This window comes from Uranotaenia lowii, chromosome 2 (genome assembly GCF_029784155.1).
Source record: "Uranotaenia lowii strain MFRU-FL chromosome 2, ASM2978415v1, whole genome shotgun sequence".
NCBI lineage: Eukaryota > Metazoa > Arthropoda > Insecta > Diptera > Culicidae > Uranotaenia > Uranotaenia lowii.
This window is the reverse complement of record NC_073692.1, coordinates 223636980-223781158: the sequence shown is the minus strand read 5'-3', so window position 1 is coordinate 223781158 and position 144179 is coordinate 223636980. Positions and strand designations below refer to the sequence as shown.

Genomic DNA, 144179 nt, shown 5'->3' with positions numbered 1-144179 from the left:
TACCAGCACTAGTAACTATGAAATAGTAAAATTTACAATTTTTCGGGAAAAACGCCAAATGAAAGGGCTTGTTGCGTGGATTATTAAAATCAATGTTAGAGAGTTCTAGTAACTAGTAAAAGTTACCAGCACTAGTAACTATGAAATAGTAAAATTTACAATTTTTCGGGAAAAACGTCAAATAAAAGGGCTTTTTGCGAGGATTATAATAATCAATGTTAAAGAGTTCTAGTAACTAGTAAAAGTTACCAGCACTAGTAACTATGAAATAGTAAAATTTCGAAATTTTCGGGAAAAACGCCAAATGAAAGGGCTTGTCACGAGGATTATTAAAATCAATGTTAGAGAGTTCTAGTAACTAGTAAAAGTTACCAGCACTAGTAACTATGAAATAGTAAAATTTACAATTTTTCGGGAAAAACGTCAAATGAAAGGGCTTTTTGCGAGGATTATAAAAATCAATGTTAGAGAGTTCTAGTTACTAGTAAAAGTTACCAGCACTAGTAACTATGAAATAGTAAAATTTACAATTTTTCGGGAAAACGCGAAATGAAAGGGCTTGTCGCGAGGATTATAAAAATCAATGTTAGAGAGTTCTAGTAACTAGTAAAAGTTACCAGCACTAGTAACTATGAAATAGTAAAATTTCGAAGTTTTCGCGAAAAACGCCAAATGAAAGGGCTTGTTGTGAGGATTATAAAAATCAATGTTAGAGAGTTCTAGTTACTAGTAAAAGTTACCAGCACTAGTAACTATGAAAAAGTAAAACTTTGAAATTATCGGGAAAAACTCCAAATGAAAGGGCTTGTCGCGAGGATTATGAAAATCAATGTTAGAGAGTTCTAGTAACTAGTAAAAGTTACCAGCACTAGTAACTATGAAATAGTAAAATTTACAATTTTTCGGGAAAAACGTCAAATAAAAGGGCTTTTTGCGAGGATTATAATAATCAATGTTAAAGAGTTCTAGTAACTAGTAAAAGTTACCAGCACTAGTAACTATGAAATAGTAAAATTTCGAAATTTTCGGGAAAAACGCCAAATGAAAGGGCTTGTCACGAGGATTATTAAAATCAATGTTAGAGAGTTCTAGTAACTAGTAAAAGTTACCAGCACTAGTAACTATGAAATAGTAAAATTTACAATTTTTCGGGAAAAACGTCAAATGAAAGGGCTTTTTGCGAGGATTATAAAAATCAATGTTAAAGAGTTCTAGTTACTAGTTAAAGTTACCAGCACTAGTAACTATGAAATAGTAAAATTTACAATTTTTCGGGAAAACGCGAAATGAAAGGGCTTGTTGCGAGGATTATAAAAATCAATGTTAGAGAGTTCTAGTTACTAGTAAAAGTTACCAGCACTAGTAACTATGAAATAGTAAAATTTACAATTTTTCGGGAAAAACGCCAAATGAAAGGGCTTGTTGCGTGGATTATTAAAATCAATGTTAGAGAGTTCTAGTTACTAGTAAAAGTTACCAGCACTAGTAACTATGAAATAGTAAAATTTACAATTTTTTCGGGAAAAACGCCAAATGAAAGGGCTTGTTGCGAGGATTATAAAATTCAATGTTAGAGAGATCTAGTAACTAGTAAAAGTTACCAGCACTAGTAACTATGAAATAGTAAAATTTACAATTTTTCGGGAAAAACGTCAAATGAAAGGGCTTTTTGCGAGGATTAATAAAATCAATGTTAGAGAGTTCTAGTTACTAGTAAAAGTTACCAGCACTAGTAACTATGAAATAGTAAAATTTACAATTTTTCGAGAAAACGCGAAATGAAAGGGCTTGTCGCGAAGATTTTAAAAATCAATGTTAGAGAGTTCTAGTTACAAGTAACAGTTACCAGCACTAGTAACTATGAATTAGTAAAATTTTGAAATTTTCGGGAAACGCCAAATGCATTGATTTTAATAATCCACGCAACAACCCCTATCATTTGGCGTTTTTCCCGAAAATTTCGAAATTTTACTATTTCATAGTTACTAGTGCTGGTAACTTTTACTAGTTACTAGAACTCTTTAAAATTGATTTTTATATTCCTCGCGACAAGCCCTTTCATTTGGAGTTTTTCCCGAAAATTTCGAAATTTTACTATTTCATAGTTTCTAGTGCTGGTAACTTTTACTAGTAACTAGAACTCTCTAACATTGATTTTAATAATCCTCGCGACAAGCCCTTTCATTTGGCGTTTTTCCCGAAAAATTGTAAATTTTACTATTTCATATTTACTAGTGCTGGTAACTTTTACTAGTAACTAGAACTCTCTAACATTGATTTTAATAATCCACGCAAAAAGCCCTTTAATTTGGCGTTTTTCCCGAAAAATTGTTAATTTTACTATTTCATAGTTACTAGTGCTGGTAACTTTTACTAGTTACTAAAACTTTCTAACATTGATTTTAATAATCCTCCCAAAAAGCCCTTTAATTTCGCGTTTACCCGAAAAATTGTAAATTTTACTATTCCATAGTTACTAGTGCTGGTAACTTTTACTAGTTACTAGAACTCTCTAACATTGATTTTCATAATCCTCGCAAAAAGCCCTTTCATTTGACGTTTTTCCCGAAAAATTGTAAATTTTACTATTTCATAGTTACTAGTGCTGGTAACTTTAACTAGTAACTAGAACTCTTTAACATTGATTTTTATAATCCTCGCAAAAAGCCCTTTCATTTGACGTTTTTCCCGAAAAATTGTAAATTTTACTATTTCATAGTTACTAGTGCTGGTAACTTTTACTAGTAACTAGAACTCTCTTACATTGATTTTCATAATCTTCGCAAAAAGCCCTTTCATTTGGCGTTTTTCCCGAAAAATTGTAAATTTTACTATTTCATAGTTACTAGTGCTGGTAACTTTTACTAGTAACTAGAACTCTCTAACATTGATTTTAATAATCTACGCAAAAAGCCCTTTAATTTGGCGTTTTTCCCGAAAAATTGTAAATTTTACTATTTCATAGTTACTAGTGCTGGTAACTTTTACTAGTAACTAGAACTCTCTAACATTGATTTTAATAATCCACGCAAAAAGCCCTTTAATTTGGCGTTTTTCCCGAAAATTTTTAAATTTTACTATTTCATAGTTACTAGTGCTGGTAACTTTTACTAGTAACTAGAACTCTCTAACATTGATTTTAATAATCCACGCAACAAGCCCTTTCATTTGGCGTTTTTCCCGAAAATTTCGAAAGTTTACTATTTCATAGTTACTATAGCTGGTAACTTTTACCAGTAACAAGAAATCTCTTACATTCATGTTAATAATCCCAACAAGCACTTTCACAGTTTCTGGTGCACAATAAAACGCTGTTGGCTCACACAGCACCACAATGGCAAAGTCAATACACATCACTAAGCTCAAGTGTTACAATTTTGCTGAGCCAGCAAGCTCAAGAAATTTCGGCTCCTTGAGCTAACAAACTCAAAGCAAAATGCAAAACCTTGTCTCCTAGAGCCAGAAGAGGTATGAGCTTAATTTGAGCATTTATTGTTGGGCTAGAATTGGCTCCAGCTTTCTTCGCTCTCGAGCTTCAAGAGCATTGATGCTCAGCCGCTTGAGCAAGAGCATTTCAATCCCTGATTGATATTCAATTTTTGTGGATTGGAGCAAACAAATCCTCGATGATTCAAAATTTTACTGATTTCCTGCCCGGTTGGTGCGAATGTTGCATAAATGGAGGGAAGATTCGCGGGGGTTATTGGTAAATGAAATTCAAAATCGATCACGGTTGTCACACAATTTTTGAAAACAGTCCCTCCCTTTGGGTGGAGGAATAATTGGAATAACAATTTTTTTTTGGAAATTGACAGGTTGCCTGAGAAAATTTTGAAACATCAGACATATATCATTTATAACTCTTCAAAGCAAATGTTATTGACCGTTTGTACTTGTTTTTCTGGATTTCCAAAAACTTTTTCTTGTTTATTTGCATCATAGATTTTATCTAGCAGGATCTATTTCAAATTATCAACATGAAACTAAAGAACCTAGATAAGTTGGTTAGTTTATATCAGTTCTATTTAGTTCAACTCCGACTTAATTGTATTAAGCTACCGTAAACCGGGGTAACATTGATCAACGGGGTAACTTTCATCAACATAAAATTTTTCCACAAAATCATCAATAACTAAGTCTAAAGTTAAAATATCTCAAAACTTTTTCTACGTTAAAAACCTATAAAACTGACCATACTGACTGGACACTCGATTTCGTTTGTAGGATATTTTTTTCCAACAGTACGCAATATCGATTCCAAAGTGCACATCGTTCGATTTGAAGAAATGCTATCCCAGTTAGAAAGTGCCACCCAACTTCAAAAACCCGATTTAATACACTTAAGGGGGGGGGGGGGGTAGGGTCTAACGGGTATAAAAAAAAACACCATTTTCACGATTTTTTTCTAGAGCTATCGTTCAAACAAATGTATTCAAATTTTTTTCATTATACAAAGCATTGTTAAAAGAACATTTAGTAATTTTTTCGTAGGAAAATATTGAAAAATGAGCCGGTGACGAAGCACTTTCGAGGATGCCTTTTAGAAAACAGGATTTGCGGTGGACACTGTATCCCAGCACAGAATCATCTGAAGTTAAAAAATCAGAGCAAAATATTTTTAATGCATGTTTTTCTGGACCCCAACGTTTTTATTTAACTTTAAAAATTTTTTTATGAAATTTTTGTGGCTGTTTGAAGTAAAAACTACGATTTTTCACGAAAAAATCCGCCATTTTTCACCTGTAAAATCTCCCCAAAGTAAAAAAAAAATCAAAAAAGAAAAACGTTGGGGTCTGGTATTTTATATGTAGAAAATATGTTCCAAATTTGAAAAGAATCGGATAAGTAGTTTTCAAATGACGATGTCCACGGACTTTAAAAATGTGCTTTCAAGAAAAACGCGTTTGAAGTTTCTGCTCTTGCTTTCTTGCAGTATTAGATAGGAGGAGATAAAGGCCTATAATTTCTACAGTGTTGCTTCAATTGACTTGAAAATTTGACACAACATTCTTGAAATGTTTTACAATAAGAAAATAAAAAAATCGATTTTTTGAAAGTGTTCGACACTACATCCCCCCCCCCCCACCACTTAACAGTGGATTGGAGCCTTTCTTACAGAGTGTAAATTATCTTTGGAAACATATGATACAATTATGGATACCTTATTTCTGAATTATATATGATTAATCTACAAAAAAAGATTATGATTATAGAAAATCGAAAGCAAAAATTGCTAAACTCAATATATAAAAAAAGCCTGTACGTTTTTTGGAGGAAAAGCGAACTGATATTCAAGGAGTTCATTTACTTTCAAAATATTTCAAACTGTTTAAGTTTGAGTGCCACATTTTTCGACGCTCACTAGTTGTCAAGGGGTTAGTCTTCTGAACTCTCATGATAGATGTCGTGGGATCGATTCTTGGCTGATTGATGAACTTTTTGTCAAATCTTTATTGCCTCGGTAATTAATTTAGCGATTGCTAGCTACTGCTGCTGAGCAAATGACTACCTTATTTGGAGCCAACGTAAGCTTGATATGTTATATGGAATAGAACAATTTTAAACAATTTTGTTTTTTTTTTGGTTTTAAGATATAACCCACAGGAAAAAAAATCCAATTTTTTCAAACTAAATTCATCAAAACCGTAAATCCTAGAATAGGAGTAAGGGTGGTAAGAACGTTTCAATGGAACATACAAATCCACGGACATCTTCGTAACTCGTCGAGCTGAGTCGATTGGTGTATATAAAGTGGGGCCTTGGACACTGAATTAATGATATCCCCAACTGACCGTTCGCTATGCCTTTCAGTAAGAAAGCCAAAAAGAATAGGCAATTTCTACAATAAAATCGGGCTAAACAGGTACATTTTACCTACTGGTCATTTGTTGTCAACTTCAGTAAGAAAATGGTCGAATTTTCGTTCTAAGTGTCATGTCAGTGTGATAAGTGCCTATAAGTTGAGTTTCAAATTGGGAAAAACTTGGTTTGTTTTTTAAAATTTCAAATGTATGTAAGTGAAAATGTAATTCCAAAATCTTGTAAAATCTATTTTTTCGAAGGCTCGCAAACAAACCCCTTTCCTGATGAAAGCAAAATGTTTAGAAGCAGCAACTATTTTCCTTAGTAAATGTATAGTTTTGGTGTAGTTTTTGTTGTATTTTGAGGTTATTTTTTTGATATTTAAAAAATAAGGACATTTTCCAAGAGTTAGTCTAGGCCAAAAAGCTAGAAACCCTATAAAATGGTAAAGTTTTAAGGAAAAAATTAAAAGGGAATAGTGTGAGGCAAAGGATTGAAATCAAGAGAGAATTCTTTGCATTTGGAGTGGTAATGATCAAAATCCCACAACTGCATCACAAATTGCAACAATTCGCACATTTCCACTCTCTGGTTCACTGGTTTCTCTCATTTGAACTCAAACCTTCTAATTTTCTCTTACAAATTGCCACAAATTTCCACAAATTCAATCATTGGCTGCACAATTTGTGTGATCATTGACGTATTTTCTCCATTTATTTCAGTTCTCCGGTGTGAGGGCCTAGGGCCAGTGTTCCGAAAATCACTCAATTCTCATGAGAGACACTGACACGTTTTCAACAGCGAAAGCAAAACCTAAATTGTCGGTTAGTTTATCTCCCAGCGGGGCAAAGATTAACTGTGTTCGACAGCGCTGCTCCGAGAATCAAAGAAATAAAATTTGAAAGAGAAACGTTCCTTCTCCAGTTGGAATTTTCAACTGAGTGAGGAGCTACCTGATTTTCAGATTCTTCTTTCAGTCAATAATTTTTCTTGCTCAATCACTCACTCTCTCACTCGTTTACTGATCGATGATCAAATGCTGTCTGCCTGATACATCTTGCTTTGTTGTTGCTGTTATTGGGGAGGACCAAAATAGCCATTCAAACACTTAGGCAGTATGTATGTTCATATGTATCTGCTGCTTTGGCAGAAAGTACGCAGGCGAGTACGAGTGAGTGAGTGAGTGGACTTTCGAATTGGATCTTGTATCAGTAAGTATCTCAATCACTTCTGATACACCAGGTAGTGAGCTTGAGAGATCGACTTCGATACGAATCCGCTCTCGCGTTTGAATCTTGTTCACATTAACTTCGCATTGTCGCTCTGCCGATTCTCTAGGGAACTACAGGCAGCAGCATTCGGCTTCGATTTTTTCCAACAAGAAACCTATCATGAGCGTTTCTTTCGAGTGATTTTCGGAACACTGCCTAGGGCAATGAATTAAGGAAAAATTTCATTATTTGTAGTTTAAATTTTATAAGCAATGTTTAAAAAATTTTGCCCCTTAATTTATGCAGCATCTTTATCTATCTTTCGATTCTAATTGTTGTTCAGCCTTGACACATTAAGGATCGCGATGTTGTTTATTTTTTGAACCGCGAAAAAAATATACCGAGAGACTCCAAAATTCAGCATTGTGTATCTCAGAATTCACTGGACAAAAATTACAAATTTAGTATCTTTTAGCCAGGGAAAGTGTTTGAAATAGTTTGAAATATCATTTGAGTTTTTTCCGAACTCCCTAGCAATTAAAAAACTAGCATTTGTAAAAATTATGAAGGCGTTTTGAATCCTTTATTATCCAGAAAACTCGTTAAAATCTACAAAACTGAGACTGATCAATGTTACCCCAAAGCATAAAATTCTTAACAAAGACTAAATCGATTTTAAATCAAATTTGAAGTAGTTTAATTAATTTCCGCAACCATGTTTTATGTTCATAGGAGTCCAGTGCTGGTTTTAAAAATATGAAACATGCCCATTTCTCTTAACAGAAAAAATAATCGAAAAATATTGAAAAAAGTGATCAATCTTACCCCGGATTACGGTACCTACAAACTTTAAATTGATTTTATTCCTCTATACGAATACTGTTGGTTAAATAATATTCTTTGATTTTGTTTTTAAATCAATGTTTTTTTTTTATAATTATTATATAATATCTTATTTCAGGTAGGATGCAACAAAACACAAAGTAACGCCTGGTAAATTTCGTTTTAACACCCTGAGTTTTTTTTATATCTTTATTTGTACCAGTTCATCATTACATTTATATTACGTTATTTCATTAAATTAAGTGTTCAATTCAATTATGAACTTTCCATAGCCCTATAGTTAACTAATCACTAAAATTTATTTATTTTACTTAAATATACTGTAGGAGAACATCCTGTATTGTCAAAAAATAGTTAAAACTTACAACTAAAAACTAAAACTATCCTAAATTTAAAATACCCTGAGATAAAATTATTTTACATCACACGGTTACTGACAACAACTTTTCTCTGAATAAGGTGACAAACGTATGTCTTTGGATATTTTAAAATAACTGACAAAACTGATATTTTTTCTCACTCCGCAAATTTTATGTCCCATCAACCTTAAAACTTTTAATGCAAAAGCCGTTTGATTATCTGTTGACATACATTTTTTAGGAGCCATTGAAGTTGAAAAATGTTGCATGTTTAGTTGGAAAACTGCAAATAATTTTTGAATATTTTCAAAGAAAACGTGTTAATTTCCCACGATATTCTCACGAAACCACTCCGTAAAATTTTCTCACTAGAAGGAAATCATAATTTTTAAAGTACCGTAAACTGGGAGAACTTTGATCACTTTTTTCTTTCATTTTTGAATATTTTGGAAGGGGTTAGTTTTTCGTAATACCTAAAAGCTTTAAAACCCTTACTGAGGTGAGGAGTATTAAACATGATCATTGATTGCAGTAAATTCAAACGACATTGGTGGTTATAATTAAATGTTTGTTACAAAACAGGATTTCGAGTTTCGGGGTAGCTTTGATAACAATGGTTTTTACGTATATCAACATTTTCAAATTTATTGTTTTGATGCCACTAAGCACAGGTGGCTCAAAACATCGATAACAGTATTTTTTTTGTTTGGACTCAATTGAATTTTTCAACGTTTTCTTTCAAAAATAAATATACTCGAAAGATGGACAATGTTGCTGCATACATTTAGGGGCAAAAATTATTATCTTTTCTCAATACTTTTTGGCCTCAAAAACAAATAAAATTTTACCTTCATGCAATTCCCTAAGTCCTCGTACTGTTCCCATGTTCTTTTTTTCTTCAAACTATTTGATTGAGACTATTTGATAGGGTTTTTAGCCATTTTTTCTATACAGGGTTTTTCATGGAAAATTTCTGTTTTTTTCAATATCCAATAAAGATCATCAAATGACCACAAAAATAACACTTAAACCTTACCTAAACCAAGAAAAAAGTTGAACTTTCACATCAAACAATCCATTTGCTCCTAAACGCTTAAATTTGATCAGGAGAGATGTTTGTTTGTGAGCTTTAAAAAAACAGATATTTGAAGATTTTGAAATTATATTTTACCTAATATAAAAAATCTCCGGATAAAAACCAAACTTAACTTATTTGAAACTCAATTCACTGGCTTTCAAACGTAGAAAACAGTTTTCAGATATTTTAACTTCATGATTATGTGCAAAAAATTCATGTTGATCAAAGTTACCCCGCTGATCAAAGTTCCCCAGTTTACGGTATGTCTAGGGGTTCAGTCATACCGGATGACTACAACTTGAATAATATTTTCAAATTAATTTCTCCGTTCTTTTTGATAACGTTTTTATATCTACCTGAACTCGAATATTGAAAAATTCAATTATTGTTTTTTTAACAAAAAAGTACACATATATTCCCCACAGAGTTGACCTCATTACAGTGCCATTACCTCCCACTCTCCAACTGGTTTTATAATGTTCGCAAATTAAACATCAAATGCTGGTAGGTACCGAGGTAACGAGCGAACACAAAAACAAGAAGACACATCAGTTGCCTCTGGTGTGTTGACCTATATTTCGCGAATGAGATCGGGAGAAAGTGCTGCGTCGTCGTTAGCTGATGTTGCCGGAGCTACAATATAATTCCCGATTACGAAAGCCCACTTCATCGGGCCAAAACTGTGAAAGTTGTTACGACTTCAAACCCTGCAGCACCAGAATTGGATTGGATGGATCTTGAATGACCATCTTTGTGTGAAGTTATAGTTGAATTTGTTTCTTCCCCTTAGAATTCCTCCAACAGCTCAAGGCGAGTCTGCGGAATATATACGATGATCTATATGGCTCCATCATTCGATCATCGAAGTTGCCGCAAAGTCAGGGTTCCTACTGATCGTCATCGTCATTGACGGAGTGTCCCATTCTGTTCCCCACTCGAAACTTGCTGGGTTGGATCGGATCGTGTGCTCTTTCTCTTCTGTCGCTCTCTGTGCTTTTTCCGGCATTTTCCCATTCCCTTCCTTACTATTCACGACAAAAAAGAGAGCCGGGTGAAAGAAAAAATTATGTGGGGAGTGAAGAAGCGGAATTAGGTCAAGAGTGTTTCTGTAGTAAATTATTTAATGCTCTACCTACCTATTTGAATATTTATGTGCATGGCGTTTGTTTTCTTTGCCGGTGCGCATAGAATGATGGATTCCTGGTCGCCGCGTGAAATGTTTTGTGCCGGTGGGTACCAAGTCACGACCTGTAACAAAACCTACCACGTCACCTTTATTTCCATAAATAACGGAAATGAAATTAGCAAAATAATGGAAAAATATACAAAGCAATTAATAAAACGTAAAAAAACACAAATTTAATTAATTGATCTTATTAAACAAATTAAATTCACAACAGTACACAGTAACCGGTGGATAGCACTTACCCTACAAACTAATAATAATCCTTCGAGTTGGCATTCGTATTACCTTGTATTACCGAACGTTCGGTATTTTTATTACCGAAATATTGTGAAGTTTTACCGAATGCTCGGTATTTTTTTGGCAAGCGGTCCCCGCTTCTACCATCCATTCGGTATTTTTTAACAAACAACCTGTTGTTTTACCGAACAAATTGTGAATATTGATGTTTGCTAATTATCTGGAAGTGTTTACTGAAATATTTAGAGTTTTTAAGGAAATTGTATATCGGTCAGCTAGCTTTTCCAAAAATGTTGAAACTATTTGGATTTAATATTTATTCTTAGTCCCGTTATTTTTCAGAAAAGATAACCATGAACTAATAACTTGACTGATAAGGCCGGAACAAATTTCGAAACCTTCTTTTGTCACTCAGAGTTAGGGAGGAATAATAAAAAATAATGCGAAAAACAAATAAATTGAGGCGCTTAGGATCAGAGGGGTGCAAGTGCCGAAATGATGATTTCGAGAAAACGGGCCTCAAAGTTTTCTTTCTAAATCAAAATTATCGAATCAATTTTTCTACTAAATTTTCGATGAAGTGTGTCTCATGAGGTCTAAAATGAACGATTATGAAAGAAAAACCAAAGTTTTTGCGATATTTATGTTAAAACGGCGAACTACTTTTATTGATATTTTTCACTTGCACCCTTCGGAATCCAAGAATGACACTTGCACCCCTCTGACTCCAAACAATATGATAGCATCCTTTTGGAACCTGTATGTAACGAGTATTTTCATTATGATACTAGATGTTTTGTTTTTGTTTACACATTTAATTTTCTGCGTTTTCGGGTTTCAAATTTCTATGCAACTCATAATGAACGAGGTTTGCAAGTTTCACTATCATAATTCCCAGAATTTGTTGAAAACTTTCAATCTCTCTTTTTCCTTAAAGGATACACAAGAATACCTGCATATGTGTTCATTCATTGGAATTAACTGTTTAGCTGGTCGCTTTTTTCCGGTAGAACCAACGTACGCTTCCCCTTGGTTTTGTAGCTTTTTTCGCAAGATGAGTTTCCAGACTGCCTGATTTCGTTGGCGTTTTTGGGGTCTTAATGAATGGCCAGTTGACTCTCCAGAAATGGACTCTTTCTCACTAGCAACTGCAGCAGCAACTTCTGATTCTCCAGAAGAACCGTGGATGTTTATTTTTTTCTTTTTTTAGTCTTATTATACCAGGCCTCTTTCCTAAACAGTTATGTAAATATTCCTTAAAAGACTTAATGTATTTTTTTATAAACTACCTGTCGCAAAGACTCATCTGAACTTTTCGAAGTTTCATTTTGTTCCATGGGATAGTATGTGACATCATGATCAGAGCCTGTCGAAAACTCTGAATCCTCTGAGCTTTCATCCGAGAGATTTTTCTTAGATATATTTACCAAATAATTATTGTTAAGTGCATTTTGTGTTTGCCTTTTATCCCTATTAGCGTTGGCTAAATTTGCCATAAAAAATATTTTAGAATTTTTTGTATACATAACAATGAGATTTTCATGCCGACGAAGTTACACCTGAATCTATTTTCATCACTTCTCTATCTGAGGACTTTTGGTTATCCTGGTCAGAGCCAGTAGAAAATCCTTGTCGGAACTAGATGATGTTGTTTTCAACTGACCAAAATGTATACGTTCTAATGAAATCATCCTAAAAGTATAATCCTTTGGTGTCAGAAGGGTGCAAGTGCACTTGCATCCTTCTGACACCAAACGAAACAGAATTTTCATTGACACGTTTTTTTATAAATAGCTTAAAAATATTGAAATAATTTTTCTTTTGACCTGTGTCTTCTACAGAATGTTAATCTATACTTAAACTATCCAAAAAACAGTTTATCTCAGTTTTGATGAAAAATCACTTGCACCCCTCTGATCCTAAGTGCCTCAATTGGAAAACAATGCACGAAAGCTCGTATGCAACAAAATTGCATACTATATCATTGCACAAAACCTAAAATTCAAGTCGTGCCGCTATTAAGCCTACCCCCATTCTGAATATTTGTTTTTTGGTCTTATAATCTTTCAAATATTTGATTTTGTTTCGAAATTTACTTTAAATACTTCAAACTTTATTTATTTCCCCCCCTCGAGATTTTTGGAAATTTCGAAGAGGGGGAGGGGGGTGGGATGACAAAAAATAAATTTATGTGGAGCGATCTCGACGGAACGACTGGTTCGACGAGGAGTGTAGGAGGGTGATGGACGAAGAGAATGCCGCGTGGGCTGCAGTAGTGCAAAAAGGCACCCGTCGAAATGTGGAAAATCACCGACAGCGGAAGAGGCAGCGCGCCCGAATTTTCCAGGAGAAAAAGCGCCGTCTAGAGTAGGAGGAGCTCGAGGAGCTGGAGCAGCTGCATCGTTCCCAAGAAACACGAAAGTTCTATCAGAAACTCAACGCATCCCGCAAAGGCTTCGTGCCGCAAGCCGAAATGTGCCGGGATAAGGACGGAGGCATCCTAACGGACAATCGTGAGGTGATCAAAAGGTGGAAGAAGCACTTCGATGAACACCTGAACGGCGCACATGCAGGAGATCAAGACGGTAGGGGAAGGTACATCGCCGGCGTAGCCAACGACGTAGAGGAGCCACTCCCAACGATGAGTGAAGTTAAGGAAGCCATTCGCCAGCTGAACAGAAACAAGTCGGCTTGGAAGGATGGTATCGCAGCTGAACTCATCAAAATGGGCCCGAACAGGTTGGCCGATTGCCTACACCGGTTGATAGTCCGGATCTGAGACATAGAACAGCTACCGGAGGAGTGGAAGGAGGGGGTAATATGCCCCCCATCTACAAGAAGGGCGACAAATTGGACTGTGAGAACTACCGAGCGATCACTTTCCTCAATGCCGCATATAAAGTGTTGTCCCGAATCCTACTCCGCCGCCTAACGCCACAAGCAAACAGATTCGTGGGAAGTCACCAGGCCGGCTTCATGGAGGGACGGTCAACGACGGACCAGATATTCAAATTACGGAAAATCCTTCAAAAATGCCGCGAACACCAAGTCCCTACGCACCATCTATTCATCGACTTCAAAGCCGCATACGACACGATCGACTGTAACGAGCTATGGAAAATCATAGACGAGAACGGCTTTTCCGGGAAGCTGATCAGACTGATCAAGGCGACGATGGATGGAACGCAGTGCTGTGTGCGAATCTCGGGTGAATTGTCGAGTTCATTCGAATCGCGCAGGGGGCTTCGACAAGGTGATGGTCTATCCTGCATGATGTTCAACGATGCGCTAGAAGGTGTCATTCGACGAGCGGTGGGCGAAATGCGGGGCACGATTTTCAACAGATCCAGTCAACTTATCTGCTTTGCCGATGACATTGATATAGTCGGCAGATCATCTGCTGCGGTGGAAGAAATCTACCGCAAACTGAAACGCGAAGCAGGAAGGATTGGGTTGATGATTAATACGTTCAAGACGAAGTACATGGTGGCCTGCGGATCCGAGACCGACCGAACCCGCTTGTCCAGTAATAACAAGGTCACCGACGGCGACGAGCTGGAGATAGTCGAAGACTTTGTCTATCTCGGCTCACTGGTGACCGCAGACAATGACACCAGCCGTGAGATCCGGAGGCGAATTATCAGCGGAAGTCGTGCGCGACTCTACGGCGAACCCAGTATCCAGAAGGTGGTGAAAGCTGGCCGGATACGCTGGGCGGGACATGCTGAGAGAATGCCGGACGACTGTCCTGCAAAACAGGTGTTCGCTACGAATCCGGTAAGAACAAGACGAGCGGGGGCGCAACGAGCGAGGTGGTTAGATCAAGTGGAGCGTGATCTGGCGAACGTGGGGTGTCCGAGAAATTGGAGAACGGTTGCCATGGACAGAGTGAATTTTAGGAATTATGTTCGTCAAGTTATGTCGTGAGACGGAATACTATGTAAATAAAATAAAACGTCAAATAACATACAAAATTATCAAAGCAACCGTTGTTCGTATTCGCACTGTTGGGATCAATTTCAACATACTTGTTTTTATGAACAAAAAGATTCCCAATTGAGCATTCAATAGATGATTTTCTTCTCGAACAAAGTAAAATTAGAAAACCAGAGTTTCGGTTTAATTCTAATTCAAATCAATTTTTTTCCGAATGGCAATATATGGTTAAAAATTCGTCCAAAGGGTCAACCAAAATATATTTTAACCATTTAAAGCATTGTAGATGGCTCTGAAGTATTCACTTCCAACAAATATACTTTAAAGCAGAATCGTTTTTTCCAAGACACACATTGGTTACCATGGCTAGATGCATAAATCTTGTTGCCCGAACTCTTAAGGTGGCGTTGCGAACATCGAAAGTCCGTATAGAAGAATTAATGTTCGCGGCAAAGCCCACTTCTTTATCTTGAAGTGACGGTATCTTTGCCTAAGCGCTCTATGCCGCTCTAGCGATGGATACTTTTATGCAACGTCATTATGCCAGAAACAAACGTTACAGTTTGCTCAGCACTTTTTACAGAAAAATCAAAACATGGAGATTGGGAGCATTTTTGTAGAGCGAAAACAATGTGGATTTTTTTGGAATTTGAAGGAGATTCCTTTATTCAAGGACACCGGCAGTTTGTCAAAAATGAAGCAAATCGAAAGATAAAGTCTGTTTCACATAGAATCTGGTCGCATCTTTTCATTTACTGCAGCGCCCCTAGTTGTCACATTGCGAATCTATTGACAGTGTTTTTATCCGGATGGTTTGTTTACTTAGTGGTGAACATTTCATCAAGATTGAAGCAGTCAGTCAAAAGTTATCGACGATGGAACGCGAAAGGCGAGAGAAAATTTTGCACACTCACGTCGAGAAACCGACGTGGTCAGAGGTAAAGATCGCGAAATTCCTGAAATACGCAAAATCAACTGTAAATTCGGTACTGCAACGTTACCGGGAGACCCTTACGGTGGATCGAGCAAAACAAACCAGGCGTGAAAGTGGAACATATGACCGGAAGCTGCGAGCAAAGGTAATTCGATCAGTTCACAATAATCCTGGAATCTCCTTGCGTGATTTCGCGAAAAAGTTCAAGACAAACTACAGTACAGCTCGACGAATTTGTTTACGAGAAGGCTTGCGGTCGTATCATACAAGCAAACACCCCAACAGGACGCTGAAACAAAACCTGGTTGCCAAAACCAGGGCAAGGAAGTTGTACGAGAAAGTGTTGACCAAGTACAACATTATGATGGACGACGAAACTTACGAAACGACGAAACTTAAAATGAGTTTTGGACAAATACCCGGTAACAAATTTTACCTTGCGAAGCGTAAAGGGAATGTTGCGGATAGATTCAAGTTTGTTTTGCAGATAAATTTGCTCGTAAGTTGATGATTTGGCAAGGATTTGTAGTTGTGGGAAGAAGACTAAGATTTTCATCACTGGGGACACAATGAATGGAAATGTTGACAAAGAAGAATGTCTCCAGAGGAGGGTTTTGCCATTCATTCGGTCCCACAAAGGTCCGGTGAAGTTCTGGCCGGACCTGGCAAGCTGCCACTACAGCCGGGGTGTCGTTAAGAGGTATAAGGAGAACAAGATCGATTTTGTTGAAAAAAGTATCAATCCACCAAACTGTCCGGATTTTCGTCCCATCGAGAAATATTGGGCAATAGTTAAGGGCAAAGAAATGTGGCAGAACCATGAAAAAACCCGCTCAAATGGAAAAGTGGTGGAACAAGATGGCGAATGAGGTTACCAGCAGTATTGTGCAGAAAATGATGGGTGGTATCACAAAAAAAAGTTCGAAAATTCATCCGTATTTTTCTTCATGTGATGATCTATTTTATCTGACCAAATTCTATGTGAAACAGACTTTAAAAGGCTAGGCCATGCAAATAGAAATTCACTGCAGCACTTTTGCTGCATTTTTTTTACTTTTCGACAGAAAACTGAGCACTTTTTGAAAAGAGTTGCAATCGCTTATGATAAAAACTCGTGCCGCAACTAAACAAAATCAACAAAACTATAGTTTTAAAGATGAGGCATGCACGGTTTAGAGAAGCTTGTAAACTTGTCCAATGCAAAACTCTCTCGAAGACTTAAACAAAAGTTTTAAAAATGATCATTCTAATGAAGCAAAATTTGATACCTGCTTAGTGATCGGTGATTTAATAAGACCAATTTGACATTTGAGCGTTTTTTTATTTCTTTTTTCGTTTTCCAGCTCTAGGTAAAAGGTAGAACGACGACTTTTTGACCTTTTACTTGTTATTTTTCAGTTTTTAAGTCCAAGATATAGAGAATTCTTAAAGTTTGTTTTCAACCATATTTTCATAGCATACGCTAATGAGGAAATTTTTTAGAGCAAAATTAATATTTTATGACTTTTTCACCAGGCAATCATTTGAAAGAAACAATAATATTTGGGTAACTATAAGTTCTATCGTGCTAAATTGCCGCCGACCGTTGCCTAGAGGATAGCGTTCAAATCTTCTATATCTATAAACGAATAACTCAAAAAAAAAATATTTTCAATTTTTTTTAAGGTCACAGCATGTTGTCTTGCTCCATTTGGCACACTTTTCAAGAACAATAGATTTTTATTGGATATTCCAGGTTCAAGATATAGCTGAGGGATCAAGTTACCCCCGAGATCGATTATCCTCATTCTCCACTACTGTAGAATATTTCAAACAAGTTTAATGGATCAAAAATTCAGTACATAATAATTGAACCTTAGTTTTTGTTTAAGCAAGTTATCACATTTCATAAACTATGTAAACAATTAAAACTCTTGAAAAATAATTTTGTGTTTTGGCATAAATTGCTTAGTTAAAGATCAAAAAGTTTATTGTTCATGCAATAGAGGGTTAAAAGAAGAATATGTACAAGGTTTTTAAAAGTTTATCAAACGAATTGGGACAATCTTCGATGAACTAAATACTATAATAGCGATAGGTGTTATGTGCTTCCTTAAATTCAAATTATATTTATCACCTTCAGTAATTGGGCCACTAGGAACTCGCCGACTTGCGTCATTTCTTCCATTTCATTCCAGTCAGCAATCTAGCGTCGTCGCTGTCGTCGTCGGCAGACGGTGAAGGTGAATGACGACACCAGCATGCAACAAGATCGGAATCCATTCTCCAGGAAAGTTCTATTTACGATGAATTGGTGTAACTTGAAGGCCTCCCGGTCATAAGTCTGCTACTAGCTACGACAGTCAGCGATCAATAAACAGTTTGACGGTCAGTCGCCGATTACCGATTCAAACAACAAACGGCTGGAGAACGAAGTTGAACAGAAAGTAAAATAAATGTTCTGAACGATGGCACTAGAGAAAGGGGGATTGTTTGATGGGGTCGATGAGGGTTATTCTGTCAAGGACAGATAACTGCAAAAATGAAATGAAAAATTGAGTAAAGGCGGTTTCAACTTTACTTTACATAACATTCAAATATGTATAAATAAAAACTTAAAATAAGTTTTTTCTTAGAAATTCTATAATGTTTTTTGAGTTTAAATACAGCTTTCTCAGCACATTACGGGCAAATGCGAGATATCGAGATAATAACAGGATTGCAAAAAGTTTTTCATTTTTGATAACCTGAACACAGGGTATGGAGCGAGTAACGATTTTTGTCAATTTTGTCAATTTTGCCAATTTTGTCAATGTTGTCAATTTTGTCAATGTTGTCAATTTTGGCAATTTTGTCAATTTTGTCAATTTTGTCAATTTTGTCAATTTTGTCAATTTCCGTAATGTGTCAAATTGGTCAGATAAGTCAATTTCCTAAATTTGTCAGTTTTGTCGATATGGTCAATTTTGTGAATTTTATCAATTTTGAAAATTAAGTAAATTTTTGTGTTTTTTGTCATGAAGCTTTTGTTTTAGTTTATCTTTTCATTTTTCAGATTTTGAACTTAGGGGGGTGGTTAGCTCTGTTAGCTAACTGGTCAAATTTTCAATCAGGCGATGAGAGGTACAATTCCTCACCCCCTTAACAAAAAATTATCCTTAAGTTAAGTTAACTTAAGGCCAACAGAGTACAGCTCTTCGGACAAAATCATAAGAATAAGAATGTTTCCGGACGAAAACAAGAAATTCTAAACTCTTATCGGAAAAACAGAATTAGATGAAGGCTTCGGCCAAGAAAACAGACAATTATAAACTACCTCGAAGTATAAACACAAGAACACAATCGGGATTCGCCCATAATAACCGCGAAGAAAAGATCATACTCATGATAATGATATCGAATGACAAAATTGTAAACTCCACGGAGTAATCAGAAAAAATAGGGCACATAGCCAAATGAAATACAAATAATATCTACCAATAAAGTAGACTGAATTCTAAAAATAGATTGATCAACAAACAATATCAGAATACAATACCATTGTTATATAGGTTATTTGGCTGGTAAACGGTGGATAATGTGCAACACGAGACCCCATAGTGGTCATATCACCTCTTATTCACAACTCCTATCTCTACCTCCCCGCGGTGCCGGCTGGGGTGCGAGTAACCTAAGCGGAGATCGGGTACCCAACCCCGGTGGATGCTTTGGTCGCATGCAGACTGAGAAGGTGGCCGCACGCGTCTGTTCCCCAGGTCAGGGGCGGCGTGCAACAACAACCGAGCGTCTGTTCTCCAGGTCAGGGGCGGCTCAAACAGCGTCTGTCTTGCAGCAAGCGGCTGAATTTATGAAATGCGGCTCCCGCCAGCTAAGTCCAAGATGGCAGCCCCATCGCGGGATAGGGACTTTAGGCTAACAACCTACTGCTCCCGATTTGAAATTGTTACGGAATCCGAAAGAAATGACCGACCTGGAACTTTGGCGACGACTTTTAGCATGAAAACACGGACACGAATTGGAACTTGGAATGTTTTAACCCTTGCCCAACAAGGCAAACTGGAACAACTTGCTAGAGAGGCTAGCCGCCTCAAGCTTGAAATTCTGGGATTGAGCGAAGTCCGTTGGCCTAATACTGGAGAACACAAGACACAATCCGGGCAAGTCCTGCTTTACTCTGGCATACGAGGAGAACATGCTACTCGGGAACGAGGAGTTGGTTTCCTGTTAAGCCCGCAGGCCTACGCGGCCCTCATTAGATGGGAACCGATAAACGAAAGAATAACCGTAGCCAGATTCAGAACACGGGTTAGAAACCTTACAATGGTCCAGTGTTATGCGCCAACTGACGTTGCCGACTTGCAGGAGAAAGAGCAGTTTTACAGTCAACTGAACAGCGTGGTTGAGAGAATTCCGAAGGGTGACATTCAAATCCATTTGGGCGACTTCAACGCAAAGATTGGCTCCGACAATCAGGACCTTGAGCGCATCATGGGACGCCATGGCCTAGGACAGATGAGCGAAAACGGAGAACTGTTTGTAGAATTTTGTGGAAACAACAACATGGTGATCGGCGGATCGCTCTTCCCCCATCGACCAGCACATAAGGTCACTTGGGTATCCCGAGATGGCCGAACAGAAAATCAAATTGACCACATCTGCATCAGCCGAAAATGGAGAAGGAGCCTTCTTGATGTCCGCAACAAACGAAGCGCAGACATTGCATCTGACCATCACCTCGTCCTTGGCGAGATACGACTGAGAGTTGCGCGTGTCCAACGGCGCGAGGAGAAAGTCGGGTGTCGATACGACGTCCGCCGGTTGGAGAATCCAGAGGTGAAAAGGGCATACGTTGAACAGCTAGAATCCCGAGCCTCGGAGCTGCCGACAGACGGAACAGTCGAAGAACAGTGGTGTGGAATCAAGAATGCCTTTATCACGACGAGCCATGGTACTCTCGGTAAAGTTTGTGGAAGAAGAAGTGAATGGATGTCGGATGAAACTTGGAGGATGGTCGATGATCGGAGAAAGGCGAAAGTCGGAATTGAGCAGGCATGTACCGGGTCAGCCAAAGCAGCCGCCCGCTTACGATATGCGGAGCTGGAAAAGGCAGTTAAACGAGCTTGTAGACGAGACAAGAGAGCCTGGACAAACTCCCTAGCCGAAGAGGGAGAAAGAGCCGCCGCCAATGGAGATATCCGATTACTTTATGACATTTCTCGCCGCCTCAGTGGTGCAAGGACTAATGCAAGAATGCCGCTAAAAGACCGAGCAGGTCAGTTATTGACCGATCGAACAGATCAGCTCAAACGATGGACTGAGCACTTCGAACAACTCTTCCGAGTCACGAATAGCGATGGCCAACAGAATCTGCAGCTCGAAGCGCCAACAGTAAGTCGCATAAATGGCGTCAACTCGGAAGCGCCTTCGCTGGCTGAAATAGAAGCGGCAATCAAAAACATGAAATCCAACAAAGCACCTGGGATCGATTGCATCCCTGCTGAAATGCTCAAAGCCGACCCTGCCCTATCAGCACAAATGTTGCACCGTCTTTTCGCTGACATCTGGGATACTGCAACATTCCCGGCCGACTGGATGCAGGGTATCCTCGTAAAGGTCCCGAAGAAAGGAGACCTGACAGAGTGCGGTAACTGGCGAGGCATAACGTTGATCTGTACAACCCTCAAAGTACTCTGCAAAGTGATCCTGAACAGGATCCAGGAGAAAATAGACGCTACACTCCGACGGCAACAAGCTGGATTCCGATCCGGACGATCATGTGTGGACCACATCACAACGCTACGAATCATACTGGAACAAATCAACGAATTCCAGGACTCTCTTCTGCTGGTGTTCGTTGATTTCGAAAAAGCATTCGACCGACTTAACCATGAAAACATCTGGGCGGCTCTAAGGAGACGAGGGGTCCCAGAGAAACTAGTCCATCTCATCGAAGCACAGTACGAGGCATTTTCGTGCAAGGTCTTGCACGACGGTGTCTTGTCCGAACCAATCCCGGTAACTGCTGGAGTGAGACAAGGATGTATTCTATCACCGCTACTTTTTCTCATCGTAATGGATGAGATTCTGATTGGATCGATTGACTGTGCACCGAACCGAGGATTGCCGTGGAATCCTTCAACAATGGAGCAACTGAACGACCTTGACCTGGCTGACGATATTGTTTTGCTCGCCCAAACACAACCAGATATGCAGAGCAAACTCGACGATCTCACCGAAAGTTCCAAGGCAGCAGGTCTCAAAGTCAATGTCGGAAAGACCAAGTCGATGGAGATCAACACAGGAAATCCCTCCAGTTTCATGGTAGCTGGGCAACAAGTTGAGAAAGTGGAGTGCTTCCAGTATCTTGGTAGCCAGATAACGCCTGATGGTGGTACCAGAAAAGACATCGAAACCCGGATAAGAAAGGCCCGATTTGCGTTTGCGAGTCTCCGAAACATCTGGCGGTCACGCCAGATCTCTCTACGAACGAAAATCCGAATCTTCAACTCAAACGTCAAATCCGTATTGCTGTACGGGTGCGAAACTTGGTGCACATATGCGGTAACGACGCGAAAACTGCAAGTATTTGTAAACCGCTGCCTGCGGAATATCATCCGCGCTTGGTGGCCTGGCAATTGGATCTCGAATGAGGAACTACATCGCCGGTGTCATCAAAGGGCGCTAGAAATCGAGATTCGGGAACGTAAGTGGAGATGGATTGGGCACACGCTGCGAAGAGATGAAAACGAGATTTGCAGAGAGGCGCTAGATTGGAATCCAGAAGGTCATCGAAGAAGAGGCAGACCCAGAAATTCGTGGCGGCGAAGCCTAGCCGCTGAAATCCGAACTGTCGACGAGAATCTTGACTGGGACCAGGTGAAGACGCTGGCTCCGGATCGTCAACAGTGGAGGTCTTTTACCACGGCCCTATGCACCGGAGGATCGGCGCGGGATCATTAAGTAAGTTAAGTAAGTTATATAGGTCACATACAGATCAAAGTTGAACCATAGTGGTCTTAGGCATAAGTCGTGTAACATATGCGCAAAAAAAAAAAAAAAAAACGATGTGCTTTAAAAAACCAAAAAAAAAACATTTTATAATTTTAAAAATTTGGCTGTCTGATGTGGCTTTTATTATATGTTATATTTTTATTTTCCAAAACGTAAATTATATATTTTGTTCTGTTTCAATGATTTCAATGATTTCAATGATGTCAAAACAGCAGCTGAAAAAAGGTTTTTACGGTAACAGGCACCGAAGATCCTGACTTTGTAAATGTAAAAAAAAATCACTATTATTAAGCTTACTTGAAAATTGTTATCCCTAGCATTAAGTTATTATATATGTAGCCTACAATGTTTGGCGAAATAAATAAATAAATAAATAAATAAATAAATTTTTATCATGTTCTGGAAAAAAAATACTGAATTTATTGTTGTGTACAATTTTTTGGTTTCGTTTCTAAAATCCTACAATATTTTTAAAATTTTTGTAATTCTTGTTTGAGATTTTTTTCATTGTTAGACATTGTTTTTGACAGTGAATTTTTTTTCGATTATTCGATTCAATGAGAATACGAAATTTCATGTTGAAAAACGTTTGATTTACTCTGTTTATTTTTCAGAAGCAAAAATACAGCTTGCACTGCCTTTCGCCGTGGTAAATTATATACCTACCGTTGGATAGGTGGAAGCCTCAACAAAAACATATCTTAAAATCAGTTGCTAGTTTTTGCTATGTATTTTGAATACGATAGCTTTGAGTGGAACGCTGTGCGGTTCAAAAATTAGAATTTTAAAGTATTTATACAGAGGAAACCAAGTAATGTTTGCTTCAATATAAACGCAAATTCACCATAAAACATCAGTTTTAATATTTATACAACTTACCAAGAGGAATTTCGGAGCCCATACTTGATTTTTTACAAAAATATTCATATATAACTGAAAAATATTCTAATTTCCAGTATAAAGCACAAACCCCGTTATTTTCAATTTAGAAAAAAGTAGCAAACTTTAAACAAAATTTCAATCTTTATTTTTTTTACTACTTTTCGCATACAATATTTAACAAAAAAGCTATTAATTATTTTTTTCCAACCTTTTTTTTTACTTTGAACCACTGTGCGCCCACGGAGTTCAAAAATTTTCGTGCATTCTAGTTGTGCGGGCAAATTTGTGGGAAATTAGATAAGGATAACTAAAAGCAATTCAATATTTCAAAATTAACAAACTTGCTTTACAGGAAATCGATCTAGTACCTATTATGTTGTACGAGGACACCGTTATTTACGTCGTTACTGTCGTTGGGGGAATCAAAAAAACTCTTCCATAAGTATTTGGTGCACGTGCAATTGTTGATATTTTTCATAGTGAGTATTAATTACATTTGTTAATGTGATATAAATTATATGCCTCGGCACAAAACCAGTTTTTTTATTAGTAAAGTATTCCCTGCTCAAAAAAAATCATGAGATGTGCGAAACAGTGTAAATCTACAGTAAACAACAGCATTGACTGCAACAAGGAATTTACATGAAATGTTCAGTATTATCACATTTAAATAACCGTTTTCTTTTCTATCCATGTTGTTGCCACTCAGGCAAATTTTTATTATAATTTTCAAAAGATACATCTTATTAAGCACCTTTTAGATAGTAAAATTATTTTTTATAAGAGTCTTATGAAATTCTTTCAATTCTCATACGAAGTTCTTATAAAAAATAGAAAAATCGACATTGTGAAAAAGTAATGAACACATTCATTCCATCAGTAATTTTTTAAGGTTAAACGAAGTTGTGGAGTTATCAATTTTATTCTTCAAAATGGTAAGTTTGAATTGCAGTTTTTTGTTAACGTTAAACATATTTGTAAACTTAAATTTGTTTTTGTTTACTTTTCAGCATGTTGACCGGAAAAAAAGCCCAAGGTCAAAGGACCGGATGCGGCTGAAAAACTTCTTTGGAACCGGGTATTGATAGGCTGCTGATGGCGACAAAAATGTATGTAATTTCTAACAAATTAGCCGAATGATAAAATATAAGTGTTTTAACATCAATTGTTTCGAATTATTCTCATCAAACGTGACATATCCTGTTTTTATAAGACCCTCCTGAAAAGCAACAACATCTCGCTGAGGAAGGTGTTCATCTACAGAATTCATTCGCGTCATAAGACAATCTTATAAATTTCAATGATTTTTCTTATGGCGCCACTTCATAAGAAAATCTTATGGCATATATAATAGTTTTTTTCGGAGTGCATGTAAATCTACGTGGATTTTTCTAAGTGTGTAATTAATACTTCTTTCTTTCAGAATAAAGCCCGGTTTACAGTTCTTGTGAACTCGAACTCGAACGTGAACGTGAACTCACCACTGTGAAAAAATATTCCGCAGTGAGATGTCAAATCGGTCAAATCTTCAAAATTAGTAAGAGGTTTCTTCAACTGAAATTGGTTTCGATCGGAAAATGACATCATTCAACCAATGTTTTGATCGATACTTGTCGAAACAATGCTCAAATTTAAATTCAAATTTCTCAAAAAAACATATTGTTCTTCTTCAAAACATATTCAGGTTTGAAAACGATTGATTTAATCAAATAAACCCAAAGTTTTTATCTTTGAATACGATGAATTTAAATTAAATTTTATGAATTTAAAAACGTATTTATCGATCAAGGAGTAACGAGCTTTAGCGATTCGTTTCTTTTGAAAAACTTATTGAAAGGACGTTATGAATAGAACTTCTACAAGATAGCCATTTTTTGTTCTTGATTAAAAATTTAAAAACAAAAATTTCAAAATTACGTTTAATTAGTGAAACAATTAAAAAGGTTTTTATTTAATTCAAATGCATCAGTACTCTTTTGTTTGTTAATTTTTCTGCTTTTCAGTTCTCCTTAAAACACATTATTTTTGAATGATTTCATAAATTTTTATAATTATTTTCATACCTTATCTGAAAAACACATTTGAACAAAGCGGAATCTATTTTTTTTTTATTTCAATGGAATCTGGCCATTCGATGATCTTCATTTACATTTATTCGTTGAGAAGCTCTTCTAACAGGTACATTTATTCGTCGAGAAACTCTTCCAACAGGTGCAATTAAATGATGCCCAAGCGGGTTTTAAAGTTAAAAAAAAATCGTATGCGTTTCATTTCAAACTCGTAGTATTTTAAGCCTTTAATTGCCTTCAATTGTGCTTACAAATTAAAAAACTAATTTTTTATGAAACAAAAATTTTTCCGTCATCGGTGAAATTTTTTTCAGAATGCACATTGCCATTCGGACGTGAAAATGAACGCGGAATTTATATTCACCACTCTTGTTCGTTTTCCGTTTTCACGTTCGCTCAGTGCGTTTACACTTCGAGCGGAATGTTAGTGAACGCGGAAAAAATATTCCGCAGTGAAAATCGGGGGAATTGAAATAAAATTAATATTAAAGGGCTTTGAACAAGGAAATCAGTTCAAAAATAATCGTTCAACCATTCCGCATCTATTCCACCTAGTTTCGCAGCCATGAAATGCAGCATAGTCGAGTTTTTGAAGAATATAAGTTTTTTCATTTTCACGTTCGAAAGAACTGTAAATGCACCTTAACTTATGAAATTGACAAAATAAAAAAACAGCTTTCAAGGTCCATCTATATATTCAAATCCCATTCCTGTTTCATTAAATGTGATTAACAAAGTTGTAATGTTACCAGGAATTTACAAGGCAGCAGTGTATGATATTATATAGATAGGTCAAACAGTCAGATCAATACACTTGTCAAAAGTGATTCCAGGTCATATCCCTGAACCCACTCTCTCAAACAAAAATTTTCGTGCTAGTGACCTTGGATTCAGATGTTTCAGAGGTGACCTCGGCCCTAAAGCATACATTTTTTTTATCGTTTTCTCTATTTTTTCTACATATCTATTGACTACTAGGACGTGGCCGGCGCCGTTATTGATGTATAAAGAGAGACCATCGGTTTTGTGCATTGAGATTGTTACCAGATTTTTCTTTTGACCTCTGCGTAGAATTGATTGCTTCGGTCAATTATGTAGTAATGCATTGGCGATATGGAATTACTTTTACAGAGCCACACCAGCGATCGTCGATTTCAAAATGCCATAATTTATTGTTCTTGAAACTGTTCCGCTAATACCTTATTGCAATACTCAACTCAGCTAAAAGTACCAATTTTTATCAATCAAGTTTCTGATCAAACATTTTTATCTAAGAAAAGCATTTCGGCTTTGACGACTTCAGGTGGATGTAACTAAGCTAAGATTATGGGAAAAAAATATTTTTACTTATTACATATAACTAATTTCGTTACCGTTATCCAAATCTTATGATTTTCAAAATCTCTGAGAAATAAGCTTTCAAAGGTTAAATTGTCATCCCTTAATCTGGAATTTTGGTCGATATTTATTAGCTAAACTTTCAAATAAATATTTATAGTGCGATTTCATACACAGCAAAAATTATTTCCTGTAAAATTACGCAAATGTCCTGTAATAAAAAGGAGCAGGACATTTACCATAATTTTACAGGTCAAAAACATGATTACGTGACATTTTATTTTTAGTGTACAACTTTTTTACAGGACCTTTGCTGTAATAATACATGAATCTTTTTTAACTTTCCAGGAAAACAATTTAAAATTACAGGTTTTGTTAATTACAGGTGATTTATTTTAAAGGTTGCAGTTTTCAGTGACACGTAATTGTCAAAATTTTTTCCTGTGTATGAGCGACAAAAGATATTAGTATGAAACTTGTTCTGAAATTCTTCAGATCCAACATCAAATTGAAAATCAGAGAGTTATTAACATTGAAAAAGTTAAATCCAAAAATTAACAGGTTCTATAGCTAAAAATAGTTTAAATTTTTATTATTCATTGATGAAATTTTCTTCAGAATATTGGTGTGAAATTGATTTAAAATCAAAAATTTTGACTCACTAGCCGTATTAAAACGAATCCAAACCACGACTTTTATATCAGTAACAAACACCGGTTCCCTCCATCCAATCTAACTGCAATATTTCACATTTTTATCGCATCTCATCCAACTGCAACGTAAGTGCATTATCGGGCATTGTTCGCTAAAAGTTTTTTTTTTTTTTTGGTTGGTCCGTTCTGTATTCGGCCCCAATTTCGACACCCTCGCCGTTTGCTTGCTTGCATCCATCCAGAATCTCACACCTCTCCCAGACTTCACATCCACCCCCAATCACTGGCCTCTCTTCTCCTTCAACGGCTCATAAAAAATAATTCCCATACAAACAACAACCTATCCCGAAAAAAGAGGTTACATCAGCGCCAGAGTTCATTTAACTTTCGCTAATTCTGGGCATTTGCCTGGCCGTTTTATTTGTTGGGGTTATTTTGTTGGTGTTGCTGCTGCTGTTGTTATCATTCTCGTGTATTTTTTTATTTTCGGATTGGGGACTTGCATCGATGCACAAGCTCACAAGTCACAATGCAATGTCTGCGGTCGGTTTATTTTACAACTGGAATCGCTGGAAATTTCCTTCCATCATCAACGGCACCGTGACCGATCATCATCACCATCATCATTATTTTGGTTGGTGTATTTTTTTATCACCATCATTACTGCATCCAATTGGTGTCACCGAGAACTTTGGACACTTCCATAAGGGTACGGGAAAGAGAAAGCTAGGAGATATGGGGAGAAAGAAAGGAACCTTAGTAACGGGAACGTTAAATGGCAAAAATGGACCAAAAACAACTGTGCACAGAAAAGGAAAAATCTTATCTGAGCTTCTCTTACCCTAAAAAATGCACACTTGCACTTGCACTTGCATCTGGCCGACAGAGGTGAACGAAAAAGAAGGTTACTTAAGATGGGGTGTTACGATAAATGTCGTTGGTCTACTTTTTGGTAAATGATACAGGAAGAGTAATTTATAATTATGTACCACTTTTCGTCATGGAAATTTTCAAAATGGAACACACGAAGCAGCACGTATACACTTTGAAAAAAAAATGTATTGATTTTTTTTTCCAACATTCACCCAAAAAGATAAAAATTAAATGATTTCCTTCCACTCCTAGGATATTTGAATAGTTTCTCTGCGGGCTGAAGGAAGATTAGACGTTGGAGAGTGCCGACTTAATTTTTCTGACATGATACTAATTTGGCTCATTTTGATATTCTCTTATGCATATTAACACTAGAAGGACCGGCAAATTGAATATACCTATTCGGACCGTGACCAGTCAAAATGACTGGTAAAGGGGATTTTTTTATAATTCGGGATGAATAAGCCACTGAAGCTTAAAATCCCTTGAGAAGAAAAAAAAAACTATAATATAATATTTTTGACTTTTTTCTTTTGATATTATTTTTTTACTAATTCGATAATATTTTTGTTATAAAATGGAAATATGTTTTTATTATGGATCACGGAATCACCTCATTTTGGCAAAGTTGATGATTGCGTGTTTGTCATAAATTGAATATTTCAAATAATCATCAATAAATTAAAATACATTACCCATTCAATTTTTACCATGGATGCACGGATTCACTGCCATTCTTCAAAAACCAATTTTTTGCATGTTTTAACGGCATTTATAGATTTGAAAGAAAATTTGTGTTATAAACATGGTTCTTCACTATGGGTGCACGGGTTGACCGCATTTTCATCAAATCAAATTATATCTTGTTTTAGTGTTGTTAATTTAACCAGTCTTTTTGACTGGCCACGGTCCGAGTGTCCATGGTGAAGTTTATTTCGATTTTTAAAAGAGCTATTGAAATAAAAAATACACAGGTTTGTAGAGATTCAAAATTTATGAAAAGTCGTATTTTTGCGAATTTTTGAAACAAATATTTAAAAGATATTTAACAAACAAAGTGTCAAACCAGTCATTTTGACCGGTGCGCTCTTTTTAGTGTTAAGAGCATCTCTCGGGTTGCATTTTCAACATATTTATTTTATTTTTCGGCTAAAAATGACCTGGAACCGAACTCATGACATTTATGGCTCGGACATTTTTCAATTACTCTGATTGTTAATCTATCAGGTCCGCGTTAAATCTTAAAAAAAAGCCCTATTTGAATCAAATTTCTGGCAACCGGTGCCCTATATTTGTTTGTTATTCTGATTTAGAGTTATGTTGCATTTCAAAAGCATTGTCCAAAGCTTATAACCTGCTAAGGTAACGGACTCAATTTTGGACCGGATGCCTATTTTGGACCAACTTGCAACTATTTTCCAGTTTTTCACTCATAATCAAGTAAAACATGAAAAAATTGATCAAATGTAGTTAAAGCTCGTTCCAATCCCCTAATCATATCGAACATTACATTAAATAATGCTGATAAATAAGGGATAGAAATCTGAAAATAAATTTTTTATTCTTCACAGCTGAGCCGAACCAAGCCAATTTCAGGAGGACGTGCCATTATTGGAGTGAACTTTAAAAAGGTTTTCTGCATAGCTGTGATGAATTTAACAGCTAAAACATGTTCAGTGCTATGACAAAACACTTATAAACTAGTTTTCAAGCTCGAAGAGCCAAAAAAAACTTGTTTTAATAGCAATTTGACCCGTGTCGAAAATAAGTTCTACTTAATTCGTTACGGACTTATTTTGGACCACTCACCCAAACCAGGTATTAAATTTGCTGTTGAGTGTTCATGAACGTAAAAAAAATTGAACGACGATATGAATAGAGTGGTACGCACTATTCAATTCATAATTTATTAACCCTATTAAACCCAATCCCGTCTTTTGACGGTGTTTTCTATAATCGTCATAAATCCAAAGCCAATCATTATTTCAAATTGCAGAGTATTTCAAAACATGTAAATCTTACAATTCATACAATAGCAGCTGTTTGACAAGCATGACGCAAAAGCTTCAGCTAGGAGAAACTAAAAAACATTAGAAATCTGAAAAAGGCTGTTTTTTTGTAGATTACTTCATAAAAACCAATTGATATGCTTGCCAGGTACTCCCAGAAAAAACCGAGGCATTTCACGAAAAAAAGCGGAGCACAACCGAAAAAGCGGGACATTTAAGAATCTCTTTGAAAAAAGAATATTTGTATAGCCAAAATTATACGATAGCATCAGCCAAAGTTGTTCAAAGAATGTATGTACTTTAAGTTTTTTTCGCTGATTGATTTTGTTCAGTTTTTCCTTAATGACATCTATTACCTCGGTTAATTTGCACGGTATTATAAGAGAGAATATTTCAAGTCCTACATGTAAACAAAGGATTTGATACAGCGTAAAAACCTAAAAAAACTTTTTTTTTTTCTAAATTTACTTTGAACAATTGAGTCGCATAGTGTGGTGGATAAGTGAGGATACATGGATAGTATAAGGTAATTTAATTAACATTCCGGTGAAAAAAGCAAGATCTATAACCATTTGGAAGCCACTCAAACAATATTTTCTTCCTACCAAAGTTATTTACATTATTGCGGTTACTGGGATAATTTCTAACCGCACGACCGGTAGCCTTCCGTGCGGTTGGCTAACCGGAGCAGTAAACACAGTTAGAAAATTCACTTTCACTCACTAATTTTAATGAAGAGTTTAGAAGTAAACTCTTGAATAACAAATAATTATTTTGTAAGAGAGGACAAAACATGAAGTCATCGGAATGAAATATTATTATTCTTAATATTCATTAAAATTGAATTAATTACGAGCGCGCCGAGGAAAACAGCATATGCGCACAGATGTTTGTATTTATTTACAAGTTTCATTTCATTCAAGGTTATTCGTTATCTCCATTCATAAACACACACATGCGCGTGCGATGACTACGTGTGTTGCAAATGGAGAAAAGCTTGTTTTGCACACAAAGAAATGGAAATTTTCCATTCATCGTTTATCGGTGAGTTATTGCATGTTCTATTAAAGGAAATAATATCATACGCATCGCAAAATATTGGACTGCGCACTCATAACAGCGAAATTTGTGCGATCTGTCAAATCAGTATAAAATCTGTCGGATTTCTACACGCTAACCGTTTTTCAGTTAAATTTCATATTTACGAATAACTGTGACTGCAAAACATTGCACGAAATCCAACTTTCAATGGAAGGGACAATATTCTAGAATACATATTTTTATCGACTTGTGTTCAGCAAATACTTCAATTTGTAATTGATGTGGTGAATGAAAAAAAAAAACATTAAAAAAAATTCAACCACTTATTGCATTAGATCGCTACCGAGTCGTCAAACTCTTAACTTATTCAAACAATTTCAGGTTTTCATTTTTTTCGTTATTTTGTTCACTGATAATAGATAGATGGCCGGGCATCGACCAGACCGAACTGAGCGCCATGAAGAAATTTAAAAACAACAGAAATTAGATTTCGTGTTATTCATATCGTAGATCCATAAAGCCAATATGGTTGACTAGAATTCCTTGGATTATAAACTGTCGTTTCTGGTTCATAAACATAAAAGATTTCGCCTCTCGATGAAAATATTTTCACATAAAGTTCAAGAGTTTCGAAAAATGCAGATGGCGTTCAGTTTGGTCTGGTCGAATCCCTACCAGATAATCGAATAATAATGTGTAGCTTATATGTTTGTTTGGACAACTTTTTATTATTCATTTTTTCCGTGATTTTGACCGCTGATAGACCAATCTCAATGCAAACACAATTTTTTATTAACAATAGATAATCTGATACTAATACCTACTTGCTATATACATATGTTTGTTCTGACAACTTTTTATTTAATCATCTTTCAATGTTTTTTGTTTGTTCAGCCGATCTAATTTCAGTCGATAAATAATCCTTATGAAGAACAATGCTTACTTTTTTCTTGAATACCGTAATTTTTTTTACAGTGGTACCCTCCGGGAGCCCAAATCAGCTATCGCAGAAATAGACAAAAAGAGTGGAACAATAATACATTAGTTGAACGTGCTCCAAGAACGCTTAACTGCATCAGAATCAGATCTACAGGGTAAAAAGTATGGCCTTATATAAACTACGGAAAATACTGCTTATTTAGAGAAAAAAGACATATAGGTATTTGAAAGATTTTCTGTGTTGAACCAATGAATTCAAATTGAGACTGAAGTTTGATTTTTCCCAGGGTAAGTTGGTGAATTTTGTAAAAAATTTCCAATAAAAAAGCGAAACATTTTAAGCAAAAAGCCGGACGGCGGAACGTTCAACAGAAAAGCGGGACATGTCCGGGACGGATGACAACTCTAGATTAAGGTCTAAGAGTAACAATCTTTTTAGGCTAGATTTTTCGAGTAAATGTGAGGTTGAAGTGATGAAATATAAATTCCATCTAAAAGCTGGGTTGGAAAAAACAACAAATCGACAAATATGACAACAACGACCTATCTCAGTTATATATGGAAAAATTTTTACAAGAAAATATATAAAATTATAGCTAAGACAATCCTTCTATGAATCAAAATTATGGAAAAAAAAGTTGAAATATTTAAAAACTACAACCAACAAAGTACTGAAAATGTAATTCTTCAACGCCCATAGGGGAGTGTAGGGAATATAAGTAGGTAAATAACTTTAGAGAATATTGATGGTATAGTTAGTAGGTATAATACGATAATAAACATATGATGCTATGTATATAAACAGAATTTGATTAAAATTAATTAAGTATGTATGGTTTATGAATCCATCTACGAATATTCGGTTTTATTGAAAAATGTAAACTGGTATGCGTATCTTCTGAGATAACATACGAGAGAATGACTGAGCGTCAGTAGCGAGACGCTTATTATTAGGTATAGGTTATATGAAAGAGTGTTTGAATGTTGTGATTTCTCTCAGAGGAAAAGAGAGGCCTGACCGACCCGGTGATAGTCAGTTAGTAAAGAATTGTTCTTAAGTGTAGTTCGTTTTGACGCGCGACAGTTTTTCCAAGGAAAGTAGTAAAAAGTGACAAATTTGGTTCGATACGGAAATGGGAGTTTTGAGAAGAGACCCATCAGTCACGACAATGGCGCAGTTGGTGGGCGAGTGAACATCTTTAACAAAAATTGTTTGAGAAGGTAACTTTATATTGTAATGATGGAAAAGAATTTTTTTTTCAAGATGGCGGATGACGGAAGAAGTTTTCAGACGCATGGTAAAGTGGAAGTTCTCGTAAAAGGAGTTTTGAAAAAGATGACGAAATGGATGGTATCTTGATTTTAATGGTGAGTATACGATAACGCTAATTGAGAACAATTTCAAACGAAACGTTGAATATCCCTCCAGGGCGAATGAGTGTAGGTAAAGTTGATAGAAAAATGATAGTCCTCTTTGGGGTGAGAAAAGTCCCCAAAGGGTCCCACTAGGGTGAATTACAGTCCCTAGTGGGTGAATTTGTATAAAAAAATGATAGTTCTCTTTGGGGTGGAAAAAGTCCCCAAAGGGTCCCACTAGGGTGAATGAAAGTCCCTAGTGGGTGAAGTTGTTTAAAAAAAAAATGATAGTCCTCTTGGGGTGGAAAAAGTCCCCAAAGGGTCCCACTAGGGTGAATGAAAGTCCCTAGTGGGTGAAGTTGTTTAAAAAAAATGATAGTCCTCTTGGGGTGGAAAAAGTCCCCAAAGGGTCCCACTAGGGTGAATTACAGTCCCTAGTGGGTGAAGTTGTGTAAAAAAATGATAGTCCTCTTTGGGGTGGAAAAAGTCCCCAAAGAGTCCCACTAGGGTGAATGAAAGTCCCTAGTGGGTGAAATCGTTTAAAAAATGATAGTCCTCTTTGGGGTGGAAACAGTCCCCAAAGGGTCCCACTAGGGTGAATGAAAGTCCCTAGTGGGTGAAATTGTTTAAAAAATGATAGTCCTCTTTGGGGTGGAAACAGTCCCCAAAGGGTCCCACTAGGGTGAATGAAAGTCCCTAATGGGTGAAGTTGTTTAAAAAAATGTTAGTCCTCTTGGGGTGGAAAAAGTCCCCAAAGGGTCCCACTAGGGTGAATTACAGTCCCTAGTGGGTGAAGTTGTGTAAAAAAATGATAGTCCTCTTTGGGGTGGAAACAGTCCCCAAAGGGTCCCACTAGGGTGAATGAAAGTCCCTAGTGGGTGAAGTTGTTTAAAAAAATGATAGTCCTCTTTGGGGTGGAAAAAGTCCCACTAGGGTGAATAAAAGTTCCTAGTGGGTGAAGTTGTTTAAAAAATGATAGTCCTCTTTGGGGTGGAAACAGTCCCCAAAGGGTCCCACTAGAGTGAATGAAAGTCCCTTATGGGTAAAGTTGTTTGAGAAATGATAGTCCTCTTTGGGGTGGAAAAAGTCCCAAAAGGGTCCCACTAGGGTGAATGAAAGTCCCTAGTGGGTGAAGTTGTTTTAAAAAATGATAGTCCTCTTTGGGGTGGAAAAAGTCCCCAAAAGGGTCCCAGCATGAAAAAAAAAAAAATTAAATGATTATAATTGTTTGAGCAGTCCTCGAAGTGTATTTTTAATTTCTTTTTTAAAGTAATTCAGCGGCTTGATTGGAACTATTAAATTGTTACATTTTTTAACAGGTTTAAGAATAAGGTTTGATGTGATTTGACCTACGATTGCGATGATTTGATTTTTATTAGTAACTGAGTTTTGGATCTGTATAGTCCGAATAATAATTAACAATTTAAACCCAAGTCTGATCTCTAAAGGGTCATCTGGGCCTGAATTTAGAAGCACAAGCCCAAAGTCCAATAAATAAAATGAAAGTGTGTTAAGTCTTGGTTGACATTTCTATTGTATATCTAAAGTTTTGCACAGCTATTGCAATCCTGAGTCAAATTAAAACGTGGAATTGAAATCGGAATACAGAAGTTAACCAGGCAAATACATTTTTGAATCTTTATTAACAGTTTAAACCTAAATCTGATCTCCGAAAGTAAGTCTGAGGCCTGTATCTAAAATGACAAACTTAAGCCTAGAGTCTGATAACTGAAATAAGTGCATTGATTCTTGGCTTACATTTCAATAGAATATTTGTTGTGGCACAGCTGCTGTAACCGTGGATTAAATTGAAACCCGGATTTAGATGTGGAATACAGAGTGCTCAAGTTTGATATCAAAGCGGATACATTTGTTTTATTAATTGGATAAAGTCGCTTCACACCAATAGGGCTGTTCGTGAAGCGAATACATTGTGGATGTGGATCTGGAATCTGTGTGGTCTGAGTCATTTTGGCATTTTCAATCGAGGTCTGGTGTCTGAGAGTGGATCTGAGACATGAAACTGGAATGACTATGACCTATAGGTTTAGGTTTAGTAGCCAAAATGTGTTGGGTCTTGGCTGATATTTCTATGAAATGTTTGTTTTTGCACAGCTGTTTTAATCCTAAATGATCTTAGTTAAGTCTTTAATGAAACGCGATTTTTATTTCGACGGCATTTATATTATTGGAGTCTGTTTTTAGATAAGTTAAGAGATGCTAAGTTGAAGTATGGATGCTAAGCTGAAACACTTTACCAAGAACTGGGTTCATGGTTGCAGTTAAGTCTGAATCAGTAGATTTTGAATCCACTAGAGTTTTTATATACCTAGTTTGTGACTGAGAATATAAATGAGTGCTTCAGGTTCTCATATTCGTTATTCTAATATACAGGTAACTAAAACTTGATCTCATGTTCGCAATGATGCGTGTGTTATTGAGATTTTGAAACGGAATCTTTCATCTGAGTCAGAGGTCCCAGTTTAAGGTGATGATGGTCGGGAGTTGAACCTGAGGTCGTATATTGGACTGTTGAGAGATGTAATGTGTTGTTGAGGATGTATCTAGGGTACAGAGTTAATCCTTCCTATATAGTTGTGGTCATTGAATCAAGGTTGTTGCGTTGGTGCTGGTAAAAGCAAGAAACTAGAAAGGTTTTTTCACAGCAGATGCTGGCCAGGAGGTTGACTATCAGCGGGATTACAGGTTTTTGTGAACAACACCAGGTCTAGTGGTTGCCGTTTGAATCTTGTTGAACTATTTGGGTCGGTATCTGGTGTCTTCTTTTTATGTCCATGTTCTGTCGTACTTCCTGAATAGCTGAGGAGAAACTCGGAGGAGGTCGATTCAGGATTCGCACTAGAGATTTAATCTGCCGAAAGCTTATTTTTTCTTGAAACGAAACCACCAATAACCACCAATAATTGGACGATGTCTGCTGTTTATTTTGTTTACCTTTTAAGTATGCGTTACTGCCGTTACGATACTTTGTCAGAAGCAGCGATGCCAGGTGTACCAGATTGTTCCGTATCGGTTCTGATTAGAAGTTTATAATTCATGGTAGAAAACATTTAAAAGCAGAATAAGGGCAGTTATTAAATCGGTTCTTCAAAGTCTTTAAATATATCTGGAAATAAAAACCTCAGTGTACTTCAAAAGCAACATCGTTTAAAATTAAGGCACAGACTACATTTACTAAAGAAGAAAGATTATGTAGTCCATATTGGATAATAATTTGAAATGAAAAAATATAAAACGATGAATGGCTTAGCTATGCTTCTTAAAAGTTGTTGATTGAGGTGACAAAAAAAAAAAAAGAGTTTTTAATCGGTTGGCTAATTTTTTCACAACCAGTTGGCATCTCTGGTCAGGAGGAATAAGGTCAATGCATATTTAATACAAAAACAGGTAAGGCGAAACGTTGCACGCTGATGTATTAGGTACAAAAAGTCTTGCCTTGGTTTTCAACAGAACGAATGAACTAAAAGTAAGTTGAATAATTTGTTTGGTAGGAAAAATATTCACTAATAAATTGGAAACAAAGCAATTACTTTGTGTCATGTATTGGTTGAAAAATTCAAACAAAGTATAGAGGTAGAGGCGAATGTAGGGAATATAAGTAGGTAAATAACTTTAGAGAATATTGATGGTATAGTTAGTAGGTATAATACGATAATAAACATATGATGCTATGTATATAAACAGAATTTGATTAAAATTAATTAAGTATGTATGGTTTATGAATCCATCTACGAATATTCGGTTTTATTGAAAAATGTAAACTGGTATGCGTATCTTCTGAGATAACATACGAGAGAATGACTGAGCGTCAGTAGCGAGACGCTTATTATTAGGTATAGGTTATATGAAAGAGTGTTTGAATGTTGTGATTTCTCTCAGAGGAAAAGAGAGGCCTGACCGACCCGGTGATAGTCAGTTAGTAAAGAATTGTTCTTAAGTGTAGTTCGTTTTGACGCGCGACAGTTTTTCCAAGGAAAGTAGTAAAAAGTGACAAATTTGGTTCGATACGGAAATGGGAGTTTTGAGAAGAGACCCATCAGTCACGACAGGGAGATGAGGGCATAACGAGCACCCGAGGCATAATGAGAACTACGCTTTTCTACGAAAGTGCGTATTTTCTTAAATAAATTTTCATGAGGATTTGTTTCGTACTTCCTATAGTATTAATTTTTCACAAAAAAAGGAATGTCCTTATCATCTTTACAGAGATATTTAAAAAAAACTAGCTTGGTTCTCAAGTTACGAAAATATTATAATTTTTGAGCACCACGAAATAAGCTCTTATGATCTTAAAATAACCTTGATCTATAATGTACGCACTGCAACATGATGTACACATTGTTTCTCAATTTTTACCATCATAAAATTTTTGATTTTTCACTTTTATCAATTTTAAAACACGTTTTTACTTAAATTTGTTGACTAGGGGCACCATATTATCGAGGCATAATGAGCATTTTCTGCCGTAGAATCTAGCAGCGAATTAAAATTGATTTATAGCGCCACACCTTGACTAGTTTTCATCCGACAATTTAGCCTATTGGTAAGGTGTCGGAGAGGTAATCAAAAGACTAGAGTTAGATTTCTGTTCGAGGTGATCTTTTTCCATTCACAATTCATGATCGATTTTTTTTATTGTTACATTATACGGCTAGTAGCATCATCCTCCGAACAAAGCACTTAATGTATGAGCGTGCGTGAATTGTTTGTATTCTACAAACAGACCTAGATTATTTTGTTATTGCTTTGTTTGATGAATCTACGACTCACCTGACTTCATCGAATTGATTTCGCTGCTAGATTCCCCGGCAAAAACGCACATCTTGCTCTGATTAATGGTGCTCATACTGCCTCAGGGGGGGTTCTCATTATGCCTCCACAGTGGCTGGTTTTCAGCTTTTGGCAAAATTTTTTAACGTTTTCATCTAGTTTTTCACGTTTCAGCCCGTTAGGGAATAGGCTTTTCAAGTGTCTGAACACGAAACAATAATGTAACCTCCATAGTATAGCTATTTTCTATGGTTAAATAACCGTTTTCCTTAAGGTGGCCATTATGCCCCCATCTCCCCTATTTATGCAATTTTTGAAAAAAAAATTCCCCAACTTCAGATTTTTTTTTAAACAAAAGTTGTTTGTAAAAGCTATAAAAATGAGCTTTAGTGCTTTTGGTTACTTGGGTAAATCGTGTATCATGTCATGCTTACTGAGAGTGGATCTCTGTGTTTAAGAATGGAAATTTTAGATAAAATGGAAACTCTGCCCAACCAACCAACAATAAACTCGATAGAACAAACAGAACAGGATCAAATAAGAAAAACAAAATCAGATAAACCAATCAACACGATAATCACAAAATTTTGGTATCTTTAAGTTTGCCAGGATTTTTTCCGGGACGATTCCAGGCCGGACAAATCCGGGCAATTTAATATAAAAAGCTAGCAAAATCCGGTCATTTAATTTCAAAATTGACGACGAAACACCCGGGCAAAATCCATGCAATTTTTGTGAAAATCCCGAAATTACTAAAAAAAAACAAGACATAAAATTGAAAAACATTTTTTTCATCCAAACGCTTCCATCGATTTTACATCGTATTTTAGGCTTATATAACACCTTTCACAAGGACCTTTCATGATTATTTTCATAAAACACAAATAAATTTCGTTTTGGAAGCATAAATAAATAAATTATACATCGCAATTAGTTTTTTTTTTTTGTTTGATTTGCCAAACAAAGTGAATAAATCCCGGCAAAATCTGTGCATTTTTCAATGAAATCCGGCAACCGGGCCGGGCCGGACTTTATAACAATATATTTAACTATCATGTAAGCGAAGTTCTACTGTCTGTACTTTGTACATCCTTTTGCGTACCATCCGGTCGCAAAGCTTGCAGCAATATATGGATCTTGTGTCAACCTGATGGCTGGGATAAATCCAGAAGCTCGGATAAGCGGGGTTCTGCTGTTTAACGTTTCTCCTGACTTTTAGGTTGAATGATCTTGATGTACTCTTTTTGGTGTCGCGGTATATGGTAACCCTAGTCTAGATCGGCCATTTAGAGACAAGGAGAATGTTTAGTATCTAATTGGAAACTCATAACATAAAAATCAGGGAAAGGCTCACTAAAAATATTTCTTATCGAAATCGTAATAAGCCACTAAGCTAAACAGATGAATTTGTTTGTTATGCTACATGATAATCAAGAAGTGTGAACCTTTTTGCTCATCTCATAAAAGCAGGTACTTTGAAAACGCCGAAATGTATGTATTACATCGATCTGATGCCTCAAACATTAAACGCCCATATGTATGTAAGAATAAAATGGGCTAAAGACAAAGACATTCTTTATGAAGATTAACCCATTATGATCATTCCTTCTTAAATAAAAAGGCAATTTGTGAATAAATATTTTATTCATTTGATAATTCTAAACACTTTCATAAGAAAATTAATGTAACTAAAATAGACGTTTATATCATTAGTATGTGCTTCATAGCTGGACGACCATTGAAAGAATTTATACGTTTCTGAAGTAAATTTAAGTCTTCAAGGAATTGTTTGAAACATTTTGTCACGTTCACATTAATTTCATTGGGCAGAAAGGTAGGCAATAAGGTAATGGTTTTCTTTCATATATCAATTTAAAAATGAAAATTGAATTCAAAGCGAATAGTTTTGTTTAGCAACTAATTGTTTCTTAATAATATTTATTTTAAGATCTTATAAGCTTTCGGTTTAACCATTTTACGAATAATCGATGCCATGGGACCGCTTCAAATGCATATCCAGTGCACTTTTGTAGTCGTACTGTTTGAAACATCGATCGCACGCAAATGCCCGTACCGTATCATGCGACTTTAGATGTCTATGGAAGTTGCCCTTCGTCGAGAACACCTTGGCGCAGATTTCACAGGTATATGACTCGGCATCTCGCGGGGCGTGCGTCTTGGAGTGAGCGTAAAGTTCCTTCCGATCCTGGAACTCTTTCCGGCATTGGTAACAATAGAAAGGTGCTCGCGAGGTATGATAGTAAAAATGATTCTGGAACAGCTCGAATGAAGCCAGCTTCAGTTCGCACATATGACACTCTGTTTCTTGCTTGTCCTCCGATTCGTCGTAGGTGCTCTCGGTTAAATCATAATCTTCCTCTAAGGTGTGTTTGCATTTATCACAATCTTCCGCTTTCGAGCAGAGGTGAATTTTGTGGTGTTCCTTAAGAGCCGGAAGATCATCAAATCGAGTAAAGCACAACGGACAGGGAAACTTTCCCAGCACACTATCCGGGTCTTGGTCTTCTTTTTCCAGCGCCTTCATATTTTCCAAGAAATCAGTTGTCCCATTTGCCACATGTTGAGCTTCATGATCGTTCAGCTCAGTCTCGTTAGTGAATGTTTCTGGACAGTAATTGCACGAGAAGTAAAGTATGTTCACATCTAGCGACGCATCGTGCACCCCCATATGCATTTCTAGCGCACGTTTGTAGTAAAAACGCCTATCACAAACGTTGCATTTAAATTTGTTGCGTCCTTTTCCGGTTGGGGGAAAGATTCCGTCTTTTTTCTTGCGTGGGAAGTGCACTTTGAACATGTGCTCTTTCAGGCTGGCTTGGTAACAGAAATCCTGAAAAAACAATGACAATGACAATGAAATATTATTATCAAAAAATATTACAAAGAGAGAAAATTTCTAAATTTCAAGTAAAAATGAATAACAAAAGAAAAATTAGAATGTCACTGACCTTCCCACACTCGTCGCAAGGTATTGTGTGCGGTTCCTGCAACTTTTCGTGATACTGAAGCTGGCACTTCTGGTTGAAGGTTTTGTAACAGCGATTGCATTTGTACGCATTCGATGCAATGTGGACCGTTTTCTCGTGCGTGCAGACCGTGCTTTTGTGATTGAAGCGTTTGTCGCAGTAGGAGCATTTGTACGGTTTTTCGCCGGTGTGGAGCCGCATATGAATGGCCATTCTTTCTTCGTTGTCCAACGTCTTGTTGCACTTGTCACATTTGAGAGCTTTCTTCACCTTCTCGTGAGTTCTGGAGTGCGCGATCAGATTCGATTGATGGTTGAAGCACTTAGAACAGATCTTACACTGGTAAGGCTTTTCTCCGGTGTGCAAACGGGTGTGAATCTGCAGCTTTTCCTCGGACTTGAACACTTTGCCGCATGTTACGCAGGAAAAATTATTGTCGACACCGTTCTCCCCGTGAACTTTCTCGTGGCAAGTGAGAGTACTTTGACTTTTAAACTTCTTGGCGCACATCCGACAGTCGAAAGACAGATCCTCATTATGAATCCGGGAATGTTTCTCAATCTTGGCCTTGGAATCGAAAGTTTTGGGACACACCTCACAGGCAAAAACCGGTTTAGGTGCAGCAGTTGGTGTTGGATTAACGACTTGAGAAATGACATGAATTGCTTTAGACTCGGGAATCGTAGAAGAGGTCTGCTGAACACTGTACGAAGGTTGCTGCTGAGGTTCACCTGCTGTTGCCGTGCTAATTGTAGACGTGTTGGAATGCTCAGGGTGATACTCATGAGCCACTTGAAAGTTTTGATTTTGTTGTTGATGTCCTGGTAAATACGGGTTTATCAATTGAAGATCCAAAGGCTTGGCATAGTATATTGCTTTTTGATCAGGATCCTGCGCTGGGATTGGGTAACTTGATGCCGCAGTTTGGCTATAGTTGACTGGAGGTGTCACGTTTCCACCCAGCGAAGCATTATTGCCGGAGGGTTCTTGCTTGAGTATCATTGGTGGATTTAGTACCTTTAAAAAGGGCGAACCGGAAGATCCAGCCTGAAAGAATCCGGATACGCCGGGTACCGATTGATTGGACACCGCACTGCAAGTGTTTTTTTATAAAAACGGTCAATAAATGCATTACAATAAGCAAAATCATGGGTTTTAAAATTTAAAATTTCGGCAACAAAACAAATCGAACTGAAATACTCACTAGGGGGGTTTGTTGTTGTACGAGTTGTAATCCATTTCTGCACTTTCCGACCGGTATCTTTACAACAGGACAGTTATTCAACGATCTAATGCTAAAACACTAGTGACAGGTGTGATGTAGCCTTCATGCTGAAAATAACGTTATAATTTTACCATTTAAAACTACAAAAATTAAAATAAGTTTAGAATTCACCGATCGTCTAAATACGAAAATATTTTTGTCACAAAATCAAAACAAAACACGACCGATGCGAGAAGACGGCGGAAGTCGACATAAATCAGTGCTGCCATTTGTGCTTAATCATGTGATATACTCACTTCCCAGCTTAGAGCAAGTTCACTGGTTGAGATGGAGTTGGAAATTTCGATGGTTTACAACACATCACAAGACTTTTGCCGTACACCGGTGTTGGGAAAATCTGATATTCGAACAGTTTCGTGCTGTAAAATTTATATCGTATAACACTTTTTGGCTGAGGGTGATAGAAAAACACGATGATTTGCAACACCGAACCGAGTGATAGAGCCGGCGTTGCAAAACAGTATTCGTGCGTGAAACGCTTCGGTGCTGCCACCTTTCTTATGTTCGAAACCTTGGTTAAGGGAAAAAATGTAAATTTAGCAAATTGAAATTTTAATGTTATATGATATTTTCATGTTTCATTATTGAGTATCATAACTAAAATTGATATGAATTATAAACAAGTTAATAAACTCTTTCAAAATTAAAACCAAATTTCCATAACCCATGGCCAATTGCGCGCACCATCACTTTTTTTATCGAAAACATGTGGCGCAGAGATGCCAGACAGCTGTATAATTCAGCTCGTTTCTTTTGTTTTCGCGGTTTTATAAAGTTAAAGTGATTCGTTTTAGAAAAAAAATCCGTCGGAATATTCGGTAGAAATTTTTTAACGCCGTTGTTTATGGCTCCAGCAGCTTTAGAAAACGGAGCTCCTGCGGGGATTCGCTGGATACATCGGGAAAAAAAAATTCAGTCTACATCAACTTTTCGGTAGCAGCAAACCCTGGACACAGTGTACCTCATTCCAGAATTATCGGAATGTAGAAAATTGTATACTTTTGTCAGGTAAATGAACGCGAAAAGCACTGGCAAATAATTTGAAAATAAAAAACCAATATTTCATATTTTAGGTGGTGTTTCCGGAATCTGTACAGAGTTGACCCTTATTCATTAAAGCCTGATTTGTTCGAGCATAATGCAGGCTCCGGAAACAAACCTCTGGAATTTGTGCGAAAGTGATGGACGCTACTGCAGCTGGGAAAAAAGCCCTCGATCCATTTAAGAACTACTCCGGAGCGCTGTGGTCTCTCGGTTGGTTTCCAGCGATCCCACCGATCTGCGGATCTTGCTTTAAAACGATGTTTTAATATGTTCGAGTTAGTAATAATAAAAAATAGGCTAGCCAATGTAAGTTTGTTAAAAGTAAAATTCTGAAATCCGAAATGTTCTACACAGTAAATCACTCTCAATGTGCGAGATCCAAACATACTGAAATTTTCGTATTAACACATTGCGGACCAAACCCGAGAATTCTCATTTTTTTCACTTGGCGCAAATATTAAGATGTTATTAACTCCATAATGAAACTTTCAACTACAAAATTTAAACAATTTCAAAAACATTAGAATTTCCTTCCGAGATATAGAATGCCAAGGGTTTGGTGTTTCACGGCTTAGATTTCCTTAGTGCCCTCAATGTGCTAACACTTTTATTTGAATTCGATGGTTGAATAAAGATAATTGATTTAAATTTTCAAACGGTGAATTCAAAATACAAAATGTCAGTAAAATTACTGAAAAGCAAATTCAATTGGCATCGCTGGTTGCTTTCGATTTTATACCTTCGTATTCTATCACACCGCGGTGGATGGCCAACATTTTTGTTCTATATTTCACGATAGAAAAATTCCCATCTGTGCTACAGCTGTCAAAATTCCTACCACTTTTTCCCAACACCATTGGACTTGCTCTAAGAAAATCTTTCAATCTGGAAATCTGATTTTATTCGCATTATATTTTATATTCTGTTATATTGTCGAGCAATTAAAGAAGTTATTTATCACAAGGGTTTTTTGCACGATTTTTATAACACAGTTTTCGGGAAAAAGCATGGTTTTTAATGCGGTTTTTGCGAATTTCATTAATGTTGGTAAAATCTTAGCTTTGCTGCTTGGAAGGTGAAACCATGCAGAGATAATGGACCATAGACATGGGGCATGAGACATGAAACCTGAGACCTGAGGCTTGAAATCTTGAGGGTCGAGACCTGAGATCTGAGACATAAACTCTCAATGCTTCATGCCTCAGTTCTCTGGTTTTGGGTCTCATGTCTGATGTTTCATGTCTCAAGTTATCAGGTATAAACACGGTTTTTTTACGCGGTACGTATATTGTAATAATAACCCAGTTTTGATTAAAATGATTTTGCACTGTTGTAGGGAGAAACATTTGTCAAGATAGAAAGAGAGAGAGTGTTACGCCAATCATCGCGGTAAAATCATCAAGCAGAATAAATTTATACTTAGTACCAAGCGGATGTGTTTCTTCTGTACAGCCATTGAGAAATTCAAACATGGTGTCAGAAGTTAATCTTTTCTGATCGATAGTAGTGTCGTGTCGCTTAATAAAATCGGTTCCGCAAGTGCAAATGTTTTAATCGGATTGCAGAAGAGTAAAAAGAGAAACTTTTCGGTACTAAAAGGGAGCTTGTCGTTGCATCAAAGATGGCGTCAAGTATGGAGCTGCGTTTGCCGCAGCCTTTGGACTGTTCCAATTTGTCTCGCGAGTGGCCTAAGTGGAAGCAGATTTTCTCAATTTATCTTATTGCCACAAATAAGATGAATGAGCCGGAGCAAAACAAAATCGCCACATTCCTGTGGTTGGTAGGCAACCGCGGAGTTGAAATTTATAATTCGCTGTTTCCGAACGATGGTAGCTTCGACGGAATGTTCGGAACGGAACCAGGAATGGATGAGGAAGAAGAAGCCGACGGTGAAAGAGGTGATGTGAATCATGTTGTTGTTGCTGCTGCTCGCCGTACGTTGTGTGATGTCATCAAAGCTTTTGATGATTACTGCCTTCCGAAGAAAAACATAACTATGGAAGCATTCAAATTTAATGCCATTAGGCAAAGTGAAAAACAGTCGTTTTCTAGTTTCGAGACTGAACTACGCACACAAGTGCAGTTTTGTGAATATGAGTGTACTAACTGTCATACATCGTACGCGGATAGAATGTTACGTGATCGTATCATCGTCGGGGTTGAGGACAAAGTTCTCCAATTGAAACTATTGGATGGAAGGGATAATCCATTACATCAAGTCGTTGAAATGTGCAAAGTGTACGAAACAGCTGCTGCAAATAAGCAACTGTTGGATAGGAATGGTGCCATGGAGGTCAAGACAGTGATGGAGCAAGCTGCTGTTTCCGAGCCACAGAAAGTTGAGCTTGTAAAACGATCATGCTTCAATTGTGGGCAGCCGTTTGATCGTCAACATCGTCAGCAGTGTCCAGCGAAAGAAATCAAGTGTAGGCGATGTGGTATCATCGGACATTATCAGCGATTCTGCAAATCCTCGGATGGCGGTAGGGAGTATCGAGCACCAAGGGACGGGAGCAACAAGTTTAATATAAAAAACGTTCGTTCAATCGACTGGCGTAACACAGGTGAGTCTGGTAGAAATTTTGATAATCAGGTCAACAGTGCATTAAAGCTAGGGCAAATTATTCTATCTGATTACAGAATAAGTTCAACAAATGAAAATACCAATCGGGTTAGATGGATGAAAACATATACTATTCAGAACAGACCAGTGACATTTAAACTAGATACCGGATCCGATATAAATTGTATCCCTCTCAATGTCGCTAAAAGCTTGAATGTGCAATTGATTGGTGGTAAGAAGTTTCATGTTGTCGATTATAGTTCCAATGAAATAAAAATTCACGGTGAAGTAAACCTAACCTGTATTGATACGGCTCAAGGCAAAAAGTATAATGCACCTTTCTTGATAGTTGATAATAAACTGGAGCCTCTGCTGGGATTGGAGTCTTGTATTGAGTTTGAATTAATCAAACGTATTTGTTCCGTTGAAACTAATGTTCCCCTTCCAACCTGTCCAGATGATTTTGTGGAACTTTACAAAGATATCTTCGAGGGTTTGGGTAAGTGTCCGGGTATATGTTCCATTGTTCTAAAAGAGGGTTCAGTACCAAGCTTGCACTACAAAAAGCGTCTTCCCCTTCAACTATTAGACAGATTAAAAAATGAGTTAGATGTTTTGGTGGCTCAATCCATTATAAGTTCTGTTGATTATCCTACAGATTGGGTCAACAATATCCAAATTGTTGAAAAACCAAATGGTTCGTTGAGGATTTGTTTAGACCCAAAGCCCCTAAATGCGTGTATCAAGCGTGAACACTTTTTAATACCGACCGTAGATGGTATAATGAGTCGCCTGCCTGGAAAGAAAGTCTTCACTGTGTTAGATTTGAAAAGTGGTTTCTGGCAATTAGAGCTTGACCAGAAGAGCTCAGATCTGACAACGTTCATGACACCGTATGGTAGATATAAATGGAATCGGGTTCCTTTTGGACTCAATAGTGCACCTGAAATGTTCCAGAAAAAAATGGTCCAAATATTTGGAGACATTCCAGGTGTTGAAGTATACTTTGATGACCTTATAATCGCTGGAGCTGATAGTAATGAGCATGACACAACATTAAGAGTTGTGATGGAGCGAGCTAAGGAAAATAATATTCGCTTTAATTCAGGCAAAATGCAGTATCGTTGTGGAGAGGTTACGTTTATGGGGCACGTTATTGCTGATGGCACCATCAAACCAGACAATAAGTATATACGTGCTATAACCGATTTCCGAAAACCTGAGAATAAGACAGACGTTATGCGGTTGTTAGGGCTATTTAAATATTTGGCGAAATTTATTTCTAACTTGTCTCAGCGAACAGCTTTAATGCGTGATCTAACTAGAAAGGACACAAAATGGTGTTGGACATCAAAGCACACAAAAGAGCTTAGGGATCTCACTGAATCTATTACCGTTCCTCCTGTTCTTGCTATATATGATCCTTCGAAACCTATAGTTATTCAAACTGATAGTTCTAAGGACGGTATGGGTAGTGTTCTTTTACAAAATGGAAAACCAGTGGCTTTCGCTTCTAGATGTCTTACCAAGAGCGAACAGCGATGGGCACAAATCGAAAAAGAGCTACTGGCGATTGTTTTTGCGTGTGAACGGTTTCATTATTTTGTGTACGGTCGGGATTTTGATGTACATTCGGATCATAAACCGTTGTCCTCTTTGATAAATCGTGACATAGATTCAGTAACAGCACGTTTGCAGAGAATGTTTATGTTTCTTTTGAAGTATCCTGGGTTGAGAATTGTTTATAAACCTGGAAAAGAAATGTTGATTGCTGACTGTTTGTCTAGAGCTCCCCTGAATGACCCCGTAGAAGACACTATGCATTTGACTGGTTTAATCCATGCTGTTACCAAACGAATATGTATGTCTGAAGATAACCGTAACTTGTGCGTTGAAGCGCTTCGCAAGGATGAAAAATACAGCCGCGTGTGCAAATATGTTAAAGAAGGCTGGCCTTCGTACCACAAACTCGACAACCTAGCGCAGTCCTTTTATAAGATAAAAGATGAGTTGCATTTTGAACAGGATCTTCTCTTTAAAAACCATCGATTGGTAATACCTACTGACATGCAAGAAAGAATATGTAAATGGTTGCATGCTCCTCACATGGGAATAGAAAAAACCCTTGCTCGAGCTCGTATGCACGTTTTCTGGCCTGGTTTAACGAAAGATATCACGGATATAGTAAAATCATGTGCAATATGTGACAAGTTTCAAAGAAACAATCAAAAAGAGCCGTTGGTACAAGATGATAAACCATTTTATCCATTTCACAAGGTTTCCATTGATATTTTTGAATATGCTGGGTACAGTTATCTGTCGCTTATTGATTCCTATTCGGGGTTTCTTTGTGCTGGTAAATTACTTGATAAAACTGCAGATTCCGTTGTGAATTTCCTTGATAAATTATTCTGTTGCTATGGTTATCCTACTGAAATCCGGTGTGATAATGTGCCGTTTAATTCAGAAACCTGTAGGATGTTCGCAAATCGGTGCAATACACAATTCGTTTTCTCTAGTCCTCGATATGCACAAAGTAATGGATTAGCAGAGAAAGGTGTTGCAATTGCTAAAAATCTCTTAAAACGTTGCTATGAGGCTAATGAAATTGAGCTGTATCAATACAGGATTTTGGAGTATAATACGACTCCTGTCGCGAGCATGAAATTATCACCAGCTCAATTATTTTTTGGACGGCAGGTAAAGACTATGCTTCCCGTAGATGGACTTCTTCTTAAGAGAGCAAGTGTAGAAGAAAGGATCGTTCAGGAAAGGTTTGATATAAAGCGCAATAAGCAGAAAACATACTACGATCAACATTCTAAACCTTTACCTTCACTGAATGAAGGAGAGACTGTAATGTTCAAAAAAACTGGTAAAGAATGGAATTACGGTAGAATCGTGAGAAATGTGAACGGTAGATCTTATATAATAGCTGATAGGTTTAATAATCATTATCATAGAAACAGGCGCTTTATCTCTAAAACCAGAAATAATGATTTCGATAGCAGTGAAATATTGTATGAGCAACAAACGTTGGACTTTCCAAATAATCAAAACATTGTTCGATCGTCTGCTCCTAAAGTTGATCACCCAAGCGATGGTAGAAGGAATACGCAGCTGAATGACAGCTGCAGAAGTTCTTTATCAGGAAGTGATATGAAATCGTCATATTACGAAACTGCATCAGAAAATTCTGATGTAGTAGATTCTGAGGATAGTGAAACTGTGGTTCATCCTTCTTCTACCATCCTTCCTGAAATTCGCACTCGCAGTGGTCGTAGTGTTAAAACGCCGAAATACTATGGTGAATGGACAACATAAAAAAAAGGAAGCGTGTAATAATAACCCAGTTTTGATTAAAATGATTTTGCACTGTTGTAGGGAGAAACATTTGTCAAGATAGAAAGAGAGAGAGTGTTACGCCAATCATCGCGGTAAAATCATCAAGCAGAATAAATTTATACTTAGTACCAAGCGGATGTGTTTCTTCTGTACAGCCATTGAGAAATTCAAACATATATAATACCATTGTAAAAAAATACTGTATATTTTTTTCTGTGCAGTATTTTTCAAAATTTGATTTATATTTAAATGTGTTGCTGCAAACCGTTAAACATAAGTAGAAGTTTTACCATTAATTAATGAAAAATATCGACCTATATCTCGAATAATGATTTCAGTTATTAAACATTGAAAAATATGTTTAAAAATTATTCTTGAAGAAAATTTGAATATTTTAGTACTAATTTTATAAAATCTGGCAGCTCTGACTAAAGTCGACATAACGTGAACGAGGGGTACAACCAAAATTTTAATTTATTGTTCAGTCAGTGATGCCAAGTGTTCGGAGAGTTTTTCGGGGGAATTATTTTTGGTCATAATTTCCAAATTATAAACAATGCAGAAAAATCGATCGACCTTTAAAACCTTAAAAAAATCAATTTACTAACGCACCGTTATTTGAGGTTTGAAACGATTCATGAAACTAATGGTCTAACGTCACCGATAAACCGCATTTTAAAACGTTTTTCATCCTAAAACGTAAAACGTTTCAAATCCTTAATCTTTAGAAACGTGCCTGTCGACTATCATCTGATTGGCGACGGGCGCGCTCGCAATCCCGGTATACGATTTATCATGTGTTTAACAGAGCAAGCAATAGGCGATGGAAGCGCCGACAAATTTGGGTGATGGTTTTGCATTAGTGCAAGTGGCATGCAGCTATAATTTCACCCAATTTTTGACAGTTCTAAAGGGTTTTTTCTTAAGGAGAGAAAGAATAACTTTTTGCTTCCATCGCCCATGAGCGATGTGTCGGATATGGCTCAGATAGGTTGCTTCCGTTTCCAAGACGATTCCCGATCGACGCGTCTACAGTACGTCCGTACGCTTTCGTGCTCACCACTAATCTCCCCGGTACCGAGCTGGTTGTCATTCTCCCACTTCAAACTCTCAAGGTAGCATCATCTGTCATGGTGCATACAACTATCAAGGTAGTGTCATTTTTGGGATGCGCATTTATTATAATGTTTAATGTAGAACCCTACATCCCACCCTTTCTTTAAAAGAAATGTTAAGAAATTTATCGTTCAATATGTAATGAAATCTTTAAGTTTACTTGGTTCTGATCGAACCCTGGTTGATCTTCCTGTTGGCTTACTAGCTGTTTGCTTCTCGGATGCCTGCTCTTCCAAACATCCCGAAGGTCCTTCAACATCTATGTCGTCTGGAACAGGGGTAGACACTGATGTATCTCCTTCCGTTGGTTTTACAGGAATGACTTTAAGGTGTGCTGCACTTCTCCTGAATTCCTTTCCAGATGATGAAGAGCGAATCATGACGTCCGTCCCTTGTTTACTGGTAACAACAAATTCTTCGGGAGCGAATTCGGAATTTAGCTTGTTATCTTTTTTCATCCGCTTGGCTAGAACATGATCTCCTACTTCAATTCCACTCGGTCGTGCTCTCCGGCGAAGATCAGCGTATACTCTCCCCTTTTCCTTTTGAATCATATCGTGGTCTCGTGCTTCCTCATCATTGCTTATAGATGTAGGTACACCTGGCAGCTTTGAACGTAAACGCCTCCCGAACATCAGCTCAGCAGGCGCTCGCCCTGTTGTAGGATCCCAACAAACATTTTTTGCTGAACAACCGCTGAAACATTGTTTAGTTCTAATTTTAAATCAGCTATCTTGCTGAAAGAAGGCAACCCAAATTCAGAGAGAAGCTGCTGTTCAGCCCTTAAACATCGAGATCTGGAGAAATTAATCAGCGAAGATGACATGAAACCACATGAAACGTCAATTGACGGAGCAACAAAAAAAAACAAAAAGAATGTTGACCGATGTATGTCCGATGTTCGCCAGCTAATTTTCCCCTCCCGTGTTATTTTTTCTTCATTTGAACTTGTCTCGAACTTTGAACCTACGACTTGTTGGTCTCATGCCGCAGAAGGCAGAACCATCCATGCATTCTGCGAAGGAACAGAAAAGTGTCGCTCTTAAGCGACCAAAATATTTCTCAACCAAGGTCAATTTCATATGAAGAAATTGAAATTGCTACGAGAATAAAATGTTAATTTCCCGGCAAGGCCATTTCAAAATGCAAAATGAGAAATCTCGAATCATTAGACGATTCAAAAGATAATTATTTTGATTCGTCATGAATAACAAAAAGTTTGGTATTGCTGAAAGACGCTTTCGAAGCTACCCTTGTACAGCTGACGGCTGTCAAATTTGAAGGTGTCAAAAATGGTTGGACAAAGGCTGAACGAGTTATTCTTCAGCCAATTTTCCCCTACTTTCTATTGGCTGAAATAAAACTTCCTTATACGCTGAAACAGCGCTGAAATATTTCTTTCTTCAGCCAGAAAGCTGAAACAGCAATCAGCACCTCAAAACAGCATACGATCAGAGAATTGGCGTTTTTAATCAGCAAAAATGTTTGTTGGGATGAATTGCTGAGTGGTATGTTAATAGATACTGATATAATTCCTTCCGCCAATCTTTTCCTAACTCTTGCGAAATTCTGAGGCGTTTCAAAATTGAACGATTTTGGCGCTCCACTTCACCGTTCATTTGTGGCCAGTATGGTATTGTTGATTCCAGATTTATACCCTGTTCAATACAAAAAGATCGGAACTCTTCTGAAGAAAATTGCGGCCCATTATCCGCTCTCAGAAAATGAGGGATGCCATATCGAGAGAATAATATCAACAGTTGTTCAATAACGCTTGTCGTTGTGATATCCCGCATCTCGATTATTTCTAAATATCGACTATAGTAGTCGATACAAACTAATAGACTTTCTCCCTCGGGGAGTGGTCCTAGAAAGTCTATGGCGATATGCTCCCATGGACCAGTTGGGAACTTCTTCCTAATCATAGGCTCTGGTGGATTAGGAGCGGACACGAGCGCACATCCTCGACAGGCCTTAACGAATGTCTCCACATGTTGATCCATCTTGGGCCACCACACATTAGCCCGCAGATGTGCTTTCATCATTCTGATGCCGGGGTGCCCCTCATGTGCCAGCTGCAAAATACGCTGCTGCAGCTCACTAGGTATGACAATGCGATCACCTCTTAGCAGAACATCATCAACAAAACATAGCTCAGTAACTATCAGTTTAAAACACAAAGGCAACTCGTCAAATTTATTTGCGGTTAGAGCTTCTTGAACCAACCTTATAGTTGAGTCTTCACGACTAGCAGATACAACTTCTGCCCAAGTCAGTGCAAAAGTATTGGTTCCAGCTGAAACTATCTCTTTGATTATGATTTCCTCTGATTCATCGAATGCTTGTGGGGTGAGCGTAGTCAATCGTGACAAGACATCGGCAATATTACTCTGTCCAGGAATGTGAATTATTTTATACTGGAAACTCTGTAGGCGTAATACCCATCTTTCAATGCGAGCACATGGTTTGGAGGTAGGAGCAAACAAGAATGTTAAGGCTTTGCAGTCCGTCAGAAGATTAGACTTCCTTCCTATCAAATAGTTCTGGAATTTTTCAACGCTCCAAACTAGCGAGAGGGCCTCCTTCTCGGTTTGGCAGTATCGCTTTTCTGTCTCCGTAAGCGATTTTGAAGCGTAGCAGATAACTCTAGCTTCTTTCTTGTCGTTTGTTTGGACAAGGACTGCCCCCAAAGCAACAGGGCTTGCGTCTGCGAACACTGAGGTATCATCCCTCGAGTTGAAAAATCCAAGACAGCTGGCTCGCGTCAGAGAAAATTTAATATCATTGAAAGCCTTTTCTTCTACTGCTCCCCAATGATATTTAATCCCTTTTTGAATCAATCTTCTTAGTGGTTCATCGAGCTCTGCTAAATTTGGGATGAATTTCCCCATATAATTGGCCAAGCCCAGAAAACTCCTGACCTCGCTTTCATTCACCGGACGACGAAAAGAAGCTAGAGCATCGCGTTTAACAGCGGAAGGGGTTATACCTTGCGGACATATTTTGTATCCCAAGAACTCAAATTCAGTGACGCGGAATTTGCATTTTGCCCAGTTGAGGACAACTCCTCTATCCTTGAGCCTTTTAAGGACCTAAAATCGTTGTGTGAACGAGAAAATAAACAAAGTAGAATCAATCATTGACATGTTGTTTATTTTCGTTTTTCTCTTATAACATCAAATAAATGACTCATACCTTTTCCAATCGGATGTCATGTTCTTCCAAAGTACTACCCTCAACGCCGATATCATCGAGATACCAGTATGCACCCTCGCAGTCTACCAATATCTCATCCATGGTACGCTGATAAATTTCCGGTGCGGATACAAGTCCAAAAGGCAAGCGTTTGAACCTGTATAATCCCCGGTGGGTAATGAAGGTCATGATATCTCTCGAATCTTCTTCAAGTTCCAATAAGAAGAAAGCATCCATTACATCCAGAACGCTCCATACTCTGCCCTTACCGACTTTCGCAATAACCTCCTCAATTACCGGCATTGGATGACGGTCTCGAACCACTGCCTGATTAACGCGTCTCAAGTCGATACACAACCTTATTGTACCATTTGCTTTGGTCGCTACCACCAGTGGGGATACCCACGTCGCAGGGCCACGTTTAACCTCAATGATATCACGTCGTAGTAACTCTTCCAATTTTTCGTTAATGGCGCTCTCCAAATGGATGGGTATACGTCGAAGAGGTTGAAACACCGGTTTCACATTGGGATCCATTTCAATACGAACTTTGACTCCAGAAATTTTAGAAAATGGTGAACGTTTCAATTCTTCGGTATCCGTGATTGCATTCACTCCCAAACCGATCTTGAGGATGCCCAGTTTCTTAGATGTAACATCACCGAGTAAGTTCCTTTGCCCGCCGTCGACAACGAAGAAAATCGCATCAGCTGATTGTTTTCCTATTTCAACTTTGGCTTCAAAAGTACCAAGAATATGAAGCGGTTTCGTACTTCCGTAGGCCTTAAGAATCTTGTCGGAACCCTTTTTGCAATTTGACACAACGACCCGTTGAGCTTTCATCTGCTCCCATGTTTCAGTAGTTATCAAATTCAGCTCAGACCCCGAGTCGATGAAGACTTCCACCATTGTGCCACCAATGTTGCAATTGAATACGTTGGCCTGACTGCCTGTGTAGAAAGTGTAGTAGACTTTGTTGCTATTCTCAGGCTCTACTTTCGCTTCATTCACAATTGGCACACTGATATCGTCAATGGCTTGAACTTTTTTCGGCGGTGACTTTGCTTTTGCATACAGCGAGCGTTTACGACAAACGCTTTCGAAATGTCCTGTTTTCTTGCACTTGCGACATTCTTGTCCGATGGCTGGACACTCTGAGGACGTTGAAATGTGACCATATCGACCACATGCGTAGCATACAGTTCCAGGTTTTTTCTCTCCTCCCTTGCTACGTCCTGTGACGAAACGTTTTAAAAATCTGTCTTGCCGACGATTAGATGGTGCTCTATTTGATCTTATTCTGCAGACCTCAGATTGCCCAACCATTTCGTTCCGGGTACCAACCTTCATCTCCTTTTCTTGGATTATCACACTCTCCAGTGACTCACCTACAAGGACCACGAAGGATAAAAAATCCTCTTGAAATAAATTAAGATAAAACAGAATGAACTCACCTAACGCTTCAATTTCGGTTAGAGAACGATCCTTTTCTAGAATCTTACGTTTCAGTTCTTGCGAATTGCAGCCCTCTACAATGACATCCACCATCATAAGCTCTTCAATGATGTTTCGAGCTTCGTCGGGAAACTTTTCCAAACCACAATCGCTCACTTGCTGACGCAAGCGTAACACGTAATGGGAGAAACGTTCGTTGGCTCCCTGTTTCATGTTACGTAGTATGTGTCGTTCCAGGACGTCCTGACTACGAGGCTTAAAGTAGGCATCCAACCTTTCGATAGCCAAATCGTAATATCTCTTCTCAAGAAGAACGACAGGGAAATCCTCTGTACCGTCCAGGCTCCTGAACACCTTTTGAAGTTGCGGTCCTCCTAAATGCAGCATTTTAGACCGCATGATCTTCTGGTCGCTTATCTGGTAAGAATCGAAATAGTACTCCAATGAGCCTTTCCATTCTTGCCAAGCTTTAGCCAACTTTTTGCTCTCAATTTGTTCGCAGCGGAACATGGGCAGGGGTCTGGTTTCTTCCATCTGAAAGTAACAGAGATTGGAAAAACAAACCTAAGTATCCTTTGCTTTGTGGCAATAGTTTTTTTTTCTCAATATGACATCGGACAACGATATTCTAAAACATTGTCATAATAACGGCATTCATTGCATAAAACTAATTCTCTTGACTTCCGGCAAAATTTTAATCATAGCATACGGCTATAATCAAATCTGCCTGGAATCCTACCCTGTACTCTTTTTTTCATCTTAACACTCAATTTACTTCCACACAGCCTTCTGCCATGTTTCCCTTCACTGTGTCACTGAACATCGCACCCTGCTATGTTTTGTACACACACACTCGGCTTCCGACTAAAATGTCATCCAGGGAAGCACTCAGCTATGCTTCTCTTTCGTCACGCACACATAGCACCAGCTATGATTTTCGCTCCTACTTGGCTCCCGGCACAAGTGTTACTTAGCAAAGCACCCAGCTATGCTACTGATTCGTCATATACACATAGCACCCAGCTATGATATTTTCACCCACTCGGCTCCCGGCACAAGTGTCAACAAGCATAGCACCCAGCTATGTTTCTTTTTCGTCGCGCTCACATAGCACCCAGCTATGATTTTCACTCCCACTTGGCTCCCGGCACAAGTGTTACTTAGCAAAGCACCCCGCTATGCTACTGATTCGTCACATAGCACCCAGCTATGATATTTTCACCCACTCGGCTCCCGGCACAAGTGTCAACAAGCATAGCACCCAGCTATGTTTCTTTTTCGTCGCGCACACATAGCACCCAGCTATGATTTTCACTCACACTCGGCTCCCAGCACAAGTGTCACTCATAGAAGCACCAAGCACCCAGCCAACTTTTCCTGACAAGTCTCTAGCACTAGAGTCACCAACACAGCATCCAACTATGTTTTACTAGGCTCCCGGCCATAATGGTTCGCACAATCACACATATCAATCTAAACAAATCACTAAACTTTTTACATCCTCTTTTTATCTTTGTTCAATCGACAGCTTGGTAGCCATCTTTTTTCGTGTCATTTGGGGCCCGGGCTCCGCGTATATTCGGCATCCATTTTGCCGTCGAGCGAAAATTTAATGACCGGAAAAAACAAATTCACTTGCATTGAGCAAAATCCACTAACAAACATTCGAAATTACGCTTATTCACCTTACCTTTCCGATTAATCCTCGTCGCCACGTTGTCGGATATGGCTCAGATAGGTTGCTTCCGTTTCCAAGACGATTCCCGATCGACGCGTCTACAGTACGTCCGTACGCTTTCGTGCTCACCACTAATCTCCCCGGTACCGAGCTGGTTGTCATTCTCCCACTTCAAACTCTCAAGGTAGCATCATCTGTCATGGTGCATACAACTATCAAGGTAGTGTCATTTTTGGGATGCGCATTTATTATAATGTTTAATGTAGAACCCTACACGATGGGAGCGCTCGTAAACGCGGTATACGATTTCTCATGTGTTAAACAGAGAAAGCAATAGCCTTCACTCCAATTTCACTCCGATTAGCTGTCATTCTTATGGAAATCTGTGTAAGAGTGAAGAGCAGGCTTGATTCTTTTTAGCAGGCCCAAGCCCAATAGTTTTCACTTCAATTTCACTCCGAAGCAGTCATTCTAACGGAAATCTGTGTAAGAGTAAAGCAAGCTTTATTCTTTTTACCAGGCCCAAACCCAATACAATCTTGTACAAACTGATCCCTCCAACAAGTATCGTTTTGCATGAACCTCGTCCTCTCTCTCTTTCTCTTGTACGTACCCATAAAGGTATTCAGCCAGAGTCCTGTTTTCTCATTCCTCTAGTTTCTTCTCATTTTATCGTTTTTTTAACCAAATAAAATTATTTATTATTCATCTTCACTGCAGAGAGATGTTCTCCCTAGTTGCCAAGGCTTCAATTCTTGTTTATTAACGCCAGTTCGATAAATAACGGAAAGACACTGTATGTTCAATAATAGTAGCCATGTCGGCATGTAACGTGCGTTTTAAATCACCACTGTAATCCATTTCTTGCGTTTTCACCCTTCTTTTGTAATTTATTTAACGATTTTTCGAAATATGGTAAAATATTTTAATACTTATTTGAATTCTAATTGATCTATAAAACATAACATAATTTTGAACTACAAAAAATGGAATACTTTACCAAAATAATGTTTTTATTTGTTCACTTTTGCTAATCGGAAATTTTTAGTGAAAACCACACACCACACAGCAAGAAAAATTTGTGTAATTTAAGACCGAAAACGATGCACGAAAAAGGAACATCGATTTTGATGTAAAATTCTATCACGATGTATTTTTTTTCAAGAATATAATTTTTGAGGCGTGTAAATTTAGATCGAAAACAATGCACGAAATCGAGCGACGAAAGCCGTCGTGTAAAAAAAAACACGGGAATGTTAATTTTAAGATTTATTATCGTAAATATTAGAAATCTTTGCTAAATATTCAGGTTTTGCTGTTGTCTATGAACGAATACGCTGCTTTTAAAATTTTAATTTTGCATATATTTCCGAAAATAACCTAAAAAGATATACACCATCACGTACAGCGTCAGCCTGGAATTTTTGTTTCATCCGATGATTCCCAGCACGGTGATGTTGTACAGATGGCCGTCACCAGGATCCTCGATTCGTCCCAGAACACGAAAATTTCTCCGAAAAATCACTGCCACTGCGAAAAACCTGATTTTGCTGCAATGGAGAGAAAAATGATTAATTTCAACAGCATTCTTTTTTCAATATGACATTATTATGGACCTACCAGCTTTTGAAGGATTCTGGAAATGTTAGAGCCACGCCTACGACTCGTTTTCGAATAATTTTCTTACTTGTTTACTTTTTATCCGACGCGCGCCACACAAGTTGCACATTTGCATTTAATTTTAAATCAAACATACAATTTTACACTGTTTGTGATATAAAATTCATTGACCGCTTGATTTTTACATCACGGAATGTAAAATTATAGCAAAACAATGTATTTCTATTCACTTTTTGAAAAAAGACTAAAATTATATCAAAAGGAGTTGAAAATTACATCGTCTTCGATTTACACTTGTAAAAAATGAGACTACTCGTGTTTTAGACTTGATGGAAAATCTCACTTGAATATTTCAACCAGCATTTAGGTATAAGAAAGTTATAAAGCTATTATTTTTTTTGTAGTTTTTTTTTTTTTTTTGTATGAGAAGATCTATTGTGGAATAACCCAATTTATTATTTGTCTGATCACGCAATACTGTCATCATTGATAGAGATGGCAGTTGTAGTCGAAATCGAGACATTTTGGGATGGTATTTCTTATGAATCCCACCATCTTACTGGCTTTCATCTTCCACATATCATCGGGCGTTAAGATTCGCTTACCAAGAACTTTCAGTCAATTAGTGGTATGAATAAGGTTTAGCAATTGCTTCGGTAGCTTTTACTTAGCTCGAAATCAATCAAAGCAAAAGTCCAAAGCATTTGCTTAGTTTGGTATGAATAAACATTTGCTTAGCGGATGTGTACTAAAGTCTTAGAACATAGCTTTTGCTTCGAAAAATAGAGCTATCCAACCAGCAGAATCTGAAGTTTTCTAAAGTAAAATGAAAGAAGACGATCAGAAAATTGATAAGTACGGCTAAAGTAGCATTGAAGTCGACGAAGCGGGTGGTGGGTGTAAGAACGACAGGAATTTTTTGTTAATGCGTGCTCGTATGTTGATGTTTAAAGAAAATTGAATACATATTCGAATATTGTTAAACAAAAAATGGCCTAACTTTAATATTTATCATAAGCTCTCCCACATGTATTCGGATCGGGATAATCCGATGTATAAAAAAATAGGCAATAGGCGCGCATTTTAATTTAGATTTTTTTTTAAATCTTAGGATTATAAAAAATTATATAAAAATGAGAGATCTGTATAATGTTTTAAATTATTACAATTTATTTCTTACTTTGAGCCAATTGGGACTTCTTCCACTATAGCCGGATTTTTTTTTTTAATTTGAGATATTTACTAATTGATTTGTTTATTGTCATCTTAAACGAATGATTTTATACTACGACAGGAATATGAAAAAAGTTGGGTTATCACTTCGACTTCTCTTTATTCATGTTGAAAATACCTTTTTGAATTGTTTTGAAGTGAAATATTGCTAATTTGATAAGTTCATGACGTTATTAAAGAATTTTTTATTGGAAAAGTCTGCTACCGAGCATGCTTAGAAAATAAAGCAATTACTACGAGATTTGTCGAGCAATTGCTTCAGATTTGAGCTTTATTCATACCAAACTAGCTTGTTCTAAAAGTAAAAGCTCCTGACTGAGAAAACAGCTGTCAAAAAAACTTTATTCATAACAACCGAAGCAATTGCTTTAAGCGACTGCTCGACTGCTCGATTCAGTTTAGCAAAAGCAATTACTAAGTTTTTTTCATACCACCCAATGTGTCATAAGATATCTGCAGTTTCTACTTCAGTTTGACAAAACCGGCACATCTCATTACTGAGTTTGCCAATTTGATGTAAGTGGTAGTTGCATGGGCAGTGTCCTGTAAAAAGGTATGTAATTGTTTTAAGATCCCTTTTCGATAGACTTAGAAGTTCACAAGTTTTCTTAGAATCGGGCTTTATGAATTTTTTAGATAGCACCGATGGCTAAAAGCCATTTGAATTTGATCTTTGAGTTCTCCCATTTTTTTTAATTCACTTGTAAGAGCACAAGTACCTAGATACTCCACAAAAAGGTTCAGGGCCAATCATGCGCCTTTCAGATCCTTTCCTAGCGAGTTCATCTGCCTTTTCATTGCTTTCTATACCACAGTGGCCTGGAACCCAGTATAGGTTCACTTGATTTTGGATTGATAACACTAGTTAACAGCATTTTTGAACTTAGTAAACTGAAAGTCATTTTTAATGTGAAATCGGGCGCTCAGTAGAACCGTTTTTGAGTTATGCTCCATTTATTAAATTTAAAAATAGAAAAAGGTCTTGTCCTTAGATTAAAATATCACGGACGGCATAACAGTAATTTGAAATCTCTCTCTTGCATATTGAAGGTGAATAAATTTTCTATCGATCATCTGAATAATGTTTTTGCGTTTGATCAACAGTATTGTCGATTTTAGTGAATTAATGATAGAAAAAATTAAAAAAAGCGCATTTTTTTAGAGAAAATTTTGTTTCAGCGAAAGTTTTAGACTCGATAGTAACATTTAAAAAATCTAATTTTCTTCTGCGCTTAAATGTCAATTTAAAACAAAGATTTCAAGTAGTTATTTATCATACTCGGTTGAAAATTGAAGAAGTACCATAACAGTATTTTTTGTAGTTTTTAATAATTTAACGAACCGCTGTACACTTATCATAGTATAGGAAGAATGAAACATGATAAATCTCACTCGCTCCAAGTCAAAATAACTTATTAGCTTACCAGAAGGTCACATGCCAAATTTCAGGAAGATCTGACCATAGGGAGGGGTTGCTTGAGTCTCAAACGTGAAAAAAAAAGTTTATGGTATTCTGCCCGAGAGGAACGAAAAATACTGGTTTTTCATCAAAACTTTTTTCATCACCAGCCGATTGTTTTTTATGGTTGATTTTATTAAAGCCTAAGTTGAGACAAATATTTCACTAGAAGACTGCAACACGATTGGACTTGAAGTAAAAAAGTTATTGCAGTTCAAAGGCTGCAAATTTTGTCCAACACGCAATGAGCACTTTTTACGCATTGCGTTTTATACGAGAATTTTCGATCAAAATACAATCTTTGAACCGCAATAACTTTTCTGTTTCAAATTCAATCGAGTTACAGTCTTCTAGTGAAGTATTTGTCTCAACTTAGGCTTTAATAAAATCAACCATAAAAAACATTCGGCTGGTGATGAAAAAAGTTATTGCAGAATACCTTAAAATTTTTTTCACGTTTGAGACTCAAGCAACCCCTCCCTATGGTCAGATCTTCCTGAAATTTGGCATGTGACCTTCTGGTAAGCTAATAAATTATTTTTTCTTGGAGCGAGTGAGATTTATCATGTTTCATCCTTCCTATACTATGATTAGTATACAGCAGTTCGTTAAATTATTCAAACTACAAAAAATTCTGTTATGGTACTACTTCAATTTTCAACCGATTATGATAAATAACTACTTGAAATCTTTGTTTTAAATTGACATTTAAGCACCGAAGAAAATTAGATTTTTTAAATGTTACTATCGAGTCTAAAACTTCCGCTGAAACAAAATTTTCTCTTCAAAAATGCGTTTTTTATATTTTTTTCTATCATATAGTCACTAATATCGACAATACTGTTGATCATACACAAAAACATTATTCAGATGATCGATAGAAAATTTATTCACCTTCAATATGCAAAAGAGGGATTTCAAATTATTGTTATGCCGTCCGTGATATTTTAATCTAAGTACAAGAACTTTTTTTATTTTTCCGAAATTTTATAATTGGAGCATAACTCAAAAACGGTTCTACTGAGATTTTTTTGAATTTCTTTTTCAGATTCAGCGCCCGATTTCACATTAAAAAAATTGGTCAGTCAATCAAGTTCACGATTTTTTTAAAATTGTTTGAAAAATTGGTGGCCAGCCTCCCATTGGAATCGAGTTGTTTACCCCTGGACCATATATTCCGGCACCAGCATTATTATTCATTTTTGAGCCATCAGTGAAGAAATTTATCGATCCTATCCTAGTTGTAGGGCCACCCTGTGCCCATATAAATCGATCCGTAGCAATAACTTTGAAACTTGTATAAAAATTTGGTTTAGTAATCATCCAGTCTTGAACGGATGTAACCAATGCATTCATGTTGAACCTGTTTAGAATTTTTAGGTGCCCTTTAAGCTCCCAATTTTGTAATAAATCAGTTCGTTTCAATCTTAAAGCTGCTTTTTCCGCCTCCAACTGCACGTACTCAGGTAGAGGCAAGAGATTTAAGATTGCGTCCAGCGCAGACGATGGAGTTGACTTTGATGCTCCAGTTATTGAAAGGCATGCTTCTCTTCGTAATTTACATAGTTTCTTCCGTGTTGTTTCCTGTAATGTTTTGGGCCACCAGTCAAGAGCTGCATAGGATAATCTGGGTCTCGATATTGCTGTATAGATCCATGAGATCAAATTCGGCTTTAGTCCCCATGATTTTCCAAAAGTCTTGCTGCATACCCAGAGATTTAGAAATAGCGTATTCTAAGTGCGCGTTCCAGTTCAGCTTTTGGTCAAGAATAACACCAAGAAATTTAACTTGAGTTCCTAGTGCTATGCGTTCATTATTCAAGGTTAATTCCTTTATATCAACTTTACTTTTTGTTGTAAATGGAATTATTGTACTTTTTGAGGGATTTATGTTAAGTCCTTCTTTTTTGCACCATTGTAGGCAGTAATTTAAGGCATTTTGCATCCTATTACTAACAGTGCAGTCGAATTTACCTCGTACTATGACTACTATGCATCTGCAAAGCCGAGCACTTCGAAGCCCAATTCAGTCAAGTTATTCAGGAGATCATCTACTACCAGTGTCCACAACAGAGGCGATAGTACTCCTCCTTGAGGGCAACCCTTTGTTGTTTTCACTGTCAGTGATGTATCTCCTAGCTTGGCTGTAATTTTTCGATTGCTCAGCATTGCCTGAATCCATTTTATTACAATTTCATCGAAACCACGGGATATCATCGCCGTTTTGATAGAATTATGTGAAGCGCTGTCGAAAGCTCCTTCAATATCAAGGAAGGCTGCTAGAGCAATTTCTTTCACTTCAATTGATGTTACAACTTTCGCAACTAGTTTGTGCAAAGCTGTTATGGTTGATTTATTTGCTTGATATGCAAATTGTTGTTCATTTAAGGGTTTCTTTTTGATATATGTTGCTTTTATGTGAAAATCCACAAGTTTTTCCATAATTTTAAGAAGAATGGAGGTCAACCTTATTGGTCTGTATGATTTAGGAATATTATTATTACGTTTTCCAGCATTTGGTATAAAAACAGCTCTTACTTTTTGCCAACATGTCGGAATATGTACTAGCATAAAACTTGCTCGAAAAAGTCTGGTTAGGATCGGGACCAAATCCTTGCTCACCTTTTGTATGAACAATGGGAATATTCCATCCACTCCAGGAGACTTGAACGGTGCAAAAGAATCTATGGCCCATTTAACATTCGAATTCGCTTCGCCTGTACCTGGGGGAGGAAGACTGAATAAAAAAAAGAAAAAAATCTTTCAAACGTCAAATTTCTCTCATCAATCTACCGACCAGTGCGAAGGTTCAAAATTTTATTTTCTTATTTAGTGATTTTTAATAAAACTTGTATGATGCTGAAAAGCACTTTTTTTGCATAAAACAATGATTTAATTAGGTTTTGTTTTGTTGTGGCTAATTCTAGCATGAACAAGCATATTGAGTCGCTCAAATTTCGTCAAAGTTTTGAAGCTGATGAATAAAAATGGTTTGATTAATGGTTGTTCTAAAAATATAGCTTAATCTAAATTTAGCACCTAAACAACTGAGTTACATGACTCGCTACACGAAACTGATCATCTAAAGTAAAAATTTTAATGATTACAAATCTTTTCAACAATTGCTGGCTTTTTGCCGAACAGTAAAAAAACGATACAGAAAACGATACAGCAAATTTCAGTCTTCCTCCCCCAGGTCTATACTAACAACTTCTGAATCTGGGAAGTGACTCTCCATCATCAGAGTTAAAGTGTCTGCAGATTAAGAAGTAAATGATCCATCTTCTTTTATTAAGGGGGGGGTAGGGTCTAACGTAAGCTTGCCAGATTGCCCGGTTTTATCCGGGTTTGCCCGGATATTTGATGCAAAATTTCGAGAAAGTCCGGTCCGGCCCGGTTGCCCGGATATCGTGAAAAAAGTCCGGATATTGCCCGGATTTTTTCACAATTTTCATAAAGTAATCATAAAAAAAATCAAAGTTTTTGAGTAAGTTTCAGCAAAATCGATTAACGGTATGGAAATTTTCAACGGCTGTTTCAAATAATTTCGCTGATTTACTGTTATAAACCTTCAAATATGTAAGTGTTCCAAAAAGTTTTTTGAAGTCTGCAATTACATTAATAAAATATTAATTTCATTTTTTCTTTGCTTTTATGTATAATAACACCTAAATTTTGCCCGGTTTTTGCCCGGTTTTTGGATTTGAAAAATTGAAATCCATGCCCGGATTTTGCCAGGTTTTTTTGAAAAAATGCCCGGAATTGCTAGGCCCGGATGGGAGTGGAAATAATTCTGGCAACCTTAGTCTAACGGGTATAAAAAAACACCATTTTCACGATTTTTTTCTAGAGCTATCGTTCAAACAAATGTATTCAAGTTTTTTGCATTATACAAAGCATTGTTAAAAGAACATTTAGTAATTTTTTCGTAGAAAAATATTGAAAAATGAGCCGGTGACGGAGCATTTTCGAGGATGCCTTTTAGAAAACAGGATTTGCGGTGGACACTGTATCTCAGCACAGAATCATCTGAATTCAAAAAATCAGAGCAAAATATTTTTAATAGATGTTTTTCTGGACCCCAACGTTTTTATTTAACTTAAAAATATTTTTATGAAATTTTTGTGGCTGTTTGAAGTAAAAACTACGATTTTTCACTTAAAAATCCGCCATTTTTCACCTATAAAATCTCCTCAAAGTAAAAAAATCAAAAAAGAAAAACGTTGGGGTCTGGTATTTTATATGTAAAAACTATGTTCCAAATTTGAAAAGAATCGGATAAGTAGTTTTCAAATGACGATGTCCACGGACTTTAAAAATGTGCTTTCGAGAAAAACGCGTTTGAAGTTTCTGCTCTTGCTTTCTTGCAGTATTAGATAGGAGGAGATAAAAGCCTATAACTTCTACAGTTTTGCTTCAATTGACTTGAAAATTTGACACAACATTCTTGAAATGTTTTACAATAAGAAAATAAAAAAATAAAAAAATCGATTTTTTGAAAGTGTTAGACCCTACCCCCCCCTTAATTGACCCAGCCCATTAGAGTGATCTCTAGAAAGTGCTTTGTGTAGTCTTGAAACTACCGAAACACCTTCTATTTTTTCACACGTCAATAGCCAGTGCCTTCTTTTTGCCTTTCGAATTTCTGTATTATATTCTGTCAAAACCTTTTTGTATTGGTCCCAATACATGAATTTTTTCTAAGAATTTCTTATTTTTTATTCCACCATACGGTCGAGTAGTTAAAAATGAAGCTTTATAATTTTACATTTCAAACGGGATAAAATTTGATTTCAAATTTAAATAACACTATTATCGTTTTTGTTATTTTCTGAGCATCTTGGGAATCATAAAGCATTTTAAAATGTACCATTTCATTTAAATGTTACAGCTCCTCTCCTTTTTCTAGAAATTTGTACCAATGCGAAAAATATAAAAAAATAATTAAATTTCCTGTTTCTTGGCAACAGCTAATTCATTTAATCCATATACGAGATTTCAAAGTATTTGCAGCGGACAAAATTAGGAAAAAATTTGGAATGCAAAACACGAACTCGAGAATATTTCAAATGGATTTGATCGCAAGTTTATGGCGACTTTGGAAAATTTCTCTTATTTTTAGAATAACTTACGATTCTCTATGAAACCTATTTTCGAAATTCAGAAACTACACTGAATTTCTAGCATGACAGTTCTTCTGCTAGTAAAGCATTTCGGACAAAGTGGTGTCTCGCTATTATTCCCTATACATAAAGCAATCTATAAGAAAAGTTTCTACATAAACTCGTTTGACACTATAAAGTCTAGTTGTTCCTCAGTTTGTTTAAGGGCTTAATTACTTGCTTGGAATAGATTCTTTCTACTTCATCAAAACCAGGAAATATTTTTCTAAGAATATCATTCTTTATTATATAACGAAAAGGAACTATCATAATTGACTTCGTCACAAACGAATGATCATTTAAATAAACGGATACTTGCTAACACTTACTGTAAGAATATAACCTAAAGACTAATGAGACAAGATCACATAATAACGCTTTTGGGCTTAAAGCTTCGATCGGATTACAATCGTCGATACCCTGCTCTCATAATGCACTGGCCAACGGTTTGTGAGGGAATGTTTATTTTTGTTTTACTATTTGTCAGTAGTTGTTTGTTGGTGTTTCCCTAGTTAACTATATGTATTGCACATTTCGCGCGTGACGAACGATACAACTTTTTGCACCTTGTGGTTTTAAAAATAATATCCGAAAATACTATTTCTGAAATTATTTCTTCTCCCTGCTCTCCATGGCGAGCGTAATTTCGTCGATACTTTTGCCTCGTGTTTCTGGAATGAAGAACGCATTGAAGAGCAGCCCGAATAGACAGCATCCGGCGAAGGTCCACATACAACCATGCATGCCCAGGACCTCGACCACGACTGGGAAATATTTCACCACCAAAAAGCTCACCACCCAGAGGAAGGTGGTGCACAGGGATCCTACCAAACTTCGGAGCTGTAACGACATTTTTTTTTAAATACTGGTATATTTATAGGTTTAAAGGAATAATGTATTGAGAACAAACCTTATGAGGAACGATCTCCGACAGGATGACAAAGGTCAGCGGAAGAATTCCAACTGAGGCGATGAAGATGACCCAGGAAAGGCTGGCCACCGGGATCCAGTTGATTGCGCTCACGTCATAGCCCATCACTTTGAGATAGGCATGAGTTCCCATGGCGGTCAAACCGATTGCCGATCCAAGGGCGGTGCTGATGTAGAGGAGCTGCGACGAAAATAGGATAACAAGTTTCAAATTTCAGTAAATTGTTGAATTTTTACGTCAATTTGCAATTTTCAAGTCTGCAGTTTAGATTGAAAATACATACTTCTTAAAATTTATTTCAATCAGTTATCTCTTTTATTTTTATTTTTTCAAAATATTAGTTTCAATACGAATATTAATTTAAAAAAATGAATCAAGCTCATTTACTCATCATTCATATGGCCGGAACCAATTTCCTTCTTTTGTCACTTGGAGTTGAAACGTTACGAGGGGGGCGATGATAAAACATTATCCAAATTTTCAATAAATTGGCACAAATTGGGCAAAAGCTTTCATAAAGGGTGATAAGGTCAAAATTTGATCAAGGGAAAACGCGTGTAAATCGGTGAAATCGTTTATTTGAAAAATCAAATTAATTTTTTTTTTCACGTTAAATTAGTATAAAATTCAGGAAAAATATTCAGTTAGGCTTCCGCTTTTCCAAATCCGAATTGCCGGACATTACGCTTAACCCCTGCCATCAGATTTTGTACAGCCACCTTGTACACCTTCTTCGCCGCAGAAAGCCAGTTTGCCTTGTGTGTGGCGCCGATCTATTAGCCACACGCACACTGCCTAAATCTCAGCCTTTGAAGGACTTCAACCCGATTCCCGCTCTCTGCTGCACGTACATACGAGCCGAGCAACATTGCCGCATTCGTGGGTCAGCTCTCGGCCAAGTAAGTCGCGTGTGTATTGCGCTCGCGTATTGGGTGATTCCCTCACTAAGAAGTTGATGTTGCACATTGGCGACCTAGACAGGACTGTGGAACCAAATTTTCATTGTTTGAGTAGGGAATCATCCTACGCGAGCTTGTATTTAATAGTGTAAAAAAAAAAGTTGTAAATATAAACTTGAAGTGCAGTGAAAGTGAAAAAATATGGTGGAAACAAGCGTGCTGAGAGTCCGCTTGGTGGAAAAAAATGGCGAGACGAGAGTCCGCCGAAAGAACTAAAAAAAGATGTAAGCGCGTTGAGAGTCCGCTTGGCATCTACTGAAAAACGGCGAGACGAGAGTCCGCTTGAAAATTGAATAGATGCAAGCGCATCGAGAGTCCGTTTGGCTTCAATTAAAAAAATGGCGAGACGAGAGTCCGCTAGAAAATTGAACAAATGCAAGTGCGTTGAGAGTCCACTTGGCATCAATCGACAATAATGGCGAGACGAGAGTCCGCCTGGAAATTTAAAGATGCAAGCGCGTTGAGAGTCCGCTTAACATCAGTTGAAAAAATTGCAAAACGAGAGGAAAAAAGAAAAGGAATGCAAGCGCGTTGAGAGTCCGCTTGGCATCAATTGACAAAATGGCGAGACGAGAGTCCGCCGGGAATACTTAAAAGATGCAAGCGCATTGAAGTCCGCTAGGCATGTGTTGTAAAAAACGGTGAGACGAGAGTCCACTGAAAATGCAGGTGCGATGCCCGCTTGGCATCAATTCGAAGAATTTAGAAAAAGATTCCGCTTATCAAAATACGAGAAAGCGTGCTATGCATTAGTAGCCCACTTGTCAAGAATTAAAAAAACGCTAGGTGGGAGTTCACCTAATAAATGGCGAGATGAGGTTCCGCGAAAAAAACAAAAAATGCTTTTAGTGTCCGCTTATCAATGTTTGGAAATAAAACATGTTGAATGCCCGCTTAGTAAAGTTTATGAAAAGCGCCCAGTTGTAAATGCTAATTTTTCTTTTGTTATCGGATAAGGAAGCAAAAAAAGACGAAATTATAAAAAAAAGGAAAATAAAGGGGATGAAAATGAATAGTTATAAGTATTTGGAAATATTTACAAACAAGCTGAGCCGCCAAGAATGTAGCTATTTGAAAATTATACGAATACGACAATAAATGAAATGTGCTACGAGGAAGAGTGATTTTGGTGGGTGCAATAACTATGAAAAAAGGAAAAGAAAAAGGAAGAAAAAAATACTTAAAGTCCTCTTGATGAAGCTTGGAGGTTATGTGGAAGTTTCATTTCACGATCATGAGACAGCTATCACATAATACTACAATTGGTAGAATTGAAAGTTCAGTGAGGAATCAAAAGAGAATCTTAGTCCGCTCCAATATTAAAAATGTAAGTATAATAAGAAAAAACGATTAGTAAGTAATGCCGAAAAAGCGTACGGGAGACCGTTCATTGAAAAAATGAACATGATGCGAAATCAACAGATATGCAGAGTCTGATTTTGGTTTTAATTGTATAAAAGGGATAAGAGCCCGATTGAAAATGTTTTAAATATTAAAAAATATTAAAGTGCTTCAGAATATTAAAAATGATATGAGCTCATCTTAACTATGATGAGTTTGAATCGAAAAAAAACGGTATTAACGCGAACCGCTCAAAAAACATATTTACTAGAAACCCCACTTTTGTTTTAAACAAAAGTATGGATAAGCTATCGTGATAAAAGATTCAAACATTTATTCACAAAAACATGCCGATAATTGTATTGGTCGAGATAAACGAAGCATGCCAGATTGGAATACGACGGCTGGACACACATTTAATATCTCAGTTATACTGAAGTTGTTTGAAATTGAAGTGTTTTCTAACATTAAAAAAACCGAGAAAAATGTATTTGAATTATTTCGGCAAACAAACGGCAATAAGGAAAAACAAATATGTAAATATATTTTTTGAAAATGATGATCGTTGATCAGTCTGCTTTGATATCTCAGACTAGAAAACGTTCATAGAATGTTGATTTTTTTTTCACAACTTGAATTGAAGGAAAAGGTATTCTAGATTTCAAACTTTAGCCAGTGGAGATAGATTTATGCAAAATATGAAAATATTTCGAGCTAAATAAACATCGATGAATCGGTTCCTGGAGAGGAGAATGTAACTGCAAAAAAAACTCTCCTGGCCTACTTAATGTCACCTCGATAGTTAAAATCTTGTTTAACAGAGAAGCTGTTGAAATATAGCACATAATTTTAATCATGCATATGGCATCAAAAAATGTGATAACTATGGAAATAAAAAAGGAATAAACAAACCGTAGATGCTTAAAATCGAGAAAAAACATAGAAAAATAAAACTTATGTCGAATTCATGAACAGCTCTAGTAAACGCTCTAAAATAAAATAAATCTCATAAAAAACGACGGGTTTATGGAAATGGTTATTTGAAGTAAACATTTTACCAACCAAATGTAAGATCCTCATGGAATGCATTTTCATAATGAGGAAATACTCTAGCCATGTTATCACGAGTTTAATCCTAGTATAATTGAAGTATAATGGAAAGAAGGCCTTTTTGGACTGATCAATATGTACCGTTTTCAATTAAACATCCACAGCAATTGAACGTCGACGCGCCCCCGGATTAATGAGCGATCGCAGGTTTAGTGCTCGCTATTGGTTGCCACACGTACAAATTTACACAAAAAAGTTTAGATATTGGGTCCACTCATTGGTACAGATGCTGCATACCACAACAAAAAAAGACCACATTCTGATGCATATTCAGGCACAAATAATAGAATCATCATGTATATAGAGTTTTCGAATGTCAAAAAACCTTGAAGTGAATTTCAATGAATCTAAAAAGAAATTTGTTATTAAAAACTCCACAAGGCTTGGCTTTATGGATTGATAGGTTGGAGCCATTAAATAAGAGAGACAAATGTTACATTGAGATTACAAAACTGAGTAAAAAGTCATAAAGATAATGAAAATACAGATATTCTTCTGATTTGTCACGTATAACCTTTATTCTGTTCGTTCTGATTTTGACTCGAAAGCATTGAAAAGATATTACAGATTTCAACGCTGATGCACACTCTTGCATGCCCCGCGTGACTTAAACCGGAGCATAAATCGAGTCTGCTCTATCGTTTTTTTATTTATATGCACATTGTACATATTCAAAACCCGTGCTTCGGCAGCACGAAGATTTTTTATTATGTCGGAGTTTGTGTCATGGTTTGTTTTGTGTTGGCTCGAATGAGAAGCCGACAAAATCTCACTCAACTTTGAACAGATCTTGTGAAATTGGAAATATAGCTTTTTCGTTTTATCTCCATCATCCCACGAGTTTGCAATCGAACATGACAAAATGTTTCATACACACACGCACCCTGAAAGATAATTAGTGAAGATCAGCTGACTAATGTTGATGCAACTTATGCATTTCTGATATCCTGTGAGAATAAGAATAAGGCAAGTTGGACCTTTTTGGTCTTAGCCGTCTTAGGACAACCACAAATTAAAAAAAAAAAAGAATAAGAATAGAGAAGACAACGGAAAATTAATAGTAAATTTAAGCTTATCAGTCAACTTGTATATTTGTTAGCTACACCATATAAGGACTTTCTTGGAACCGTTGGGATTGTGGATTCACCAACCAATATAGTGAAAATCAGGTTAAACTTTTGTGTCGTACATGTGAAACTTCAGATTAAAACCAAGATCACTAACTAGATGACAACAATAAATAATCTTATGTTATCAGCCATAAGGTAATTGACACCTGTGCATTTCAGGGTTAAAATTTGTGATTATCAACCAAATATTCCCTTAGCCCACTAAAGAATAGTGGCGGGTTACCGACGTAAAGCGCGTTCTTTGATCATATATTATATCATCATAGCATATATTGCATCATCAAATGATTGTGTCGTCTGTATTCTGGTTGAGTTACTTGCTGGATCGTTTGAAGTTAAGCTCATTTTCGATTTTCAACTGAGCTGATGGCGGAAGTCCATGCTTGGGACAATAGTGTAGACAATAAGAGAAACTTAACTATATCGAAGACAGACATTTCTTCGTTCAGGTATTAGCTGGATTGTTATTAAATTACTCAAATTGAATTATTCAGCTTACAGTTGTTCTTTTCATGAACTATTAGTCTGCTTCCGATTTCTTTGACCTCGGGTCCACAAAGGAAACATAGTTGCTCGAAGATAAACTATCTACTGCAACTGATAACCACGTAGTACTTTGGCGGTTATATCAGTTGTTCAGGAGAGAGCAATTGGCGTTGGAAAGCATGAATACGCTAGGCATATTTGCAGATTGAACGATCAAAGGCTTCACTAGAAAGTTCAAAGGCATAACACAATTTGAAAGTTTCTCGATAACAGTTGATATTAATATGGAACTTTAACTGAAGTCTTTGGGAAGAGAATGACACGCAGATTAGGGATATTGCCTCATTAGAGTTAAAACAATCTCGTATTCGATTAAAAAAAAAACACGCTTCTATCGCAATTGGAACAAAGGCAAATGATAGCCGAGAAAAACTAAAATTCGGCATTCAGTATTTCAGAATCCACTGGACCAAATTATATAAATTTAGTATCAATGAGTTACTCAAAGTGTTTTGTTGAATTTTGCAGAACAAAGTTTCATCATTAAATTTATAAGATTTGGGTTATGCTTCTAAGGAGAGCATACTCGACGAAAACGAAAAACGAGAATTCGTTTTGGTCTACATTAAGGGGTAAAAAGGGTAAAAGAATGTCTTGGAGTAAATGAGAGTTCCTATTGATTCAATAAGCTGTGGAAAGAATGAAGCAGTATAAACATTATATTATCGTCCTTTCAATTTATGAAGTACCCACTTTTATTAGAAGTAAATGAAGTCCCTAAAGTGATATTTGAAAATTAAATGCCGAGAACCATCTCCCGTTGGACCAAACGTGGTTCAAATCTAAACTAGATAACCTTAAAGGAAAATAACGTGGTACGTTTATTTGACTTTTTTTTTCATTAGAGAAGAAGGAGGATGTGTGGCGCCGATCTATTAGCCACACGCACACTGCCTAAATCTCAGCCTTTGAAGGACTTCAACCCGATTCCCGCTCTCTGCTGCACGTACATACGAGCCGAGCAACATTGCCGCATTCGTGGGTCAGCTCTCGGCCAAGTAAGTCGCGTGTGTATTGCGCTCGCGTATTGGGTGATTCCCTCACTAAGAAGTTGATGTTGCACACCTTGAACTGCTGCTCGTTCTAGCAGTTTTTTTGGTCTTCTTTAGGTTCCGCTAGACAATAACACAGTATTTCTCAATTGGGCGGAGCTCTGGCGTATTGGGAGGGTTCTTGTCCTTGGGAACCACCTGCACGTTGTTGGCGGCGTACCCACTCCATGGTCTTTTTACGGTAATGGCAAGATGCCAAATCCGACCAAAACAGTACGGAACAACCGTGTTTCTTCAGGAAAGGCAGCAGACGTTTGTTCAAGCACTCTTTCAAGTAAATGTCTTGGTTGACAATCTGCTATGAAAGTGCTGCTTTTCAAGCCACAGGTACAGACGGCTTGCCAAACCAGATGTTTCTTTGCGAACTTTGACAGTTTCATGTGCTTGGAAATATCTTAACCTTTCCCATTCCTTTTGCCGTATAAAACTCCTGTCCCGGAAGCTACTTGTAGTCGGCTTTGACGTAGGTTTCGTCGTCCATTACCACGCAGTCAAACTTCGTCAGCATCGTCGTGTACAGCCTCCGGGATCGAGCTGTGGCCGTCGTATTTTGTTTATCATCGCGATTTTGAGTCACTTCCTTCTTGTAAGTCGATAGTCCGGCTCGTTTTTTGGCTCGATGCACGGTTGTAGACAATACACCCAGCTTAATTGCGGCATCACAGGGAGAGAAAGGTTAGAGTTTCGCTTGAAACTACCGAAAACTCTCTTTGTTGTCTCAGCGGCTTCCGGTTTTCGATTTCCCCCCGATCCAGACTTCCTGGCTGTCGACAAACGTTTCCGAAACACTTTAATTACATTTGTAACGGTCGATTTGGCAACTTTTAGCGATTTTGCCAGCTTTGCGTGCGAGTAGCTCGGATTTTCGCGATGCGTGAGCAAAATTTTGATACGCTGCTCTTCTTCCTTGGACGGCATTTTGACAACTGAAGAGTGAATACCAAAATCAAAATAGGAGCAACATTCTACACACACACACCTTCAAAATGAGGGGTGTTCAGGTTTTTTAAATGCAAAATTGAAAGAAATACGTCAAGTTGATATTGCCAAATTTTGATCGTATCACCCTTTACAACAAACTTGCATAACAATCAACATTGTACAACATCGAAACATCCAGTATTTTAGATCGAAAACTTGAAAAATCTCGAATACAATTCTCAACTTCTACCATTTGACTTTAGCTCTTTCAAATGTTTGAATTTTAGAAGAATTGCAACTTTTTTTTTTGTACGCTTTATTTAAAGAGGATTAACCTAATGTTTTCACCCTCAAAAAAAAGTTATATCACATTGAGTAGATCACACTGTTTGAGGAAACGAATGATTTGTTTTTCCTTAATTTTGTTGTTTTCGAGTTTGTCCGCCAGGCTGCCTTCGGGTAGTAGATTTCGTCTTTGGTTGTCGTATTTCCGGCATTCAAGTAAAATGTGTTTTACCGTCAACTGCAACTTTGAATTTATAATTCATATCCAATTATGGTTACAGACTTTGTACTTTAGTTTTTTTTTATTGTAGTGATTCAGTTCAAATCTTCAAAATTCTTATTAACAATTTCGAGATCGACATTTGAATACAGTACTAAATAATCCTTCCGTTATTGATTTATGATACAACTACTGTTGCGTTAAAAAAAGAATGAAATCGTGTGAAGCTACGCTCTCTTTTCCAACTTTGCAAGCTGCCATTTCTCTCCCGGTTGATAGTTTTTCATGAAATTTTCACACAATCTTGATGAACTATTCAACTTACGTTCAACAGAATTTGAACTCTTTACAATAACTGTAAACAAAGATACAGCTATTCCCGCAAAAAAGGAGAAATTGGGAATTGCTTCAATAAATCTGCTGTATCTTTGACAACTTTCATTGAATAATCTTGAAATTTGGTCCACAGATGTAAAAATGTTTGATCTAGTCATGTTTGGTCATGTTTCGTCAAAATCGATTAACACGATCAAAAATGGTGCCGAGTAAAAAATGAGGTTCATTAACGCCTAACAGACTATTTCATGCTTTTTTGAACGGATGTTTGTATGGAAAACAACGTACACTGTAAATTTTTGCCTCGATTTCCAGCAAAAAAAATTGCTGGAAACGTTCAGCAATCCAAATTTTTGCTGGAAACCAGCAATCGGTTTTCGAATTGCTGGATTTTTCAGCATTCGGTTATGTGCTTGTCATTTTTGCTGAAAAATCAGCAATCGGTTTTCAAATTGCTGGACTTTCCAGCAATTGATCTAGTTTGCTGGAAAATCAGCAATCGAGTTTGTTTTTGTTTCGTACGCTGAAGTAAGGTGAGATTCTATTTTACGAATTTAGGTTAAATTAATATAATTATTTTATTTTCCTCTATATTCTAGCAACCAGGCATCAAGTCAAGGGTAAGTTTTCATTGTACAGGTAGATATTGCATAGAAGATACTAATCAAAACTATTTTTACAGGTGGCGGATGATCAACATTTTGGCACAAAGCGGCCACCCCGGAGCCGGTGTTAGAAAGTTGTGAAAAAAAAGAAGTTTTTTTTGGAAAATAAATTAATCCCTTATTGAAAATAGGAGAAAATAATTGTTTTTATTGCTTATTTTATGCACAGCCAATATTAAACTTTAATTTTGAATTGAAATATAAATTTCATACTAAATACTGCCGGTTGTGTTGAAAGAAATAGCTGGTTTCCAGCACTCTGGATTGCTGATTTTCCAGCAATTTGAATTGCTGGAAACCAGCATTAACGTTTGCTGTTTTTTCCAGCAATTGAAATTGCTGGAAATTTTGCTGGAAAGTCAGCGGGACAAAAACCAGCAAAATTTTGCTGGTTTCCAGCAAAAAAAAATTTGCTGTGTAGTCAATTTTTTTTATTGGTTTTTCTTTCACAAATCAAAATTTATCGTATGATTTATTTAAAAGATTTTTTTTAACGCATTTTATATCCTAAAAAGTAGAGGAGAATTGAGACATTTGATCCCTTTTTCCCATTTTCATTATATCTTTTTGAAAAAAAATGCAGATCGTCTTCTTTTGCATTTTCTGATAGCGTATAATTTCAAGTAGATAGATATATGCTGGTTTTTTGATCGATACATTAACCTGTAAATTACTTGATCCCTTATTAAAGGAGACTTGATACTTTAATCAGGGACCCAGCAAACATTTAAGATATATCGTAGGAACAACAGAATTTTTTTAATAATAATATACCAGATGAAAAGATTGTATTAAACTTACCAAAATAGCATATAGCTACAAAAGTGGGGCGATAGATATATCTACAATGACAAGATTCCAACGATTCGATTTCCCCACAAAATGCAAAATAAACTATTTTAAGTAATTTGAGTAAAACGAAAGAAATCTTCCTCGACTAAGATTTGAACTCCAGTCCTCCGAGTTCGCTGTCCGGTATCTTACCACGATGCCAACTCATCAGTTGATATGATCCACGGCACAGCTCTATAGGTGAGATTTACTTTTTACGAACTGGTCAAAGGAAGAAAGGGAGAGATCGGATAGAGTTTCAATCGATGGACCGCCCATTTATCGTAAATCAGTCCACTAAAATCGTAAATGTCGAATAAGCATATTCCCAACTTTTTGGAGACATCCTTACGAATTGACTAAACTGCTATCCGACTCAACTATTTTTGGGCAAAGATTGTTGTAAATGAATGATACAAATTCACTCAATACCAACTTGTTTACGATGGTTATTGAAAATGTCTTGATAATCGATTTGGGTTATCATTTCTATTACGATTTCAACTGATGAGTTGGCATCGTGCTAACCCAAGCAACCAAAAGTCGCGTTTTTACTTAACTCCGAACTCCGAAGTTCACATTTGGCTGAAAAAATGTATTACGGGAACCTCAGGTGACTCTTGTCGCGTAAAAGTTACTCAGGAACTTCCATCGCCCTTTGAAAGGTTAAACTATCGATAACGGAACTTCTAAGCGCTTTCAATGGAACTTCTTTCAAGAAGGTCGATAACGTTCGCGTTACATTCCAAAACGCACCATTAAGATACTTGGAGGTGTTTTAAAGAACCTATATGGGAATTCTAAGCGACATGTCAAAAATGTCTGTCAATTTCTTGTCATGGTATTTGTTTTGTTTATATCTGAACTGATATTTACAAATGGAATTCAAGATTTTTTCGAATTTTTCTTATAAATGTTAAATAAGATATTCGAATAAATTTTTGATGATGCGAATTTTTGTTATGATTCATATTGTGTACTGAAAATCCTTTGAACGAAATAAGGTACCTTCTGTTGACCAACCCACTCAATCATCTCAAATGACAATAAGTTTAAATACTAATCATTACAGTGGCAATTAGCTATTGCTGGATTGGTCGAGAGGCTGGTGAGTTTCATTGCAACCTAGAGAGCAGCGGTTCAATTCTCTAGGCGTGTAAGCAGCTTTTGTAATCAAAACAATATAATTAAAATCAATGAGATAGACCATGATAGACCGGCAACCTAGCAATCTGACATGTGGTTGGCAGAGCAATCTGTCAATTGGATTTTTTTTTCGGCGCGTAGAAGTTTCTTGACATTCTCTTAGAAGCTGAATAGCGTTCTCTACAGCCCCCTAAACGAACTTGAAAGTAGCTTTAAGAACTTAAATTTTGGGCTGATTAGCATTCTCTTCAGACACAAACGAGAGCTGATTAAGCTTCTATGGAACCTTTTTAAGGGAATTCTGGTTGCTTGGGAAGATACTGAACTGCGAACTCGGAGGACTGGAGTTCTCAAATCTCGGGCGGGGTTTTTTTTCGTTTTACTCAAATTACTTAAAATCGTTTATTTTGCATTTTGGGGGAAATCTAATTTTTGGAATCTTGTCATTATAGATATATCGCCTCCACTTCTATAGCTATAAGCTTTTATACAATCTTTTCATCTGGTACAATTGTTTGAATAATTCTGTTGTTCCTGCGATATACCTCCTTCAATGTTTGCTGAGTTCTCTTTATTCCGACCTTCCGATTATACGTGACAGTGTTACAAAAAAACGCCTCCATTTTTATATGTAAGATTTAGTGCTTAGCAATGATCAACTATTCAAAAGATAAAAATATATACTTTTGGACTCGAGGGATCATTTTGGAAAACTTTTTCTTAAAAAAATGCGAGCTTGCTATTGCTTTGAAAATATGGCATTAAGAAAAAATACTCTGCAACCCTTTTCATAATTCTCAAAATGAGAGATTGAGGAACTTCCCATTTGAGGAAAAGTTAAAAATAAATCTCATCGGGAAAATACAGTTCAGGTTATACAGACGCTTACCGAAAAGAAGGGTTAAGCAGTCGAAATTCATTATACAGTTCGAGATTTGTAATCCACCAAAAAATTATCAAATCGTTAACGACGATATTGTACACCGTTCTATAGAATTTTTTTAAGGCCCTATTATAAAACTTCTAGTTTTCACTCCTTTCAAACTTACCTTTCTCCGCAATCGATCAACGACCAGCGTCGAGACGTACGATCCGGCAATCTGGATGGCGCCGACGATGATGGCTGCAACGTTAGGATCCAGATCGGAACCAGCATCAGCGAAGATCTGTGCCGTATAGTTTATAAGAGCGAAACATCCAGTCAGCTGATTCAAAGCCACCAATACCATACCGATGATTATAGCTTTCTTGACGGAGAAGGGAGCTGAAATAGATTTATTAACGTTAAGTAATTGATTGTCATTGAAATCATTTATTTCAACAGCTCACCAAAATCAGCCAATTTAATCGATGCTTCATCGTTGGAGTCTTTGCCCCGGATCACGATTTGGCTCATCAGTTTGGTCATTTCTTCCTTGAGTTGGGCAACATCCTCGGGAGATGTGGTGTATCCTCGAAGAAATTTGAGCGACGCTTCAGCCGATTCAAGCTTGTTGCATCGAATCAGATGGGATGGCGTTTCCGGTAACCGGATGAAGCACAACAGGAACAGAATGGGCAGGAAGATTAGAATGTACGATGTGATGTGATACGACAGGTAGGTTCCAATCACAAAGGACACCAAAGTTCCCACGTTGATGAAAAGGATGAAGAATGAACCCAACGATCCTCGAATGCTGGAATGATGAAATTCATAAATGTCAAGATGTTTTGAAGGATCCTAAAATAACGTTTCAACTTACCTATCTTCAGAAATTTCACTGACATAAAGTGGAACCAACAGGAAAACTCCAGCAGCACCCAAGCCAGCCAATATCCGGCCAACGAAGAGGATTTCCACGTACGTCCCGAAGGCGACACAGGCCCAAAATCCGATCAATGGTAGCGCCGTAAGGCATAGCGAGAACTTCCGGCCAAATTTGTCAGCAGACCAGCCAAACAGGACCGTTCCGAAGATGGCGCCCACACACAGTAGCGAGGCAATCCAGGTGGCCTGAATATCCGTAACGGGACCGGTGCTCAGAGGAGAGTTAGTTGAGATCAGCAGAGGAAGGAATGGGGACAGCCAACCGATGGCCGTGCCCTGTGAGAGAGAAATGATGTTGACTAGGAAGAGAGAAATAGAAATAACTTTTATTCAAGGGACACATTGAATATTTGATGTTTGTATTAACACATTAACGAATGATTGATTCCTGCATTTTAAATGAAATATCAATAATTGATTTAAAAATAAAAAATCTTATTTCACAACAAAGTACATATAATGTTTTGAACTTCCTAACATTGTTTCGTATTTTGAAAATCTAAAGATTCGGAAACATGCCAAATTACGTCAACTTTACAATTCTTTTTTCAAAATTTTTCTTGTGGGACTTAAACTATTTTGACGACTCATTGATTGAAAAGTACGGTTTTTACACCACTTTTATACATTTTTTGTGGTCATGATATTAATAAAAATTTGAAAAATATACCCTTAAGTGCAACGTGTAGCCTTTAACTCCAGTTTTCTTGGAAACTTAGTTAAAAAATGTTTAAACATTCCGTAGCTGATCTACAGTTTTTTTCCGAAACATTTGTTTTGGATTTTTTCTTAGATTTGGAATGGTAAATTGTAGGTGAATATTGTCATATTTGAGTTACATCACGAGGTTTCCAAAACTATAAGTTGTAACCAGTAAGTTTACTTACTGCTTGGTGGAAAAAAGGATCATCAATGCCGTGTGTTGGAACGCGTGTCATGGAAGTGCCTTAGTGAGTAAGGAAGGAGGACCACCCTAATATTCCCGTGCACAGAGGTAGCCAAACACTTAGGTCAACTCACCGAAATATGGCAAGAGATGGCGCTAGTAGTCATGCGCGTTGGAAAACGCACTAGCAAAGCAGTAACAAATACAATAGAGCATGGTGGGAAGAACGGAAAGACAACTAAACATCCGCTAGCTTGCGTATGGGGTCAAAGATCTTGCTCTGAAACGGCCTCACTTTGAATGGATATCTTGAGCCGACAACAGCCTTGCTTCAGTTCAACAGATAAAGCAATCGAACTACCAGGTAGTAGCCATTTTGAACCCCATACCAGGCAACACACTAAAATGGCAAATATCTCTCCCATCATGTCCCTACAGGACCCCAAATTCTTAGTTAGGAAAACCTAATCTGCGGTGCTGTGCTCAGCGTTCCGGCCCAACCGACGAGCGGTGCCGTTTACCCCAATTCCCGCCTGTCAAGCGCCTTACGACCGATCACTATCCACGCATGAGTTTTTTTTATGCCGACGAATACTTATAACGTCGATAGACTCACCTTCGAGCCTGGTTCAGCACCCAAGTTGGGACCAGGTACGCCCCGGTGGCCGAGCTGATGAGATAGCTAGTGCTAGTCAGGGGAGTAAGTCACCTGATCCGGAGCCGACTAACGTAAGTGCTACCCCGCCGCATCCTTCACAACACGTAAGTGCTGCAGACAGAAGACCCCCTACACACTAATTCTCCGTGACTCAGATTTGAAGGAAAACAATTCAAAATGCGCCAAAACTGGGAAAACTCAAATTTTGATTAGAACGGCAAAACTCAGAAATGAATAATAGGGGTTTTCGCGAATTCTGAGTTGTTTTTGTTCAGGCTTGCACGGGGGATGTCTATGGGTCGACTGAATGAAAATAACTCAACATTTTATGAAATTTTACAGTAATTTCGCATGGAATGTCGAATTTCAATGAGAAATTCAATATTGTACGGTGTAGTCACGTTTTGTTTCATTTATTTTTTTCAAAAATTACAATTTGATGTCCGATGTGGGAAAAAATAAAACCGAGAAATTTTCCTCACGGTGGGTGGGAAGTGATTTGATTGCTTCACTTTTACTTCGGTGCTCTTTTTTGACGATCATCAGATCCACCATCTTCTTGACCCGCTTGAGACACTCCTTTTTGCTCCGGTTCGGCATGCATTCCGCAATCCGATCCCAATGATCCGCGCTACACTCCCTCGATCATCGGTCGCATCGATTCTGCAATTGAAAAAAAAAAAATTCAAAATTAAATTTTCTATTGGACGTTCCGCTAAAACTAACCTTATTTTTTTCAGTCCCAGCTCCATGAATGGCTCTCCTTTTTCAAGCCACCAGCACTTCCTGCTGTTCGATGAGGTACAAATATTCCCGATGACATAATCGGTCCTGGTTTACCCGATACTTACGCATATTCCAGTGGTAAAAGTTGCCCGCACGCAGTGGGAACCAACCTAGAGGGGATCAAAATTTGTAAATACAAATAAATTAAACTAATTTGAAAATTTTACCCGTCGCCGTCCGACCAAAAACGTTTGTTTTCAACCGTTTATGAAACGCTCTGAGTTGTTTTAATCTATTTTGCTCGAAGATGTGCGCGTCTTTGCTAAGTCCCAGGATTTGGAACTCGCTAGATGAAAACAACTCAAAATTTTGAAGGTTTCTCACTCAGTGGTTTTCATCTTCATATATGGTGCGATTTCTGAACCAAAACAACTCAGTCTCTGAATAATTCAAAATTACCGTGTACGACGTCGATATACTCATCTGAATTTTACTGTAGAAATCTTGCTTCTAAATTCTGAAATTTGAAACATAACCATGCGCGATGAATTTCGTATTGAATCACGGATCCATAAATCAACTTAATTTCAAGTTTGGATACATCATTCAAATTTCATTTTTTGACGCTTATTTTATTTTCGGAATGAGAAATCAAGTTTTGATTTTTTGCTTGGCAACAGATTGATATTCTAATATTTTTCTTCTATAGTTCATAAAACAAACTCCGATTAATCTTATTCATGCTAATGCGCTGAGCTCTAGATGACTAAATCTATTCACCTAAATTCTGTTAAATTTGTTTAAAATCTTAATTTGAATTTTCAGTTCTATCTCAAAATTGCATGCTTTTATTCGATTTTTTTATTTTAAACGCACTGGTTGAATTGAAAAATGTATACTGCAAGAACACAAAAACTTGGTAGTTTGTTACACTTTCTGTCTTCTGTGCGTTTACTAATTAACCAAATAAAATGGTGGCATCAGATTTATTCTTTTTGTTTCCGGCATTTTTCCCGCGTGGGAAAATTCCCGATTCTCAAAAGTTAAAGTTGAACTGAATTAGAAGAAAATATTAACAATCAAATAAGTACTACGAGGTTATGTCGTTTGTCAGAAATTTAATGTATGATTTTCGAAATTATGTTTTGATAGTTTTGACAACTTTTAGTGTGGTAGTACATATAACACAAACAAATAAATTAGATTCTTTTTAACATTTTATCCATCAAATGAAAACTTGAAGAATGGTTATAAATATTTTTGAATTTTGATGTAGACGTAAGCTCAATTGAAAAAAAAGCTGAAATTAAGTAAAGTCACGTAAAAAATGTTTTTCATTGTTCAAATTATTTAAAAACAACATTTGATTATAAGATCTTTGTAATAAAGCTTTTCAGAAAATTAATTGACCGAGTAAGGATAAAGAACTGAATTCATATTTTTCTTTTAACGTTCTATTAACATTCAACTTGTTTCACCAAATAAATTCGATCTTTTTGTCAGACTCTTCAGAATAACTCTCCCAGTTAAAAAGTGTTAGTTAGATTTCTACTAATTTTTCAAGTGCCGTTTCAGCATAACGTGTTTTTCTGCTCCTGATGCAGATTCAAACATCATGAATTCTGAATTAGTGTATAATAATTCCAGTTATAAGATAAGTTTTAGGCTTAAGTAAATCTAAGTTTTCGAGATGTGAATTCAATCGAAAACTGCTTTCAACGTGAGAACTTGAAAGTCGCAGCATTTGGATTCTTTTTAGATTCCTTTCACTTAATTCTTCATTCAGGTTTTTAAGGTTTTTTTCAGATATTTGTAAAGAAAGTGCACAACTGAACAAAATCTTTGATTAATTAACTCTATGAATGTTAACTACCAAGACATAACGAATTAAAACTTCACCGTTGTGAAAAGTATATTTAATTTACAATTTTTTTTACATTCACTGCAGTGCACAATATGCGTGGGTTAAGAAATATTTTATGCTCGGGAAATTTTTCCGCGACGATTCTTTGCTCGACAAATTTATTCGCAGAGTACAAAAATCAATTTTTTTAAATGAAATTCCCGACCTTTCCCGGCATTTTACTCATTTATCCCGACATTTTCCCGCCCTTGATTTACAATCCTTAAATGAACGACTATGGATTGTAAAGCTTCAAAGAAAAAGTTTCGTTATGATAAAATCAAGGAATTTTAGGATTTCATAGCATATGGGAAAAAAATAATCCATAAATAATTTTCCCGGTTTTGATTTAAAATTCCAGGTTTTTCCCGATTTTCCCGGTTCGCTTGAGGTTTGAGAGGGGAGTTCTTGTTCGAGCAGTTTGGGAGAACCGATGGTTACAATGTTTTGTAAATATCGGTTGAGAAGCAAGAGAAATATAGCTGTTTTAAGCGAGGAGTGTCAAATTGACACTCAAGGTCTGATTAGGGAGTTTTTTCTCGGCTTTCAAGGTGCGTCCGTAAAAAAGTAATGATGCTAAATTAAAGATTTTAAAAGCTAATTGAGGCAGGGCGAGCTAATTTTTTAACGCGTTTAACACTTATTTTTGAACACTTTTTTGATTCAATTATTAGATTCAATAGATAGATTCATTTTCATGACTAAAAATTTGAACTAGACAAAATCTCATGAGGGAGGTTTAAATCCTAAATCCCCTTCTCCACATTTCCACGGCTTTGTCCTGATTTACTGATTCTGATAAACACAAAATTATTGCGACACATTCAACAGGGTATAACCTTTTTACCGTTGGGTAAAAATTAACCAATTTTTTTACACTTTCTCATTGATGTGTATTGTTTACATGCTGTCAAACTCGAAATCGTGGAATTTTCCTGACCTGTCGCACCGGCAGTTGGGAAAAATATTGAACATTCACCATTCAACCGTCTCCAGAGTGTTGAAGCGGTTCCAGGAGCAGTTGACGTTGAACCACGACAAAGGAGCTGGAAGAAAACCGGGACCGGAGAACAAAATTGGTATTTTTGGTAGTTTTACTAGCCGGACCAGAAGAAATTCTTGGAGAGAGAAGAGGGAGGATTCCCAGGTTTGCAACGTGTGGCTATACTGAGCGGCTAACTTGAGTAAGAGAGCGTCACACGTTTTTCATGTGACGGGGCTTCCCAGGAAATACACCCGTCATCCGAATATGACGACGAACGTGTTAAGTAAACTCCGTGGATGGAGTTTTTCACCGGCAAGAGCAAGTTCGATGTCGACAATAAATTGAAGAAGACTCAAATTTCGAAGTTCGCCTCCAAATATCTCGTTTGGCAGGACATCTGCTCTTGCGGACTGAGGAGTGAGCCTTTCGTGACTAAGGGCAAAGCAAACGGCGAGTTCTGCAAATCTGAGTGCCTCGAGAAGCGCCTTTTGCCGTTCTTGCAGCTGCACGACGAAGCACCGCTATTTTGGCCAGATTTGGTATCATGCAATTTTTCTAAAAGTGTCCTGGAGTCTCAAGTAACCAGAATTTCCTTAAAAAGCATTCATATAAGTTTCATTAGCTCTCGTTTCTGTCTGAAGAGAATGCTAAACAGCAGAAACCTTAAGTTCTTAAAGCTTCTTTGAAGATCGTTTAGGTGGCTGAAGAGAATTCAGCTTCTATAAGAATGTCAAAAACCTTAACGTGCCGAAAAAAAAAATCTGGTTGTCAGATTGCTCTGACAATCAGATGACAGATTGCTAGGTTGCCGGTCTTTCATGGTCCATCTAATTGATTTTACTTATATTAAAATCCAGCAATCCACACATCCAGCAATAGTTCATTGCCACTGTAATAATTAGTATTTAAACTTAATGACGTTTAAGATGATTGAATGGGTTGGTCAATAGATTGTACCTTATTTCGTTTTAAGAACTTTCAGTAAATAATAACAAAAATTCTTAAAATCAAACATTTCTTCGAATTTCCGAACATTGATAAGAAAAAATCTTGAATTCCATTTGTAAATATCAATACAGATATAAATTAAACAAATACCATGATAAGAAATGGACAGAAATTTTTTACATGTCGCTTAGAATTCCCATATAGGTTCATTAAAACACCTAGAAGTATCTTAACGGTGCGATAGAAGGTGTTAAGCGAACGTTATCGACCTTTTCGAAAGAAGTTGCATTAAAAGCGCTTAAAAGTTCCATTATAGATCATTTAACTTTTCAAACGGCGATGGAAGTTCCTGAGTAACTTAAACGTGACAAGAGTCACCTGAAGCTCCCATAAAATATTTTTTAAGTCAAATGTGAACTTCGGAGTTCCATATTACTTAATAACGCCACTTTAGGTAGCTTGGGGTGGTATTAGGCCAATTCTGTCAAGAAGACAGTCAAAGACAAGAAGGACATGTTGAGAAAATGGAGAAAAAAACTGACAAACTTCTACCGGATGACACTATAAAGACTTTGATGGATGGCATCAAACGAAAATGCGTTCAATTTTACCCTCAAGGCTCCATCGATTAACTTTTCTTTTGATTTTTGAAGTAAATATATGCATAAAACTACCCTTAAATTTTGGTTTGATTCTAAACATTATAAGAAAATTGGCATGACATTTTCGGTGTCGAAATAATTTCGTGTTCGCCCTTTATTTGATTATTTAACAAATATCAGACTTAAATGAATCAGGCTCATGTTAATCATAGTTAGCTAAATTTGAATCGGTTGTCTGTTTCAGATTTGAAAATATATCACAACCCTAAAGCCTCCCTAATTTCAAAGGATATCATATATCCAGCGGAAAAAATAATCTATTTCGCTCACTTTCAATTTGCTTCAGTTCTTAGTTTGATCAGCAGGCTCATTACCATATCATAAACACATTGTGCGATCTCATTTAAAATTCGCGTAAAAATGCAAAACAAAACTACTCTTTCAGCGCCGGAATTTCTCGTCAATTGCGTGAATTATCCACAACAAACACGATAAATTCCGTTCAAATTACGTTTTCCACCCGCGCACACACCAGGTAATACAAGTAGTTCTGGGCAAATTGAATGCCGGCTAACAGTCTTGTTTTTTTTATTATCCAACGCCGTTCAAATATCGCAACTTATCGCGTTCAGTCAGCTCGTCCAGAGGTAATAACAACATCAACAATAAGTAGTACCGATGAATACCTAAAGCAAAAAAAAACCGCGCTACGATAATGATAGCAACAGAATTAATAACAGTCGAAACACGCTGATGATTTGCTGAAATATTTGCCTACCCAAGTTCAATGCTAAGAAGCTGTGCTATGGATCTACAAACTAAAATCAGTCACTGTTTTGGTCCGCTCAATGGGTTGTTGTTGAACTACCTTCATAATGCACTGAAGGGAGAATAATAAAAGCGACAAAAAATCTTAACAGATAGCTGCTCAAAGCAACGGAACAAAAAGCTCTCTAAGCTTGTATCGTTTATGCGCGAATTTACTTCCACCCCCGCCCGACTTAATCCGTTTGTACCCCTTCGAGCTATACTGGAATTGCGCCGAAAAAGAGCCACAAACAGTCGAGTGTCTACTTACTACAGTAAAGCACATTTTGGTTCAGGTGATCAAATTGGCACCAGCAAACGGCGAAAAAAGAGTGCCAAATACCGGATTACCGTGTCATTAAGAAATTAGAGAGTCTAAAAATAGCGCGCTGAGCGGGATGAAAAAGATTCCATGGTTTTAAACAATGTTCGTCTAGATGAAATGGATCAAACCATTCAGTTTTTAGGAGTTGTTTTCGGTTGTACGGGAGGCTTGCTTGATTTTGAAGTGTGATTTTCATGACAAATATGTTCTGAAATATATAGGTTTGCTGGAAGCCAAAAAATAGCTTTAGTCTCAAAATGTATTCCACCTATCTGTAAGTAAGTCCGACTCTATGGTTATAAAATATGAAAAACATGAAGTAAAAATTTACTAGGAACAGAAGTACCGCAAACTGGGGGAACATTGATCACTTCTGTTTTATTCATTTCCGAATATTTTGGAAAGGGTTGCTTTTTTGTAGCACTTAAAAGTTCTAAAAGACTTACTGAGGTAAGGGGTATAAAGCATGATCATTGATAGCAGAATATGCAAACGACATTAGTAGCTGTAACAAAACCAAATTTCATGTTTCGTGGTAACATTGATCACTATGGTTTCTACGTATCTCAAATCTCAACATCTTCAAAATTATTGTTATGATGATGCCATTTAGCACAGAAGGCTTAAAACATCAATAACAGTAATTTTGTGTTTGGACTCAATTGAATTTTTCGACGTTTTCTTCCAAAAACAAATATACTCAAAAGATGGACAATGCTGCTGCAAACAATAATTATAAACATTTATCAATATTTCTTGGCCTCAAAGACAAATACAATTTTACCTTCATGCAATATCCTAGGCCCTCCAACTGTTTCCATGCACATTTTATTTCTTCAAACTTAACCATTTGATAGGATTTTGAGCGGTTCGTTCTATACAGGCTTTCTCATAGAAAATGTCCGTTTTTTAATATCCAAAAATTATCACAGAATGACCATAAAAATATTACTAAAACAACTCCAAAATTATACCTATTCAAAGGAAAAAAGTTAAACTTATACATAAAATAACCAGTTTGCTTCTAAATGCTATCATTTTATCAGGAGAGGTGTTTGATTGTGAGTCTTCGATAAACCAGATATTTTATAACTTACAATTACATTTTAAGTAATATAAAATATTTCTAACTATAATCCAAATTTAGCCTATTCGAAACTGAATTTAAATGCTTTCAAACGTAGAAAACAGTTTTCAGATATTTTAACTTCAGACTAAGTTAATTATGATTATGCATGTATGTATGCATATCTACCACCCAGGTAGCAAGGCGCAGCGAGCAACTTTTACAATGAAATTTGTTCAAGATTCATCAACTTGATGAGCTCAAAAGCCTTTGAATGGACTGTTCCAAGGGATAAGAGATGTAAACAGAGGCATTCACATATCTAAAGGGGATAGGATTGAATTGTCTCCATCGAAAGGACATTTAGAACTTATCGAGCGTCTGAGTAGAGCCATTCCACCGCAAAGCGCTCAACTGGGTAGGGAGACGGACCCGTCCTCAATCCACGATTCCGTGCTGGTGAGGTAGCCCAACGCTCTCCTCAAAAATTCCATGTTGATCAAAGTTCCCCCATTTTACGGTACTTCACTCTTTGATTCGAGTTCATAAAATGAGGTTAGAAATCTTCTCTATCGTATGGAAGTTGAGATATCCTATCGAATTTGACTAATTTAGTTTACTTCTACATGTGTATATTGCATTGATATGAAAGTCAACCTATAAAGTAGCTGTCCATAATTCCTGTCAGCGATTCTTATTATCGATTTTTGAAGAACTATTCCTTGGCTTAGGATTCAATGCTAAACAATGACATGAGCATGAAGACTTTTTTCCCTGCATGGCGACCGTTAACATTTGCTTAGAGAGTATTTGTTGTTGTTGGTTGTTATCTGACTTTGTCAAAGACATACTTGAGGAATACTTTTAATTATTTTGGTCGTTGCGATTTATAAGAAAATTAGATTCATTTGCACTCACAGATATCAACGTGTAGTGTTCGTTTAGCTGTCCTGTCGACGTTCAAGCCCGATCCCATTCTGGAAACATGGCCGACATAACTCGAAGAGATCTTCGCAGAGGAAACTCTGAGAATTGTGATAATAAACTCATCTGCCTCTTTATTCCTGGCTACCAACAAACCAGACGTTTTTTTTTGGTTCATTTGTTTAATCACAAAATTCCAATCAATTACCTCATTTAATGTCTTCTTAAAGGGAGATACGGTCAAAATTTGGTCAATATCATCTTGACGTATTTCTTTCAACTTTGCATTAAAAAAACCTGAACACCTCTCATTTTGAAGGTGTGTGTGTGTGTAGAATGTTGCTCCTATTTTGATTTTGGAATTCACTCTTCAGTTGTCAAAATGGAAGAAAAGCAGCGTATCAAAATTTTGCTCACGCATCGTGAAAATCCGAGCTACTCGCACGCAAAGCTGGCAAAATCGCTAAAAGTTGCTGTTACATGGATCGGGGGGAAATCGAAAACCGGAAGCCGCTGAGACGACAAAGAGAGTTGCCGGTAGTTTCAAGCGAAACCCTAACCTCTCTCTCCGAGATGCCGCAAATAAGTTGGGTGTATCGTCTACAACCATGCATCGAGCCAAAAAATGAGCCAGAATATCGACTTACAAGAAGGTAGTAACTCCAAATTGCGATGATAAACAAAATACGAAGGCTAAAGCGCGATCCCGGAGGCTGTACACGACGATGCTAACGAAGTTTGACTGCGTGGTAATGGACGACGAAACCTACGTCAAAGCCGACTACCAGCAGCTTCCGAGACAGGAGTTTTATACGGCAAAAGGAAGGGGAAAGGTAGCAGATATTTTCAAGCACATGAAACTGTCAAAGTTCGCGAAGGAATATCTGGTTTGGCAAGCCATCTGTACCTGTGGCTTGAAAAGCAGCATTTTCATAGCTTCCGGGACTGTCAACCAAGAAATTTACGTGAAAGAGTGTTTGAATAAACGTCTGGTGCCTTTCCTAAAGAAACAGGATTGTTCCTTAGTGTTTTGGCCGAATTTGGCATCTTGCCATTACGGTAAAAAGGCCATGGAGTGGTACGCCGCCAACAACGTGCAGGAGGTTCCCAAGGACAAGAACCCTCCCAACATGCCAGAGCTCCGCCCAATTGAGAAATACTGGGCTATTGTCAAGCGGAACCTAAAGAAGACCAAAAAAATGCTAAGGACGAGCAGCAGTTCAATGCAAACTGACTTTCTGCGGCGAAGAAGGTGGACAAGGTGGTTGTACAAAATCTGATGGCAGGGGTTGAGCGTAAGGCCCGGCTATTCGGATTTGGAAAAGCGGAAGCCTAACTGAATATTTTTCCTGAATTTTATACTTATTAAACTTGAAAAAGAAATTTAATTTGATTTTTTAAATAAACGATTTCACCGATTTACACGCGTTTTCCCTTGACCGAATTTTGACCGTATCACCCTTTATTAAAACTTCGAAACCAAGATAAACTGTGAACTAAACGGTTTAAAGCGTTCAAATCAAATCTGCTTTTATTCAGTCACTAAGGCTGGAACAAATTTGAAATTCTTGTTTTGTCACTTTCAGTCGAAACATCGCAAAGGAAGGGGTAAAAAAATAATCCAAATTTTCAATAGATGGGAAGGCATTGGTGAAACCTTGCATGCAACAAACTTGCATACAATCTACATTGTATAAAATCCAAAAACTCAGTTATTTTATGTCGAAAATAAAAAAAACTCGAATGAACAAGTGATACAATTTCTTTTTTCTACAGTTCGACAGTCTACTCTTCCGAAATGTTAAAATATTAATAATCAAATTTTGCAAATATTTTTATCGTTATTTGATAATGATTAGAAGAAGTTCTGAGATTATTTCAACTCCCTATTTAATTTGGAGAATTAGTTTTAAATGACACTATCCAAATTTATGTAAAGAAATATCCTAATTAAACTGATTTATTTATTTTTTTTTACAGTTGTGACTGGAACATTCGTTTTGATATGACGATTCCGAAAAAAACACAAAAAATCTATATTGTTTTAATAAAGTTCATCAATGTATTAAAATTTGTAGTTTAGGTTATAGTTCATCAATGTATTAAAATTTGTAGTTTAGGTTACATAAGAAAAATATTTTCAAATCAATACCTCGGTTCCAAGTTCGATCAAACGTTCCAATCATTTGTATTGCGAATTAAGCTTTAGTTAGCTATTCACAATTTGAATTGAAAATTTACAGCCTTTCAAAATCGCTTTTTAATGTTCATAGTCTGCATTGAAATAATTATTCAATTTTCAAACTGAGACTGTGTTCCTAAATGCGCCATGCGGGTTTAATCCGCCGACGGCCATTTGACGAAATGGCTGACAAGACAAAATATCAAATTAATGTATTTTTTGGATGATACATTTTGCACATAAGGCAAGAAAAAAATTTATGAATTAACCATTCAAATAAATTTAAAAATTCCATCAAGGTTTTGATACCTTTTGATGTTTTTTTTAATATACATAAAGAAGCTCAAAAAAAAACTTGGGGGTTTTTTGTTTCTTATTCAAATGAACTTAAAAGTTAAAATAAATTTAAGCTTTATGAAGGTTTCAAAATGATTAGAAAGTGGAATAAGGGAGTGTTTTTGTTTGCCCCCATCATAATTGTAAAATCCTTCTACCTTAAATAACAGGTTAATTAAAATAAATATATGATTTTTTATCAAACTTCGAATCTAAGCTCTAATTAACATCTTAAGAGATAATTGAAGATCTCAAAACAGATAAGATAAAGTTTTTCTAATGGATTAACTGCCACTAAAATAAGGCAACCCTAACTTTAGTATTATATTATAAAATTATTTAAAGAAAATAGATTTTTATAAGACTTCAGCTTTGTCGTATAAGAGTTATCAGTTTCTAGCATGTTCAATGAAATCATACCGAAATTTTGCCTAAACAAAAATAGGCGAATTGAGCCCGCACGGTTCGAGGTTTGGCATTTTTGACAACAGTTATAAGGTGAAATCGTTTCTCGAAAACTGAAGGAGATTTCAACACAAAAACTACTCCGATGTAGAGAAAACAGATGGCTGTTCATGTGTGTTTAGTTTTTGTACATATATTTGATGTAATATTTGATTAAACCAATATTATTTTTCTGCTTCTGGACATATGGCCAATTTTCAAGTTGAGGATGGGAAAAATTAGGTTCAAATTTGAAAAAAAAACTTCTCAGTAAAGATCGTTATTTCGCGATCTAATTTCAGGTTCAGTATTTTACCATTATTGAGAGAAAAAATCACAGTGTAAATCTGAAAAAAATGCACAGCTTATTCAGTTCCGATTTTTTTAGAGTATATGTAAAATTCTTTTTAAAAGCTATAGCAAAACTGTAAACATAAGTTGGGAATAAAGGAAGAAGTCAGAATCAGACTAGGGTGATTTGCCACTCGTTGTCTGCTTACCTATTGTTGCATGGAATGATTTTAAATATCAATATCTCAGCTGTTTTTCAATTTTTTTCCAAAAATAATACTGAATCATGTTAATTGGAATGTTTACTGGTAAAATGAGGCTTTTGATGATATTTTCTGCTGTGCATCTAACGACAGTTTTATTTTTTCATGTTTTTTTGGTGCAAATTTTTAAGCAAATCCGTGTTTTGATTTGTACGAGAAATGAAAATTTTCATTCAAAAATCACCAGAGATGTTTTGAAAGTTTAGAAACTTTTTGTTTTGATTTTTTGAAATATTTTTTGGTTCTTGCAATACATTTCATGTGAACATAAACCAATCCTAACTTGTACCCTAGAAATAACATTCAATGTCATACAAAATATTCCAAATAAAATTTTTAATTTTAATGTTCTTGATTGATAATTTGAAAGCTGTTTAATCGTAGGATGAAAAAAGTCGCAATTAACTGCTTTGCATAGCCAATGAATTTGTTGATTCATAAAACCTTCGCAAAAATATGTCTTTGAATTATTGAAAGCTCCAGCAAGCAAAGCCTGCAATTTTACAATACTTTTCAATGGATTCCGATTTTTTATATTGAAATGATTCTTACTTTCTTCGTGAAATATTTTGCTTCTTCTCAGGCTGACAAAAATGAAGCTCAAAAATAAGTAAAATCAACATCTTTTCAAAGACAAACTTCATTTCAAGCTTATTTGAATTTCCTGGATGATTTCATATGCAAAAATTTCTTCTTTCATACAAAATCGAACACGTTTATTGATTATATGCACCTGAAAAAATAAATATGGTTTTTTGCTGAATAAGTGGATATTGGCGTTTAACGATTAATTTCAGTAATTTGTATGCTCTAATTTCATTCAGAATTTTCATATTTTATGCACTCAATGTTGATTTTCAATGATTCTACCTTTATTCAAAGACACTTCATATTTCCACAAATATTTTTTTTCTATCTTCAAATGATATATTGAGGTTTTGAGATGTTTTTACTTTTGGAAAACATCTCCATGTGGGCAACTTGCAATGTCTGAAAAGTGTCAAAGTCAACGTCTTTGGCTTTGAGGGACTACTTTTTTATCAGATTTACGTTGAAATCCTTTATCCCGACAATTCACTCAACATTTCAAATATGCAAAGATTGTTTACATTTTTCGATGCCGTAAAAAACTTTACCCAGTATGACGAAATGGCTGAAGTATATAATCAACAAACTATTTTCTGGTTTAATCATCTGGTATCAACACACGAAGGGACACCTTGTAAATCTCGTTTCCATGTGCTGGAGTATGGTCGTTTTGCATAACGCGCTTATCAACATTCAAATTTGATTCATCCTATCATTTATAATCATAATTTCAGTTAGTAGAATTTGCTACAGTATTTTTACACCTAAATCTATGCAGCATACTTATGTCAGAAAAAACGTAAAAATTAGTTAAAATAGTTTCAAAAATCACTGCAATTGGTGTTTTCGTGCGTAATGGTATTTATGGCATCAAAAATTTATCAAAAACTATAAATTTATATACGTATTCATTAGATTTTTCATTTAAAACTATGTTTGTTTTTCTAAGTATAGTGAAAATCGCATGTTTTTATAAAATTAAAAATAACTGAAGAAACCAATATTTTTTCTGACTACGTCAATTTGATGTCGCACTAACCTTAAAAGTTTTTATACATGAAGGGTTCGATTTTGAAAGCCATTGAAGTTAAAAAGAGCTGCATGTTGCCCCAGTTGACGGTATAACTTTACTTCAATTTACTACAGTTAGAATGCGACCAAAGAATCACCTCCCGGATGGAACATTCATTCCTACAGCTCTGCCTGTTGATTCACGTGATTTTCAAAAACTCCAACACTCAGTCCAATCCCCATTTTTTCTAGTCAGGTATATATACCTATGGAAAGTTAAACAAAAAAATTTGAAGCATTGGTTATTTCTATGAATTGGTATGCTCAAAGGCTCCAGAGAACCTCTCAGGAGCCACTTCTGCCTAAAATCCATATATGCTAGAAACTCGAAATAGAATTTTATGGGTAAATAGGTAACTACAAATGTCATACACACAAAATCAATGATCTAGGTATTATTTTCCACAAGTGCCCATTGACAAAAAGTCTTTTTGGAACCCTAGCGGTTTCCTGCCGCAGGAGACAGTAAACGTATCATTGATGTTTGAGGCCCCGAGAAAGGCTTTGGGAAGTGATGAAATTATATCTAAATTTACTCACTAATTAAAAACAACTAATAAGTTAAATGATATATCTACATATAGTTTAGAAAATGATTAGTGTATGTAGACCTAGCTAAACGCCAAATGTGACCCAACAGACTTCATAACTTACTCTGGGTTATACTGAATAGGATTATTTACTAGTGACGATGCTTGAAACTCTTCGAATCTAACTCTAATGTACAAAAAATTCTATGATTTAAATCATTTTTAAGGCTATCGACTGAAACTTTTCGTGTAAGTAGAAAAAATATCAGATCAGAAACAAACCACCTACATACGCCCAATCTTTCCATTTACAACGACGGAATAAATGTTTAGCACCACGTCGTAAACCTTCAACTTTCATTGATATTTTCGCCAGTAACCTCCAGGAATCGATCAGCGATTGATTTATCGGATTGCCAAAAACCTAGACAAATAAACACAAATTAACATCTAACAGTCGAAGTACATAGAAACAAAACACCCCACTCACAGAGGGAAAAGAAATGAAAAAAAAAACTCCCATTTGCGATGGATTGCAAAAATTCTCAATGGATAGACTCCACGCCAAATAGTCCGATGATGGCCCCTGTCAGAAGTGTGGAACATTTCGAAATCTTGATCCACACGAGCTCACTTCAAGCCTCGGTAGATAGGTATCCCAAAATCAACAGAGTTGACGCCATCCGCCATCCCAGCGGAATATATCGAACGGTGATGTGCTAATCAATCGCTCTAATTGACATTGGGTTTGGAGCTTTTTGATCGTCGAATTCACTACCGAAATGGCGAAAACATGTTTGTGTTTATTGACAGAATGTGTGTCATTTGTTCCTCGATCGATTTTTGGCTCAAACCAGCTGAGCTTTGTAGACATAAGATCATCGGGTGGAATTTGGAAGTTTTTTGCACAGAAACGCTCATAATCGAATTGCAGCTTCAAATCGAACTAAGAGGATGATTGAACTTAAGATTTTTGTTTTGTTTTTAAATCTGTTCTGAGATCGAGCCGAAAAAAGGTAAGTACTTTGTGGAAAAGTAATAATAAGGTTCAACTTGGTCGTAGCGGTGCTTTCTTCTTTAATTTATTTTTATTTATGTACATACATCTAGATCAATATTCTGAGTTTAATGAGAAATTATGATAAGTTGATTGCTGCTGATTGTGTCAAGTGAGAAATCTAATTGACTACCACACAATCTTAAAGATTTCTTACAGTAATCGATTAAAGAAGCTCAGAAGCTTAACAGTTCGAGTATAAAAAAAGTTCTCGTTCCTCATTATGGGAACGATTTCTCACTTCTATTGTGTTTGAAGCCGGCTTGATAACCCGACGGATTCGATAGACATGTAAAGTGTACAGACTTGCTCCCAAACCATGAAGTGCATTTCTAGAGTTAAATTTTCGTACCCAATAATTAACGGTGCCCAACTACTGGAGAAGGTCGGAATGTCAGACGAGTGAGGAGGAGATTGTTTCCGGTTATCTCAATTTTTCAAGCTTCAATGGAACTTTCATTTGTTCGCTGTGTTAAGTATGAGTTCGTTCACGATATCATTTAATCGTAATTATTTGAAGGAGAAACAAAGATGATCTAACAACTGTTAATTTTTTTTTGAGTAGTTAAACAACCCAAAAGATTGAAAACAGAGAAGTTCGTTGAAAAGAAACTTTTACACATAATGACCTCGAAGGTATCTAAACTGGGAAATACCGTAATTCGGCAGTTTCATTTTTAAATTGATTATTTATGAATTAGCTTTAAAATGTAACACAATCACGGCGAGCGAAAAAAGGAAAAAAAATGATATAAATCTCAACTGATGCTCTGCCTATGAAATTCACCGTGGGAGAGCAAAGATTAGAGCATATTTAAAAGAGACTATTCAAAAGCAATAAGTCTAGCATTTATTTTCCCCGAAAATTCCTTTCATTCAAGCTTAATATCTAAGGTCAAATCATCTTACGGATTTAAAGCAACTTGTTCAAAATTACGTCAAGATTCAGTCAACCACATTTGTATAATTGTTTACGTATACACACAATAATGAGAACCATAATGGTGATTCATTGATTTTTGCGAAATTAAAAGATGCGAAAATGTCATACAAATTTGAACTTTGGTAAGACATCCCTTAAAGTTGACCAAAACAGTTTAAATTTAGTATGGGTCTTCTGGGCAAGACAATTAACAATTCCAGATCCCAAGTTATCGATTCTGGTCCATGTAGTATTTTTAAGGCAACCCTGACATACAGAACAGGATTCATTTAGTAGGACTTACAAAAAAAAAACCTTTGAAAACAATCCGTGATATCTCTTTTTTATTTAACGATTTAACTGTATTTTTTATTTAAAATTAGTAGATCAAGAAAGGTTAGATTGACAGAAAAAAAGAAAATAAAAAAAAATTATTTGGAAAATGTCTAAAACATTACTGACTAGGTAGGGGAGATGGGGGCATAATGGCCACCTTAAGGAAAACGGTTATTTAACCATAGAAAATAGCTATAATATGGAGGTTACATTATTGTTTCGTGTTCAGACACTTGAAAAGCTGAACGTGAAAAACTAGATGAAAACGTTAAAAAATGCATTTTAAAATTTTTTGCAAAAAGCTGAAAACCAGCCACTGTGGAGGCATAATGAGAACCCCCCCTGAGGCAGTATGAGCACCATTAATCAAAGCAAGATGTGCGTTTTTGCCGGGGAATCTAGCAGCGAATTCAATTCGATGAAGTCAGGTAAGTCGTAGATTCATCAAACAAAGCAATAACAAAATAATCTAGGTCTGTTTGTAGAATACAAACAATTCACGCACGCTCATACATTAAGTGCTTTGTTCGGAGGATGATGCTACTAGCCGTATAATGTAACAATAAAAAAAAATCGATCATGAATTGTGAATGGAAAAAAATCACCTCGAACAGAAATCTAACTCTAGTCTTTTGATTACCTCTCCGACACCTTACCAATAGGCTAAATTGTCGGATGAAAACTAGCCAAGGTGTGGCGCTATAAATCAATTTTAATTCGCTGCTAGATTCTACGGCAGAAAATGCTCATTATGCCTCGATAATATGGTGCTCTATATGCCTCTAGTCAACAAATTTAAGTAAAAACGGGTTTTAAAATTGATAAAAGTGAAAAATCAAAAATTTGTTGATGGTAAAAATTGAGAAACAATGTGTACATCATGTTGCAGTGCGTACATTATAGATCAAGGTTATTTTAAGATCATAAGAGCTTATTTCGTGGTGCTCAAAAATTATAATATTTTCGTAACTTGAGAACCAAGCTAGTTTTTTTTAAATATCTCTGTAAAGATGATAAGGAGATTCCTTTTTTGTGAAAAATTAATACTATAGGAAGTACGAAACAAATCCTCATGAAAATTTATTTAAAAAAATACGCACTTTCGTAGAAAAGCGTAGTTCTCATTATGCCTCGGGTGCTCGTTATGCCCTCATCTCCCCTATATGTTCAGGATTTGAATTCGCAATCTCCGGCCGATTCTAGGCTTACGCATTACTGACTATGCTACAGATTCCTGTTAGATAATGCGTTGGCCTAGAAAGCCGGAGATTGCGAATTCAAATCCTTTACATGTAGTCAGTAATTTTTTCAACCTTTTCCAAATAAAAAGTTTTTTTTAAATTTTCTCTTCTTTGTCAATCTAACCTTTCCTGATGGACTAATATCCAATAATTTAATATCTCGTGGAGTAACGTATTGGGATTTTGATTGGTTTTTACGTCAAGTTGTCTGAAAAACACGATGAAATTATCAAATTGAAAATAGAAATTGGCTTTCTTTGAGAAAACTAACGTATTGATTTTAGATCTATAATTTGAAGTTTTAAACGTAATTTTTCAAAACATTCATAAAATCAATCAAATGATTATGATAAAATCTACACAACGAATATTTCTAAGACTTTTAAGATCGGAGTTTGGCACATATAAAATGATAATTTTTCGAAAATCGTGAATAAATGAGGAAGGGTTTAGGAACAAGGGGTAGGCAGGTCATTCTCAAAATTTCACGATTTTAATTATAGACCATAGCAAGTCTGTGGGCCAAGTTTGTCAAATCTTGGATAAGATTTTTTGTTTCGCTGTGCACATTTGACATGAAATGACATAAAACTGAGCTTCAGATATCATTTTTCAATCATTTTTTGAAGAGTCGAATTAATAGTTTTTGTTTTTTTAAATCCACATTTGGAGTTGGTTTTGTTTTGCCATTTTTGTCTTCAATCTTAATTTTGCCTCTGTTCTCTTCAGGCTTTGTATTTTAAAGCGTGTGTACGCTTTTTATGAATGTTTAGAAAAAATCAGGTCTATTTTTTAAATTTTCAAATGATAAATTAATTTGTATCTTAGAAATTTCAAATGAATTTCTTTAAGAACGTGAATGAAATTAAATGTTCGGGGTTACTTGTCATTTAATAATTAATTAAAATATAAAAATGTAACTATCGAAATTATTTATTAAATTAAATAGTTAATTATTTAGAATGTCAAAGCCCTTGCTGTAATATATTTTCGGAAAGCTCTTACTAAGGTTGCTAGAATTTTTCGTGCACGAATCCGGGCCGGACAAATCAGAGCTATTCAATCCAAAAACCTGGCAGAATCCGGACATTTGATTCCAAAATGTTTTACTTAATTTGTATTTGGTCAATACTCATAAAATATTGAATAAAAGACAATAAGGCAAATATTCTAAACTTTTTTTTTTTATCAAAACACATAAGCAGCTTTCAACACGTATTTTAGGCTTAAAAACACCGATCATGATTGTTTTCATATAATTTGACAAGAAAAAATCGTTTTTTAACGCAAAACTAACAAACTATCATAAATCTTTTTGCGTCTTTTGATTTTGTAAAAAGTAGATAAATCTGGGCAAAATTCGGGCATTTGTAAACGAAATCCGGGCATTTTCCAAATTTTGATGAAAATATCCGGACAAGTCCGGGTGAAACCGGACAGTTCACTATGGGGTTTGAGGCGGAAAATTTAAAGTACTCCATCTGAAAGCTTATATTGAAAGCTTTCATTTGAACCGTTCAAAATATTTACACACTCAATTGATCTATTATAAAAATGAGTAAATTTTTTTTTTCAAAAGTCAAAAACTTTAAAGCCTTGTATGTAAATAAAAAGCCCCGCATTGCCCCATACTCTTTTCACTGTCAATATGTAGTTTTAGCACTGACCACACTGACTTGACTCTTAGAACAAAAATTCAACCATTTTCTGTCTAATTTTTTGTTGTCAGCTTTTGCAGGTTCGCAATACCGACGGCAGGTGGCGAACCTGAAAAACTTGACAAAAAAATGCCCTGTAGGAAAAATGGTCTTGTTTAGCCCGATTTTATCGTAGAAATTGCGTATTTTATTTTTAAAGTTGGGTGGCATTTCCTAACTGGGATAGCATTTCTTCAAATCGATCGATGCGCACTCTGGAATCGACATTGCGGACTGTTGGAAAAATGATTTTTTTTTGTTTTTTTTTCTGGAAAAATTATCCAGAAAACGAAATCGAGTGTCCAGTCAGTATGGTCAGTGGTTTTAGGTCCCAATAATATAATGAAAGAGTTTCCGGCACCCCAAAACACCGTTTTTAGAGTTATAAATAAAATAAAGCTTAAAACATCCCGCAAATGGGTAATGTTTTCTCATTAATGTGTATAAATTCAAAAAAGTTGATGCTGGTTTGTGATAAAATTTTTTTCTCATAATTGATCAATCATTTCATATATTTTTCGCTTGAGTTTCATGACTTTTGATAATATTTATCATCAAATTATCAATTAGTCCAATAAACGGCTTTCAAAAAAATAAAAAAAAGGAGTTGAAAATGACACCAATCATCCTGCTTTGTAATTCTGTTTTAAACAATTTGTGTATGAATTCATCTAAAATTAGTTAAAATAGTAATTTTCATACAAAATTTTCAAAACTTACCAAAGAGTTCAAAACACCAAATAATACTTTTTGTATGGAACTGCCTTATAGTGAATCTGGAAAGCTTAGTCTAACTGGTAGTTATTCATCATCCAAACAATCAACTCTTTGAAGGATCTTGAAATTTAAAAATAGCGTGCAACAGGTTGCAATAAAAGAGCTGAGTAAATTAAATAGAAATAAGATGAAGCAAAACAAGAATCGCTTTACAATAATGTTGAAGTTTTTTTTTAATGTAGTCAAACGAACTTGTTAGACCCAGATCACATAACACTAGTCAAAAGTGTCTCCTGGTCATATCCTTTTCTCCATCCACAAAAATTAGTTTTGCTACGATGCAGAAGTAACCTCTAGCAAATATTTTTGTAGGAATATTTCACAACAAACTTTGTTATACGTTTCATATACACTGTAGAATTATCGCATAAAACTTGAAAAAAAAAGCATTTTCCTACCAAAGTGGACGCAATATACATACATAAGTTTAACTTCTGGTTTGAGCGATAAGAATTATACAAATTGAACGATATTCAATACCTTATTAATACATCCTGAAAGTATGCAAGACAGCGCAAGTTTTGCTCTCATTGCATACGAACGGTTGCCAGCGACAATATTTGCTGTTTCTCTCATTGGACAATTTTTCCAAGTGATCCATCTGATTTTTAGCAATCTGGTTGCACTGCTTATTACAGAAAACAACACGGTTGTTTTCACACTTGAACCCCGCGCGGGAGGACAAATTGGCAAACAAAGTGGATTTTTTATCATATCCGATTAATACCGACTTTAAGAAACCGTTTTTACGATCGTTTACTCTTAGCTATGAATTGCGATTCGCATTAACATTGATAACGATTTGAGCGATCATTTCTAATGCGATTTTATGTTTACTGGGCTCGGTCCTAATGAATACATTTATTTTCTACCATCCCTTTCTCTTATTTTGCTCTCTATCTATTTACTACTAGGACGTGGCCGGCCCCGTTATTGATGATTAGAGAGAGAACATCGGTGACTGATTTTTATCGATGATTTTTCACCCAACAAAGCACGAGTAAAAAAAATTTGTTCCGAAACCTAAAAGGTGAGCTAAATTTTAATAATGGAACCTGAAGCACAAGTAACAAAATATGGAATTCGCTTTCATCGATGGTTGAATCTTGAAATTGTTTAAGAGTGTACTACTTCTACTCTCATATCAGTCTCATATGAATTTTCGTCATTTTTCATCCAACCTGCAGTTCGTCATTTTGAACATTGGACTTCAATATAAAACAATACAAATTCATATTCAAATCTCATATGAAATACACCGCATAACAATCCCTTATGTGAAATACCATGGATGCCTTACTATATTTCTTAAAGAATCTTAAAAAAGATTCAACTCACTTAATGTCGAATTATGCACATTAGTTTTTGAAGGCAGGCTAAAATAAAGGAAGGATTGTCTTCCAGTGCGAAAACTACCAGAAACTATTAAAAATTCACGATATTTTCCTACAAGTAAAGAATGTTTCACATAGAATCTGGTCGAATCTTTTCATTTACTGCAGCGCCCCTAGTTGTAACATCGCGATCTATTGACAGTGTTTTGATCGGGATGGTTTATTTACTTAGTGGTGAAAATTTCATCAAGATCGAAGCAGTCAGTCAAAAGTTATCGCCGATGGAACGCCATAGGCGAGAGAAAATTCTGCACTCTCACGTAGAGAAATCGACGTGGTCAGGGGTAAAGATCGCGAAATTCCTGAAATATGGGGCCGTCCATAAATGATGTCACGCGTTAGAGGGGGAGAGGGGGTTTCGATTTTTGTGACAATTTGTGACATTGGGGGTGGGGGAGTCAGCTTGAACGTGACATCACATATTGTTACACAAAATGGCAAAACAATAACAAATATTATTATCCTGAATTCAAAAAAATTATACTACGTAAACTTTATGAGCATGAGAAAATTCACAAGAACACTTCCACTGCAACACTTAGGAAAGTCCGCCCCACTAAAATTGTGGCAAAACGTGTACAGGATTGCTAGGCTATTCTAACCTCTGGAGAAGATTTGGATTGCGAATTGATTAAGAAGAGTAATTAGATTTGAATGGTTTCTCAGACATTGTCGCTGATGCTGCAGCTACTGCCTCGACTTTTTTTTTTAAGACATACACCGTCTTAGCCGATTTAGGCTTTACAGACTGAATAAATGACGTGGACAACTTAAGGTTAACATTTAACACCCAGATCCCGGTTAACAGATGGGAATCGAACCCATGCCGTCAGTGGATCAGCGGTTCCGTCTTACCACGCTAACCACTCATTGAGACTTTCCCGGTCATTGATATGGAAGCTCATCAACATAATTTTTGGACTAATGATTTAAATGTGCCCATTCTGATACCTGATACCTGAAGCAATGATTGAAGGCTTGTTAAAAATTGGTAACCTTTTTTTCAATTCTTTGATTAAAACTGATAAATTTGAAATAAATATACATTTTCAATCAAATTTCTAAAGAGCTCAAAATTTTATCCCGGAAGGGGGGGGGGGGTTTGAAAACGTGACGTAATACATAAAGGGGGGTGACGTAAATTGTGACAATATGTGACAAGGGGGGGAGAGGGGGTCTATTTTTTCCAAATTTTGCGTGACATCATTAATGGACGGCCCCTATCCAAAATCGACTGTATATTCGGTGCTGCAACGTTACCGGGAGACCCTTACGGTAGAATTACTCAACAATTTTAAGTTGATGGTAAATTCATTTACTAGTTGAATCTTTTTCTAAATTTTGAATCTGTATTCTGAATCTAAATTCTGAACCTGAATTCAAAAATTGAACTTTGAATCTGTTTTCAAATTTCTATACACTTTCTGAAATGTACCACAAAAAAACAATTTCCAAATCTGGAATTAAAGATCAGAATTTTCGATTTGAATTTCAAATGATGTATTTTAATCTAAGTTTTCAATTTTACATCGCAAAGCTTTATTAAATGTTTGAATATTGTGTAAGAATTTAGTTCAAGAAGTTTGGATATAAATCAAATTTTTTCTTTTTTACATATTCGGAAAATTATTTTGAAAACATTGAAAATGCTGAAATGATTTTCGAAAAATATGACTCTAATTTGATATGAAATGCAAAACCAAATTTGAACCAGGATTCCCAAGTAACCAAAAGTCGCAAAGATACTTAATTCTGTGCATCAAAAGTTCACATTTGGCTGGATAAAAGGTACTCGAGAGAAATGAAAATAACCCAAGTAACAATTTAGGTTTTATAATGAACTGCATGTCAACTATAGATTAAAACTATAAAACCGCATTCAGATATGTAAGAATCTATAAAACTCCAATACAACGGTTAGTAGCACAAAAAGGCCCTACTGCAGTAGGTTCTGTAGAGCAAATTATAAAATCTTGACAAGCCAAATCAACTTAAAACGTTCTGTATGAATTTTGCTAATAAATCCTATTTATTATATTATTTTCGTCTACAAAAAATTTTGCTCCGGCATTTGGTTCTTAATAATAATTTTTAAAACAAATGAATCTCATTCAAATAAAATATAAAATCGAAAGCACAAAGCACAAATTTGTTTGTCATCATTCTGTTACGGAATTCAACATGATTTTATCAATCAGAATATTCGATTTCAACCATTAATCAACATGCGCTTTCAAGTTTACCACAAATATTTATGAGAAAGTTCTAAAAAAAATAATGGGCCTGCTGTAAATTGCTTCTTAAAGCAATTAAAATGCAATAAAATAGATATAAAAATTATGTTTTTTTTAACTTGAACTATTTGTGCTCGTTCGAGCATTTTTTTTCATACTCTGTCTTCCATAAGGATGATGGAACTCTCATAAAGCATGAATAAGATGAGGAATACTTTTTATAATAATAAACAGTCGTTAGTAAATTCATCATTATTGGCCATGAAAATGGCGATATTATAATTTTTTTTTAATAGTTGTTATTGGACACTTAACAAACGATTTTGTTATCTATAAATTGCCAATCAAACTTATTCACTTTTACAAAACTTTTTGTCTTATAAAAGTGTATTGAGTTGTAAAAGGTAGCTTGAACGGAAATCTTTAAACCAACAAAGTTATGTAGCAATCTATAATTTTCTCTACAAAACCGCTTCAGGCATGATGAGTTTTTTAAAGTCATTTAAAGGAATCTTATAAATACGAAAACTCTAGAGGTCCCTTTGAAAATATATTGATAAGAACAGTACAAGCACCTTATGAAACCTTTATAATTCAAAGGATGTTGGCGGCAGATGATAAAAATAATTGAACACAATTTGTCGAATTATTCAAAGATTTTTTTATTCCCTTATCACTTTATCACACTGTTCTAATATTCTTGAGAGACAATTAAATATATTCATGGATTCACTGTTTTATTATCGGTAAACTTCAAATATTACGGACCAAGACAAATGTTGAAATGTTCATTACTAAGCTGACAATCAGGAAATTCCACTAAGATGTACACTTCCAGCAAATAATTAAAACTGTGCAGCAAGCCAATTATTTTTTCTGACGCTTAACGAAGTCAATTTCATCCATTGTTGCTCCTTTCATATGCAAAAAACATGTATTTCTCCTTTTGCCACCGAAATACATTTTATTGTTTACATTTTGGTTGTTTCTGCATAATTTTCTTTTATAATCCCTTTAGTTGGCCAAATGCCTATTATAAGCTTTATTTGGCCTATAGCGGGATTTGTTTCATATAACCGGTTTAAAGAGGCCTCCATTAGTTATTAAGTAACATTTATAAAACCAAAGCTACTTGTGAAGACCGTATAAGGACACGAATACTACGAAATAATTTAAAAAGGCTTTTATAAATTAAAACAAGTTTGTAACTAGGTATTTCAAGACTTTTTGAAATGTTTTATGATTTCAGATATAAAAATGTTTTATAGCCTGCACCAAGTGCCAAATAAAAAAGCAATCATAGAAGTTTATTGCTGTTTCAAAACTTGGCTTCATAGGACGCTTGTAGCTGTCCTGGAGAGAAGTTGTGAATAGGTTTCCAATAAATACATTTACGGTATTATACATCACTTATAAAACACCTTATAAAAATTATAAAACCTTTTCTATTTTTGTATGTTACTTGGGAAGTGCATGTTTTGGGATTCTGAACGAACATAAAAAGTCTAAACAAGTAGCATAGAACGTTTCTGTGCGTTGCAAGTACCTTAAAAAAAATCCAGGATTCAATTTGGCTTATCGTGCTTCGTTACGAACTTTTAACGAATTTTTTGGTTCCATACAGAACTTCTTACGAACTTTTTGGTTTCATGCAGAACTTGATACGAACTTTTTGGTTCCATGAGGAACTTCTATAGAACCTCAATGCAAACGTTAGTGTTAAGATTTTGCCCAAGAGTGGATAACAAAATATCAAAGCTACGAAAATGCGAACAACGAATTAAACATTCAAATAAATCCACTGTTGTAATCAAAATGGATAGATGGCTTAAATCTAACATATATTTCACTTTTATTTTATTTTCACAATATCCATATCCAACAAATTGAAAAAAAAAAAAGATCTCCTCGTTTACAATCCGATTTCCTTTATTTTTTTTATTGCGAAGTTATCATTACAGCTGAAGCTGGAAAACCTCCAGCACCTAGAGAAAATTTATTACCGGCTAGTATCGACGGAAGCTTTTCGCAGCTGTTAGCAATATGTTCTTCAAAAGGATGAACTTGACTTTAACTTTCTCTATTCCTTTTCTATATTTGAAACAGTTCCGCAAATCTTGATTGTCATGATTGGGAAAAACCTTGATGAGCAATCACATGAAAGCGCTCTCCATTTTTTAACTAAAATTGGATGTAGATAGTTAGAAAAAAAATTAAAAAATTAAACTACTCACGAATAATTTTGATTCCTCCTAGTTTGTTTTGGAAAAAAAATTTACATCCTTTGGTGAATAGATACGAATGTTTACATTTTTTAATATCGCCTGCTTTGAAAAAGCGATAATTCTAAGTTTCATTTATATTGATGTTTAAAATAACAGCAATCTAAGAATTAGCCATGGTACAGAGGTAGCGTGCTCAGTTTTCACCTCGTTGGTTCAGGTTCAAATCTTCAAGCATGCAAATTTTTCAAGTAAGTATAAAACTCATTCTCAGTTGAAGCAATATTAAATTAGAATAAATAGGTCTAACAATCCAAAGCAAGGAAAAGTATGATTCTTTTTTCATTAATTTTTATTTTTCGAGGTCTCGTGTGGAGGCTGAATAGCCTTCTACTCAGCTTCAACTATGGACTTTGAAAGTGTCGATAAGAACTTAAATTTAAGGCTGAGTAGAATGCTATTCATTCGTTAAACAAAGCTGAGTGAGCTTCTAAGAGCCTGTTTTATGGAACTTTTGGTTACAAAGCAGCTTATCTTTTCTAATTTCTTACGATTATTCGAACTGAAAATCAAGAATCCTGAACTGGATACAAATACAAATATTATTATATTATACAAATATTATTATATTATACAAATATTATTATATTATACAAATATTATTATATTATTAAATACAAATTTAAAAAAAAAGACATACACCGTCTTAGCCGATTTAGGCTTTACAGACTGAATAAATGACGTGGACAACTTAATTAACATTTAACACCCAGTACCGAGATGGGAATCGAACCCATGTCATCAGTGGGCTAGCGATTAATGTCTTACCACGCTAACCACTCGACCACCGAGACGTACCTGATTATTATATTATTAAATTTAATATTCAGGCCTGAATTTCTATGAACAAGCTAGAAATTTGAGAAGAAATGAAAGCGGAGGGGGGGGGGTTTAATTCCAAACCAGCCCCCCCCCTCTCCGTTCCTTTGGCCATACTCGAAAAATCAATTATCATAATAGAGTAACGTTTTAAATTATGTATGGAGTGTTTTCAGTTTTTTCAGTCTGTTATTCTTGCCTATTCATCCATTTGGTTTGGAGTCCAGAGTTTGCTGCCCTTATATAATGAAAAATGTGATATTACTTGAATAATTCATAAATTTTAGGCACTGTTATATTTCAAATGGGTCTAAAAAAAATTATGTGTATTACAAATATGGCATGGTAAATAGACTGATTTGGGGTAATTTTTTTTTATTTTATCAATCCCTGGGGTCTAAAAAGCTTCTTTTTGGTTTAAAACTCATCCATGACTTTTTGCAGAACTTTAAAGTAACGTTTACTTGAGTAAATTTGAGCTTTTATGTTTGTATGGGAAAATGAAATATTTCGTACTGAAAATCAATATCATTTAACATTTGTGTTTCTTCTGTGGAACCGAGCCTGTTATTGGATTTTGTGCCAATTTATAAATTCTCGATACCGGGAATCGAACCCAGTAAGCGTGTAATACCAAAACCAGACTTGGCCAGCCGCTAGACCACACCGGCGCTATGATTTTCATAGTATTTAGTCTCCTTAAAATCTGGAATTGCTATTTTATGTCCTTCCAAAATTAGTTCCGAATGAAAAACTTAAATAAATGAAATTTTGTGTTATTACGTTTTTTTTACATCTTTTATTTATAATAACCATATGTGTTGAGAGGCTAGACAGCTATTGCTATTTGTGTGGTTTATATTTGGAAATAACACAGGATCATTAATTATGTTTCATAGGTTATGTCATAGAGTTTCGAGATGCAAATTTTTTGATTCCAATCGTTCAAATGCTCATAACTATTTAAAAGGTATCAATACGAGATTGTTAGTCATTTGAATAAGCAACATCTATCGACTCCAATTTCTTGGAAATCGAATATGCGGAATCAACCATTTAAAGGTTCGGATGCGAAAACGTATCATTATTTAGTTTAACCAAGTAATTACCACATATCGCCGCCAGATACTGGTTGACCACCCTTCGGTTTGGCCGGATCGAGATCGGTAGTTTGGTTTCCGTCATTTTTTTTTTGCTATCTGCTATTAATCACAGCTCTTCGTCAAACGCACAACAACTTCTTCAACACTTCAACTCTACGTTAGGACGTAGGAAAGGTCGTAACGTGTTGCACTAAACACCGATTTGATGCCACCCTACTTACAACACCCCAGGTAATGGGCCGCCCCACGTTTTAGAAGGTTTCTGGTTGCAAGTGCTGCAGCATTAGAACCGAATCAGCGACGCACTTTTTTAATTTGTGTTTTATTATTACTGTTCCCGCGCGCTTCCGCCTTCAATGTCACTCAGGTACCCCGAACAGCGATCGACACCGGTCGTGATTTTCTTTCTTTCAATGTTGTTCTGCGTTTTTCCTTGTCCTTTATTTTTCCTCACTGCAGTTGAGCTTCACTTCGAGACACCTAATAGGAAACCGAGGCGTGTTTGCTTTGCACGTGAACGATCGTAACGTTGATTAGCAGCAGACAGCTCGTCAATCGCGTCAGCTGTTTGTAAAAGTTCTGTGATAAATTTGCGCGGGACTTTACCAGTGATAGCGATTTGTTGCGTATATGCACCCTGATCAAACAAACTGAGCTGTTTTCGGAAAATATCAATTTTTGTACCACACTTGCTGCACCAAGGAATGTCTGTTTGAATTCGATTCGCGCTTTTTACTTCAATTTTCGATTGAACTCTGTAAGCACGATTGATTAACAACAGGTCGCGATCTGCCCGTGGGGAGGTGAAGAATCGTTCTGAACTGGACCGCAGAATCCGGCTGAGTGTAATATCAGCGCTCCCGTAAACGACTCGATTATGCGCGGACTATTGATTCGCGATGCTGCTCAAGCACCGGATACCTTGCGAATGATGATAGCGATAAGTCTCCGGGGACTTTTGCTTAAAGCTGCCGAACCGCGCGACTACAGTAGTCTACGCGAGAATAACAACGACTCAGTGGCTCAACCTGTAGCGCACCGGTAGAATGCCTCAGGTTTGTTCTGGCAGCTACTCTAGATGCTTGTCGACGGCTCAGACAACTAGCGAGAGGCGGCTAAAAATTGTGCTAATCTTGATATCGCGCGCGTTTCCAACTCGAGCCGCTCAGCTTTGGTTGGCGAATTTAATCGAGAGTCTGTGTAATCGTTTAGTAGTCCAGAAAGCACTGAAGTGCCGTTCTATCACGTAAAAGCGCAAATTGGTTGCTCTCCAAAGGAAAGTAGCGAGTATTACTTGTACGGAACTGAAAGCTACTGCAGGTGGATATCACTTTTATATACTAGACACTCCAAGAGCGTTGTTCTAAAACCGACCGGGATGTTATCGCACACAGAGATGATCTCGAGGAGAGCGAAAGCGAGAAGATCCTTTGCTTGCACTAATTGCCTTGATTACCGAAGATATATTTATCCACGCGCTGCTTCCAAGCAAAAACATCCCCATAAAATGTAAGTCTGTGGCTCATTTGCCTCATGCAATTGTTGAGGAATAGATTTTTGTCATCTGCCTTGAAAAAAGGGAAGTTCTAAGCAACTTGAAACAAAACAAAGCCCCAGGAAGATACATTCCAAACTCTGTACTTTACCGGACCGGGAATCCACTGTAGACTAGAGCTACACGACACACGCACTGCGACGGCGATCAAAAATTAGACGTGATCAGTATGCAAACGATTCCATCAGCCGATACCTAACACCCTCGTTTGTTTCTGTTGTTGTTGTTGTTTTAGTTGCATTTCCTCGGCACCCGAAAATATTTGTAGCAATTAATACGGTTCTTCCGTTATGGGTGGTAGCTCTTATTATTGAAATAGAAATCCTGATCAAATTTTGTTTGAGACTTTGCTTTCAAGTGAATTACAATAAAGTAATCATTTCAAATTGCGGTATTCTAAAAAGTCGTACATTCAATCCCAAAATTTCTCTACTTATTAGATTGCGGAAGCTTCAGCTATTTCTCCAAAGTTTACCATCAAAAGAGTACCGGAAAATGAAGTAGATCAAGGTAAATTTCAGAATATTTTTGTTATATTTCTATTAACCCTCTACTCATCGCTATCACCACCCCCATATCCTCAATGTCTTTTCACATTTTTTAAGCAGAATTCACCTACTGTAGAAGATTTCATACATATTTGACGCATCATGAATATAATAAGAAATTATAAAAGCTGAAAAAAATTAAATTGTTTATTTGATTAAATACACTAATTAAACAATTCAAACTTATTAAAAAATCATAAATAATAAAGCTATTCCCGTTGATGGAATTTCGATTTCTCAACGGATCCATAGCCCATGCAGAAGAAGGTATTCAGCACTTTCAGCCGATGATTTTCTTTAGGTTCAATTTCAACTTCGTATTCTGTTAAATTTTTGCTGAAGTTGATCTCAAGTCAAAACTGAAAATTTGTCATGAAGGCATAATGGATATTTTTAAGAAGGAGAAGAGAAAAGATGCATCTTTTTGGCTGCACGCTTTTCGTGGCAATGGCGTGAAATTTGGAAGTAATTGATCAAAATGTTAGTGGAAAAGGATGAATTCCAGGTTTTCCGGTTTCAGCCCTACAAGAGTAAATAATATCGAATACGGAGATCTCAAAAAGAATGTTGCATGATGAAGATGAACAATTTCTCAGAGGTTAGTGTAGTATCTAACCTAACTAGTCAGGTGTTTCTATACTGTCTATCTTATATCAACTGAAAATCATCATTAGTTTTTCCACGGATCTTGAAGGTTCAAGATGCTTAAAATTGGCTACGAGAATAAAAATCTAAATTTGGACATTTTTGTAAGCCATGAACATTGTACAACCAACACCTCAGAAGAATATTATGAAGAATATCAAGATTTTGTGAAGCGATCAACGGACAATGGTTACAAAAAAATTCATTTCCATCATTTTCATGTCGAATATGTACGAAGTGGGTTAAGCATAACTGTGAAGCTACGGAACTCGGAAGTGCCTCAGACACAGCCTAACGACACGTTCGAAATGTGAAAGTTTCTGTCGAGGCCCAGTAAAACGGGTGAATTTTCTCTTATTTCCAAACTGTATATTCACAGTAAATTTTTTCCTCAATTTCCAGCAAAAAAAATTGCTGGATAAGTAATTCAAAATTTTGCTGGAAACCAGCAATCGGTTTTCTAATTGCTGGATTTTCCAGCATTCGATGGTGTTCTTGTCATTTTTACTGAAAAATCTTCAATCGGTTTTCAAATTACTGAACCTTCCAGCAATTGGTTTACTTTGCTGGAAAATCAGCAATCGAGTTGTCAAATTGGAGTCTGTTAGTTTTCACTGAAGCAAGGTGAGACTCTATTTTACGAATTTTGGTTAGATAATTCTAGCAACCAAGCATCAAGTCAAGGGTGCGTTGTTATAGGACAAGTAGATATTCCTTGAAAGATACTAATCAAAACTTTTTTTTCAGGTGGCGCATGATCAAAACTTTGGCGCAAGAATGCCATCCCAGAGCCGGTGTTGGAATATAGAAAAAAAATATTTTTCTGAAAATAATTACATCTCTTATTGATAATGGAAGAAAATAATTGTTTTTTTTATTCCTTATTGTATTCAATATTTAAACTTGAATTGAATTATAAATTTTATACCTCATAAAGCAGGTTGTTTTGAAAGAAAAGCTGGTTTCCAGCAATCTGGATTGCCGATTTCCAGCAATTTGAACCTAATAATTCATGAAACGGTGTCGAAAACATCTAACATCGTTCATCACTGCACAAACCAGGACCATTCTTTCAACATGCAGGAAGTGAAAGTGATTGATCGACAAAAATATGCCGCTGCACTTGGAACATTAGAAATGTGTCACATCGTCAACAATGGCAACACTGTCAATAAACGAAGTGATACTGAAGGGCTGAGCATCATCTATGTTGGGATTTTTAACACAAAACAACACAAATCTCTTTTACAAAATTCAACAAAGAGTGATAGTGATCAGACGGTTATTTAGATACAAAAAAGAAACATTTAAATTCACACTTGGACAACTATTTTACTTGTTTACACACCATAGATAGAGGTTCGTACACATTTAGCAGATCATACAAATTTTTACTAATTGACAATTTCATAGATTAGCTAAACAACTGGACGAAAAAAACGAAACATCATTGTAAGGACACAAACAATATTATTATTAGACCGACACTATTTTATACTTTGGAATCATCTTAAAACATATTTTTTTTTCTTCACACACATTCTATACACTTGCTAGATTTCTTGATAAAGGCTAAATATGACCCGAAACGTTGAATGTTGTGATAAAAATTGTTTTTTAATCACTTAACAGACTGAAACCGCGGAAAACATCCCAAAACAAAAAGATTTTTTTTTGGTTTTTGGGTTCAAGGAATTAGGCCGGAACAAATTTCAAATCCTTCTTTTGTCACTCGGAGTTGGAACACCGCTAAGGGGGGGAGGGGGGTGGGGACAATAAAAAATAATGCGAAAAACAAATAAATTGGAATAAATTGCACGGAAGCTTGTATGCAACACAATTGCATACTATATTATTGCACAAAACTTATAAATCAAGTAATATTTTATCAAATAATTCAATCAAATTAAGAAAACAAAAGGTGAAATAACTTCCATCTTCTTTTATTTGGTTTTTGGTCTTGTAATCTTTCAGATAATGGAATTTTTTTTATAAAAATTTACTTAAATTACTGCAAACTTTATTTATCTCCCCCTTCGGGTTTTTGGAAATTTTTAGGGAGGGGGGGGGGGGGGGGTGACAAAAGAAGAAATTGATATTTTTTCCAGCCTTAATTATACTCATAACCTACATTTTGGAATACTTCTTCTTATAAAAATTGAGAGTATACTATTGCTTTGAAAATATGGCATTATTAAGTTCATATTATACTCTATCGATTGACAATAAATATTTTTATTATTTTATTTGTGTTTCTGTGAGAAACATTCTAAAGTGATAAATAAAGATCATGTAATAACTTTCTATTCAATTTTTCAAACAAACTTCAAAAACTCAAAAATTATTTTTTTTTAATCTGTTGAGAAAACATCATTGCTGTTTTGTTCTATTTGGCACATTTTTCTATAAAATTTTGTATTTGTTGGTCCTTCCTGTTTCGAGATAAAGCGAAGGAATCAAGTATCCCCATTCTTTTTTAAGCCACAATTTTCCCGTTTGTTTGGTTAACGTGCCGCTATAAAGCCTACCCCCATTCTGATCCCCATTCTCCCCTTCATAAGACTTCCCGTTTTAATTGTGACTTTAAAAAAGCTCATTGGTAAATGTTTAACATATTTCTCAAATAATGTTACTTGAACTTAGTTTTATGTTCTACTAGCTGACCCGTTGTGCTTTGCTACACCTTCCGAAAATAAATGTAATTTGTAAAAATTTATTCAAATTTACATTTTAGAGAGCATTTTTTTAAATCAAACCTCATCTTACTTCAGAACCAACAACTTTGAAATGAGAGCTGCAGCTGCAGTTCTGAATTGCAATTCAAAGATGGTATATATTATTAGACTGAGTCGATTTGGGGTCATTTTTGAATTTCTCAAACCCTGGGGTCTTAAAAGCTTCGTTTTAGTCCAAAACTCATCCATGATTTTTTGCAGAATTTTCAAGTAACGTTTACATGAGTAAATTTGAGCTTTTAGGTTTGTATGGGAAAATTGAATATTTTAGACTGAAAAATCAACATAATTTTTATTTCTTCTGTTGAATCGATCATGCTAATGGTTTTTGTGCCAATTTATAAATTTCTTCCAGAAAATTTTCCGCTGAACAACTTTGTCGAATACCATAACTTCGTATCTTTTTAGACAAAAAAGTTATTAGTTGTTCAACAGGTGTATGTCTTTTTGGATTGATAAACCATGAATTCAATTGACACCACTGCTTGTGCCCCACGAAGTATGGCATGAAAAGTGGTCTTGCAATACTGCGCTAGACACCCAGCAGTGGTGTCAATTAAATTTCTTGTTCATCAATGCCAAAACACATACACCTGTTGAACAGCTTATAACTTTTTTGTCTAAAAAGATACGAAGTTATGATATTCGACAAAGTTGTTCAGCTGAAAATTTCCTGTAAGAAATTTATAAATTGGCACAAAAACCAATAGCAGGCTCGGTTCCACAGAAGAAACAAAAATGATGTTGATTTTTCAGTACAAAATATTCAATTTTCCCATACAACCTAAAAGTTCAAATTTACTCATGTAAACGTTACTTGAAAATTCTGCAAAAAATCATGGATGAGTTTTGGACCAAAACGAAGCTTTTAAGACCCCAGGGTTTGAGAAATTTAAAAATGACCCCAAATCGACTCAGTCTAATATATTATTTACTGAAACTTGATCTCTAAACTCGTTTTTCAAGAACTGAAATTTGTACTCTGTACCCAAAAAAATCCTTTTTAAATATGGTCCCTTCTTTGAAAAGCTGTTTATCTTAAATTTACATGGGAGCTCCCCCATCTTTTCCAATTTTGTCCCCCACTGCTTGAAGAAGGTAGGCAAATTTAACCGGCTCGAGTTTACATAAATTATTAATTGAAAGAAAAAGATTCGCATATTGGAATTTATTGCAAATTGTACTTTATGGAGATAGAATTTTTTAAACCGATGAATAGCGTGAATCGAGACAGTTTTTTAGTATATTCCTAATATTCTGTATAATGAGCACTTCCAGCTCCTGATAAGCTTTAGATGGGATATTTTTTGGAGTTGAAAAAAATAAGCTATAGAAATTTGAAAAAAAAACGATGAAAAGGATTTTTAATATCTGCAGTATTCCTGCAGTTTAAATTTATGTTTGTTACTCCACTTTTAACGAATGCTGTTCAAAGGGAATGACCTTCATTTTCAAAGACATTTAAGAATTGTCAATATTCGCTTCAGTTTCAACATTCGGAATACCCCTTCTGGTCTTTCCAAAATATTGTATCATTTTGAAGATGAATTTCTTAAAAGTTCGACGTTTTCCCTTGCCCCACCGTGTAAGTTGACAGGAGGGAATATTGTTTTTATCACTTTAAGGGTTTACTAAAAATTTCTCATAAAAATTTTGCGTCCAGTTGAATATCAGTTCTAAAGTCTCGCTTTTCAAAAACGAAGCGGATCAAAAGTCTCTTTTATGCAGCCATTAAACACAAAAACACTTTTCATGTTAAGTACGTACTTGAATTAGTATGTAATCAAAAAGTACGATGGTTTTTTCAGAATTGTTTGAAATAAAAAGCTCCCATATTCATTTCTAAATTCGTTTCCGTTGTGTATTTGGGCCGAAATAACAATTTCTATAAGAAAACATAATTTTTTTTTTTAACAGTAAAAGTTGAATGTTTGAACATGTTCTAATGTTCCTTGAATGAAAAGTCGAATGCTACCTACATTAACACGAACTAAATATGGAAGTATTTTTGCAAATCTTTCAATTGGTTTTGATTCGATTGATAAAATTCCAATCCGTGTCACATCTAGGCGTTATTTATTACCACGTGCAATTAAGCAAGAAAAAACACATCTAGGTTGCATATCGCCCCACGTGCATAAGAAACATAGGTACTTGGTTGAAAAACAGGCTCCTGTTTGTTAAATTAGTCCAGCGATCAATGAATGCTTTAGTTACTATCCACTTGTGACGACGTTTGCTTGACCATAGAGACGAAAAACAAACCCCTCAAATATAAGAAAATCTCTAAAAATGGATGCCATGACTTTTCAATTTCAGATTTTGGCAAAAAAATGTGTATATTTTATTAGATCGGCAAAATTTCAATCTGGGTCTCATCTAGGCGTCATTCATAACCATGTGCTGTACAAATGAGCTAGGAATCAAGTAGAAAAAAAATCACATCAAGGCTTCATATCGCCACCCCTTGCGCGACTTTAATTTGGTTCGAAAAACTACAAATTTTGTATGGAAGCCCCCCCTCCCTTAAGTCGGATGGGGTTTTGACTATTACAGAAACCATGTCCGGCCTCAATAACCCTCATATGCCAAGTTTGACGATTATCGGTTCAGTAGTTTCCGAGTCTATAGGGAACAGACAGACAGACAGAAATTCATTTTTATATATATAGATTAAAAACTTTTAATTTTCTTAAATTCACTGATTTTTTAACCAATATGCAAAATTTTACTCTGCCGAATGGTTTCTTGTACAATTTGGTATTCCAGTTAAACCGCATTCTTCACTTCAAGGAATGCCGAAAACAAATAGCTAATTGATGAGTAAACACCTTCCATTAGCTGTAGGTAGTTGAATTGGCGCTCGTTGTTGTAATCGCCTCTTTTATATCTGCAAGAGGGTGTGTCAAATTGATTTTTTTTTTTTGAGAATTTCAAAACTTTTTGTATTCAAAGTAGAACAATTCAAGACTTCAAAAACCCTCTGTTTGAAAAATTGCATTTTTAGTTGTTTGACAACTTCAGGTTACCCCTATTTTTTTTTCGAACCATAGAAAATTTTAAGTAGAACAATTCAAGACTTTGAAAAACACTCTGTTTGCGACGTTATTACTTTCTTCTCTCTCCCCTAGCACTTTGCAGTCTTCGACAAAATTGTAGCCCAAAAATGTATGTACCAAATATTTGAAGTTAGTTTTGCATTGCATGAAAAGAAAATTTCAAGAAAAACCAAAAAAGTGACATTCTTCGAAAATTATTTACTGATTTTTTATTTATCTGAAATTTACAGGTTAATTTCGACTAGAAAGGCGTTTTCAAATTCGAAAAAGTTAAAATTCGGACACACATCCAAATGGGCATTGCAAAGTTCAGAGTTCAGAGTGACCAACGTTTGTTTGTATATTTGTAAGTCTCCTGAAAAAATCCAGGTCTTCAAAATTTATATTTTTCCCTGAAGCCAAAGATTTCAAAGCTGATTTGAACTAGTTTTAAGACGCTGAATGCAACATTGAAGTTAGCCTTCTTTTATAATTATATACACGAACCCACGAACGCTTCAACAGATCAAGAAGTTGCGCTGACCGAATCAATTTCCGCTGTCGGGCTTGTTCAAATGAATTGCCTAAGAAATGCAAATGGCCGAATCCTTGATTTAGCCTACGTCAATAATCCAGATTACGTCGAGCTTATTGGTCCACCCGTACCACTTCTGAAGATAGACGAACACCACAAGCCTTTCATTCTACACTGTGACATGCAGTTTACTCTACCAGTCTACGACAACGTTAGGGAAAGCGCTACTGGCTTTGACTTTAAAAGGTGTGATCTCGGCCTGTTGAATGATAAGCTTTCGACAATAGATTGGACCCAAAAACTGAGTTGCTCTTCTGTCGATGGAACAGTGGATGCATTCTATGAAACATTGAACAACTTATTCCACGAATTTGTACCACGTCACCATAATACCACGACCACCGTAAGCCGGCAACCTTGGTGGACAAATGAGCTCCGTAATTTACGCAACAGACTCCGTAAAGCCCGCAATCGCTTCTTCAGTGCCAAATCCGAAGAAAATAGCAATAGTTTACGAGTCATTGAAAGCGAATATAACGATCTGCTTACATTGACTTATGCGGCGTACCTGGAAAGGCTGCAATCAAACCTAAAGGAAAATCCGTCATCGTTTTGGACTTTCATCAGGACTCAAAAAACTTCAAAACGCATCCCGGGTAACGTGGAGTATAAAGGACGTGTAGCATGCACAGCTGAGGAAGCAGCCAATCTGTTTGCGGACTTCTTTAAAAGTGTATTTCGTACCGCCTCTCCTTCATCACATCCTGAAAGATTTCACTTTGTGCCAACATACGACGTGACCGTTCCGAACTTTCGTTTCTCTACCGTAGATGTATTGACAGCACTTAATAGTTTAGACACTACAAAAGGTCCTGGAGTTGATGGTCTAACACCATTTTTCGTGAAAGGTTGTTCGAGGGCGCTGGCTGCACCAATTACGCTGATTTTCAACCGTTCGCTAGCTGAGGGTACGTTCCCGTCAGCATGGAAGACTGCTAATCCACAAGGCAGGAAGTATTCAACTTGTTGAAAACTATCGTGGAATTTCGATACTTTGTGTTCTCGGAAAGGTCTTTGAAACGCTCGTCCATCGGTTTTTGAGCAACTCGTCAAAACCATTGATCAGCGAATTTCAACACGGCTTCGTTGAGCGACGTTCAACAACGACAAACCTAATGGACTATACTAACACACTGTTCCCTGCAGTTGAATCTCGTCTCCAGGTAGACTCCATATATGTAGATTTTTCAAAAGCGTTCGATCTAGTTCCACATACCCTTGTTATCGAGAAACTCTTACATCTGGGCTTTCCGAGGTGGATAGTTGAATGGTTGAATTCGTACCTGTCAGACCGCAAAGCATTCGTTCAAGTGAATCACGAAGCCTCAACGCTATTCACCATCACCTCAGGGGTTCCTCAAGGGAGCGTGCTCGGTCCGCTAATTTTCATCCTATACATCAACGACCTCGCAAACCGATTAAAATCTGGGAAATTATTCTTCGCGGACGATCTCAAAATCTTCCGAATAATAGCTTCCATCGTAGATTGTACTGCCTTGCAAAATGATATCGATCAGCTCCTGATGTGGTGCAACGAAAACGGAATGGCCGTTAACATTAAGAAATGTAAAGTAGTTTCATTTACTCGGTGTCTGACTACTATCAAATTTAGCTACGCGATTGGTTCGGCTGTCCTTGAGCGGGTTAGTTCTATTCGTGACTTAGGAGTGGTAATTGATAGCAAACTAAGATTCAATGAACATGTTTCACTTCATGTTTCACAGCCAAAGCATTTTCTGTCCTGGGCTTCATTCGTCGCAACGCAGCATTTATCACTGACGTCTATGCTCTCAAATCTTTATACTGCTCATTGGTGCGTAGTTTACTTGAGTACGCAGTGCCAGTTTGGGCACCGTATCACGTCACACATGCCCTCAAACTAGAAAGAGTCCAAAAATACTTTATACGATTCGCCCTTCGCCAGCTTCCTTGGACTAATCCTGCTGAGCTGCCGCCGTATCCTTCACGCTGCTTGTTAATTGGCTTATAAATGCTTTCGGCTAGACACCTTAAATTACAGCGAATATTTATATTTGACCTTCTTACGAATCGTATCGATTGCTCAGCTTTGCTTTTAAATATCAATATTAACATCCCTTCCCGTAATCTCCGAAACCATGTTGGACTTGTGTTACCAACAGGACAAGCTATGGATACAACAATCCACTCAGTACTTGTATTCGAGCTTTTAATGTTGTTTTTGAATTGTATGACTTTAATATAAGTAAGAATGTCTTTGTGAATAGAATTAAGAATTTAGATTAAGATTCAGTCTGTACGAACAATTTCGAAGACGAAGAATAAATAAATAAATAAATATTCTGGTAAGAATGCAAAAACCTAAAATCAAAATGACTGAAATCTTCAAATATGAAAATTTTCAAATCAAGTCACTGCTTTATTTTTGACTATTTTTCAAAAGGTAAATTGGAATCTATCAGTTGCCTTATCACAAACGATCCAAAATACAGCGAGTTCGATAGATATCAAGATTCACTATCTGACAGGTTAATCTTTAAATAATACACATCAGTCCAATTCGTAAATCAGTTCTCCGATAGTGGTATGAATTAGGGGCTTGTCGAGATTAACGGTCTAATCAAGCTTTTTCCAACAGGTCAATACACTATCAAAAAAGGGTTGCACATGTTTAAGGAATTATTTCTTCTCTGAATCAACATCACATTGTATGGACTACTCTTGAAATGTTTTAATATTTCTAAAGTTGTGCGTTGAAATTATCTACAAGTATTTGGAAACTCACATTTTCTTTAGCGAAGAAATTTCCACCAATTAATTTTCACGATCTAAAAAAATAATTCGTTACTCATAATAGCATCGGAATCTACTACGTCTTCATGTAAACAAGGAAGTAAACGTCCAGTAATCCATCAAATCTTTGACAGCGTTCCCAACGATTTGCATCCGATAACACTCATTGGATTTATTTGACCGCAACCGCCCATTCACTTCACGGTGATTGCACGCTTATCAAACTTGGATTAGCCGATCGGCCATTGATAAAGTAGATGGCGCTAATCGATTGTCTCCGATAGGGCGGATCGCGACTTTCAGTTTCCAGATGCTTACCAACAGCGTACCTTGACAATGAATGCAAATTCAATGCTCCCGCACAACTGTCTCTTACGATGTGACTTGATACATATAAATGAAATCTTTGTTTACAGGTATCAGAAATTTTTCAAGGGACCAGTCAATCATGATGGCCCAGTTCAGTGATGACATCGAGAGCAAGTTCAGAAAAATTTCCCTCCGTCAACAATTTGAGCTGCTTACGTTTTCGGGACGGCTTTTAAAATAGTGCTAATTATTTTATTTTTGGTATATCTTCAAATTCCATTCAACGTATGCTGATCGGAGATTCAATATTTTCCATTCCAATACTTTGAGCGATTTTGTCGGAAGTGATAAACGTTGTAAACGAAATGTTTTTTTTAACGCAAACATACCAGTCCAAAACAAATAAAAGCAGATGTTTTGAGAATGACATTTTTTGAGGCTGTATCATTTTTATAACAAGTAACGTATCAAACAATCAGAAAAATTAAATCCGTATTTAATTGGTTTAATATTTTGAAAAATTCCCTGCTAATCAAACATCGAAACAGAAAATTCACTAGCAGCACTTGAAAACATTGCCTAATCTGGATATTGAAAAGTTTTGTTTCAACGCAATTTTTTTGTGGACATTCCATTTCAAAACCTGTAACCTAATACTATTCATGATTATTACAACTTTTATGGCAAATCCTGTAACGCCAAAAAGAGTACATTGAGTACATTTTTCCAAAAGAGGGATAACGTTAAATCATCAAAATTCGATATATTTAAGATCGTTCAAATACCGCCAATTTGTTGAAAACTATGTGATAATAACTGTGTGATGTCAATTGAATTTATTATTTATCAATTCGAAAAGACATATCCCCATGCAACACCAAATAACTTTTTTGTCTGATAAAATTCGAAGTTACGGTCTTGGACAAAGTTGTTCAGCGGAAAATTTCCTTAAGAGAATTTATAAAATGGTACAAAAACCGTTAGCTGGCTTGGTTCTACAGAATAAACAAAAATTATGCTAATGTTTCAGTAAAAAATATTCAATTTTCCCATACAAACCTAAAAGTTCAATTTACTCATGTAAACGTTACTTAAAAATTCTGCAAAAAAGTCAGGGGTTGAATACTTCTAGCTGAATAATTCGAAGGTGTTTGATATCAAGCTGACAAACCACACCAAACATGATAGAGTACTGCATTTCAAAAAGAATGTTTTTATCTTTAAACAAATTTTATCTATTTCATATTGATTACTGTTTGAGGTTTTATTGCATACTTGTAGGCGCTTATCGCGTTCACTGTTTTTACGGCTTAAATATGCCCTTATAAAACAGGATATTTAAGTAAGTTGCTGTTAGTTGTATTTATTTGGCAATTCTTGTGTAAGATGTGGAACATTAACTTTATAAATTAGGAGATAAAAGTTCGTTTTTCTGTTCAAATGTCTTTCAACAAAAAAAAGAGTCCATTCCATAAAATTTCGCAAAAAGAAGAGTACGCACATTTCTCATTCGAAAAAGAGTACGTATGGTATTCCTAAGCTAGATACCATTCCAATTGAAACAGCCATCTGGTAAAACCTTTTGAGTGCTTAATCTCGGTGGCAGTGAAAGTGATCATGCCAATAAAACTTACGGCAGCTCCCGCTTATCGGGCAAGTCAATTGTAAGATAGGATTATTGTAGTAGGTACATACCTACTTGATGCCGGCATTGAACGAGATACAAATAGAACTAACCTTCAAAAGCTACCTTTTGTCAGCCCATTAACCATAACTGGTACCGTATTATTGGAGCGTAGTGGCGCGCATTCTTGTCAGTCAGATGCGTCGGCTAAAGGAAGGTTCAAATCTCTGGTTCCTTTCGAAATAGGACGTTATAGGTACTTGGTAAACTCTGTTAGAAACTTAAAGATCGCTTTGAATTTTTTTAAAAAACTCGGACCAAATGTTGTTTACTCCCTAAAATATCTAGAAAGCATTTCAGTACCAACACGTGAAAAGGGTCTTTGTTCGTTTATGACGTTCCGAGAAAAACGCGATTAAAATTTTGTAAACTTTTTTAAATCGATAATTAAAATCCAAGTTGCATTTTTCTATTCTATCTGGTTTAAACGGTGCGTAGGATCATTCTTTGAGTGTTTTTATCGATAAAAGGGTAGTATCATGGAAAAATTGCACGCGATTGTTTATAAAACCTGGCTGGAGTATGAATTTCGTCTAAGTGGTTTATACACCCTTTGCTACTGTATGTCTTATGTGTATGAGGGAGATGAGAATAAAATTTCCCCTACTTTTTGACAAACGCTTATGGTTCTCTCTTTATTAGTGAGTGAATAGCTCTTCGCTTTTTCCCCCTTTAATGTTTTGCATCTAGACCGTTTGCTTTGTTGTGGAGTAAAGGGTGTATTTATTCGTTTGGCCAAATAGTTGAAAAGGCTAATATTTGGTATTCGGCCGTTGGCCGAACGAGCAAATAGTCCCAAATTTGGCATGGCAGGGTATATGGGTGAGACTGAATATATTTCTAAGAATATTTGAGGCCCCTCCCTTTTTGTAGCATGGAGATGGAATGGAGTAGGGGGACTCTCATATAATTCTTTACATAACTCAACAACTAATCAAGCAAATTGAACCAAATTTTGCATGGGATGGTATAAGAGTACAATTCAAAATGTTTCGAGCAATATTTGGCACCCCTCTTTTCTTCCAATAGGGAAATGGAAAAAGGGAGGGGTGCTTCCATACAATTTTTGTATAACTGAAAACCAAATCGAGCAGATGGAACAAAATTTGGCATGGGAGGATAATGTTAAATGTTTTCCTGAATCTTTGATATCCCTTCACCTTTCCAATAAGGGGATAGCAAGAGGGAAGGAAGCTTCTTTACAATTTTTGACATTTATAACTCGAAAACTGTTCAAGTAAATGGTACCAAATTTCAAATGAGAGGGTATCTGAATACGAGAAATATACCTACGATACCTATGATTGTTTTAGACCCCTCCTTTCTTCCATTGGAAAGATAAAAAGTGAGAAGTCTGGCTTCCATACCATTTTGGATGAATATCTTTAGAACAATTTGAGTAAATTTGGCATAGAAGAGTATTTGACCCGTACAAGTTTTATTTTCACATTTTATTTAGTATAACTCGAAAACTTATCAACCAAATGCATCCCAATGTCACATGTGACGTTATTTAGATACCTTCAATGTTTTTGAGGTAGTTCGGGGGCCCTCCCCACATTAAAAGAGGGAATGGATGGAGAATCCATACCAATAAAACATACATTTTTACATAATTATAAAATTTATGAAATTTATAAAAACACAGTCGAAATCTTGAAAAAAAAATTTAAGATCAAGATTTATCATAAAATATGAAATTATGGTTGCGTTGAAATTCGAAACTCCAGCTTCAGTTCTCATTTTCGAATACTGAAATTGATTTAAAATGATGCCTACATGCCTGGTGGAAAATGTGCAACACGAGGCCCCATAGTGGTCACATCACCTCTTATGGTGGTGCCGGCTGGGATGCGAGTAACCTAAGCAAAGATCGGGTACCCATCCCCGGTGGATGCTTTCGTCGCATGCAGACTGAGAAAGTGGCCGCAGGCGTCTATTCTCCAGGTCAGGGGCGGCTCAAACAGCGTCTATCTCGCAGCGAGCGGTTGAATTTATGAAATGCGGCTCCCGCCAGCTAACTAATTCCAAGATTGCAGCTCCATTGCGGGAGAGGGACCCGATTTATAAAATCCTAACGGAATTCTAAAAAAAAAAACATCGACCTGGAACTTTGGCGACGACTTTAAGCATGAAAACACGGACTCGAATTGAAACTTGGATCTTGGAACGTTTTAACCCTTGCCGAACAAGGCAAGCTGGCTCAACTTGCTAGAGAAGCTAGCCGCCTCAAGCTAGAGATATACCTATAGATAGGACTGAGCGAAGTCCGTTGGCCTAACACTGGAGAACACAAGACACAGTTTAGGCAAGTCCTGATTTACTCTGGCATACGAGGAGAACATGCTACTCGGGAACAAGGAGTTGGTTTCCTGTTAAGCTCGCAGGCCCAGGCGGTCTTATTAAGATGGGAACCGATAAACGAGAAAATAATCGTAGAAAGATTTAGAATACGGTTTAGAAACCTTACAATGGTTCAGTGTTATGCGCCAACTGATGTTGCCGATTTGCAGGAGAAACAGCATGATTGAAAAAATTCCAAAGGGTGACATTCAAATCCACTTAGGTGACTTCAACGCAAAAATTAGCGTCATTGCGCCTAGAACAGATGAGCGAAAATGTAGGACTGAATTTTGTGGCAACAACATGGTGATCAATGGATCGCTCTTCCCCCATCGACCAGCACATAAGATCACTTGGGTATCCCGAAATGGTCGAACAGAAAATCAAATTGACCACAACTGCATCAGTAGAGTGTTTGTCCCGGGATTTCCCGGGCGGGAATTCCCGGGGATTTGAAAAATTCGGGAATTCCCGATTCCCGGGAATCGTAGTTTCATTCCCGGGAATTCCCGACATGTATGAAATTATTTGTCTTGAAAAGCCTGAAAGCCTCCTTAATCGTTTTTATTGTTCTTTTTGAGAATGTAGTCATACAAAACTCATTGAGAATATGCCGATTCCTGTGGTAAATATTTCGCAGCCGTTTGGTGCAATTTTTTTAATTCAAGTAGATAAGTTTAAAAAGATTATTTGTATTTCCAGGCCGTATTCATTGAGCGAAAACCAAAAACAGTTGGAAAAATATATGAAAAATCGCACAGCAGGTAGACAGATTGTGTTTTCTCGAAAGTAACATTTATGCACTTTGGCTTTGAAAACCATATGAACTTCAAAACCTCAAAACGAAGAAAACCTCTTTTTTCATATTAAGAGCAAATATGTAAAGGATTCAGAAGAACGAAAAATGGTTGGAATAATCAAACAAATAAAAACATTTTTTTTATCAACCCCTAATTGCATGTACGAATTTTTCATTTGAGTTCGTTAAACTATTTTTAATTTATCATTGTTGTAAACAGTTTGATTTATTTGATTGAAAATAAGTTTTAAAAAAACATTATGAAGTGTACATTTTGAACAAATTATGGGTGTGCATGAGACTGCCCCAAATTTGTATGGGAAATTCAAAACCTGTGAAATGTTATGCGCTGCAGGCTAAAATTGATCCTAGGCCTAGTACAAGATCTCATGCCAAATTTGGGCCAGATTGGATCACGGGAAGGGGTCGCTCAACGAGCCTGAAGTTTGTATGGGATTTTGAGACATTTTGTTCGGGAGAAACATGAAAAACCAGTTTTTCATCAATAACTTTGATTCCCGTCGGCCGATTTCTTTCAAAACGGGTTCTTAAAGCCTAAATTATGAATAACATTTCATCCGAAGACTGCATATCGATAAGAGTTAAGACAAAAAAGTTATTAGGCTTCCAAAATGGGCTAACTTTTTTTACGGTGGTATTCATCACTACTAATGAGGCGTCAATAAGTTCGACCGCCCCGACTCTTTTACATTGATGAATACCATCCTTAAAAAAGTTAGCCCATTTTGGAAGCCTAATAACTTTTTTGTCTTAACTCATATCGATATGCAGTCTTCGGATGAAATGTTATTCATAATTTAGGCTTTAAGAAAACCCGTTTTTTAAAGAAATCGGCCGACAGGAACCAAAGTTATTGATGAAAAACTGGTTTTTCATGTTTCTCCCGAACAAAATGTCTCAAAATCCCATACAAACTTCAGGCTCGTTGAGCGACCCCTTCCCGTGATCCGATCTGACCCAAATTTGACATGAGATCTTGTACTAGGCCTAGGATCAATTTTAGCCTGCAGCGCATAACTTTTTCAAAAGTCGGGTCATTTGGGGCACTCTAGTGTGTATGCACGAAAGGCTCGATAAGCTATGTATATTTGAATCGAAGTGCATATATTTTACATGTTTTTGAATATTTCCCGGGATCCCGGGAATTCCCGGGAAACAAGCCACCAGATTTCCCGATTCCCGGGAACGAGAAAATGGCCGGGAAATGGACACTCTATGCATCAGCCGAAAATGGAGAAGGAGCCTTCTTGATGTCCGCAGCAAACGAAGCGCAGACATTGCATCTGATCATCAAATCGTCCTTGGTGAGATACGACTGAGAGTTGCGCGTGTCCAACGGCGCGAGGAGGAAGTCGGGTGTCGATACGACGTCCACCGGTTGGAGAATCCAGAGGTTAAAAAGACATACGTTGAACAGAATCCTTAGCTTCGGAATTGAAGACAGACGGAACAGTCGAAGAACAGGAATGTGGAATCAAGAATGCCTTTATCACGACGAGCAATTGTCGGAATTGAGCAGGCATGTATCTACCTGGTCAGCTAAAGAAGCCGCCCGCTTACGATATGCGGAGCTGGAAAAGGCAGCTTGTAAACGATACAAGAGAGCCTGGATAAACTCCCAAGCCAAAGGGGGAGGAAGAACCACCGCCAATGAAGATATCCGATTACTTTATGACATTTCTCGTCGCTTCAGTGGTGCAATGACTAATGCTAGAATGCCGCTGGAAGACCGAGCAGGCTAGTTATTTGAACACTTCGAACAACTCTTCCGTTTTCACGAATAGCGATGGCTAACAGAATTCGCAGCTCTAAGCGCCAACAGTAAGTCGCATAAATTGCGCCAACTTGGAAGCGCCCTCGCTGGCTGGAACAGAAGCGGTAATCAAAGACATGAAATTCAACGAAGCACCTGGGATCGATTGCATCCCTGATGAAATGATCTGTACAACCCTCAAAGTACTCTGCAAAGTGATCCTGTACAGGACCCAGAAGAAAATCGACGCTACACTCCGACGGCATCAAGCTGAAGTCCGATCCGGACGATCTTGTGTGGACCACATCGCAACTCTACGAATCATACTAGAATAAGTCAACGAATTCCAGGACTATCTTCTGCTGGTGTTTGTTGATTTCGAAAAAGCATTTGACCGACTTACCATGAAAAAATCTGAGTGGCTCTAAGGCGAAGAGGAGTACCAGAGAAACTAGTCCATCTCATCGAAGCACAATACGAGGCATTTTCGTGCAAGGTCTTGCACGACGGTGTCTTGTCCGAGCCAATCCCGGTAACTGCTGGAGTGAGACAGGTATGTACAGGGTAACGAAAAAGTCCGGTCACACAGGAAAATCTCAATATTTCGAAGAATATGAAGAAAATCTGAATCTGGCTTTCATAGCTTTATTCAGAAACTCATAAAGATACTTCACAGACAATATCTCGGAATTACACCACCTTTCTCTGATCGAATCCAGATTTTCGTGATAATTCGCTTGAATTGCTCCAAATTTGTTATTATATAGTTGTTCAGCTTCGACACCATGTATCCCTACACGAAACAGTTCAGTGGATTCAGATCCGGAGACGACGGAGGCCATTCATTCTTCGAAATGAAATCGCTCAAGTTTTCCTCACACCAAGCCTGAACAACCTTTGCAGAGTGGGATGGGGTGCAATCTAGCTGGAAGCAAGACTGACGTCTTATTTTGGAACCGGGAAACGTTCAGCTTGTTCACAGTAGCTTGCTGAAGGCTCACACTCCAAACTCGATCATTCTGGCGATTGACTGTTTGGTCCAAAACGAACAGCTTCTCGTCCGAAAAAATAATCTCGTCATCTGCGCGCCAACTGAGCACCGATAACAGCTGCTCTTAACTCTGCCATGGCTCACATCTCAATGTAAACAAACTGCACAGAAACAAAGCCCTGCCACTTTAGGCAGCAAAGTTAGCCCTTTCATTTGACATATAGATGGCACCAGAGAGATGCAACGTGTAGGCTAAAGTCTGCTTCATTTAATATTGGAACACAAACAATTGCGTGTAGTTCAGTCATTTATTAACGAATTCATAATTTGTTTTTCATACAAATGTAGCATTTTCTTTACTCTTTCATAAAAAAAATAAAAAAATTATTCATTGCTGTTTCGAAGAAATTCTCGTACTTTTCCCGTAATACGGCACATAAGGCGGCGCACACCCTTTTCGTCCACCGTTTTGGCGATTTGATTCCACCAGTTCTTCATTTGAGTCATGTTCCTAACAAGTTTTCCCTTTGCCTTAAGCCTCCGCTTCGTGATTGCCCAGTATTTCTCTATCGGCCGGAACTGGGGGCAGTTGGGGGGTTGAGGTCCTTCGGTATTACGCTGACCCCGTTCGTTGCGTACCATTCCATAACCGTTTTGCTGTAATGGCAGCTTGCGAGGTCCGGCCAAAACATTACTGGACGGTCGTGGGCACGAATAAACGGCAGAATCCGTTTCTGTAGGCACTCTTTTTTGTAGACTTCTGATGTCATTGTCTTGTCAGTGAGAAAGACTTTGGTTTTCTGTCCACAACTGCATATCCCCTGCCAAATCATGTACTTGCGGGCGAATTTATCCGCAAACACGAACTTAAATTTTGCAGGTACATCCCCCCGAGCCGTCGCCAAATAAAATTTTTGACCTGGGATTTGCCCAAAGTCCGCCTTCACGTAGGTCTCATCGTCCATCAGAATACATCCGTCGAACTTGGTCAGCACTTGGTCGTACAGCTTTCGAGCACGGATTCTGGCCACATTGTTCTGCTTCAGCGTCCGATTTGGCTGTTTGCTGGCTCGGAATGACCTTATTCCTTCCCGGAGACGAATTCGTCGCACCGTACTGTGAGCGGCCTGGAACTTATTGGCCAAATCGCGGTCTGAAAGATTGGGATTCCTCTTGACGGCCTTGATGACTTTCCCACGCAGTTTCCGGTCGACAGTTCCACTCCGACGCTTCGAATGCGGCTTCCGAGCCGTCGTCAATGTTTCCTTGTACTGCTTGATAACACGCTATACGGTATTTCTGGGCATTTTAAGCTGTTTAGCTAGCTTCGATGCCGACAACAATGGATTTTCAAGAAAACTGTGCACAATTTAATCTCTCCGTTCGGCTTCCATGGCGGTTGTTTACAAAATGCTATCGTTTGGTGTTATGACATAAATACATGGTGAAAGGTAATGAATTTCCCGACACGTGGGTGAAAAAAGTTTCCAAATCCGTCCACTAGGAGCGCCACAATGAGCAAAAGAATTTGTTCCAATATTAAATGAAGCAGACTTTACAGGAGACTCCAAAAAAGTGTGACGGGACTTTTTTGTCACCCTGTATCTTATCACCGATACTTTTTCTAATCGTAATGGATGAGATTCTGACTGGATCGATCGACTGTGCACCGAACCGAGGTTTGCCGTGGAATCCTTCAACAATGGAGCAACTGAACGACCTTGACCTGGTAGACGATATTGTTTTGCTCGCCCAAGCACAACCGGATATGCAGGACAATCTCGACGACCTCACCGAAAGCTCCAAGGCAGCAGGTCTCAAGGTCAATGTCGGAAAGACCAAGTCGATGGAGATCAATACAGAAAATCTCTCCAGTTTCGTGGTAGCTGGGCAACAAGTTAAGAAAATGGAGTGCTTCCAGTATCTTGGTAGCCAGATAACGCATGATGGTGGTAGCAAGAAAGACATCGAAACCCGGATCAGAAATGCCCGATGTGCATTTGCGAGTCTCCGCAACATCTGGCCCTCACATCAGATATCTCTACGAACGAAAATCCGAATCTTCAACTCAAACGTCAAATCCGTATTGCTGTACGAGTGCGAAACTTGGTGCACATATGCGGTAATGACGCGAAAATTGCAAGCATTTGTAAACCACTGCCTGCGTAATATCAACCGCGCTTGGTGGCCGACACACTGCGAAAAGATGAGAACGAGATTTGCAGAGAGGCGCTTGGATGGTATTCAGATGGACATCGAAAAAGTCGACGAGAGACTGGACTGGAACCAAGTGACTGGAACCAAGTGAAGACGCTGGCTCCGTATCGTCTACAGTGGATGTCTTCTACCACGGCCCTATGCACCGGAGAATCGACGCGGGACCATGAAGTAAGTAGCAAAGTACACCGGGTCAGCTAGTAACAATATATTCATGCCATGTGTCAAAAGCGGATTACTTTATAACTGCACTGATTATAAACAATCTATCAGCTATTCCTTCAATCGGCTGTATGCGCATATTACTCAACATGGGCATTTAGGAACACTTTCCCCTACTCTGTCCTGAATGGATCTGGAATCGTGCCATTGCTCGAAATCTGTGGTGGAGTGATGAAAATTAAAATTCGACCAAATTGAAGGAGAAATTTTAAAGCGCAAGCTTCAGGAAAAAGGAAACGTAATCAAAAATATCCCCAAAAATATCAAAAGCAGAGCTCTAAGCCGCTCCTTCGTATACCTAGTAGTTTCGAAAGTGCTTCGCTTACCACCTTTGGACCATGCAAGTTCGGCATAATCCAGGCCAATATGAGGCGATGATTTTCGCCTCTTTTGAGGCCGCCAAATTCCAAGCGGTTGTCGACCATTACTCCGATATATTTATTTTGCTGGTTCTCCAGAACTTTTTTGTTAGCTACGCTTAGTACTTTGGTTTTATTGGAGGCTGTTTGATGCTTCACTTTTTTTTATCCAGATGCCAACCCTACCAACAGACGATTCTACATCCTAAAAGGTTTCTCCAGTGATCATAAGCACGCTAACGTCCTCAAACCTGCCTATCTGCTTGCACCGTTCTGGAGGTTTATAGGGAATGAGGGCTCCCAAATCAGTGGAAAAGGGTTTTTTTTAGAAACTAACATCAGTTAAGTTTACTTTTTTTTAGTTAAAAATGACTACAAACTCTCAACACGGTTCAGTCGGAGTTAGACATAGCCACAATATTGGTTTGAACTTGATACACTTAGATCGATAATTGTTACTGTTATTAGCATACTAGAGCTTTTTCTTCTTTTCAAATTATTTTCAGTTTTTTTGGGCGATTCATCATTCTTGAAATGAGATAAAACATTCTATGTTATGTTTTTAGATATTCGAACATCATTGGACCCTTCTTATGTATTACCGAGGATGACACCTATGGCGACGACGGCTCAACCTACAAGAGCTTTCGTCGCTTCTAGAACTTCACGGTCGATAGAGCTCAAATCAAATCCTGAGTGGCAACACGATAAGCCACGCTCCATTGAGTGATAAAATGGAAATTTACTATTTATTTATATTTACAGCTATGGTATTTGCCTACTTGTGGCACGGCTTAACCGATACAATGGTTCCGATGTTAATGTCCATTGCGCCAATATTGATCTAGACAACCTAATTAAGTTAATTTAGGTTCCATAAAACGCTGTTGCTAACGTATGTCACTCATCTGCTGGTGGGGATGATAAATCTTGCCGTGTACGTCACCGACTTTATTAGCCGCTTTGGAAATTTTCCAGAAATTTTACCTGCGCTGTCCGGTATTTGGATCGAAAGGGTACTCGAAATTCCCACGGTTGCCTATTCTGGGTAGTAAAAACGACGCTCGCCAATGCAGTCGGCAGTTTCAATCTCGAGTAGCCTATTTAGTCGCGTGTTGGCCTGGCAGATCAACATCTGACGAAGAGGGTCGTCTTTTCGACTTCTGCCGGATAAACAATTCGCTTACTGATAAGAAGAGAAGCTGTTGCATTCAGTCGGCGGCGTCGTTGGGTAAGCTCCATAAACCTTTCTTCATACTCTAGGTCCATCGTCGCCGTCAGATGGCCGAGCCCAGCAACGGAAGATGTTACTCTACTTACATACATACGAGCAGCGGTCATAAAACAATAATTCTTCGTAGTGCACGGGGCTTTTATTTTTAGCATCTCTCGTTACGGATGTTCTGCTATTTTTGCAAATAGGTCAAAGGCATAGAAAGCCTGGTCGTGGAACTCTGCCCAAGGACCTTTGAGATGTTTGTTGGCTTAAGCGGAGACAGGCTCAGGAAATTGCTCCTTAAAGGAATGGTACAAACATTACTCACTGCAAGTAGAAGTATCAGTGCATCAATCTCTTGAGGAATTTCACTACTCATGCCTTTTACAATATGGAAAAAATCGTATTTTTATCTTTAAAGATAAAGCAGATTTGTTTATAAGAGTTTAATTAAATTTGCCAATCTTTTCGATGAAAATCAAAAAAAAAAAAAAAAACAGAGAACTCAAGAGACGGAAAAAGATTTTTTGGATGTTGAAGCTTCTGCTACATTGATGACTGTCATTTTTATAAGATTAATAACTAAGGTTTTGTTAAATAATCTCCCTTTTCTTAAATATTCAATGAACTATTTATAAAGGGAATTTGCATATTTGATAAAAGTCATGACGAGAGCTTTCTGTTGCTTGGGAGACCCCTTCTAAAGTATATTTCACATAGAATCTGGCCGCATCTTTTCATTTACTGCAGCGCCCCTAGTTGTCACACCCCGAATCTATTGACAGCATATTGATCCCGGATGGTTTGTTTACTTAGTAATGAAAATTTCATCAAGATTGAAGCAGTCAGTCAAAAGTTATCAACGATGGAACGCGAAAGGCGAGAGAAAATTCTGCACACTCACGTGAAGAAACCGACGTAGTCAGGGGTAAATATTGCGAAATTCCTAAGATATCCAAAATCGACAGTAAATTCGGTGCTGCAACGTTACCGGGAGACCGAGCAAAAAAACCAGGCGTAAAAGTGGAACATATGACCAGAAGCTGCAAGCAAAGGTAATTCGATCAGTTCACAATAATCCTGGAATCTCCTTGCGAGATTTGGCGAAAAAGTTCAAGACGAACCACAGTACAGCTCGACGAATTTGTTTGCAAGAAGGCTTGCGGTCGTATCATGCAAGCAAACACCCCTACAGGACGCTGAAACAAAACCTGGTTGCCAAAACCAAGGCAAGGAAGTTGTACGAGAAAGTGTTGACGGCTCAGCGTTAAATTCCCTTTAAATTGGCACAAAAACCATAAGCGAATTCGATTTTCTCATACAAACCTTAAAGTACAAATTTACTCATGTAAATTGTGTTGTGAGTTAGATCCTCATTTCCCGACGGCGTTTTTTTTCTTGTTTCTGGGATGAATTATCCAAAAGAATGAAAATCTCCTAAAAATAGTTTTATTGTTTCGCTTGAATAGTAGTGGTCATGCATCATTTTTCACGGGAGCTCTAGTATTTATGCCAGTAGTTTTCCAATAATACCATCTTTGGTACAATGCATGTTTCAGCGCATTTTTTGCATGGAGTTAGAGCCGAGCGGCATTGAAAATTTGAAACCTCTTTTTGGGTGTATATGTATGTACATTGTACACCCAAGAAGAGGTTACCAAATTTCAATGTTGATCGTTTCTAGCTATGTGCTGAAATGTGCATTATATGATTGAATTCCCGTCTTCTGGCATATAGACTCGAGCTACAAACAGTCATACATAAAAACAATCTTTTTTGTATCAGAGAAACATGAGGTATCAAAGAAAAAAATCATAAGCAGTAAATTTCATAAATTTATCGGAAAAAATACAAGGACTCACCGGCAGTACTTGAACCCGAGTTTCTGCTTCAGTCTAACGGTGCATGATCGAATTACACCACGGCAGGGCTCGGAATCGCCGAAAGGAAAGAATGAAATTCAAATATCCCTTTATTCGTCTCACTTCAGCAATTTTTTTTATTTCGAGGAGTTTTCTTGCATTATTCGTATGAAACTGAATTCCCTCTTGTACACTGCTCGGGTGAAAGAAAGGAATTCAAAAATCAGCAAAAGAGAGTTCAATGATGCTTTGAACTGCCCGCAATCATTGTCTCCTATTCCGTCGTCAAACGAGACTTGCAATGCAGCAAAACAGGCAGCAAATGGAGGAGAAAGCGACCTGAAGTAAGCGTTTGCCGAATGTGAAGAGAAGCTAGAAGCTGGTGTGAAAGTGAAGCTGAAAAAAAAACTCTGTCCACTATTGATCTCTCTGTTGTTTCTCTATCACCAGCCATCGACTCGAGATTTTTCTTCAGAAGTCCGGACTTCCGACATACTTTCTACAAAAGAAAGTGAAGTACTAGATTGTTGGAAGCCATTGTTTTGCTTCCAGTTCACCAGCGACGTTTCTTAAAATTTGATTTACATACACAATATTGGTCACCCAGCAGCGCCCCAGCGAAGTTATGATCAGGGTTGCGATCTGTCCTCGCCGTAAGACCTGAAGCTGTGACTTTGAAGACTTTTATTCCGTTATACTCGTTTGACTGTTCCTCAAATGAGTGCCTTTTCGTTTGTCTAATTTATTCTCAACACTGTGTGAGGGCTTTTCCAGTCACAAGACGGAGAAATGTGAACTAGGATATTGGTTGTTTCGTCTTATGAGTAGTGAAGTCTCGTCAATTGAGTGCGGAGCCGTGATGTTGAGGAAAAATTACCGGACCAGTCAAGCGTAACGGATGAATTTGCGTAGCTCTGGTTATGATTTTCGATTATGGGGTTTTGACAAAGCTAACCATACTTATGAAAAAATGTGTGAGTTGAATCGAGGAGCCCTTACACTTTCTCTCCAATGCATCGATTCCTGACGGATTTTCCCGAAATTTTGGAAAATCTCGCATGTTATACCGATAGACAAGAACGGTTCCAGGCTCACCGTCGAAAACTATCGTGGTGTTGCAATTATCTCTGCAACACCAAACTTTTTGAGAGTATTGTATACGATTTTTTTTGTTTCGATTATAGTTCTTTTAACATCTTTATGTCATTTGCGACTTATATCAACGATGGCGGACAGTCATTGAAAAACTTATGTTTACTCTTGGGCTTGAACTCACGGACATCGGTTCAAGAAGCAAATGACTTGCCAACTGAGCTGTATCACAAGCCCATTGTATACGATAAGATTTATCCGAAGAAACGCTCAACCGTAACGAACCTAACAGAGTTTGTAATTAGAATCTCACAGTGGATGTTGCAAAGTTTTCAAGTTTATGCAATATACACTGACATGTCCAAAGCCTTTAACGTAATCAACATACTCTATTGGCGGTTTTGTGCAAGAACGGAATAAACAGCTCCGGTGTTCAATGAACTCGTTCGTTTCTGATCGAAAGAACGCAATTTGTTAAACTGGAGAACGTCAGATCTAGTACTGTATCAGTCAACAGTGGTGTTCCACAAGGGAGTCATTTGGGACCCCTTATTTTCATCGCTGTTATGAACGATGGTTTAAAAATGTTTTTGCCTATTCCTCACCCGAAAAATTGCATGACTCTGCAAAATGGCTTACACAAGCTCACAGAGTGTTGCAGTAAATTCGGCCTAAAGATCAATTCATCGAAATGCAGTGTGATAGCAATTTATCGGAAAATAAGCAATATCATTCTTAAACACAGCTTAGAAAACGACTGCATCATTGCCCGGCAATACTTAGTGAAAGACTTGGGAATGGAGTTGGACGCGGAGTTAACTTTTTCAGAAAGCATAGAAATTCCGATTCCGATTCGATTGAAATAGAAATGTTACAACCACTTCTTTGGGTGTAGTAAAAACTATTATAAAACACATAATGAACTTTCTTAGATGTGTTAATCAATTTGGAATACCGTTCTTCTACACCATCAGTAAAAAATTGCTATACTTGCTTTAATATTGTGTGCTTTAGCTCTCTCTCACGGGTGTTTTCATCGATAAATTCTATCGGAGGATAACTGCCGCTGATGGCCAATCTATCCCATATGCAAAAACAACGAAACAAGAAAAACCGCTTTAAAGATTTTTATAAACTTTCCTGGATTTCTCGGTTGAAACTTTACCATTTCTATTTCTCTCTTCACAGATATTGAGATAATTGTTGTAGAATTTTGTCCAATGTTTTTTTGCTTTGGATTTTGTTGATACAGAAGAGAAAATAATGACGGGACAGCCTTGCGAGTATATTTTGCATGTGCATTAAATGTACCTGCAAAGCTGTCCCATATTTGGCTTTTCTTTTGTAAGTTGATCATTTGATTCTCTCTAACTGCGCTGTATAATTCACTTTACTGGTTGTTTACTGCTGAAAATAAGTATCTTCATCTTTTGGAAAGTTTTTCGGTAGATTATCTCTTTAGAAAGACTTCAAATACCTACAAATTAAATAAATCCTGAATCAGAAACAGCAATGACTTACGCGTTTGCAACCAGGTACGCATATTTTGGTTCATAGATTTTATGAAAGTCCAAGCAGCAAGTAACAGCATGATAAAAACTTATAAAAATATGACTTTGTAGCTGACTATTTTCCATGTTTTACAACGAACAATTCAATAAGTGCATGCGAAATTAAAAGAAAAAACAGTTTGGTCGAATGTACCCATAAGGCTAAACTTAGCTTGTAAAAATTATGGAAATTGTTATTTTTTACTTTACTCTACTGTTTAATCCAGTCTAACTTTCGTAATTTCAATGAATGCTTATTTTGTCGCACACATTGTATGAATATTTGTAAAATTAACAACGTAAATTAGAGGAGCAATTTTAGAGCATTATGTAAAAATAGACTTATGGGACAGACATGACTTGGTATTTTTTCATATATTTTGAGAACAAAGTTATGTAAGTTTTTAGTCAAAATTGAAGATCTAACAGTATTTGAACGATTTTTGAGATAAACTGAAAAATGACGAAAATGCATATGGAAAAGTCTTGTGAATAGCGGCAGATAATTCCCTGGCCAAAACTTAACGAAACTAAGCTAATCAAACAAACTTCAATATAAAAACTCTGTAAGACAAAATATGACAATAGGAAGAGAAAAGTGAATTCACGCCATAGTCACGTGAGATATATGTGTGTATGTTTTTTTGTTAATCGTTTTTATGAGTGCTATTTAATAAGTCGAACATACTTCCGCAAATGGTATTTATATTCTTAATATCAATAGAACAACCTCAATGCATGTCCAAATTAAAAAAGTCGTTATTCGACTTGAAAAAAATATTTCTAACTCTAGGCTGCGAAAACTAAAAAATGTGTATGTGTATTGTTTCGAGACAAGTAAATACTGGCACTGTCAACCTTTTTTTGCCGAACACCTGTGTTTGCAGTCAAAGGCTTTTTTCCAAAGAATTTTCTCAGCTGACTCATGCAAGTTATTCTGAGAATAAATGTTTTTCTCTGTTTTATTGCCCGTTGGTATTTTTTTACCTAATTTTAATTACCTAAATCTAATCACCTAACACATATTCATTGTAAGATGAAATTATTTGGAATTTGCAACCTTTCAATGCAAAACGTATTGACTTTAAAATTTCGCTGTTTTCAAAGTACCTTAAACTTTTTTTTAACAAATGTCTACATAAATTTCTGATGTCCCGTTAGAATGGTCCATATTAATATAGCTGATTCAACCAGGAACTATTTTTAGAATCCCGGAATCACGTCAAGATATAGCATCTTCTAAAAAATAGAAATCTTCACTCACGATCTCCGTCTCAAAAGCTCTTGTCGGACAAAGAAGTGTGTGCAATATTTAAATGAGCAGTTATTTCGTTGGAGTGCGAACATGTAATGCATACCAAAACTATACCTCCCTCAATAGTACTCGAATCGTAGTCTTTATTGACGACGACGACGACGAACGCTAGAATTTATGCTTGTCAGGCGCACTCAAGCCGGTTCTCCGTTCATTCATCGATTGCAAGTAAGCTCATAAACTTTGCGGCTAATGTCACTTAGAAGAGGGGCTCGCTCGAGCTGTTTTGCCAAACATAAGAAAGGAATGTTGTATTTGGAAGCTTATCAGATATGAAGTATATCTTTGATTATTCTGTTCAGTGATAAAACTATAAGAAGCTTATAATTGGAAGCATTTCTTATCTAGCCGTTGAACCTAGCATAGTTTTGCATGTGAATCTGAAGAGATGAATTTATTCAAACATTTTTATTTAAAAATGTACCTACTAAATTAACATGTTTGAGTCATTATGCACCACCTGATGATCGCTCTACTGATAAAGTTTCTTCTCTCTTTATCAGCAGCACGATCTGACGCACAGTATGGCACCTGTATGACGTTTTACTCTATCGCAGTACCTAGACAGGCAATTCGTGATCGTGCTAAGTGAGCAGCTATTTAATAAACGGCTCCTAAAAATCCCCAGAAATGTTTCATACCTGATGTACCTTATCGAGAGGGTATAAAATATTGAATTCATATAGAATAGTTATCTTATAAATAGTAATGAACTATTTTTTCAAACATCGCTTGATTAACGATTGTAACTTAACCTATTACAATCGTTTAGATCGAATTTTCCTTCAAACAAAAATGAATAAATTATATACAGAAAGACATTATGTGACATTTGCCAATAACATTCCATCTTTTTTTGTCTATCCCACAGGTCCGTCGCTAAATCATTGACCTTGGCTAATCCGGTGGAGGCGGATCGACAAATTCCGGAAGACTTGTAGTAAATCCTGCCACCGGTATATTTATCCGCGCGGCACACGCACCGTTTAGCTAATAGCTGGAACGCTTTTTACTATTAGAGCACTACTGAATGATATGTGTAGCTTATAGTAGTGATTTCATTTGAATCTGCCATCTGATGTGTGTGGTGACAAAGGGGCGACAAGGGGCCGTTAAATCGCTGCTGCGGGGAGCTATGACGAATATTTGAGTACCTATGGGCAATTGGATTGCCTCTATCGGCGTATAAATATAGCGGAATGATGACTAAGCTTGTTTTCGACTGCCTTTTTCCCCCTCAAATCTCCAGTTCAAACGTTTGCCGCGCTGCGTCGCGCGATTCAATATCGATAAGATGAATAGACAGGTATATTATGATAGTAAGTGGACGGCGTTGGCGGTTTTTTTTGCTTTGTGTCAAGTGGTTTTTCGGGGATTTAAGCTGGAGCGAATAGATTGTTGCATCATTTTCAGCGCAATTTTATGACGGAAATGATAAAATGGATGAACTTATACTCGATATAATCTTGAATATTATTTAATGAAGATATTGTATTTTTAAATATGAACTAGAACTTATGACTATGAGTCAGATTTTTATTTTTATAAGAATAAAAAAAACACTGAGAACAATAGCTTTGTTTTAACACAAATCGCAGTGGTTTATGTTAACGAAATTTTTGACTCTAGTATGTAAGCTTTGAGAATCCTCCGGTTCCCGTAATTTAGTTTTTTTTTTAAAGCCGTTCTATTCAAATTTTCAGATTATTTATTTACATAGTATTCCGTCTCCCGACGTAACTTGACGAACATAATTCTTAAAATTCACTCGGTCCATGGCAACCGTTCTCCAATTTCTCGGTCATCCCACATTCACCAGATCACGCTCCACTTGGTCTAACCACCTTGCTCGTTGCGCCCCCTGCTCGTTTAGTTCCTACCGGATTGTCAGCGAACACCTGTTTCGCAGGACAGTCGTCCGGTATTCTCCCAACATGTCCCGCCCAGCGTATCCGGCCAACCTTCACCACCTTCTGGATACTGGGTTCGCCGTAGAGTCGCGCGAGCTCGTGGTTCATCCTTCGCCTCCACACTCCGTTCTCCTGTACGCCGCCAAAGATGGTTCTTAACACTCGTCGCTCGAATACTCCGAGTGTACGCAGGTCCTCCTCGAGCAATATCCATGTCTCGTGGCCGTAGAGAACAACTGGTCTAATGAGTGTCATATAAAGGTTATACTTCGTGCGAGGGCTAAGTCTTCTCGACCGCAGTTGCTTGTGGAGTCCATAGTAGGCACGACGACTTGCGCTGATAATTCGCCTCCGGATCTCACGGCTGGTGTCATTGTCTGCGATCACCAGTGAGTGAAGATAAACAACGTCTTCGACTATCTCCAGCTCGTCGTCGTCGATTGTGACCTTGTTAATACTGAACATGTGGGTTCGTCAGTCTTGGATCCGCAGGCCAGCATGTACTTCGTCTTGGACGTATTAATCACCATCCCAATCCTTCCTGCTTCGGGTTTGAGTTTGAGATAGATCTCCTCCACCGCCACAAATGATCTGCCGACTATATCAATGTCATCGGCAAAGTAGATAAGTTGACTGGATCTGTTGAAAAGCGTGCCCCGCATTTCGCCCACCGCTCGTCGAATAACACCTTCTAGCGCCACGTTGAACATCATGCAGGATAGACCATCACCTTGTCGAAGCCCCCTGCGCGATTCGAATGAACTCGACAATTCACCCGAAATCCGCACATAGCACTGTGTTCCATCCATCGTCGCCTTGATCAGTTTGATCAGCTTCCCGGAAAAGCCGTTCTCGTCCATGATTTTCCATAGTTCGTTACAGTCGATCGTGTCGTATGCAGCTTTGAAGTCGATGAATAGATGGTGCGTATGGACTTGGTGTTTCCGGCATTTTTGGAGAATTTGCCGTAATGTGAATATCTAGTCCTTCGTTGACCGTCCCTCCATGAAGCTGGCCTGATGACTTCCCAAGAATCTGTTTGCTTGTGGCGTTAGGCGGCGGAGTAGGATTCGGGACAACACTTTGTAGGCGGCATTGAGGACAGTGATCGCTCGGTAGTTCTCACAGTCCAATTTGTCGCCCTTCTTGTAGATGGGGCATATTAACCCCTCCTTCCACTCCTCCGGTATCTGTTCTATGTCCCAGATCCGGACTATCAACCGGTGTAGGCAATCGGCCAACTTGTCCGGGCCCATTTTGATGAGTTCAGCTGCGATACCATCCTTCCCTGCCGACTTGTTTCTATTCAGCTGACGAATGGCTTCCTCAACTTCACTCATCGTTGGGAGTGGCTCCTCTACGTCGTTGGCTACGCCGGCGATGTACCTTCGCCCACCGTCTTGATCTCCTGCATGTGCGCCGTTCAGGTGTTCATCGAAGTGCTGCTTCTACCTTTTGATCACCTCACGATTGTCCGTCAGGATGCTCCCGTCCTTATCCAGGCACATTTCGGCTTGCGGCACGTAGCCTTTGCGGGATGCGTTGAGTTTCTGATAGAACTTTCGTGTTTCTTCGGAACGATGCAGCTGCTACAGCTTCTCTATCTACTCCTCCTCCAGGCGGCGCTTTTTCTTTTGGAAAATTCGGACTCGCTGCCTCTTTCGCTGTCGGTGCTTTTCCACATTTCGACGGGTGCCTCTTTGCACTACTGCCGCCCGCGCGGCATTCTCTTCGTCCATCACCCTCCTACACTCCTCGTCGAACCAGTCGTTCCGTCGAGTTCGCTCCACATAACCGATGACGTTCTCCGCAGCACTGTTGATGGCTGTCTTGATGGTATCCTAACAGTCCTCGAGAGGGGCTTCGTCAAGCTCGCTCTCTGCTGGCAGCGCTGTCTCGACCGATTGCGTGTAGTCTGCCGCGACCTCAGGTTGCTTTAGTCGTGCGATATTTAAACGAGGCGGGTGCCGGTTTCGTGTGTTGTTCACTAAGGAGAGTTTTGGGCGCAGCTTCACCATCACCGGCGCCTCGACAGGATCTGACATCGATGATGTCCGAGAAGTGCCGGCTGTCAATAAAATCGTGGTCGATCTGTGATCGCATTTGGTACGGTGATCTCCAGGTGTACTTGTGTGGGAGGCGGTGCTGGAAAAAGGTACTACGTACGGCCATTCGTTTGGAGGCGGCGAAATTAATAAGCTGGGGCGCACTGAACCTTCCAATTGTCGGTTTGATTTCCTCCTCCTGGCCGACTTGAGCATTAAAATTCCTGATGACGATCTTGATATAATGTTTTGGGCAACGGTCGTGTTCACGCTCCAGCTGCGCGTAAAATTCGTCTTTGCCGTCACCGACACTTCCGAGGTGAGGGCTGTGCACGTTGATGATGCTGATGTTGAAGAACCGGCCCTTGATTCTCAACCGGCACATTCGTGAGTTGATCGGCCACCATCAGATCACGCGCTATTGCATCTTTCGCATCACTATAAAAGCTGTTCCAAGCTCGTGTGTGTTGCCGCAGCTCTGGTAGATGGCACGACCATCTGGGTACGTTCGTACCGTGGAGACCATCCAGCATCCTTCCGGCAGCGCTACGATGTCGAAATTGCGGCTTTTCAATTCGTTGGAGAGCACGTGGGTACTGCCCACAAAATTTAGAGATCGGCAGTTCCATGTTCCAAGTTTCCAATCGCTAGTCCCTTTTCGTCGCGTGGGTCTTTGCCAATTTCCATCCGAAATTTGTTGTTCGTTGCTTATGTTTTTTTTTGTCACGGGCTCGCAAGGCCCGCAGCTAACCCCACTATCTCGCAGGAGGGCCGTCGTGATGTTGCTGTTTTGGGTCCCGAACACCACCAGGACGTTATTGCACTCCGCACGCCGCCCCTGACATGAAGAACAGACGCGTGCGAAGCCCCCTAACTCAGTTTGCATGCGACCAAAGCATCCACCGGGGTTGGGTACCCGAACTCCGCTTAGGTTGCTCGCACCCCAACTAGCACCACGGGGAGGTAGAGAATCGGAGTTGCAGACAAGAGGTGATGTGACCACTACCCGAAGGTTGGGTGTATGGGGTCTCGAATTGCACATTGTCTACCGTTCACTAGCCAAATTTTCAGAACCAGCATTAATTCATCAAAGCTCTTTTAACTCGTTCGTCGCTATTAGACCCAAATTCGTGTGACGGATGGGTTTCCTGACAGGCTCCGTCACACCACAAATGGGTGACGCTCTCTTACTAAAGTTAGCACCTCAGTTTCGCTATGCGTTTTAAATCTTTGGGTTCTCTCATTTTACTTTCACGC

General features: G+C 37.1%; 4 protein-coding genes across 4 annotated transcripts; 1 reads left to right on the top strand and 3 right to left on the bottom strand.

Moving 5' to 3' along the window:
• Positions 1-40428: 40428 nt before the first annotated feature.
• LOC129745448 (zinc finger protein 85-like) lies at positions 40429-43004 on the bottom strand. The gene is made up of 4 exons (XM_055738536.1): positions 42911-43004; positions 42719-42846; positions 41497-42607; positions 40429-41378 (listed from the first exon to the last, which is right to left on the bottom strand). Exons 2-4 carry the CDS (start codon positions 42751-42753, stop codon positions 40503-40505), a joined length of 2022 nt encoding a protein of 673 aa, XP_055594511.1. The 5' UTR covers positions 42754-42846; positions 42911-43004; the 3' UTR covers positions 40429-40502.
• Positions 43005-45298: 2294 nt separating this feature from the next.
• LOC129748930 (uncharacterized) lies at positions 45299-46789 on the top strand. The gene is made up of 2 exons (XM_055743736.1): positions 45299-46407; positions 46484-46789. The coding sequence occupies exons 1-2, from the start codon at positions 45465-45467 to the stop codon at positions 46486-46488; spliced, it is 948 nt and encodes a 315-aa protein (XP_055599711.1). The 5' UTR covers positions 45299-45464; the 3' UTR covers positions 46489-46789.
• Positions 46790-50998: 4209 nt separating this feature from the next.
• LOC129742358 (uncharacterized protein K02A2.6-like) lies at positions 50999-57357 on the bottom strand. The gene is made up of 5 exons (XM_055734250.1): positions 57208-57357; positions 55517-56051; positions 54063-55450; positions 52525-53959; positions 50999-51522 (listed from the first exon to the last, which is right to left on the bottom strand). The coding sequence occupies exons 1-5, from the start codon at positions 57355-57357 to the stop codon at positions 50999-51001; spliced, it is 4032 nt and encodes a 1343-aa protein (XP_055590225.1).
• Positions 57358-66890: 9533 nt separating this feature from the next.
• Positions 66891-110662, bottom strand: LOC129745278 (facilitated trehalose transporter Tret1-like). The gene is made up of 6 exons (XM_055738251.1): positions 109353-110662; positions 79885-80248; positions 79472-79818; positions 79192-79406; positions 67580-67780; positions 66891-67509 (listed from the first exon to the last, which is right to left on the bottom strand). The coding sequence occupies exons 1-6, from the start codon at positions 109426-109428 to the stop codon at positions 67279-67281; spliced, it is 1434 nt and encodes a 477-aa protein (XP_055594226.1). The 5' UTR covers positions 109429-110662; the 3' UTR covers positions 66891-67278.
• Between the last annotated feature and the right edge of the window lie 33517 nt (positions 110663-144179).

Excerpts from the sequence above, each read along its gene's own strand:
- LOC129748930 (XM_055743736.1), top strand. The coding sequence starts at position 45,465 with ATGGCGTCAAGTATGGAGCTGCGTTTGCCGCAGCCTTTGGACTGTTCC.
- LOC129745448 (XM_055738536.1), bottom strand. The coding sequence starts at position 42,753 with ATGGATTACAACTCGTACAACAACAAACCCCCCTA. Across the intron at positions 42,608-42,718 it reads TACAACAACAAACCCCCCTA|TGCGGTGTCCAATCAATCGG; the intron begins GTGAGTATTTCA and ends AAACACTTGCAG. Across the intron at positions 41,379-41,496 it reads CTTGCGACGAGTGTGGGAAG|GATTTCTGTTACCAAGCCAG; the intron begins GTCAGTGACATT and ends TTGTTTTTTCAG.
- LOC129742358 (XM_055734250.1), bottom strand. The coding sequence starts at position 57,357 with ATGACAACCAGCTCGGTACCGGGGAGATTAGTGGTGAGCACGAAAGCG. Across the intron at positions 55,451-55,516 it reads AACCGAAATTGAAGCGTTAG|GTGAGTCACTGGAGAGTGTG; the intron begins GTGAGTTCATTC and ends TGGTCCTTGTAG. Across the intron at positions 51,523-52,524 it reads ATCTTTTTGTATTGAACAGG|GGCGAGCGCCTGCTGAGCTG; the intron begins GTATAAATCTGG and ends ATCCTACAACAG.
- LOC129745278 (XM_055738251.1), bottom strand. The coding sequence starts at position 109,428 with ATGACGGAAACCAAACTACCGATCTCGATCCGGCCAAACCGAAGGGTG. Across the intron at positions 80,249-109,352 it reads GTATCTGGCGGCGATATGTG|TCAACATCATTTCTCTCTCA; the intron begins GTAATTACTTGG and ends CTCTCTTCCTAG. Across the intron at positions 67,781-79,191 it reads TTGATCGATTGCGGAGAAAG|CTCCTCTACATCAGCACCGC; the intron begins GTAAGTTTGAAA and ends TTTTCGTCGCAG.